A 144,179-nucleotide genomic window follows, 5' to 3' on the forward strand; every position below is an offset into this window, starting at 1 on the left:
CTTTAACAAAGGCTGTTTCACTACTATAAGAAGATCTGTATCTGGATTGGAATTTTTCCAGAATACTGTTTTCATCTAGAAATGTTTGAGTTAGGACAAGTTTTTCTAAGACTTTAGATAACAAAGGCAGTTTAGAAATTGGCCTGAAATTTGACACATTAGAGGACCCTTGCTTTGTTTTTTTAATAACTTTCTGCACCACAGTGTGTTTCAAGGCAGCAGGAACACAACCAGAAATCAAGGTAGCATTTATTCAGATAACAATACTTGGTCTGACAGAATCAAAAACCCCCTTAACTAATCGAGAGGGGACATTGTCCAGGGGGCAATTTGTAGGATTCAGGTGGTGCACCAAATCAGACAACAGAGACGATGATACAGGCTCAAAGTGGTCAAAGACAGCTGAACATGCTATTGGAAGAAGTAAATCCTTAGCAGGCAGTGAGACCAATGACCTAATAACTGTAATCTTATTTACAAAAAAAGTATACCTCTTTTTGGAGAGCAAGTTTGGGTATGCGAGAAATGACAAATTCCTAATACAAGAAATTGTATGTGGTGATTAAAGGATTTGAAATTACTGAAAAATTGATTTGTAATTATTGCATTTACCCAAACAAAACATTTTAAAGTTTAAAATCTGAATCATTGTGTTAGTTCAGTTTCAAAATAAATGAAAGATGGCTTATGGAAGTGAGGCACGGAGGGTGCAACTTTCAATAATGCAAATTTTTCATTTCTTTAGAAAAACAATAATATCTATTCAGCAATTTAAGAGATATGCCTCACTTTTTTGATAAGTGCATACTTATAAGTTAGGGTCCCAGGGAGAACAATTATGCATTAAAATTAAAAACCAAGAAAACGTTTGAAAGTTTAATAACTTCACTTGAAATTTATCAACATACCAGCAGCGTAGAATAAAATTAAGAAAACACAACTCAAGACAGACAATGGAATGAAGGTCCCCATGTACTTGTAGTAAGCTGAATAATTTAAAAAATTATTCAATACAAACAATTTTAAAAGTTTCTTTTACTGAGAACTCAAAAGTTTAGACCTTCATTTTCATGCCTGTTGATCATCATTTTGTAAAATAATAAATTAATGTAATTAATGGAATTTTCTCTTTAATTGAACAAGGTTGCAGAAATAATGTAAAAATAATTTCAAATATTTTGAATGATAGAATTCACTATAATGGCAGTTAGAGCAACCACATTCATGTTTAGTATGGTGTTTCCTTAAAATAAAAATATGTTATGCCCTCTTTCTTTAAACTGTCGAACAAAGGATGGGCGTGAATGCTGGAGGCGTGGCATGAAAGGCTAAGTCTGTGACCTGCAGCCGGATATAATTGATTTGACCTGGTATACATGACATTATAATGAGAGAGGAAAACCTGAGTACCTGGAAAATGCAAAGAAACTTATTCAGACAGAGGGAAAACATGGAAGTTACTCTGGGAAAGTGACCAGGCTTTAATTATCTACAGTATGTTGGAGCAAATCACATAATTTTAGGCTCTCAGTTCTGCAATCCAAATTTTAATAGTTATGTACCAGGTTGAGGAGTAGAACTGTCAAGGTAGTCCTCTGTCATCCCATAGGAAAATGTTACTGCTCAAAGGTTGATGTTTGATGGTTCATAAGACTTGAAAAAGATTTTCATTTATGTTTGATTTAAGAATCAGCTTTGTCACAGATATTTCTCCTAAAGTTTCTTTGGTGAATTAGCTTTAGACAAAAAGGAGAAATGAGATACAGCTGAGTTAAAAAGAGTCAGAACTGAGAATTTGGAAAGCATGTTATATTCTGTGAAATCTCTTTCTAGTCTTAATCTATTTTAGAACGTCATCCATTTTATTTATTATTGGACACATGCCTTTATCCAAGGTGACTTACAACATTTGAGAGTAAATGAAACATTGGTTACATTTCCTTAGTTTTTATATTTGGAGCACAGACAGATGAGGTGACTGTTGGGGTCACACAGTGTAAGTAGCAAGATTTGAACCAACAATCTCAGAGCTTAAAGTCCACAGTCTTAACCACTACACCACCCTGGCTGCCTTTTCCGCCAGAATGAGCACAGAAACATAAATTACAACCACTAGTAGGGATGGGCATCGAAAACCGGTTCTTGTTGAGAACCGGTTCCCACTGTTTCAATTCCTTGGAATTGCTTGCCATTTTTGCAAACGATTCCCCTATCGATTCCAGTCGCCTCGAATGACGTCACCGCGTTGCGTAGCGTCATTTACCCAGCAGGAAACATGGCGCCTAAGCGGCACAAATGCTCAAAAGTTTGGTTATACTTTACGAGAAAGGATGACAACAGGGCAACTTGCAATACTTGCAAAGTAGATATTTAATCAAAGGGAGGAAACACTACGAATATGTAAAAGCATTTGCACACAAAACACGCGATAACCTTAAATGAATGTTGTGTTTTTGATCCGCTCCGGACTAGTGAATCTCAACCCAGCAGCAGCGGTAACGTTTGCAGGTCCTCTCCCGTTAATACGGCAGGTAACTAATCAACTAACATTGCATATTATGTTAGCGCGATTTGCCTTATTGCAAAACCTGCTATTATTGTGCATTGCATTTAGATGACCATGACGAGAGAGACAGACAGAGTCTGGCTGTCTCAGATGCTGGCAGTTCTCGCTGCAGTCTACCGGTAGCTTCTCCTTTCACAGAGGCGGGGAAAAGTAAAATAACACAGGCCAGGATAGACGAATGTCACCGAGCAGTGACTAAGTTTGTGGTAAAAGGCTTGCACCCATTTGCCACAGTAGATGCCCCCGATTTTCGATAAGTGAATGTGTTTAATTGTAGGCTAAGTCATGGAATGTCAAATTTGCGTGTTCTCCTCTTACCAGATGTTTCATCCGTTTCCATTTCTGAGCTGAAACATGTGTTGAAGGCAGCCGTCACTGCAGATGGATGGGCAAGTTTTAGTCAAGATCATTACCTCACAGTAACGCTGCATTATGTCAGGAATGGCCAGGCTCAAGAAAAAGTCCTCAAAACCAAACCAGTGTACCAGGCACAGACAGGGACAGCTGTAGCAGAGGAGACTGATGAGATCTTGGAGGAGTATGGTATCAAAGACAAGGTTGTGGCAGCCACTGCTGATAATGCGGCCAACATGGATGTAGCTGTCAAAATAGTTGATGGTTGCAGAATTGCACTGTGCACAGTTCCATTGGACTTGAGTTGATTGTATTTGTTGCTGGCTGATGTTTTATTTTTGAGTGCTCAGCTCATATATACTTTTAAAAAGGAGAGTGTAAATGTTACTGGACATTCTTGTGTAATTGCCACAGAATAATTTATGTTATACTTTGTTATTGCTACAGAAGAATATTTGTTTTATTATTATTTTACATTTACACATTTTTTTCTGGGGACCCCATGGCACCCCATCGAGGAGCCGTAGGCTGTGGATCTCTTAAGATCTCACTGTTGGGTTTGTAAGGTCATGCTACTCCTAAATTTCTATCTTGTTCAAAGATAAGATATAAAATAAAGTTCTAAGTTAATCGACCTGTGTGTTCTCCTTTTTTAAAAATAAGAATCAATAGGAGAATCGATAAAGAATCGAATTGTTAAACAGAATCGAAAATGGAATCGGAATCATGAAAATCTTATCAATTCCCATCCCTAACCACTAGTAATATTATTCAGAAATAAGGACTACAGTTTTGTTATCATCGTAAAGTGTTTATTACCACAAACAACTGCCATACATTTCACTATATTATTACTGAGCACACAATGCAAATGCTTTCAAATTGCAAAAAAATAAATTAATTTTAAAAAAATCAAGACACTATTTAGAAAATCTGATCCATTTGTGTGACTTTGCTGAGATCTCTGCTGAAACTCAAGAAAAGACATTTGTGAGAATAAAAATCTGCAAAGCATGACACAAAATAAAATGTCTCCATTTTATTTCCTTCTGATCTCCTTGCTATTAAGAGATTTTAAGGAGTGTAAAAGAGACACAAGAGTACAAGATTAAGGGTTGGGGAATCTGTCCCCGTATACTGTAGATGAATAAAGCACATAGGCCTGATGAACCAATTTGTAAAGACTTTGAATAAAGACAGTTCGTGCATTGAATACATAGCACATAAGTTACCTGGACTTACCATGGAAAAACTGAAGGCAGGAATTTTTGAAGGTCCACAGATCAGACAACTTCTAAATGACCCACATTTCATAACATCAATGAATGAAATTGAATCATATGCCTGGTCTTCATTTGTTCTTGTTGTGAAAAACTTTCTTGGTAACAAGAAGGCAGACAACTACACACAATTATTAGAGGATATGCTCTTTCATTTCAACAGGCTTGGTTGTAACATGGGTGTTATAAAGTCCAATATCTGCACGGTCACTTAAATCGCTTTCCAGAGAACCTTGGTGACTTAAGCGAAGAGCAGGTGAAAGATTTCACCAAGACATAAAAACAATGGAAGATAGATACCAAGGAAGATGGTATGCACACATGATGGCAGACTATTGATGGAATCTTATGCAGGACTGTCCTAGCATATTCCACTCTCAGAAGTCTTACAAAAGGAGCTTCTTGTGTGTCGAATCACTGGAAAGTTTGTATCATAAATCCGTGTTTTTGGTATGAAATAAGTAGATTTTCATGTAGTGCACTTTTCATTTAATATTTAATATGTTTCCTTCATGCTTAAAAGATATTCATTTAAACACTACATTAAAATATCCTGATTTTTTTATGGGTGAGCCGAGTGAAGAGTGGCATATGGCATATGTTCTGTATCTCAAAAACTTTAGCTAATTGGGCCATTTTTGGAATCAGCAGGTCAAAAATACCTAGTGTAACGGTCAGCTGGGACCCTTGCCTAGCCGGCACGCCCAGAGACTAGTAGTACCGGGAGAGGAGCAGTATCTCCCCCGGAACAAGAGAGGGCAGCCACCCTGGTGGGTGTCAGGGCCACAGGAACAGAGCTTGGAAGCTCAACCCTGTGGGGGCCCGTGGCTACCTGGACATTTGTTAAGCCCTGGACTACAGCACTTCCACCATGCCAGAAAGTGCTGCCGGAAGAGAATCCAGGCACACCCAGACTGCTTCCGGGTGCCCATGCAGCACTTCCGCCACACCATTAACAAGCACCCAGAGCAATATAAAAGAGGCCGCTTCACTCCATTCGGAGAGCCAGAGTCAGAAGGCAGAGGACAGAGCTTGCGGGAGAGGAGTGGAGGCAGCAAGAGAAGAGAAAGAAAAGGTAGAGAAAAAGAGAGAAAGAAAGAAAGTAAACGACTGAGTTATATTGTGGCTGTTGGTGCACTGTGTCAGGTGCTGTGTAAAGTAAAGAAGAAAATTAAACGTGTGTGTTTTGGACATTGTGAGTCTGTGTGTCTGTCTGGGGTGAAAAGGCTAACTCCACTCTAGAAACAGGTCTAACATTTGAGGCACAAAAATGTGTGTTGGCCAGTGTAATAGAATATCAATAGGTTGGCACAGTGAAGGCATTCAAATCTTGGCATAAGAATTGTTTGGAAGTGCTTACCCACTGTTCATAAACAAACAAACAAAAAGGATACATTTATGCTTTCATTTTCATTTTTTGACTGCATAATTTTTGTTTTTGTATGTGTTTTAATTACCTTTGCTTCATTTTTTATCTGTGTTGTGCTCACTTCTTGGGAAATATGCATAGTTGGTGTGGTAGAACAGTTTTTAGTACTGTTGCTTCATGCTTCCAGCATCCTGGGTTAGTACTCTGCCCCTGGTCAGTTATCTCCATTTCTTTGTGAATTTCATTATGGTTGGTTTGGGTTTTCTCCCACATTCCCAAACACATGTTTGTTAGGTTAATTGACAACTATAAACTTGACCCAGTTTAAATGTGTATGTGAGTTGACTCACAGATGGACTGGAGCCTCATCCAGGTAGAATTTCAGGTAAAAAATGAAACATAAATATATTCCTCTTCAATCTGCACAAAGCATTCCACAAGTCAGTGGAAAATCACACACTATCCACATATAGTATTTCATACAGTAATGTTTTCATAATAAGATCTGAATTAACTTACTAGATCATATATTTTGGGAATATTCTACTATAAGACTATTTTGGAGTAAAAATATCGGGAACCTCTCGGATAGCTTTGGGTCTAAAATCACTCTAACTGAAGGAATTGGAATAACACAAAAAGGGATAGCATTAAATACTGAAAAATCTATCGTGTCACTCCATGTACTGCTTGCATCAAGACTCATCTTGCTCAACTGGAAAAAACCTATTCTATCTGCCATAACTCAGTGGTGAATTCTCTCTCTAATTAATGGTTCAAGATTTTTTTTTAATCTGGTAGAAATCTACTCTATATACAGTAATACCTCGCTATATCGCGCTTCGCCTTTCGCGGCTTCACTCCATCGCGGATTTTATATGTAAGCATATTTAAATATATATCGCGGATTTTTCGCTGCTTCGTGGGTTTCTGAGGACAATGGGTCTTTTAATTTCTGGTACATGCTTCCTCAGTTGGTTTGCCCAGTTGATTTCATACAAGGGACGCTATTGGCAGATGGCTGAGAAGCTACCCAACTTACTTTTCTTTCTCTCTCTCTTGCGCTGACTATCTGTGATCCTGACGTAGGGGGTGTGAGCAGGGGGGCTGTTCGCACACCTAGACGATACGGACGCTCGTCTGAAAATGCTGAAAGATTACCTTCACGTTGCTACCTTCTGTGTGCAGCTATTAAGTATGCTGCACGGTGCTTCGCATACTTAAAAGCTCAAAGGGCACGTATTGATTTTTTTATCTGTCTCTCTCTCTCTCTGCTCCTGACGGAGGGGGTGTGAGCTGCCGCCTTCAACAGCTTTGTGCCGCGGTGCTTCGCATACTTACAAGCCAAACAGCCCTATTGATTTGTTTGCTCCTTTGAAGAGGAAGATATGTTTGCATTCTTTTGTTTGTGAGACTGAACTGTCATCTCTGTCTTGTCATTGAGCACGGTTTAAACTTTTGAAAAAGAGACAAATGTTTGTTTGCAGTGTTTGAATAACGTTCCTGTCTCTCTACAACCTCCTGTGTTTCTGCCCAAATCTGTGACCTAAGCATGACAATATAAAAATAACCATATAAACATATGGTTTCTACTTGGCGGATTTTCTTATTTCGTGGGTGGCTCTGGAACGCAACCCCCGCGATGGAGGAGGGATTACTGTATATGAAATTCTAAGCCTAAAAGTACAACGGTTTTGTGCAACAATTTTATGTGATGTTTTTATATCACATTTTTTTGTCATGCTTACTTTAGAACCTACATATATACAGTATGTTTGGTATCATTGTTTTCAGAATTTATCGAACTTTAATGTGATGTTGTTAGATTTTCAGATTCTTTTTCAGTTTTTAAATTATAAACTAAAAAAATATCAAGAACTCACGTCCCACGAGATGAGACTTTGTGCTAAGAGATTTAACCACGCCTGGGGCCAGAAATAAAAGTCAAAGAGTAGATGACAAAGACAGCTGCTGTACAGGCTTTTAAATGTTTGAAGTACCACACTAGATGCAGATTATTTGGCACGGCAACACCAGCAAGCCAGCAACTAATCGAGCAAAGAGGAGATAAATAAAAACTGTATTTGTTTCCCATTGTATCACTGTTAAAGAGGGGTATTCAGAGGAGTGACCATGTATCCTTGGGGTGTGTTCAGCCCCCCTCTTCACAACATGAGCAGCAGAGACGCAAAGTGGCTGGTGCATAGCGCATGCTAGCGAGCGAAGCAAGCAGGAGTAACCCCCTAGTTAATTAATAATATTCTACAATAAGCATACCAGTATTGTGACAAAACATTTTTAGCATTGACCATTGCGAGGTTCACAATGTTGGACAATCTGGGAAATAGCAGTACCTTAACTTTTCTGAATGTCAACTCACCATGTGCATTGGGGTGAAAAATAGTGCCTTTTACAATTTGTCAAGTAAGACTCATAATAATAGGATTTAAAAAGCACTGCCAGAGACATCACAACTAGCAAAGAGTGAGAGTCATCACAAGAGGAAATTAAAGAATAACAATCACATCTGGTTTAAGAAAACTGCAGCAACCATAAGTCAATTAGCCATGTGACATGACACTTACTGTTTCATTTGATTGTTTTTGATAGTACCCTTCTAAACCCAGGAAGTTTCAGACAGGTCCATTTCATGATGGCATCAACTTTGGCTCATTGTGGTCATACCATTACCCCTTCCCACTAAGTAGCCTAAATAATTGGCCTCAGTCAGCTCAGGTTGATCCATAGACCGGCTTTGCTCCTAGGTACCTGAATAGATAACAACGTCATCCAGGCAGCCAACACCATAAGTATTGTGGAGATGCAGCACTCTATCCACCAGGGGCTGGAAGGTTGCTGGTGCTCCATGCAATCCAAATGGGAGGACACGATACTGCCAATGGCCGCAAGCGGTGCTAAACACAGTATTCTTCTTTGCGGATTCTGTTAAATGAGTTTGCCAGTATTCTTTCATCATGTCAAGACTGGTCAGATATTGAGCTTTACAGAGTCACATGAGGAGTTCATTCACTCGTGACAATAAGGTATGGATCGATTTAGGATACTTGATTAATTCAGTGGAAGTCATTGCAGAAGCATCAACTGCTGTCCAGCTTTGGGGCCATGATGAAGGGGCTAGACCAGGGACTAAAACTTTCCTAAATTTCACCAAGATCCAGCATTGTCCTGATCTTGAGTTCCACTTCAGAAAATTTTGGCTCTGGGAAGCGGTATGGGCATTCTCGGATGATAACCCATGGCTCGGTAATGATGTCATGCGCAATCAGGTCATTTATTCACCACTTCTGGGATAGGAAAGATTGCTGCTTGGGCATCAGATCTGTGCCGAAATTAAGGGTTATTTTCTGGGAAAAGTAGGAATGAGGCTGTCTGGAGGAGAACTAGGGATCCCTGTCCTTCTACGGTTTTAGCAAATTCACATTATAGACTCATTCCACTGGTCAATGATTCGGTTGTTTCGCTAAGTAATCAACTAGTCTTTTCTTAATTTCTTAAGGGTCTTGCCAATGTGCCAATAATTTAGAATGCAAAGTGGGAATGAGAACCATGACTTGAACCCCAGGATGAAAATCACAAAGTTTTGAACCACGACTGTAACAGCAAACCAGTGCTGTTTGTGCATGCTCCATATTCTCTTTTAAAATAGGTGTAATTTTTTCAAATTTATCACATAACTGTGTGATATATTGTAGAACATGGGAGGGTAATGTTGTTCCTGGAGGGCTGCAGTGCCTGCAGGTTTTTGTTCCAACCCAGCTTCTTAATGAGAAGTCAATTATTGCTGAAGTGACATTTTTATGCTTCATTTTAGTGGTCTCACTTGTTAAGGTTCCCCACCCTTAATTGCTTATTTCAGTCTTAAACTACTGCATATGTTGTTTGAATGGCAAATGTCAAAGGAGCCAGCAGTTCTCCATTTAACTTGTTTCCATGTACACCCACATGGATTCATTATGCACTATTTGGTTTAATAAAAAACTTAAGAGAAAAATGTGACAGACTGAAAATTATCAATTTTAGACTTCAAATCATTTGGTTGATATCCTTGGAATGGAAAAAAATCTGCGATACAAGAACCTAGCATTGCAGACTAACAAGCCATAAAATTAAATAAAGTCTGAGACTGGAAATCATTGGTTTCTAATTAAGCAATTGGGTTGGAACGAAAGCCTGCAGCCACTGTGGCCCTCCAGGACATACATTGCCCATCACTGTTCTAGAATATTGGTGGAAGGGAGTGAGTGCACTGCTACTATTACTATCCAGTATTGCTTTCCATCCATGAATTTTCTGTACCTGCTTTCTCTATTAAGTGTTTGAAGGATGCTGGAGCTCACCCCAGCAGCATCTGGTACAAGGAAAAAATGGACAGACTTAGAGGGATCATGAATTAATATTTTGCAGACAAAGCTAATACTCAGAATACATGAGCAGAGCATATCCATATTACTAACCGAGAATGCTAAACCGGATGGACGCAGGGACATCCGGCCATGGGCCGTAGCCGCAAAAAGACGTACTGCGCAGGCGCCCCAAGAAATGAGGCTCCGCGAGAGGCGGCCGCGACCACAGAAAAAAGGAGTGAGCACAGAAAAAAGGAGTCAAACGCAGGCGACGCACAGCGCCGCACGAAAGCCATTGCACATGAAACTAGCACACAAAAAAAAAGAAGCTGCTCGCGCCCACCTGCAAGCATCCCGCCCCCCCCCCCTACAGGCACCGGACGGGACACACACAAAGAGGACGATTGAACAAGCCCCTGGCACACAAAAAAAAGAACCCAAAACCACCCACCCCACCCACCCTACAAGCAACGGACGGGACACACACAAAGAGGAGGATTCAACAAGCCCTGGCACACAAAAAGAAAGAAGACTCGTGCCCCACCAATCCTCCCCCCCCCCCCCCCCCCCCCCCCCCCCCCCCCCCCCCCCCCCCCCCCCCCCCCCCCCCCCCCCCCCCCCCCCCCCCCCCCCCCCCCACGCTCAGATGCCGAAAAAGCACACAGCGCCGCACGAATCCCATTGCACACGAAACGGGACCCACACAAACAGGAGGATTTAACAAGCTCCTAACGCACCAAAAAAAAGAAGCCGTGACCACCACGCCAGGCCCATTAGAGACGAGACATGGCAAACGAAACGTTCACAACAACGACGAATCAGACCCACAAACACACTAACATCAATAAGAAGTGACACCCAAAGCCCCATTTCTAAAGGAACCGTCCATATTAAACATACGTCATCTCAACACCTTCACACTAGGCAGCATAGGTGGATCTCCTTATAATAAAGCACTATTAACCGTTCAACTGCAGAAAAGGCTCCATATTAACAGTGAGTGCGATCCTCCTTATTACTTATCCATATTTCGCATGCTGAGGAACAAACAAGTCATGAATACACGCTCACGGGTACAAAACGATTCGGCAAGGATAACGGGACCAAACACACCAACCCGCATGAAACAACAAAATACACGGCGGCACATCTGCATTACATCCTACAATAGTTCATTTGATTTTGCATCTACCGGAGTAAATATCAGGTCACCAAAAGGCAATGACCCATACTGCTTTCGCGTATGTGGACAAATATTACATCGCATTGGAACAGTGCACCCTGAAACAAATCAAGAACGCAAATATGTACAAATCACGTCAACACCTACAAAGCGCTTCTGAAACCGCGGAAGAAAAAATGTCTCGGCTCCAAAAACACATGTCACTCCTTATTCCAAATACCGGTCCCAATCACAGAAACATCGGTATCCACTATGACAATGCACAGTAACAATGCACGTGACATCCGTCTTGCCACACTATTAATTATAGATGAATGTACAATGGCATCCAGTCACTTACTCAACACCATTCATAAACTTCTACAAACGTGGATGAATAATAATATTCCCTTTGCGGGAAAGGTACTTTTATTAGGAGGAGATTTTAGACAGTGCTTAACTATTACTCCACTTACAATGCGCTCAGCTATTGTTCAGTCCACCTTAAAATACGCGGACAATTGGCATTGCGTTGATGAATAATAATATTCCCTTTGGAATAAAGGTACTTTTATTAGGAATAGATTTTAGACAGTGCTTACCTATTGCTCCACATGCCATGCGCTCAGCTATTATTCAGTCCACCTTAAAATACGCGATGACGTCATATGAACAACACGAGACCGAACTACAATACATATACAGGCGCGAGACCTGATTGGTGATAATACGAAGAAACGAACAGTCCGCATATTAACAGTGAGTTCGATCCTACTTATTACTTATCCATATTTCTAATGATAAAGATCAAACAAGTCATCAATTCACGATCATGGATACAAAACTAGACGGCTCGAGTAACGGGACCACAAACACGAACCCGCATCAAACAAAAAAATTCACCTCGGCGCGCTTCTAAAACCGCGGAACAAAAAATGTTACGCGAACAATTGGCTTTGCTTTCTAAAGATACACTTGGTACAAAACATGCGATTTCCAGATCCCAAATATAACAATTGGTTATTACAACTAGAACATTGTACACTTACCAATACAGATGGACTTCACCCAGATATTATTACAATTCCTCAACCCTTCATCTGCGACGACTTACTTACGGAGATATTTGGAACAGCAGTCTCATTAGACCAAATGCCCCTTTTAACACAACGCACTATATTATGTCCAAAAAATATTAACGTTGATCACATTAATAACCAGGTCATTTCATTACTTCCTGGAGAGACACGGCTCTTTCTAAGCTCTGACAAACTTGACTCTGATGACGACAATGAACATCTGAATTTCCTCTTAGAATATTTGAACACTATTAACCCAGCCGGATTACCACAACACAATCTTAGCCTTAAAAACGGAACAATAATCATGCTATTAAGAAACCTTAACACTAAACAGGGTTTATGCAATGGCACACGTTTAGTCGTCAACACCATGACACACATTGTTATTCAAGCAACAGTTCTTACAGGATCACATGCTAACAATACTGTTCTCATTCCTAGAATTGACCTTACGAGTTCTGACCTAGAATTACCTTTTACATTGAAACGCCGACAGTTCCCCATTAAACCTGCATTTGCCATGACCATCAACAAATCACAAGGACAAACCATGGACAAAGTTGGCATCTACCTCTCTGAGCCCGTTTTTGGACATGGACAACTTTATGTTGCCTTCTCACGTGTTCGACGTTCATCTGACATTAAAGTTAAAGTTATAAATGCTCCATGCCAAGGAAGACTCATTCAAGGACAGGACACCATCTTTACTACTAATGTTGTGTACAAAGAAATATTCCAATAAACCATTACTCTGTGCCAAACACTGTATTTTTTGCTTTCTATATGCATCATCCACACCTGCACACTATTCTATATCTAATTCATACATCTCACTCTTTGTCATGCCCCAACGCCAGGGGTTGGCGAGCGAAGCGAGCAGGGGGCGGAGCCCCCTAGTAGTGTATTAGAATACTGGCTTCTTCACAGACCTTACCCTAGAATGGGCCTGTTAGCTAGCTCCAGCAGTGTAGCTAATAGTCACTTGCCACTAGGTATTAACCTGGAGGTCTTGCCACACCAGTCCTCCGTAGCCTTACTTATTCCTTATGAAGAGGATGAGGCATTCTTGGTATCTGCAGTGTTGTTCACTATCTAGCATACTGACTCCACCCAGGTTGCAACTCTTGATTTTCTGGGCTGATGTCCTGATGAAAACACCGTTTTCAGCTTCCACAATATCACCACAAACTGTTTCAGCATAGTCTATTGATATGCATTTAACCAATTTGCCATGTAACTGATTGACAATTTTCACATTAATTCATTTGACTTAATCGTTTCTCGGTGCTAGGATTGCCTGTGTACTCATTTCTTCTGTTGATAACCCTTCAGAATTAAATTCTTCAATAAGATTTGGACATAATAAGTCTTCTTTTATTGGGAACATAAAGTGAGGAAAACATAAAAATATATAAGAGCTGAGAGCGCAGGAACTGTATGACAAAAGCATTCACACGAATGAGAGGTGAGGGGACCGTGGATGTGGGCCATTAACCTGAAATGGTTGAGAGGAGGGTGGGACTTGAAAAAATCTCTTGCCAATAGTCTCGTCTCACGGAACTTGAAAAAATCTCTTGGCAATAGTTTTGTCTTGGCTCAAGATTTTCTTTTATAATAGAGAGATAAGTAAAATTACTGAGGGATGTTGATTATCATTGTACACATCATCGAGCTGGGCTGTACACAACTAGTACTTCATGCAGAAATGCCAATAGTAAATAACATTCCTACTGTATAAATTACATACAGTAACTCACTAGCTGGTTGATGTGTCTATAATTTGACATGCTAAGGGGCTCTGCCCTCTGCTCGCTTCACAAACAAACCCCTGTGCAGGCCCTATGCACTAGTCATTTCCCAAATCTGCCACTTATGACGAATTGTGCTTTGCTTTTGAATAAACATGAATATCAACTCTGTCTTTGACATCTCCGTCTTGCGAAACTATTATTGCTGACAACTCATCACACGTTGGTTTATTATATATGCGAGCTTGATCTTTCGGATTCATACAGAAATCCAAGAAAACTTCTTTGTCCGTGTTTTTCAGATACATTTTGTGTAAAGTGCAATACTTTTGGACGTATGGATTTGTATCCATTATTGGCAGTAGAATTTCTAATACATCCGATCATTTAAGTCATTTAACCAAACGAATTTGCGTCTCTCACAGAGGCGACTCCAATTGGTTTCACTTTCCACTCAGAGCCTCGCAGCTCAGGACAAGGCGGCGGGCTTGCAGTAATTATCAGAGAAGACTTAAACGTTAAAAGAATCCCAATTGACTGCCCATTGTCTTTTGAGTGCCTGGCTCTTAAACTAATAACGGAATCAGGTCCTGTCTCACTCATTGTTCTTTATCGTCCCCCAAAATACAATGCATCCTTCTTATCCGATCTGATTGAACTTTTGACCCACCTAAGCTCTTACTCTCAGAGAATTATCCTTCTTGGTGATTTCAACATCCATATTGACACCCCCACATCTAAACTGAGAAATGAATTCCTGTCCTTACTGGACTGTTTTGACTTGACACAACATGTTGATTTTCCCACCCATTCTGGCGGTCATATATTGGACCTGATCTGCACTTCTGGACTATCTGTTGCCAACATTTACAGCACTGATTTGGGACTCTCTGACCATAAAGCAGTAATTTTCACTGTCTCATTACCTCTCCCACCTCTTACCTGTAAACGACAAATTTCTTACAGAAACCTTAAAAATATCTGTCCCTCTATCCTTTCTGGATCCATTTCTGATCTTTTACTGTCTGCACCTATTCCATCAACACTAGATAGTTTTGTTCACCACTATAACACAGCCCTTCACTCAGCATTAGATAAAACAGCTCCTTTAAAACATAAGGAGATTTCCTTTAAACGCTCAGCTCCTTGGTATAACTCAGAATTGCGATCTATGAAAGCAGCTGGCCGACGCCTTGAGAGAATGTCACGTAAGACTGGCCTCACCGTACACATCCAGGCTTTCTCTGACCACCAAAGAGCTTACAGAGAAGCACTAACTTCTGCCAAGAACACCCATTATGGCAGAATAATAGAAAGTGGCCATGATAACCCAAGGGTTTTGTTCTCTGTAGTTAATAAACTACTCGAACCCGCATCTGGTCCAACTACCTCTTCTACTGAAGTCTGTGAGGAATTCCTCCACTTTTTCCGTAACAAAATTAAAGATCTAAATAATTCAACTAACATAAATACATCATCTGTTTATATCTCTCCCTGTTTTCCCACTCCATCCAGCTCCTTCTCTAAGTTCTCACCAGTCACTTCTGCGTTTGTTAATAACCTGCTTTGTAAGATGAGGCCGACTACTTGTGTACTGGACCCCATCCCCACCACACTACTTAAATCCTGCCTTCATGCCATAATCCCGACTGTTACAACAATAATAAACTCATCCCTTGACACTGGCTCTGTGCCGCTCACTTTTAAAATTGCTTCTGTAACCCCAATGTTAAAAAAGTCTGGCCTTGATGCTGACAATCTTAACAATTTCCGGCCTATTTCCCACTTACCTTTCCTGTCAAAAGTTCTTGAGCGTGTTGTAGCTTCCCAACTCACCAATTATCTAACCTCTAATAATTTGATGGAACCCTTTCAGTCTGGTTTCAGGGCGCGGCACAGCTGTGAAACTGCTCTGCTACGGGTAACCAATGATTTGCTTATGGCAGCAGACTCTGGACAAACTAGCATATTAATTCTGTTAGACCTCAGTGCAGCATTTGACACTGTCAGACATGACATCCTACTGTCCAGAATGGAGAACACGCTGGGTATCTCTGGCACTGCCCTCCAGTGGTTCAAGTCCTATCTGACTGATAGGCAAGAGTTTGTTAGTCTTGGCAACAGCAGATCCAGCTCAGCGCCAGTCACACAAGGAGTCCCTCAGGGCTCTGTCCTCGGTCCTCTGCTTTTCTGTATTTACTAGGGGGCTCCGCCCCCTGCTCGCTTCGCTCGCCAACCCCTGGTGTTGGGAATGACAAAGAGCGTGATGTATGAATGAGATATAGAATAGTGTGACGGTGTAGATGATGCAAATAGAAATCAAACAATAAAGTGTGTGGCACAGTGTAAAGGTTTATTTGAAAATGTCTTTGTACACGCCGTTTAAGTGTAAAAGGTAATTCCAGCTCAGAACTTGTAAGGTCATTTAAGATGGTTATTGTTGTGATCAGAGTCAAGTTTGTCAGAGCTTAGAAAGAGTTGTGTCTCTCCAGGAAGTAATGGAATGACTTGGGTATTTATGTTTTCCACATTAATATTTTTTGGACATAATATAGTGCGTTGTGTTAAAAGGGGCATTTGGTCTAATGAGATTGCTGTTCCAAATGTCTCTGTAACTAAGTCGTCGCAGATAAAGGCTTGAGGAATTGTAATAATATGTGGCTGAAGTCCATCTGTATTGGTGAGTGTACCATCTCTCAGTTGTAATAAGCAATTGTTATGATGTGGTTCTGGACATCGTATCTTTTTTACTAACTGTATCTTTTGAAAGTAATGCCAATTGTCTGCATATTTTAAGGTGCACTGAACAATAGCTGAGTGCATGGCATCTGGAAGAATAGCTAATCACGGTCTAAAATCTCCTCCTCATAAAAGTGCCTTTCCTCCAAATCGAATATTATTATTCATAAACGTTTGTAGAAGTTTATGAATGGTGTTGAGTAAGTGACTTCATGTCATTGAACATTCATCAATAAACAACATTTTTTCAAGACGGATGTCACGTGCAGTGCCACCGTTAATGTTCATAGTGGATACCGATTTGTAGGATCTAATGCAGTTGATAAAGATTTAACTTTCAGGTACATCGTCAGTTATAAGCTTCTGTAGATATTCAGTATATGAATGTAAAGAAGGCAGTCTAATGTGACCCTTTTGACAACAACGTGTAAATGTATAACTTGTATTGCTAGTTGTTTCTTCAGGGAAGTGAACTGAATGACAATGATTGCAAATGACATTCATTAATCCGAATGAATTTTCCTGGTGTATGTTTTCCTTGTGCCGTTTGAGAGGCGCGTTGTTGCATGTGTAGTATTTGGGACGTGTTGTTTTTGGAGCTGTAATCGATTTGCCTGTGCTGTGTGAGAAGCCCGTTGTAGCCTTCGCTGCCATTAACGTATGTCTGAGACGGGAGGTGTTTCGTTTTGAATCCGTGCCTGTTGCAATGCAGCACTTTGATTGATAGATTGCGTAATGTGGATCTAGGATGTAGATTTGTGCATATTTGCGTTGTTGATTTGTTTCAGGGTGCACTGTTCCAATGCGATGCAGTATTTGTGCACATATGCGAAAGCAGTATGGTCCATTGCCTTTTGGTGGCCTGATATTTACTCCGGTATATGCAAAAGCAAATGAACTATTGTAGGATCTAATGCAGTTCATAAAGTTTTTACTTTTAGGTACATCGTTAGTTAGAAGCTTTAGTTGAGCTTTGCGTTTTTGGAGTCGAGACATTTTTTCTTTTAGAAATATGGATAAGTAATAAGGAGTATTGCACTCACTGTTAATATGGAGCCTTTTCTGCGGTTGAATGGTTAATAGTGCCTTATTGTAATGAGATCCACCTATGCTGGCATAGCCGTCTATTTTGTTGTTTCTTTCGTGTTCGTGTGTTTGTTCCTGTTATCATTTCCTTTTCGTTTTGTACCCGTGACCGTGTATTCATGACTTGTTTCTTTCTCAGCATGCGAAATATGGATAAGTAATAAGGACGATCGCAGTCACTGTTAATATGTTTCCTTTTCTGCAGTTGAACGGTTAATAGTGCTTTATTGTAAGGAGATCCACCAATGCTGACACCTATGCTGTCTAGTGTGAAGGTGATGACGTTCACTTTAGAATATGTGGCTTTGGGTGTCACTTCTTATGGATGTGTGTGTGTGTGTGTGTGGGGGGGGGGGGGTTTGGGTGAGGATTGTTGTTGCGCGAGCGTCTTCTTTCTTTTTGTGTTCCTGTGTCTTGTTTGAATCCCCCTCTTTGTGTGTGTCCCGTCCGTTGCTTGTAGGGTCTGTGGGGTGGTTTTGTGTTCTTTTTTTTGTGTTCTATGGGCTTGTTGAATCCCCCTCTTGGTGTGTGTCCTGTCCGGTGCCTGTTTTTGGGGGGTGCGTGCCTTGCTGTTGTGCGCGAGCCTCTTTTTTTTTTTTTTTTTTTTTTTTTGGGTCTAGTTTCGTGTGCAATGTGTTTCGTGCTTTGCTTGCGTTTGAATACTTTTTTATGTGCCTTTTCCTTTTTTCGTTGCTCTTTGCGCCTCATTTCTCCATTTTTCCTGTGCTCACTCCTTTTTTCTGTGGTCTTGTCCGCCTCTCGCGGCCCCTCATCCGCCTCTCTCGCCCTCTTTTGTCCGCCTTTCTCGGCTCCTCAGCCGACTCTCGCGGACTCTTTTTGCGCCTGCGCAGTACGTCTTTTTGCAGCTACGGCCCATTGCCGGATGTGCCTGCGTCCATCATCCGGTTTAGCATTCTCGGTTAGTAATATGGATATGCTTCCCCTTGGCCATATTATCCGTAGTTATGGATTGGGTTATCATTTTTATGCAGATGATACTCAGCTCTACTTCAATGTTAAAAGTGGAACTTCATCAGAGCTTTCTCAGCTCACAACCTGCCTTAGTGAAATTAAAACCTGGATGGAGCAGAACTCTTTAAAATTAAATTGCAATAAAACTGAACTCCTGCAAATTGGGACTAAAATGCAACTTAATAAAATGAGCTCCTTCCCAGTCCATCTTGGCAGTGATCTCATCAGACCTGCCTGTACTGTAAAAAATCTTGGTGTCATTTTTGATTCCTCCCTCACTTATTCCGCCCACATAAATCACATTATGAAACTTTCTTACTTTCACCTCCGTAACATATCCCGTGTTCGCTCCTTCCTCTCCTTCTCTAATGCTGAGAAACTTGTCCATGCTTTTATCACATCCCGCATCGATTATTGTAATTCCCTACTGGCAGGTGCCCCTTCTAATCTTATATCACAGCTCCAGCTTATTCAAAACTCAGCTGCAAGAGTCCTTACTCAAACCAGCAGCAGCGAGCACATCACACCCATCCTGCTCTGTCTCCACTGGCTCCCTGTGTCCTACAGAATCGAATATAAAATCCTACTAATAACCTACAAAGCTTTAAATAACCTTGCACCAAACTACATCAGTGACCTTCTCCATCACTATGTGCCTGCCCGCCCACTAAGGTCCTCTGATTCTGGTAATCTTGTTGTGCCCCTCACTAATCTACACTCCATGGGTGACAGGGCCTTCAGCTGTATAGCGCCCAGACTCTGGAATGACCTACCAAAATTAATCAGGTCAGCTGACTCCATGAATTCTTTTAAAAAACAACTAAAAACTCATCTGTTCAGGAAGGCTTTTAGCTCTACTTGACTTTATTACCCTTCTCTGTTTACTTCTCTGTCAAGTTGCTAATGTAACCTGTATGTGTGTGCTAGACCATCAATTATGTTGTCTGTTTTTTTCTCAGAATTTACTGTCTTAATCTTCTTTATTTATTTATCTGGTTTGTACAATGCTATATACTGTATATTCTGCCGTTCTTTATTTATTCTGTAAGTGCCTTGAGCATGGGAAAGGCGCTATATAAATAAAATGTATTATTATTATTATTATTATTATTAAGTCTTTTGATTCTATGTTGCATCGCTTCTTTGTGATCATAACTATAAACCTGACTGAATTGTAGTTTCTTTGAAATTAAACTTGTAGTAGCTTTAATTGCTGTGCGACCACAGATTCTCATAGTGTATGGTCCTGAATCGTGTAAATCTACGTTTTGAGCATTGAATGAAGTGAACGCAAACAGATTATTGTAGATTTGGATATTTTGCCTATAGTGTTTGTGGATTTCACTTTCACCAAATAACAAATCTTTTATTTCTCACGGATATGCCTTTCCATTGGGAAGAAACACTACTTTTCCCCGATGGCAACACGAATTAGACGATCTACAAGTCTCTGACTTAAACTTTAAAGCCGAACAATATCTACATACTTCTGTCATATCACCTATATCCATATATTCAATCTCTTTTCGCTGTTCCATTATTTCACCAAATAAAAATTTCCATTTGTTTTGCGCTAATGGAATCTTTACTATCATTTTTTTAGACTTTCGAATTTTAGTACTTTCATAATCTCTAACCTGCTTTTCATGTGTATCGTGGCAATGTTTTTGAACCTCTTACGATGTTCTACTTTGTCTTCTACTCTTTGTCTTTTCTTCTTCTACTGTTTGTCTTTTATTTCTGCTCCCGCTGAAATAAAATTCATCCCTTGGCAACAGTCTTGTCTTGTAGGACTTGAAATTATCTCTCTGAAAAAGTCTTGTCTCGTTCCAAGATTTTTTTATATAACAGAGAGATAATATTGTGATACCTGAATTCTATTAATGACTTCAAGACATTTAGGAAAAGTTGTAATTTTACATAAAACTGTCTCTGCTTACAAGCATTTCCTATCCAGAGTGATTCAAAAGTGATGCAAAGCCAGCACTTCTCCATTTCACCTTTCTTCCTTCTCAAAATGCAAATTAAAACAATTGAAATACAATTACTTATAAAGCTGGTAAAGATATTGAAAGTTTGTTCTCTTTTTCTTCTTCTTACAGTATGTAATAAAGAACACAACAAATCAAAAAGAGTTGGGGATCCAACCTGTACATTATGCTGTATGAAGAGTAATCTATAGAGACCGATCTCAAAGTTCCAAAAACAGGGACTGGTAGCAAGTGAACACAGCAGACTTTTATTAGCCGAGGAAGAGGAAGGGTGTGTTTGTAGGAAGAAAGTGGTGTGAGGTCATCGGCGTGGGCCAGAAGTGAGGTCAGGGTCAGGCGGAAGTGATTGGTTTAGGCAGTCTTTTCTTCAGTACTTCTGTACAGAGACAAGAAAAGACATTAATACCCAATGCCAACTCCCAGTCTTGCATCTCAGTGCCCCGATTTGAGCCCTTTGACTGCCTCCCAAGCATACGTATATGACAAGTATTTATTCTTCCTCTTCTCTGATCCTGATTGATACCATGAATGTGCTGTTTTGTTTCTTAATAGGCAGGATGATTAATTCAATGATAAATCCAAACTTTACAGTTATGCTGTGTGTGAAAACCATATTTGCAAGCCATGTCAGACATATTGGGTGTTAGATGAGTAGGAACCCCTAACTGGTTTTAGCTGTGGTAAATATGGTCAGATTAAGAAAGTGGGAGGTTCATTTGCATGTTTTGTTTCTTCTATTATCTGCTGACATCACATTTGTATTGTCTCTTTCATCAAAAAGCAAAAGCATATTGCTGAAATTTTGTTCACTTAGGATTTAATTAGTGTCCTAATGAATAGATACTGGTGGGAGACAACACAGATATTTTTTAGGGGATAAATCAAGAGTAGTTGTTGTCCAGAATAGAAATCTCCAATCTTGGTCCTGGTAGGTTGCAATGGTAGCAGCGTTTGGCGAATCTCCATATTAGGTTGCAGTTCCTGCTCTTAATGAAATAACTTATTTAATTAACCTTATTAGTGCTCACATCCTGCCTTGTCGAGCATTTCTGATATTATTGATTTTGTTGCAAAAAAGCAGTTGCAGAATGAAAAGCATGATCAGCAGCTCCTGTTTATCCTAGATTTTAGTGTTAAGAAACCAGTAAAGACCATGTTTTATAAAATTGCATTAAGGTGGATAGGCAACAGCTCCCCATGATCCTTTGCAAAGTATAAAATTTGCTATTGAAATACTATATCCTGTGTTGCACATTGGTTGGCCCAGTTAAATTGCTATGCTTTAACTTTAAGTAGATATTGATGACTGGGCGATATTTTCCTAACTTCTTTTAAATCATCACATTGGAGAGTTTTGGAGGACTTAATACATAATTGAATTGTGAGTAGCCTAAACTGCAGTTTTAAGGTGAATTAGTTTTGAAATATATGCACAGCAGTCTAATAAAACATTGTTTTCTTATTCAGACAAGATTACCCCTTCAGAATTATGAGCTGTCCCAAAAACTTTGAGACAGAAACATAGCAACATTAAGATAATACTACACTTCATGTGAGATACTGTGGCAGCAACTATAGGTTTGTTTTTTAGAAATATTTTTAAGAAATAATTATAAAAGCATTTCTATTATTGATTTAAAAGCAAGAACAAATATTATGGTGTATAATATTCTAGATATATAAATCTTGAACAATACTTAATGTTCTGTTCATTGCCAAATTCTTTCTTAAGTACTGCTTTCCTACCAAGTCAAATCAAATAAGTTATTATTTAAAATGTTTCGTGTAAACCGACTGGTGGAGGGGTTGGTGATTTCCAGCTATGCTGAATCTTTTCCTTTTCGGTTAAGCAAATCCTGCTGAGGAAATGTTGGGGTAGCAAATGAAGCTATGGAGTTAGTCATTTGTATGTAGTGTATTTTTAAGAGATTGTTTGAGAAAAATTCCATGTCTGTTTTGAGTTCCATTTGTTTTCAGGTAAGCTTCATGCAAAAGTAACACATTTCTGAATTTTTTCTTTAATGTATTATAATGATATAATGTAATATAAGTAGTGCAAATATACAGGGAAATATATTATCAAAACTGTAGCATTGATGCCTTTCAAAGCTTCATTCCTAGGTAAAATATTGGCTTTCAGAACCTTTAAGTAAATATTTGCTTGTCCTATTTATATTTAAAAGTTTTTCTTGCATGTCTGCAGTTTTCCTATTAACCTTAACAGATGTATCCTAGCATTAACCAATATTAGTGCGCAGTCAGGAATATATTGCCACCCTACTGACCAACACTCATCTGTTGCTGTTGTTGGATATATTATGTTCTCTGTATCTTAAATAGCCAGATTCAAATACTGCTTACTGTAAACAGGTTCCTATTACATACTGAGTCATCATCCCTAAACTATTACAGTAGACTCAGAATAAGGACACTGGGTTGTTCCTGCCATGAACTGGAGCCTCTATGAAAGCAAAAAGGTGTGAAGCCTCACAAAGGCTTCCCTGGAAATGCCAGGCCTTTATTGCCTGCCTAGAAAAGGCCACATAGGAATGAGTTTAGTTCCAACTCAAACGGCCTGCCTCACGCTTTGCAGGCCTAAAAGGGATGAAGCCCCAAAATAACTTTGAAATGTCTTTCAATATCACAAAAACCAGAGGAGAACTATAAACCTTGGCTGATGCAAAGATAGGCCTAGAAAAGAATCTTTATAGAAAGATTTATTATTAAAAATACCAAACAAATGTAACAAAATCTCAGAGCAAACAGAAGCATTAAATGAGTTTCCTAAAAGGTAATCCACAGTGAACAAGTCCCAAAAAACATGATCAAATAATCAGAATCCTGAGACAGAGCAAAATCATAAAAAATCCAGAAAATCCAGCAATAAACTATAATATTCACACTCCAAGAGACTTCACAATGATTCCCACTTAAATGACTATCAACAAAGTCTTTATACTGTAGGGCTGGGGGAAGTTTTTAATTGGAGATGGATAGGTGGTCCCTCTTCCTGGGCTTCATCCTGCAAAGAATATGGAACATACTGACATTCAGTATAAAGAAATAGTACACTGATACATAGTGACATATGAAACCAATAGAAATGACAGACATGAAAAATGGTAACTCAAAATAAAAAAAAAACAATAATAAAATTTGAAATACACATTTCCTGCCTGCGCCCATCGCTTAGTAGGATGGGCTCCAGCTTCCCTGCAACACAGTCCTGGTTCATTGACTTTAGCAACAGGATATATGGATGGATGATGTTTACTTTTGACTTTGTTTCAGCTTGTGATTTTAGTTTTGGTGCTTGGTTTTGAAGTTTCTTTTTTTAGATCCATGTGTGCTTGCCTATCATTTATGTTACTCTATTGGTGTTTACCCATCTGCTAGTTATTGTCCCCCCCCCCCCAAATAATTACTTTAAAAATCCTCTTCAATACTAACTTCTATTGGGGTGTTCATAATATCTAAGGTCACAGACACTGAGCAGTTAATAGAAAAACAGAGAACAGTTAAAATGAGCTTTTACCTGAACTAATTTTTTCTTTTCACATGAAATGTTCTATTCAGTTATCATGAATTATTTTTTTTAACTAAATCTCATTTTGTCCAAGCATATCTAAAACATACCATTGCATTTATTCTGTAATAATGTATTTTTTCTCTTGTTTTGTTTTCATTCTTATTGTGTTATTTTGCCAAGTTCAAGTTCATTTTCACAATACTGCATTTCCTGTGAATTTATTGTTTTTCTTGACAGCTTTGCAGTTCATTTTTGTTGTATTCAGCACTTCAGGGAGACCAATTGAATTACCAATACAAGCATACATACATACATTCCACCTACAAAGTGCTCTATTCTGTACATTGCCAGTGTGGACCCTGCCAGTCCATTGCAATTACTACCCTTTGAAACAATTGTGAATAATCAAAACACTTGATGAGTTATAGTGCAACCTTTTTGTCTTACACTTTCTTTTAACCTTTTTTGTGATCTTTGAGTTTGTTTTTACTTGATTTGCTTTATATCTATTGTAGGTTAACCTGCTTAAGAGCAGAGGCAACAACATCAGAGATGTATAGAAATTCATTTCAAAGTGGGTTTCTTTCTATCCTGTATAGTGTTGGAAGCAAACCACTTCAGATTTGGGATAAGAAGGTATTATATTTCATTTGTGTCCTTTCTGATGCTATTACTCAAGTCTTTTTCCATTACAGCCAACTTTTATAGGCACGCACGCACGCACGCACACACGCACGCACGCACACACACACACACACACACACACACACACACACACACGCACACATACACACACACGCACACATACACACACACTGCTTATGGGCAACAGATCAAAAGATTGATTCACAATTGAAAGGCCAATTACTGAAAATGCTGACCACTTTTCCTAATTTAGTATGTTACATTTTATTATTATTTTGCCACCTTTAAACTGAAACCCTGGAAAAATTCAAGAACTCTGAAATTAAGATAGCACTTGGCTCTTTCTTCTCAGTAAGACCATGAGGTCTTCTTATAAACAAATGACTCGAAGATTGGAGATTATGAGAATGATTCAAAAGCATGTTGGGGACCCTTTTAACAAATTCCACCATCTTTTCTTGGACAAGATGGAGCTCTTCTCTTTTCTCAGCTATTGGACCATATGTGCTTATAGCTGACTAGAAGAAGTAGTACACACTTATGGCAGTGATTTGATAGGATTGGGCAACCTTCCGGAGGTTATTGTTGAATCTACTGGGGGGGGATTTGGTGGATAGCCGGACACTTACTGTCCTTTCCTGTAAGGCTTCTTACAGTATAACCTGCTCTGCATGTGTTTGGCCCCCTTGTTTTTTAACCTTTTTATGACATTTTACTTTGTTTTCTACTCTTTCTCTTTTATTTCTGACCTTACTTTGTCCTGCTTTTTTTTTTCAATGACACCTGGTCCGTGGTGATTATTTTCCCTTTTTTCGAGTAATAATTTCCGTTTGTTTGCGCTACTGCGATCTTTACTTTCTTTTTTTTGATACTTTCTAATTTTCCTGCTTTCATATTCTTTAACTTTCTCTGCATTTGTATCGTGCCAACGTTTTTTTTGAGCCTTTCGAATTCCACTCCTTTCATAATCTCAAACCTGCTCTGCATTTGTATAGCGCCAACGTTTTTGAATGTCTTTATGAAGTTCTACTTTGTCTTTTACTCTTTGTCTTTTAATTTTGAGCCCGATTGGACATGCTTTTTTTCAATTCCACTTGTTCCGGGCTGATTATTACTTTCCTTATTTTCTGAATTTGCACCTAGATTATTCTTTTTTGCATTTTTTTCTCTCCAACGCTTTTGAGTCTCTTTTCTCCACGCTGCTCTTTCTTCTTCTCTTAGTTGTCAACGTTTCATCTATAACGTATTGTCCTTATATGCTTTATATGCGCTGAGAGCCCTGGATCTGTGTGTGCTCAAAGCCTTTACATGACTGAGTGTTTTGCTGCCCGTGGTCTGATTTGATATTGGTTGTAAGTAGGGCGTGTCTTGCAATAATCTCATGTTCTACATCCCCATGAGACAGTCCTGAGTCAATTTCTTGGCACAAAGTCTCATGTTTAAGGTCCCTGCGAAACGCTCCGTGGCCAATCTCTTTCGTCTCGCTGGTCTTTTAAGCGTCTTCCGTGATCTTCACATGAAGATCATGTCTCATCTTCCTAGTCTTTCTCTCCCAGGATTTTTTTATAATAGAGAGATATATACAATGATCAGCCACAACATTAAAAGCACCCACCTAATATTGCGTTGCCCCCCTCATGCTGACAAAATAACTATGACCTGCCAAGGCATGGATTCCACAAGAAGGTCTTCAGATTTGGGATATGGTACCCTTTGATAGGTGTTACTGTAATCCATGCAGGTGGTGTAGTGGTAACACTGCTGCTTTGCAGTAAGGGGATTGTGGGTTCATTTCCTGGGTCCTCCCTTTGAGTAGTGAGAGAAGCACTAAATAAATGTAAAGAATTATTATTATTATTAAAGCGATAACATTATTTACTTCACCTGTCAGTGGTTATAATTCTGTGGCTGATCAGTGTATACATATGTAATATATAAAGATATAGGTACAGTAATGTGCATAAGTTTTAGGACCTATTTTTTCTTAATGCAATGTCTTCTAAAATAACTACAAAGTGCAAGTGATTAACTTTGTAATTTTAGCAGTCAGTGTGAGGCAATCACTCCTATAATTTTATTAATCTAAGTCCTTAACTAGAGCACCTCATCGTCAGATGGCACTTATTGCTTACCAGAGCCCAATCATTTTTTTTTGTATAGTATAACAGAAAAGTTGAGTTGCTTCTTGATGTGATGCGTGCCTTGCTTCATTTGGATTACAATAAAGTGATATGTTTTTTGTCTTTTGTGAGGTCCGAAATGGCCACATAAAAAGAATTACAGACAATGACATTCAGTCCCTGGTGCTAGAAGTTGAAGGAACCAATGTCAGGTAGGTATCAGATGTCCTGTATTACATCCTGTATATTTGTCTTTCGTTTTACATGTTGAAATTAAGTATTTTTGTTAGCCATTAAAGAATTAAAAATAAATGTTTTCTTTAACTATTAAAAAAAGTGTGATCAGTTTTAAAGTGTAAATGCAATAAACACTATACATCAATGAGAATGGCTTGACTCAAAACAGAATAAGTTTTGAATGCTCTGTCTCGTTCGTAGCTTCATTCTCCCAATTAAAAAGAAGCAGTAAGGGGTGAGCGTTTAGTAAGAAGTATTCAATTTTAAATGCCAAAATGGCTAGAAGGCTTGCAGCAAATAAGCATTTTCCCCTATTACAGGCTGCCCATTGTGGATTGCATTTGTGAAGTGCTGCCATATGCTGAAACATTTTTAAACTATTCCATGCAGAGTAAATTAAATTTTCTCGGTCAGGTAATACAGTAAATGTGTAATTTTCCAATTGTGCTATAGTATTTTTTCCAGTATTAACACATGTAGGCCTAATAATAGGTGAGGATTTTATGTTGGTCTAGACGTTGTCCAAAAAGTAGTTGAAAATTATAGGGCAATTAGGGGACATAGCCAGAACATATCACTGAAAAAGGTGACTATTTAAATACATCTCTAGGGCATAATGTAATCTGGGTATATTTGTGATTGTCATAACTTGAGAGAGGTGTATGCAGTATAAAATAAATTGCACCATGTCTCCTACCAGCTGAGGAAGAGCATATTCCTGGGAAAGGTGCTATTTAAATAAAACGTATTATTACACTGCACAACAAAGTTTTTGCTTTTTGAACACTGTTGGGTGTTTCTTATAGATTTTTGCGTGCTGATCACGAATATCACATCAAAATTTACCCATCACGTACCATTTCAGTTTTGTCATGATTTTTTCTTATATTTGTATCCAAACATTTTTGCTCCCATAAGTGACTTATCAACAACGGTTTGTGCAGCCTGGGCATGTCCAGGCATGGAATCAGGCCAGGTTGGGAGCTGTTCTGTGGAGGTTGACATCCTGGGCATGCCTGGGCATGTCTGAACGAGCTTGACGCTGTCTCAGCATACTATAAAGGTGGCTTGCATACACCGATCCTGCTCATTTTAGATAGTCAGTGTGTATCTATAATATCAGTATAGTAAAAGTATAGCATCTGTAGCAATGTAACAGTAAGTAAGCTTGATGCTATAGACATTTTGATGGTGATATGTCTCATCAATGTCGTAACAGCCGCAATACATTCTGCTATATCTGTGGTGAATATACACTTGAGCCTCAGAGACGTTGGATGACTGCTCTTGTGAAGAAAGCTTATCATCTGTATTTCTGCTGCAAAATTGGTGATCAAGACAAGGAATGGGTGCTTCACATTTGCTGTCCTACATTTGCTGTCAGTCTGAGAGCCTGGCTCAGAGGCACTCGAAAGATGATACCATTTACTGTTCCAATGATATGATGAGAACAGAAAGACCATGTGATGAACTGTTACTTCTGTTTGACTAATGTGTCTGGTTTCTCTGCCAAAAACAAGAAGTCAATTGAATATTCTAATCTGCCTTCAGCAATGAGACCCATACCACATGACGACAGTCTTCCAATTCCGAAACCATCAGAAGATTGGACCTTAGACGAACCAGATGAAGAAACTGCAATGCAGGGTACTGACAGTGACATTGACCTGGATTTTGAACCGTGCTCATCAGGTGATCCACATCTGATAACACAGTCCAAATTGAATGATTTGGTCAGAGATTTGGGTCTGTCAAAAGCAAAACTCGAGCTGCTGGGTTCGAGACTGCAGGAATGGTGTTTGCTGTCACCAGGTACGAAAATGTCTGTGTTTCGAGGCCAACATCATGATATAAACACATTTTTTGCATAAGTCAACAGTCTCTGTTTCTGTTGTCACATTGAAGGATTGTTCTTGGCCTTGGGTTGTAATCACAACTGGGAAGAGTGGCGTCTCTTCATTGATTCGTCAGTGTTAAGCCTGAAAGCTGTTCTGCTACATAAAGGCAACGTTTATCCTGCAGTACCTGTTGGCTATGCAGCACACATGAAAGAAACATATGCAAATATGGAACTGTTGCTGAAGCACATCCAGTATAGCAGGTACAACTGGAATATCTGTGGAGATCTTAAAGTCGTTGCTCTGTTACTAGGACTGCAGCTCGGCTATACAAAGTACTGTTGTTTCATCTGTGAATGGGACAGCCATGCCAAAGAGTTGCACTATTCTCGACAGAACTGGCCACTCCGTAAAAAGTTAGTTTCAGGACAGAAAAATGTGGCACATGCATCGCTTGTCGACTTGGCAAAGATTTTTTTGCCTCCTCTTCACATAAAACTGGAACTCATAAAGAATTCATGAAAGGAAGATGAAGGTTTTCATTATTTAAAACAGATGTTCCCAAGAATAACTGACACCAAGATCAAAGAGGGCATTTTTGTTGGCCCCCAAATCAGACATGTTATAAGCGACAAGCGATTTGAAAATCTGTTAGTTGGGCCGGAAAAAATTGTCAGGAAAGCCTTCAAAGACATTGTTGACAATTTTCTGGGCAATTACAGAGCCCCAAACTACTTCAGCTGGTAGACAAACTTCTCAAAGCATACAAGACAATGAAGTGCAACATGTCACTCAAGATTAATTTCCTCCACTCACACTTGGACTTCTTCCCCACAAATCTCGGTGCTGTCAGTGACGAACACGGTGAAAGGTTTCACCAGGAAATTGCTACGATGGAGAAACGATACCAGGGCAACTGGAATCCGTCAATGCTTGCTGACTACTGTTGGACACTGCAATGTGATGCACCAGACATTGAATACAAAAGAAAATCAGGAGCAAAACACTTTTAATTCTGTTGAATTTAATAGCTTATGCAAAACATAAACGTGATTATATTTGTGCATACCCAGTAGGTACCTGTCACAATCAGCTAAAACTTTTCAGGAAGATAGACTTTTCAAAAAAATTGTTGTGCAGTGTTATTATTGTTATTATTCCTTCTGGATCAGACTTTCATTCTTTGGTTGATACTCTAATTATAAAATCCTTTACCCAGTGTTTTCTCATATTACATTATTTAAAGGTGCATTTTTATGAAAGCCTACTGTCTTTAGATAAATTCCTTTATCAGCAGTATTACTTCTTAATAAAGCTACTGTAGTAAAAAAAGAGTAAATATTGGAGGAAGATTTGGAAGCAAGTCAAGCTGATTTTGGTGAACTCTCTGACTTCTGAAACAAATGTTTTTGTGAGAGATTATATTTGTGGGAAAGATGTTCAAATCATGCAGATATAATCAAAATTCATCTCTTTAATGACCTCATTAGCAAATCAAATCAACTTTTAAATACCACAGGTGGTCAGACTTGTTTAGTTGCATAACAGGTTTATATTTATAGGATTGCCGATAGATTAAAAAAATATAATTGCAATTAATCGAATGATCCATATTACTAACCGAGAATGCTAAACCGGATGATGGACGCAGGCACATCCGGCAATGGGCCGTAGCTGCAAAAAGACGTACTGCGCAGGCGCAAAAAGAGTCCGTGAGGGTCGGCTGAGGAGCCGAGAAAGGCGGATAGAAGAGGGCGAGAGAGGCGGATGAGGGGCCGCGAGAGGCGGACAAGACCACAGAAAAAAGGAGTGAGCACAGGAAAAATTGAGAAATGAGGCGCAAAGAGCACCGAAAAAAGGAAACGGCACATAAAAAAGTATTCAAACGCAAGCAAAGCACGAAACACATTGCACACGAAACTAGACCCAAAAAAAAAAAAAAAAAGAGGCTCGCGCACAACAGCAAGGCACCCCCCCCCGCCTACAGGCACCGGACGGGACACACACCAAGAGGGGGATTCAACAAGCCCATGGAACACAAAAAAAAGAACACAAAACCACCCCACAGACCCTACAAGCAAGGGACGGGACACACACAAAGAGGGGGATTCAACAAGACACAGGAACACAAAAAGAAAGAAGACGCTCGCGCGACAACAATCCTCAACCCCCCCAACACACACACACACATCCATAAGAAGTGACACCCAAAGCCACATATTCTAAAGTGAACATCAACACCTTCACACTAGACAGCATAGGTGTCAGCATTGGTGGATCTCCTTACAATAAAGCACTATTAACCGTTCAACTGCAGAAAAAGAAACATATTAACAGTGACTGCGATCCTCTTTATTACTTATCCATATTTCGCATGCTGAGAAAGAAACAAGTCATGAATACACGGTCACGGGTACAAAACGAAAAGGAAAGGATAACAGGAACAAACACACGAAAACGAAAGAAACAACAAAATAGACGGCTATGCAGCATAGGTGGATCTCATTACAATAAGGCACTATTAACCGTTCAACCGCAGAAAAGGCTCCATATTAACAGAGAGTGCAATACTCCTTATTACTTATCCATATTTCTAAAAGAAAAAATGTCTCGACTCCAAAAACGCAAAGCTCAACTAAAGCTTCTAATTAACGATGTACCTAAAAGTAAAAACTTTATGAAGTGCATTAGATCCTACAATGGTTCATTTGCTTTTGCATATACCGGAGTAAATATCAGGCCGCCAAAAGGCAATGGCACATACTACTTTCGCATATGTCCACAAATACTGCATCGCATTGGAACAGTGCACCCTGAAACAAATCAACAACGCAAATATGCACAAATCTACATCCTAGATCCACATGACGCAAACTATCAATCAAAGTGCTGCATCGCAACAGGCACGGATTCAAAACGAAACACCTCCCGTCTCAGACATACGTTAATGGCAGCGAAGGCTACAACGGGCTTCTCACACAGCACAGGCAAATCGATTACAGCTCCAAAACAACACGTCCCAAATACTACACATGCAACAACGCGCCTCTCAAACGGCACAAGAAAAACATACACCAGTAAAATTCATTCGGATTAATGAATGTCATTTGCAATCATTGTCATTCAGTTCACTTCCCTGAAGAAACAACTGGCAATACAAGTTATACATTTACACGTTGTTGTCAAAAGGGTCAAATTAGACTGCCTTCTTTACATTCATATACTGAATATCTACAGAGGCTTATAACTGACGATGTACCTGAAAGTGAAATCTTTATCAACTACATTAGATCCTACAAATCGGTACCCACTATGAACATTAACGGTGGCACTGCACGTGACATCCGTCTTGAAAAAATGTTGTTTATTGATGAATGTTCAATGGCATGAAGTCACTTACTCAACACCATTCATAAACTTCTACAAACGTTTATGAATAATAATATTCGATTTGAAGGAAAGGTACTTTTATGAGGAGGAGATTTTAGACAGTGATTAGCTATTCTTCCAGATGCCATGCACTCAGCTATTCAGTGCACCTTAAAATACGCAGTACAAAACGAAAAGGAAAGGATAACAGGAACAAACACACGAACACGAAAGAAACAACAAAATAGACGGCTATGCAGCATAGGTGGATCTCATTACAATAAGGCACTATTAACCGTTCAACCGCAGAAAAGGCTCCATATTAACAGTGAGTGCAATACTCCTTATTACTTATCCATATTTCTAAAAGAAAAAATGACTCGACTCCAAATACGCAAAGCTCAACTAAAGCTTCTAACTAACGATGTACCTAAAAGTAAAAACTTTATGAACTGCATTAGATCCTACAATAGTTCATTTAATATGCACAAATCTACATCCTAGATCCACATGACGCAAACTATCAATCAAAGTGCTGCATCGCAACAGGCACGGATTCAAAACGAAACACCTCCCGTCTCAGACATACGTTAATGGCAGCGAAGGCTACAACGGGCTTCTCACACAGCACAGGCAAATCGATTACAGCTCCAAAACAACACGTCCCAAATACTACACATGCAACAACGCGCCTCTCAAACGGCACAAGAAAAACATACACCAGTAAAATTCATTCGGATTAATGAATGTCATTTGCAATCATTGTCATTCAGTTCACTTCCCTGAAGAAACAACTGGCAATACAAGTTATACATTTACACGTTGTTGTCAAAAGGGTCAAATTAGACTGCCTTCTTTACATTCATATACTGAATATCTACAGAGGCTTATAACTGACGATGTACCTGAAAGTGAAATCTTTATCAACTACATTAGATCCTACAAATCGGTACCCACTATGAACATTAACGGTGGCACTGCATGTGACATCCGTCTTGAAAAAATGTTGTTTATTGATGAATGTTCAATGGCATGAAGTCACTTACTCAACACCATTCATAAACTTCTACAAACGTTTATGAATAATAATATTCGATTTGAAGGAAAGGTACTTTTATGAGGAGGAGATTTTAGACAGTGATTAGCTATTCTTCCAGATGCCATGCACTCAGCTATTCAGTGCACCTTAAAATACGCAGTACAAAACGAAAAGGAAAGGATAACAGGAACAAACACACGAACACGAAAGAAACAACAAAATAGACGGCTATGCAGCATAGGTGGATCTCATTACAATAAGGCACTATTAACCGTTCAACCGCAGAAAAGGCTCCATATTAACAGTGAGTGCAATACTCCTTATTACTTATCCATATTTCTAAAAGAAAAAAATGACTCGACTCCAAATACGCAAAGCTCAACTAAAGCTTCTAACTAACGATGTACCTAAAAGTAAAAACTTTATGAACTGCATTAGATCCTACAATAGTTCATTTAATATGCACAAATCTACATCCTAGATCCACATGACGCAAACTATCAATCAAAGTGCTGCATCGCAACAGGCACGGATTCAAAACGAAACACCTCCCGTCTCAGACATACGTTAATGGCAGCGAAGGCTACAACGGGCTTCTCACACAGCACAGGCAAATCGATTACAGCTCCAAAACAACACGTCCCAAATACTACACATGCAACAACGCGCCTCTCAAACGGCACAAGGAAAACATACACCAGGAAAATTCATTCGGATTAATGAATGTCATTTGCAATCATTGTCATTTAGTTCACTTCCCTGAAGAAACAACTGGCAATACAAGTTATACATTTACACGTTGTTGTCAAAAGGGTCAAATTAGACTGCCTTCTTTACATTCATATACTGAATATCTACAGAAGCTTATAACTGACGATGTACCTGAAAGTGGAATCTTTATCAACTACATTAGATCCTACAAATCGGAATCCACTATGAACATTAACGGTGGCACTGCACGTGACATCCGTCTTGAAAAAATGTTGTTTATTGATGAATGTTCAATGGCATGAACAAACGTTTATGAATAATAATATTCGATTTGGAGGAAAGGTACTTTTATGAGGAGGAGATTTTAGACAGTGATTAGCTATTCTTCCAGATGCCATTCACTCAGCTATTGTTCAGTGCACCTTAAAATACGCAGACAATTGGCATTGCTTTCAAAAGATACAGTTAGTAAAAAAGATACGATGTCCAGAACCAGATCATAACAATTGCTTATTACAACTGAGAGATGGTACACTCACCAATACAGATGGACTTCACCCACATATTATTACAATTCCTCAAGCCTTTATCTGCGACGACTTAGTTACAGAGAGATTTGGAACAGCAATCTCATTAGACCAAATGCCCCTTTTAACACAACGCACTATATTATGTCCAAAAAATATTAATGTGGAAAACATAAATACCCAAGTCATTCCATTACTTCCTGGAAAGACACAACTCTTTCTAGGCTCTGACAAACTTGACTCTGATCACAACAATAACCATCTTAAATGACCTTACAAGTTCTGAGCTGGAATTACCTTTTACACTTAAACGGCGTGTACAAAGAAATTTTCAAATAAACCTTTACACTGTGCCACACACTTTATTGGGTGCTTTCTATTTGCATCATCTACACCGTCACACTATTCTATATCTCATTCATACATCACGCTCTTTGTCATTCCCAACACCAGGGGTTGGCGAGCGAAGCGAGCAGGGGGCGGAGCCCCCTAGTTAAAATGTATAATTAAAATTAATTGCATATTAATCACAGTTTGTCATACTTCCTTCAAGCATATTTTGCTGTAATGCAGAAATAACTGTGATTAATTTTTAATTAAAAAACAGTTTTAATAATCACTTGCTATATGCATATCGAATTATTTCAGTTTATTTTTTGTAACAGAAACAACACCCGCCTAACTCACAACCGTGGGCCGGGGTGGGGAGGGAGGCTGAGGGTGCTGTAATATTCGGGTAAACTAATATTAGACTGCTATGCTGCAAGACAACATACCAAAACAGTAACAAATACAGAAACATCAAATTATGGTTTGGCTTTTGTGCATTGCTATAGATCAAGTTGTGCTTAACTGCGTAATACTCACAGGTCCACCTGTCAGGTATTACCTGTAGAGGAGGAGTCATTCAATAGATTGAAATTGTGTGTAGATTAGGCATTTAAATAACAAAGGATTATACTGAAAAAACTTCTAAATATTTATCTGGAAGTGTTGCTTATTTTAGATGTTTTAAATTGTACTTTGTCATAGAATGTACAGTTTATGAATTTAAAAATAAGTATCTTAACCTTTAGCCGAAATGGATGTAAATATTAGCATGATCAATTTGCAAGGTTTATTGCTAGCTTCCAGCATAATATAAGCTATGTAGGCTACAGTAGGTAACTTACAAGTAACTAAACAACAACAACACATACCATGCATGTCTGTGTTGGGGTAAGTGTGAGGGAGGTATAAGGAATCAAATAATTCCACTCTGTGTCATCTGCTCTTTAATTGTTCATATGCTGTTTCAGGTCAGATAGCCCATCCCCTCCATGAGCCACCGGAAAAGCTCCACCAAGGCCAGGGAGGGCTGGCCCACTGACATTCTGTCTCGGTCAGCCTCTTAACGCTTCATGGGAGAACTTGAATTAGCAGACATTACTGTGTGTACTGTCTTGTTCTGGACGTTCTGCTAAGTAACTTTTTTATCATCAAAAATATGAATACAGCACAACGCCAATAATGTCGCTGATCTCAGAAATCTCACTCCATCTACACTGTTACCATGTCACAAAAATGAAACTCCTCCTTTTGGGGATGCTATATTTTATGTTCCAATACGGGACGAGAAACTCTAGCAGTGTATGTGGATGAAGGCTAATTGGCAAAAAACAACAATCAAGCAATATTAATAAACTTGGATCCACTTGGCGCTGTTTCATTAAATGTAAAACGTGGTCAAATTGACCGGATTAAATTAACACATTTAGGGTTTCAATTAAAATATTTAATTGCAGAAATCTTTACCGCGTTAATTGCACACGTTAATGCCGATTAATCAGCAGTTCTAGTTTTAAATACATTGTAAGCTGGGTAGAGCAGGCTCAGCTTGTTGTGTCCACAAACATAACAAGCTAATAGAAGTTTGTTCGTTCAGACGTTACCCTGATTGACTCGTCAGCATTCTGTGGTCAGAATGATTCATTCATTAGATTGTTGGTAAAATAAAAATAATACATTATATTTGTATAGCACCTTTCCCATGCTCATTGCTCCTTAACAAATAGCGAAGCGTTTCTCTTTCTCGGTTAACAAACATTAATCATGATGATGTACCTTATCTCCCTAGGCAGTAATGTGGACACATTTAGTCAGTATTTCAATGTTTGAAAAATGCATTTCAGTTTTAATTGAAGTGTACTTGCGTTTTTTACATCCAGCATTAAAACAGCATCTGATTTAAGAGGTTTAAGCTGTAGTACACAAAATGCCAGAGCAACTGAACTCATTGTGACTCGCCATGAGATGTAAAAGTTCATCCATCTTATTCAAAATGTGCTGTTTATTCTGGAAATGTTATATATTTCAATTACGAGGGGAAATAATATAATATAATACTAGGGGGCTCCGCCCCCTGCTCGCATCGCTCGCCAACCCCCGGGTTTGGTTAACCGGATATACAATTTAAAGAGATTGTTATTTTCATTTTATTTGCATTGTTACATATGTATGGCAAGCCAAATTAACATTTAGAGATATCTCAAAATGAATTTCAGATATCTTAAAATGTAATTTACTTTTTAAGATATCTGAAACTCACTTTGAGATATCTTAAAATAATTTCCTTCACATTTTAAGATATCTGCAATACATTTTGAGATATCTCAAATGCATTTCAAGATATCTCAAACACATTTTCAAATATCTCAAAATAATTGTGTCTGCATTTCAAGATATCTCAAATGAATTTTCAGATATCTTAAATTGACCTTTCGTGCATTTTAAGATATCTTAAATGCATTTCAAAATATCTCAAAATCATTTCCTGTAAAACCACCTATTATTTCAATGGAACTTCTTGTTGATTATAAGATATCTTAAAATGTATTTGAGATATCTTGAAATGAGCAGGAAGTGATGTTGAGATATCTGTAAATGTATTTGAGATATCTGAAAATGGACAGGAAGCTGTTTTGAGATATCTGGAAATGTATTTCAGATATCTTAAATTGTATTGTTGATATCTGAAAATGCTATTGAGATATCTTGAAATAATTGTGTGTCCTTTTAAAGATATCTTAAAATGCATTTTAGATATCTTGAAATACAATTTGAGATATCTTGAAATACATTATTAGAAATGGAACAGAGACCCATTTTAAGATATCAAGAAATTAAGTTTAGATATCTAAAAATGTATTTTAGATTTATTTTATTTACAGTAAATGCTTTTTGAGATATCTTAATTATATTTCGAGATATCCTAAAATAACTTTCCACTCATTTCTCAAATTCATTTTGAGATATCTGAAATGCATTTTCAGATATCTCAGCATAACTTCCTGCACATTTTAAGATATCTCAAATAGATTTTCAGATATCTTAAAATAACATTTTGTGCATTTCAAGATATCCCATTGAAAGAATAGGAAATTTTACAGGAAGTGATTTTGAGATATCTCAAAATGTATTTGAGATATCTCAAAATGCACAGGAACCTATATCGAGATATCTCGAATTGCATTTAAGTTATCTTAAAATGCATTTCAGATATTTCAAACTGTACAGCACATCATTTCAAGATATCTTGAAATCTATTTGAGATATCATAAAATGCTTTTTAGATATCTTAAAATGGATGCATTTTTAGATATCTGTAATTCAATCTGAGATATCTAAAATGCATTTCAGTAAAAACAATATTTGGAATTAACTTTTCTTGAAGATCACATTGAATTTTGATTCTGTGTTTGGACTTGCATTGTGACAATGTAACATTTAACTGCCCGTGAGTGAATATCATTTCTTTCTCTCTAATACATAAACCGACTTTTTCGAATGTTTGTCCCTGTGATTTGTTAATTGTCATAGCAAAAGCTATTCTCACAGGAAACTGTAAACGTTTTAATACGAATGGCATATCAGGATCTCCTTTTGAATCGTGCTTTGCTTTTGGATATACTGTACACGAATATCAACTCTGTCTTTGATATCTCCATCTTTCAAAACTATTATTGCTAACAATTTGTTACATGTTGCTTAATTATAAATTCGACTGTGATCTTTCGGATTCATATAGAAATCCAATAAAATTTCTTTATTCATGTTTTGGAGATAAATTTGTGTAAAGTGCAATACTTTTTGACATATGGATTTGAATCCATTATTGGCTGTAGAATTTCTAATACGTCCGATTGTTTAACTCTTTCGATTCTATGTTGCATCACTTCTCCGTGATCATAAATATACACCTGACCGAATTGTGGTTTCTTCTAAATTAACCTTGTCATAGCTTTAATTGTTGTGGGACCACAGATTCTTATAGCGTATTGTGTAAACTTACATTTTGAGCATTTAATGATGCGAACACAAACAGATTATTGTAGATTCAGATATTTTGCCTATAGTGTTTGTTGATTTCACTTTCACCAAACAACAAATCTTTTAATTCTCGCAGATACGCCTCTTCATTGTGAAGAAACACTACTTTTCTCTGATGGCAACACGAATTAGACGATCTACAAGTCACCCACTTAAACTTTAAAGCCTTACAATATCTGCATTCTTCTTCTAACATATCACCTATGTCCATATATTCAATCTCTTTTTGCTGTTCTGTTATTTCACCTAGTAATAATTTCTGTTTGTTAGTGCTAATGCGATCTTTACTATCAGTTTCTTGATACTTTCAAATTTTACTACTTGCATAATCTGTAACTTACTCTGCATGTGTATCGACCCAACATTTTTTTTTAGCCTTTCGAATTCCACTGCTTTTCCTATCTCTAGCCTGCTCTGCATGTATTTTGCGCCAACGTTTTTGAACGTCTTTATGAAGTTCTACTTTGTCTTTACTCTTTTGTCTTTTATTTCTGACCCCAGTTGGACCTGCAAGGTTTTCAATTCCATGTGGTCCAGGCTTATTATTACTTTCCTTATTTTCAGAATTTGCACATGGATTATTATTATTCTTTTTTTGCATTCCTTTCTCTCCATCACTTTTGGGTCTTTTTTCGACATGCTGCTCTTTCTTCTTCACTTAGTCATTGACATGTCATCTAGAACGTATAAAATTATTGTCCTGATAAAATTTATATGAGCTGAGAGCACAGGAAGTGTGTCTGCCAAAAGCATTCACACGACTGAGATGTTAGATGACCGTGGTCTTGTTTGAAAATGGTTGTAATTACAAATGTTAAGTATGTTTCATTTTGCGCCGTGCCCCGTAACGAACTTTCAAAAATAACATCTTCTTTTTGGTGGTTCTCACCATTATGCCGTAAGGAACTTTCGGAACTGACCTCTCCTTTTGGTTGTTTCATTCCTTATTTCCGTTAACAGAGGATTTATTTCACGGCAGAGACGCACAACGGCCGCCTCTGGTCCCCCTTCCTTTTTCCACACAGCCGCTGTCCGCGCACCTACCACGTGGTTGGCTCCCTGCCTATATACATTAACGACATCCTGTGCTCATGTGCCTCTTCACTCACTTCCTTACTTTCTTCAGCTGTTCTTCGTGCTCACTGCTCCCTTCTTCTTTACTCCACCACTTCAAGCCTGTTATTGTTTGCCTTGCTTCATGTCTTCCTGCTGGTGACTCCTGCCTTTTCATTTACTCCACCACTTCAAGCCTGTTATTGTTGGCCTTGCTTCACGTCTTCCTGCTGGTGACTCCTGCCTTTTCGTTTACTCCACAGCTTCAAGGCTGACAGTTGGGTTTCCTTACTTCCTCACGTACGTCTTCCTGGTGCTGACTTCTGCTTTTCATTCTCTGCTCCACTGCTTCTCTACTTCCTTCGTACATTCTTTCTCAATGGGTGCAAGTTTACCCCGAATAACATGTCTATTCCGGTGATCACCATCAATCACAATTTCACCGACCCTTACCTAGTGCTTTCCATGCCCCGAGATTGCGCCTGCCAGCACGTCTGAAATCTTCATACCTACGGCCTAGGACCAACATTCTTACCTTAAGAATAAATATGAGGGTTTACTTGAACTGCAACAAAAAGCCGGAGAGTTCGCTGCTCTCCTCATCAAAATAGGTGATGGCAATTTAATTGAACAGAACTGTAAAATCAATGTTCCTAACAATCTCTGTCTCCTGGTGAATACCTTACAAACCATTATTGAAAATGTTTACCCCAACCTACGAAATCTGCATGAAAAGGACATCTCATGGTTGAGGGAGAAGTCTGTTCTAACACCAAAAAATTACATGACTTCACATATAAACACCATTTTACTTCACCAACTTCTGAAACAAAAACATATAAGCCTGTCGACTCTGTTGTAGAACTAGAGGATAAGGTGCACTATCCGGTAGAGTTTCTTCACGCTCTTAATCCTCCGCATAGTCTACTTTTGAAGGTCAGTGCACCAATTATGTTACTACGAAACTTACAACCACCAAAACTTTGTAACGGCACCAGGCTTCAGATCAAATCTCTGCACAACAACCTCATTGAGGCAACTGTCTTCACTGGAACTGGCTCGGGGAGACTGTATTTAGTCCTTGCATCCCTCTCATACCCTCTGACCTCCCATTCCAATTCAAACGCCTCCAATTTCCAGTGAGGGTCTGCTTCACTATGACAATAAATAAGTCACAGGGCCAGACTCTAAAAAAGTTTGGCATTGGCTTGACACAAGATTGCTTCTCACATGGCCAACTGTACGTTGCATGCTCAAGAGTAAGCTCATCTGATAGCTTGGTCATTTTACAGCCTGAGGGCAGAACTGCAAACGTCGTTTACAAAAAGATCCATACATCCTAAAAATGTGCATTTCTCATACACAACATTTAAAATCATAAATTAAACTCTTTACAATCATCAAATTCATTCTCAATATTAGTATAAGACTATGACAATTACATTGACAATCATGTTACGTTATTTTTAAAATGTTTCCTTTTTTATAACTTCTTTCACAAACTACTTCTCTGCTGCGAAGCACAGGTATTTTGCTAGTTATCAATAAGCCAGTAATAAATTAATGAATAGCTGTGATAGGTGAACCTGCATCGATCCAACATGTTATCATTTTTTTTATATCTAAAATTATTATAAAATATTATTGTGGCAGAGAAGGAGAATGTATAATAGTTTCAAGTTTACTGCTATGTGTGAAGTACTTTCAAATTCTTACTTCATGTCCTCCACATAATAATGACAGTAGTACAATATAGACAACAAATAATTAATACAGCATAATGCATTACATGCAACATTAGACATTTTTAAAAGAACTATGTAGAGGCAAAAACAGAAAACTGACTTGACTTAAATTACTGAGGCCTTTAATAATACAATTTTCCTTTCTGTAAGTCCTAAACAGAAGGGAGCTGTGTTCCAGTAATATCCTATGCCATCTTTAGCTCTCTCTGTAGTTTTTTGTGATCCTTTCTACAGCATCCATTCTAATATAGATGGGAGTTTGATCTCCCTACTGTTCCCAGTTTCTTTATCTATGACTATATCCTTGATTTCTCTGACATTGTCCTGGCACTACTGTATTAGAAGGCAAAATTCTTCCCTTTAATCTTTCTAATCATTATTTGTGATCAACAGGTCTGCAATGGATGGTGGCATATTTAATAGTGGATTGAACTTGTGAACAAAAAGTAAAATAGGAGGCCCAGCAGAACTGGATTTTGGACTTTCTAATTGCCATACTAAGACATGTACAGACTGAAATCATTATCTTCTCCTAATGGATCCTCAACACAAGACCACCACAGAATAATGTGTTAAGTCCTCTACTGTGCTTCTTATTCACCTGAGACAATATAGTAATGCCCAATTCTAACTCAATCGTTGAATTTGTTGATGATGCTGCCATAATAGGCCTATCTTCAGCAATGAAGATAAAGCTTCCAGGCAAGAGGTTTGCCTTCTGATTGTTATTATCTATTATTTTTCATTTTCAAATATGTCACATGGGTTTTGCACCTTACTTTTGTTGTAGGACAAAGTGGGCTTTGCCCATTCTTCTGGGCTTTCAGGGACACACAAGGCCTGTTCAAAGAGCAGATCTGTAATTTATAAAAAATAACATTCCGTACAAGCAAGTCAAGTTTAACAAAACTAGGTTCGAAACAAATCAACCCCCACCCATGACAAAGAGAGCTACACCAACAGAGTAAAAGTTTAATAGTAGGAAAAATAAATAAGTAAATAGAATTAAAAAAGGAAAGATAACCCACTTCCTCTATTTAAATGCTTATTCTAAAATGTTATTGATTAGATCCAATGCCAGGTTTTGAAAAAGTTTTTTATAGATCCTCTAAGTGAGAATTAGATTTTTTCCAATTTCAAATAGTATATAACATCAGTTACCCACTGACTTTAAAAAGGTGGTTTAGAATTCTTCCAGTTGAGCAAGATAAGTCTACGTGCCAGTATTGTAGTAAAGGCAATTACAGTTTGTTTGTCCTTCTCCACTTTAAGCCCATCTGGTAGTACACCAAACACAGCTGTTAGTGGATTAGGAGGGATTGTGACTCCAAGGCTGTCTGAGAGGCATTTAAAGATTTTGGTCCAGAATGATGTTAATTTGGTGCACATCCAAAACATATAGCCCAATGAGGCTGGGACTTGATTGCAACATTTGCAGGTTGGCTCTTGCCCTGGAAACATTTTAGGCAATTTTAAATGACACAGATGCGCTCAATATATAATTTAAAGTTGAATAATCGTATGTGTGGTATAGCGGGACTGCGGCTTCAAAAAAAAAAAAGGGCCAGTTTTAAATCCATAAAGCCATGTCACTCTCCGTGGGCGCAATTGCATGACCACAGGGAGTTAATGAGGTAGTTGGGCAAGTCACACCATTGTTCTCAATTGCTTCATTGGCTTCCTGCGGCATGTGATTAAGGCGCTGCGCCCACGGAGATGTGAGTGTATATATACGGGTCAGTACAAGGAAATCAAAGATGGAGAAATCAAAGACGAGAGAAAAAAGGATCGAAAGTGAAGGAGGTTAAAGGACATGAAAGGCAGGCTTGGGAAGTACATTCTGGCCACCAGAAAGGAGGAAGCAGTGCATCTGGGGCCCCGTGAAGGAGCGTTAGCTGTGGCGCTCTAGGAGCTAGTTCGCCCCACTGAACATTTGGGTGGAGTGTGGCGAGCAAGGCAGGTGCCCTCCCTAGGCTTCCAAGGTGCGACCACGTGAGCGTGAAGGAAGAAGGGAGGAGAGCCGACCTCTGACGGCCTGGTCGTCATGCCTGGAGGCAGCCAAGACAGAGGTCAGCCGAAAGGAGCTCATGGCTACTGAGTCTCCGCCAGCTACGTGAGCAGTGGGTGAGCCAGGGAGAAAGAAGGAGGTGGGCTGAGATCAGGTGGGGTTAGTCTGGATTTTAACCTCGGATTTTAATGGGTTTATTTATTGATTATTTTTTTTATCCTCACTTTCACAATGATTTTTGTGGATTTATTTATGTACTTTTGGAAAAAATGCACAATTGACACTTTTGTTGGTTTTACTTGTGTTTTGACTTTTCTTTTAATAAAAGCACTTGAGCACTTTTTCCACCATCCTCTGGCATCATCAGTGAATTGTCCTCATTTGTCAGCTCATCTCGGTCATAACTATCAACAGTGTTAGTTCTGCAGACTCCGATGTGGGAAGAGGGAGTCTGTAGGGGACCAGCATCGTCACATATGCTTCTATGCATTGCTGCCTTCTACTCCTTTTCTGAAATGTTGAGCAAGAGATCCTTTTCCATCTAAAGTCTGGGATCTTTGAAAGGGAGAGACTGTAAAAAGTTTTTATGTATTACAGAAATGCTGCCTGAGTCCTCAAGACTGATGAATATTTTTTCTGGAATAGAGGTTGGTGGGAGGTGAGGAAGACTGGGCAGGTTTTGTTTAACAAAGTTTCTGATTTGGAGGTAGTGAAAGAAATGTGTTGCTGTAAAGTTAAATTTGGAGTGTAATTGTTCGTAGGATGGGAAGACATTGTCTATGTACAGGTCACTAAGTGATGTAATCCCAAATGTTTTCCAGACATTAAAAACTGTGTACATTTGAGAAGGTGGAAAAATGTGGTTATCATGCAGAGATGCCACAGATAAAAGCTTCTCTATCTTGAAGTTCGTCCTACATTGGTTACATATTCTGAGTGAGTGAAGCACAATTGGGTTGTTAGTATATTGGTGATAAATTGTACTTATTGGGGTACAAAGCAAGGAATATAAAGAAGTACTGTGTATGTTCATCTGTTTGTGTTAGTGTCCAGGTTTATAGAGCTTGTATATTTGCTGCCCAGTAATAAAATTAAAAATTATGTAGAGCCATGCCACCTTCTGCCTTAGGCCTGTGTGGTCGCCTTTTTGATACATGAATGTTTTGAATTTCAAATAAATTAGGTTATGATTGAATCTAACTTCTTAAAAAAATATTTTTTGGTGTATATGGAAATGTTTTGAAATAGAAAAGATTAGGATGGATATTCATCTTGACAATGTTAATTCTTACAGCTAAAGTAAGATGAAGGGTAGACCATCTATACAAGTCTTGCTTAATTTTTTCCTTGCAGATCTCATTTTTGAGATTGTTAAAAAATCAGTCTCTATGTCTCTCTCTCTCTCTCTGAAACCAAAAGATAATGAGCTACTCTCTGTTTAGGAAACTGAAGTTGATAATCCTCTTCTCTGTGGATAGCAAAAAGCTGACAATGCACACTTTCTTGGAGGTGGATGCACTGAACTAACTCTAAGATCCACTTTTCCAAGCCTATCTCTGAGCCAGTAACTGAGCCTGGTCTGAGAAGACTGAAAAGCAGCCATTACTTCAAGAAGGGAGCTTCAGAGCATACACTCTTGTTCCAGGAAGAGTAATGTTTATCCCTACAAAGTTACAGAGGACAGAGCAAACAGTCTAATAGTGAGGTGAGAAAAACACAGCACACCATGAACAAAGGGCCATGCAGCAAAACTAAGTGTCCTCCAACACAAGAACAGTCTAGTCCTTAACTTGAGTCTGTAGTAACAGCAGCAACAACCCCAGACAACATCGGACACCTTCCTTTAAAAACTTGTTATTGTAAAATTATTTATCGGTACCTGGATAAATTATAACTCCAAATAGCACATAAACACCCATTCTCTTCTGTGCCATATGTTTGTCTGTCTCATCTATCTTGAGTCATGTCTTCAATGCCAATATACTGTATATGCAGTTACCATATTTCTATAGTCCTTGTGTTTAATTGTATATTATTCTGTTTATTAAAATGAGTATGATTCAGTTACCTTGATATAAAACCTTTCCTACAAAGAAAAGTAATGAAAATAAGGTGAGAGCGTTACCAAATTGTTTAATTAATTATTGGCGTTGCAGAAATAAAACTGGATAATTAACCAAGTTAAAATTATTTTCTTTTCCTATATACTACACTATATAAGATTGTGGTGCACATCTACAGGCCTCTTAGCTTTGAATCTTATTCCACATTTCAGTAAGACATCAGTCATATTCCGATGTTCTTAAACTAATTATATCACAGGTAATTGACATGCTCTCTCAATATAGCCGTCTTTAGTATTGGTAAAAATGCCTAATGCATATGCTTAATGTCAATTGCTTTTAGTATATAGCCTGTTTTGTCTATAATATGGGTTTGCTGTGTGTTGTACAGCATAACTGGCAAGTGCAGAGATACCTCTTTTGAAGGATATCACCAATGACAGGCTGCTACAGCAACTTTTCAGGATCTTAATGATTTTTTTGCTCATGATAATCACTTGCTTATGAGCCAATTTAAACTTCTTGGAGCCATCCTTTTAGAGTTGTGTGCTGAATTGGACCCTACATTACAGAGACCATCATGCAGAAATCATGTGATTCCTGTTACAGATTTTAATAACTGATATTTGTGATGGTCATTTTCCAGTGTGAACTGGCTGACTGTTCAGCAATTTTGTAGTCAATCTGATCTGTCTCATGCCATCTGTATGGAATAGTATATTTAAGATGCCACCCAGATGCATACAATATTCTTACTGTCAGGGTGAGCAAGCCGAGATCAAAAGGCAGTTTGACGTGATTGATTTTCCTAATGTAAACGGCATAATTAACTGCACACGTGTAGCAATAAGGCACTGTCACTGAATGAATGAGCTTATGCAAGCAAAAAGTATGTTCATTCAATTGATATATAACTAATAATTTATGCTCAAATGTATCTTACCAACATTGCGGGTCTCAACCCACCATTCCTTTACTATATTAACTAGTAGTGTGGGAACTTTAGGATCACGCTCTGTGTGACACATGGCTTCTTGGGAAGTAGGATTGCAATTAAGTTTAGTACATTACAGATTGCTTGTATAATCTTTCTTTCAAGTGATAGTGGGTACACCACAAGAGAGGAGGTATACTGAAAGAGACTCTATGATGAAAGTCACTCCGCAAATAACAAGAATGATTGCTTGTATAATCTTTCTTTCAAGTGATAGTGGGTACACCACAAGAGAGGAGGTATACTGAAAGAGACTCTGTGATGAAAGTCGCTCCGCAAATAACAAGAATTATAATGGACTATTGGTTCATTTAAAGGTAGATGGCAGTGTTTGAACTCATCAGTCAACACACTGCTGTACAGCCCCAAAAAGACTTGGTGTTTTGTAATGGCTTAGTGCTGTATTGCACAACCTAAGGCAAAAACCTGTACTGCATGGATATCAACACAATGGCAATTCAAAGAAGTCTGTATGTTGAATGTAAAGAAACTATTGACATTTTTTGGCCAAATGATTTTTTTTAAGTTTAATAAGAATGTCCTTCATATCTTGCAGTTCTGGACTTAGAGCTTGCATCAATTCACACTGTGTACTGGTGGTGGCCTTGCCATTACATGATGATGCAATGCTGTTGCTCTCTCCACTCAGCTGCTCCCATTCATGTTTTTTGTCTTTTTTATGTGACTCCCACAGACAGACCAGCAAAAAGAATGTTTTTGTGATTCCCCACCTCAGTCAGTAATACCTGAAGTTTACATTCACTTGAGTTTTGTTTTCTTCCTTTTTTTTTCCTCTGTTCTTCCATGAGTAAAAGTATAAGTTCAGGAAGATGTACAAAAAAAATAACAATGAATACTGATGACAACACTTAGTAATACAGTGTGTGAGGTAATTAAGCAAAGACAGCAGTACAATGTCTGGTTTTGTATCTTTTTGGTGGTTTTAATGATCATTCTTGATTGATTATCTAGGTTTTTTGGACTCTTGGGTATTTGCAGAATTTTGCCTCTTCTCATTCTTAACTATATAATTTTCTGGTCTTGGTATAATTTTACTTTTGTTCTCTCATGAATCTGTCTGTGCTTATAACAATGATACAGACAGACTATAATGCTATCTGCATTGTAGATAATGTTGTTGAGAATATCATCAGCATTACATTTCTTAGAATCACCATCATAGATGACCTAAATTGGACACAATATTCATATTATCAAGAATGATTATCAATGCTTGTATGGTAATTCTTCTGGTTTATGAGGAAAGCCTGAATCGCTTCATCTCTGTCCATCAGCTTCTATAGGTGGACAATAAAATTGATCTTCTGCATAGTACTGTGGTACAGCACCTGCTCAGTTACTGTTCTCCCTCCTCCATGCTGGCAAAATGTACAGGATGATTACCACTTCCAACTCCAGAAATAACAAAACCAAGTTTAAAAAATGGTCAAAAAGACATAAAAGTAATATAATATTTTCTAGCCAAAATAAATTTGAGAATTGTGAATGATGTATTTAGAGTGTCCGGTGGTCTGAAGGGCAAAAAAAAAACCAAAAGCAATCCTGAAGTGAACAATTACCTGTAAAAATTCCAAGTCCAGCAAACAAAATCCAAAAAACACTGCAGAAAATAATCAAAAACAGAAACCTCCAAGCCAATAAAACATAATACAAACTCCACAATACTTCATTCATAACACTGCTATGGCCTGTTCTCTGGCAAAATATATAGCTGGGGGACAAGGAATATTAGGACACTTTAAGTTAAAGTACATCATTATATGTCAAATACAATAAACTTAACATAAAATGTGAAAAATAATTAAAAATGAGAAAAATAACAATAAATCCTAAACTTGTACCATATGCACATTTTAAAACTTGACCCCTGGTTATCTGTACTATTCCAAACTTTTATAGTGCTGAGATTTCTTTTGCCGAAAATGTGAAACTGATTTAGTTATGGATAAAATAATTCAAGCTATTTTTACCAGAGAAGTAAATTTTGGTTCTACTTGCATCATTCATGAGTATAACATTCTTTATATTGCAATGTTTGAACATACTGAAAATGAAACATTAAAATCCTTACTATACTTAAATGATCTGAAGGAAACCTTGTTTTTGCTTAGATTACTGCTAACAGTTCAGAAATTGTAAATGAACTAGTGAATAGTGAAATACTTCCTCACTTGAGTCCTACAACAAGCATTGCAATTCTATACTATTCTAGAAGTCGGCAAACAATTCTTAGTAGACTGCTTGTATGTTCATGTAATTTTGCTAGACTGCTTGTATGTTCATGTAATTTTGCTATAGTGTACATCCAGTATACAGTGTGAAAAGTGAATTGCAATAGTGGTACAAAGCCCATGTTCTGTTTTTTTTATAAACCACATAGTCGGTTTGAAAAGCTTAACTTGAAATGCAAACTGTAAATACATTCGATGGCTTTCAGAAAGACAACCCTGATAATCTGACATCTAAAGGACTTCAGAATATCATCATTGATTGTAATGATAAGTTGTCATTGAAATATTTCATAACTCAGATGACACAACACAACTAATATGTCTGAATGTTAAAGATTTTAAAGTAGGCAGAGAAGTTATTACTAAATAAGAGGTGGAAAGAAAAAACTAGATACAGTTTCAAAAATTTGCACCTACAATACATGGTAATTTATTTATAATGTGTATATGTGGTGTAGTCTAGTGGTTAAGACATTGGACTTTAAATAATAAAGTTACTGTTTTTGGTTTTTTTTGCCTTTGACTCACTGTGCAACTACTCCAGGTGTGCTATTGTTCTGTGCTTCTAGAGCACCTTGAGACAGTATTTTGCATAGTGATTATATAAAGTAAGAAGTATTTCTACCATTACCATTAAATAGAATTAAGATTTTGTTAACTCAAAAATTTGAAGCCAGTGGTCAGAACCAGAAAGAAGAAAAGGTAAGCAAGAAGTGTGTTGTGTGATTGGTGTACTTTATAAATTTGTATGCTTTCTCAGGGGGCTTTTGAAGAATTCTATGAGGCTAAACATAAGAGTTTTAACCCAAGTAATCTGATTTAGAGGTTTATTTTTAACTAGCTTGACCCTGAGAAATGTATTTATTTTTAAAATTCTCCAAAGACACCATGTTTTTTGTTCATGGGTGCAGCAATTTTTGTCTTGGTAACATTAGTCATGGTAATCAATTCATTGACTACCTGGGAATACATCAGCTGCCTTAGATCCTTTTGCTTTTGATATCTTTAGTATTATGTAGTTTTACTTTCATTTTTCTGTTTTTTTCTTTATTTAATTTCTCAGATCATTGAAAATACATTTTTAATTTTTCCATTTTTGAGATGCTGCTTTTTTTTTATTATATTTTATTCATTTTTTATTGTAATCATTCCATACAAATAGATCAATTTATAACCAAACAAATTAAAGACAAATCAAACCCCACCCCTGAGAAGGAGAGCTTAGCTAAAGGAGAATTGCTTATGGCTTTTTAATAAGACAACAATAAGCAAAGGAAAGGGAGAAATAAATATATATGTAAATAAGAGATGGAGAAGGGAATTAAATGCGGTAATTGTTCTCTTATTCTAAAATAATATTGATCAGATCCTGCCAGGTTTTGAAAAAATTTTGTACAGATCCTCTAACTGAGAATTTGATTTTTTCCAATTTCAAATAATATAAAACATCGGTTTCCCACTGACCTATCAGAGAAGAGTTAGGATTCTTCCAATTTAACAGAATAAGTCTGCGTGCCAAAAGTGTAGTGAATGCAATCACAGTTTGCTTGTCCTTTTCCACTTCAAGTCCGTCTGGAAGAACACCAAACACAGCTGTTAGTGGGTTAGGAGGGATTGTGACCCCAAGGCTGTCTGAAAGGCACTTAAAAATTTTTGTCCAAAATGATGTTAATTTGGTGCAGACCCAGAACATGTGACCCAGTGAGACAGGAGCTTGGTTGCAGCGTTCACAGGTTGGATCTTGCCCTGGAAACATTTTGGACAGTTTTAAGTGAGACAGATGAGCTCGATACATAATTTTTAGTTGAATAATTCTATGCTTTGCGCATATGGAGCTCGAGTGAATTCTCTGCTTTGCTACCTTCCACTCCTTTTCTGATATATTGATTAAGAGATCTTCTTCCCAATGTCCTTTCGGTTCTTTGAAAGTTAGGGACTCTAATAAGATTTTATATAATGCGGAAATGGTGTTTAATTCCTCGGCATTGAGCAGTATTTTTTTCATCATTGTGGAGGGTGCGAGGTGGGGAAAATTGGGCAATTTCTGTTTAACAAAAATTCTAATTTGAAGATAGTGAAAGAAATGTGTAGCTGGGAGGTTGAATTTTGAACGTAATTGTTCAAAAGATGCAAATATGTTGTCTATATAAAGATCTCTGAGCATTTTAATCCCAAAACTTTTCCAGGTATTAAAAACTGGATATGTTTGCGAGGGTTGAAAGAGGTGGTTTTCTTGCAGAGGTGCCACTGATAAAAGATTTTCCATCTTAAAATGCTTTCTAATTTGGTTCCATATTCTAAGTGAGTAAAGCACAATTGGGTTATTAGTATATTTGCGATAACTTGCATTTATTGGAGAGCAGAGCAGGGAGTATAAAGAAGTACTACAGGATTTTATTTCTATTGCGGACCAGGCCTGTGTATGTTCATTTATTTGTGTCCAGGTTTTTATGGCTTGTATGTTTGCTGCCCAGTAATAAAACTGAAAATTAGGTAAAGCCATGCCACCTTCTGCCTGAGGTCTTTGTAGGGTTGCTCTTCGGATACGTGGGTGTTTTGAGTTCCAAATGAATGAGGTTATTGTTGAATCTAATTGCTTAAAAAAAGAAGATGCTGCTTTGAAACCCTGCCTTGCATAAACAGGTTAGGAAAATGGATGGATGAATTTTACATTTTTTTCTCTAAATATTGAACATACTAGAACAGAGACTGGAGTTGGTACTTTGCAGGTTTAGCACCATGCATTTGAATCCTATGCTTGGAAGTTATTCATGTGGAATTTGCATCTTCTCCCTACATCTGAAGGAATTTTCATGTAGATACTATGTTTTTATCCCATGGTTTTTCCTCCTATATTACCCAAAATGAGCAGATTATGTTAATTCACAATTCCAAACTTGCCCAGTGTAATTGGGGGTGTGTGCATAAGTGAGCCCACTAGAAAGGAGCCATTTCAGGGCTGATTCTTGCCTTGTGTCCAGTTCTATTGCAATTGGCTCTGGCTCACTGACTCTCAATTCGATTAAGAAGGTTTGAAAATGCTGTGTTATTAATAATTCCACAGTGTTTGATCTTTGCAGTTTTGTATTATTGGCTGTTCCTTTGAGGCACTGGAAATTACACCATAAGTTGCTAGGTCATTTCCCACCTCTAACTCTGTGCGTGGGTGCTGAGATGTTCCTTCATTCTGACTAAACTCTAATTTTAAAACATATTGGTGTACAAATCTGTAATATAATAAGTATCTTCTAAGTCACCTTGGATTAAGACTAAATACAGTATATAATAATAATATTCTTATGTTGTTTCTATTCATTAATCAGATTTTTTACTAAATTTTCTCTTCACAGTACCACCTACATCACTTGTCCTACTGATCCGAAGAAAGGTTTGGGAATTAAGCTTCCATTTTTAGTAATGATTATAAAAAATTTAAAAAAATACTTCACTTTTGAGGTGCAGGTGAGATACTTTTAATTGTTTATAAAATACCTAATTGAGGCTCTGTCACAACTGTGTTAGCTACTAGATTGTTATTTTTATAGACATATTCCAACACTGTTATGCTAATACTTGTGTGATTGCTAAATTCTCATAATCTCAAGGGCACAAGAAGCTACAAAAACTTGTCTAGATCATTTTGTGCATTCATTCCTAGTTAAGTTACATTTTTAAGAACTCTTACGTCTGCTATAAATTGTAATCATTAAGTCACAGAATGCAGCATGGCTGATAGCATAGCATCAAACGTTCCTTTTTCTAAATGTTCCCACACACTGTAGCCTATTAGAAAGTTAAGATGGTTCACATGTAAAGTTTTCTTTTCCAGTCTTATTAGTAACATAAACATTTTGTTTGTTTTCAAAGCACCCATTTATTACATGTATTAACACTAATAGGATAAACTAAACTTTAAATAAATAAACTGCCGTCCTTCAACATCTGCAATAAGATGCTGCAGACGTTCTATCAGACGGTTGTGGCGAGCGCCCTCTTCTACGCGGTGGTGTGCTGGGGAGGCAGTATAAAGAAGAAGGACGCCTCATGCCTGGACAAACTGGTGAGGAAGGCAGGCTCTATTGTAGGCATGGAGCTGGACAGTTTGACATCTGTGGCGGAGTGACGGGCGCTCAGCAGGCTCCTATCAATTATGGAAAATCCACTGCATCCACTAAACAGTATCATCTCCAGACAGAGGAGCAGCTTCAGTGACAGACTGCTGTCACTGTCCTGCTACACTGACAGACTGAGGAGATCGTTCCTCCCCCAAACTATGCATCTCTTCAATTCCACCCGGGGGGTAAACTTTAACATTATTCAAAGTTATTGTCTGTTTTTACCTGCATTTTTATTACTCTTTAATTTAATATTGTTTTTTGTATCATTATGCTGCTGCTGGAGTATGTGAATTTCCCCTTGGGATTAATAAAGTATCTATCTCTCTACAGTGCATCCGGAAAGTACTCAGCGCATCACTTTTTCCACATTTTTCTATGTTACAGCCTTATTCCAAAATGGATTAAATTCATTTTTTTCCTCAGAATTCTACACACAACACCCCATAATGACAACGTGAAAAAAGTTTACTTGAGATTATTTGCAAATTTATTAAAAATAAAAAAATTGAGAAAGCACGTGTACATAAGTATTCACAGCCTTTGCCATGAAGCTCGAAATTGAGCTCAGGTGCATCCTGTTTCCCATGATCATCCTTGAGATGTTTCTGCAGCTTAATTGGAGTCCACCTGTGGTAAATTCAGTTGATTGGACATGATTTGGAAAGGCACACACCTGTGTATATAAGGTCCCACAGTTGACAGTTCATGTCAGAGCACAAACCAAGCATGAAGTCAAAGGAATTGTCTGTAGACCTCCAAGACAGGATTGTCTCGAGGCACAAATCTGGGGAAGGTTACAGAAAAATTTCTGCTGCTCTGAAGGTCCCAATGAGCACAGTGGCCTCCATCATCCGTAAGTGGAAGAAGTTCGAAACCACCAGGACTCTTCCTAGAGCTGGCCGGCCATCTAAATTAAGCGATCGGGGGAGAAGGGCCTTAGTCAGGGAGGTGACCAAGAACCCGATGGTCACTCTGTCAGAGCTCCAGAGGTCCTCTGTGGAGAGGTGAGAACCTTCCAGAAGGACAACCATCTTTGCAGCAATCCACCAATCAGGCCTGTATGGTAGAGTGGCCAGACGGAAACCACTCCTTAGTAAAAGGCACACGGCAGCCCACCTGGAGTTTGCCAAAAGGCACCTGAAGGACTCTCAGACCATGAGAAAGAAAATTCTCTGGTCTGATGAGACAAAGATTGAACTCTTTGGTGTGAATGCCAGGCGTCATGTTTGGAGGAAAACAGGCACTGCTCATCACCAGGCCAATACCATCCCTACAGTGAAGCATGGTGGTGGCAGCATCATGCTGTGGGAATGTTTTTTCAGCGGCAGGAACTGGGAGACTAGTCAGGATAAAGGGAAAGATGACTGCATCAATGTACAGAGACATCCTGGATGAAAACCTGCTCCAGAGCGCTCTTGACCTCAGACTGGGGGCGACGGTTCATCTTTCAGCAGGACAACGACCCTAAGCACACAGCCAAGATATCAAAGGAGTGGCTTCAGGACAACTCTGTCAATGTCCTTGAGTGGCCCAGCCAGAGCCCAGACTTGAATCCAATTGAACATCTCTGGAGAGATCTTAAAATGGCTGTGCACCAACACTTCCCATCCAACCTGATGGAGCTTGAGAGGTGCTGCAAAGAGGAATGGGCGAAACTGGCCAAGGATAGGTGTGCCAAGCTTGTGGCATCATATTCAAAAAGACTTGAGGCTGTAATTGCTGACAAAGGTGCATCAACAAAGTATTGAGCAAAGGCTGTGAATACTTAGGTACATGGGATTTCTCAGTTTTTTTATTTTTAATAAATTTGCAAAAACCTCAAGTAAACTTTTTTCACGTTGTCATTATGGGGTGTTGTGTGTACAATTCTGAGGAAAAAAATGAATTTAATCCATTTTGGAATAAGACTGTAACATAACAAAAGGTGGAAAAAGTGATGCGCAGTGAATACTTTCTGGGTGCACTCTATCTATCTATCTATCTATCTATCTATCTATCTATCTATCTATCTATCTATCTATCTATCTATCTATCTATCTATCTATCTATCTATCTTCAGTAAACTTCATGAAAATGAACAGAATTAACCATGCAGAACAAAGTAAAATTCCTAATACCAAATCATATAATTAACTTTCCAGATGTGTTTTAATTTAGCCTTAGATCAATATTACTATAAATTCATCTAATTTGGTACACTTACACACATGAAAAGAACAATTAGGCCATTGACACAATCTGTTCAGAAAATTCAGACCAGTTAAATAATTGAATGTCTGCAGCATATCTTTTAACCATCATGTTCTCTATTAATACATTTGACTCCTTAAATGTTTCTTTAAAATTCATTTGAAATTCACTTGAACTTCCTTTCAGTGCTGGTTGCAACAATTTCACTCAGCTACTTCAGATATGTAACACCTTGTTGCCTACCACTCCATTGACACCGTCCAGCTATGCCCTGGTTGGAGGCAGTCCTTACATATCCTTATACATCCTTTCTTTCCATGAGTTTTTCTGGAAGATCCCTCTTGTTTTCTGTCCTTTCAAAAGCATAAGTGACTCTGTTTGCATGAAATCCATTCTCCATATACATTGTCCATTTATTGCCTGGTCAAAGCTTTTGCACACTGAGCCTTAGGCAGGGATTTCAGAATAAATGTGGAATTGCTCAAAAATAATATAAATCACCAGAGCTTTGTGACATGTTGCAAATATCTATTAGCACAAGCAAGAGCGAATTTCACTGTACTCTCAGCTAGTTTAACTACCTGTTGTAAAAAATGACAGACATATTACCTTATTGTAGTAGTTGCACATCCAAACTGCTTAATTTCACAGATACTAAGATAAAAGTCAGTAACAAAAAGTGGAAAGTCAAATGAATTGTGCATATTTAACAACACAAAAACATTTAAATTAACAGTAGTATTGTAGATTAAAACTATTTTTTGGGTGCTTTCCCATTAAGGAATTTAGAAATCAATAATATACTAAATAAAAATTTTTTAGGAATATAAGAAAACTCAAGCTAACAGAAAACAAAGCCATTTGGCATTAGAGGAGCAGAAAAACTATGGCCAATGGGCTGAATGCAGCACTAGACTGTCACTTTAACAGCCCTTTCATCAATAACTGCAATGTTTGTGGTCCAGTCAGCTGAACATTAAATTCCCAAACATAAGCCTATGTAAATCAAAGTAAATGCAATTTTGTCACCTGGAGCCACCATAGAAACATTAAAAAAATACCCATATAACCTCCTGTGAGCATTTTACCCCAACTTATTAAGTGAATCCCAAACTAGCTGCATTAAACCATGTCAAAGAAAAGAAAAATCGATTTTGAGTGCAGGATATTCAATCAAGAGTGGACCAATGACTATTTTTTTTTTGTTCGGTACAAGGACATAACCATTTGCCTCATATGTCAAGAACCTATGGCTGTCTTTAAAGAAAATAACTTGCGTTGGCACTATGAATCTCAACATAAATAAAAACACTATTGTCTGACAGGGCACGTGAGGTTAGAAAAAGTCTCAAAATTAAGAAATGTTTTGACAATTCAGCAGAAAACATTTTTAAAACAAAAACAGATAAATATTTTGTCAGTTCGTGCCAGTTTTAATGTAGCCAAGCTAATAGCTACCAGTGGTAAACTGTTCACTGAGAGTTTGTGAAAGATTGTCTGGTTTCTCTTGCTAATAAGATTTGTCCAGAGAAGGTAGACTTACTCAGTGCGGTAAGTCTTTCCGCACCAACAATTACACATAGGGTGAAAGAAATGGGTGACAATTTGCTTATGCATTTGCAAAGAAAATCCAAAGACGTGTTATTTTTTGCTGACACTTGATGAAAGCAATGATATTTGTGATATGGAACAGATTTTGATTTTCATTCGAGGAATTAATGAACAACTCAAAACTACAGAACAGCTCACTGCACTGCAGAGCATCTACCACATGGCAATTGGAGAGGACATCTACGAAAAAGTCAACCAAACTGTTGATAATTTGGGACTCAACTGATCTAATTTCACCACTCTGACAACTGACGGTGTCCCAGACTTGGTGCTTTTTTATCACCTATGACAGAGCAACTATATTGTCTCACTTTGCAGCTTCAAGGGAAGGGGAACCTCCTCCATGACATGCATTTACATGTAAAAGCATTTAAAGTAAAGCTGAGCCTCCTTCTTAAACACGGTAGAGAAGAAAACTTCTGCCATCTTCCCAATATTCTACATGATCAGCTGAAAAACCATCAGTTGCATTCCCGACAATTGTGTAGAAGCCTTGGAAATGTTGCGAATTGAATTCCACAAACAAGTTTGAGAGCTTGATGTACATGCAAAAGTGATTTGATTGTTTCAAACCCTTTTGCCACAGGCATTGAGATTGTTGATCCCATTTACCAGCTGGATCTGGCAGAATTGCAAAACTGTGACAGTCTGAACCACACATTCAATTCAAGCAGCCTAATTCATTTTCATTCTTCTCTCCTATCTGAGACTTACCCTTATCTAAAAAAAACATGTACTGAAAATGACAACCACTTTAGAATCACCTACATCTGTGAGTAGACCTTTTCCAGATTAAAACCCATCAAATCTCTGACCAGATCCAGACTCACTGATGCATACCTACGTAACCTATTACGACTGGCCAGGACAAACATGGAAACTGACATAGACTTTCTTGTCAGCCAAAAACAGACTCATAGTTCACATTGATTTAGTTAAGTACTATGATTAAGTATTGTTGGGGTTACAGGCTATATTGTAATTTTATTACATTTCAAAGAACTTGTTTAATTTCATGAAAAACAATTTGCCTCTCAAATATACCTAGATTTATGGCATTATGTCCATATATTTTGTATTTCACTCCCACACTGGCCCCCTCATAGTATGAAGGACTGTAAAGTGGCCCCTTGATTAAAAAGTTTGAGGACCCTTAGTAGTATTTACAATATAGTATAATATAGCATAGTTCTTCCTCATTCTAAAGACAGATGACTATAACGTTCATAATGTTCTAGCTTTAAACGAGAATGTACTGTGTTCTACACAGATTTCTCCAGCACAATTAAGCCATTGTACACTGTTTTTATGGTAGATTTGGTATTCCTCTAGACATGGTAAGATATCACTTGAAATGTCTGAAAACTCTTGCATAACTGGTGTTTTTTCCATGACTGGGGTGGAGACCAAATTAACTACTTTAACGTGGTTCTTATTTGAACATGCTTTTCAAATCTAGTAGTGGATATGCAAAAGATATGCAATGTAGAATATTTTTTGTCTTATATTTATATATCAAGTTATACAAGTATTTGAGGCAGCTTATGAGACTTGCACCATTTTTGCATAATTTCCCAGTGATTATTTTTAGATATTTCACCATCCAAGAATGGCTAAACTTTGTATGGTGGTTAAAAGGATTCTAGTGTCATCCATCCATCCATTCTCTTCCGCTTATCCGAGGTCGGGTCGTGGGGGCAGCAGCTTGAGCAGAGATGCCCAGACTTCCCTCTCCCCGGCCACTTCTTCTAGCTCTTCCGGGAGAATCCCGAGGCGTTCCCAGGCCAGCCGGGAGACATAGTCCCTCCAGCGTGTCCTGGGTCTTCCCCGGGGTCTCCTCCCGGTTGGACGTGCCCGGAACACCTCCCCAGGGAGGCGTCCAGGAGGCATCCTGATCAGATGCCCGAGCCACCTCATCTGACTCCTCTCGATGCGGAGGAGCAGCGGCTCTACTCTGAGCCCCTCCCGGATGACTGAGCTTCTCACCCTATCTTTAAGGGAGAGCCCAGACACCCTGCGGAGGAAACTCATTTCAGCCGCTTGTATTCGCGATCTCGTTCTTTCGGTCACTACCCATAGCTCATGACCATAGGTGAGGGTAGGAACATAGATCGACCGGTAAATTGAGAGCTTTGCCTTTTGGCTCAGCTCCTTTTTCACCACGACAGACCGATGCAGAGCCCGCATCACTGCGGACGCCGCACCGATCCGCCTGTCGATCTCACGCTCCATTCTTCCCTCACTCGTGAACAAGACCCCAAGATACTTGAACTCCTCCACTTGAGGCAGGATCTCGCTCCCAACCCTGAGAGGGCACTCCACCCTTCCCCGGCTGAGGACCATGGTCTCGGATTTGGAGGTGCTGATTCCCATCCCAGCCACTTCACACTCAGCTGCGAACCGATCCAGAGAGAGCTGAAGATCACGGCCTGATGAAGCAAACAGGACAACATCATCTGCAAAAAGCAGTGACCCAATCCTGAGTCCACCAAACCGGACCCCCTCAACACCCTGGCTGCGCCTAGAAATTCTGTCCATAAAAGTTATGAACAGAATCGGTGACAAAGGGCAGCCCTGGTGGAGTCCAACTCTCACTGGAAACGGGTTCGACTTACTGCCGGCAATGCGGACCAAGCTCTGACACCGGTTGTACAGGGACCGAACCGCCCTTATCAGGGGGTCCGGTACTCCATACTCCCGGAGCACCCCCACAGGATCCCCCGAGGAACACGGTCGAACGCCTTTTCCAAGTCCACAAAACACATGTAGACTGGTTGGGCGAACTCCCATGCAACCTCCAGGACTCTGCTAGGGGTGTAGAGCTGGTCCACTGTTCCGCGACCAGGACGAAAACCACACTGTTCCTCCTGAATCCGAGGTTCGACTATCCGACGGACCCTCCTCTCCAGAACCCCCGAATAGACTTTTACAGGGAGGCTGAGGAGTGTGATCCCTCTGTAGTTGGAACACACCCTCCGGTCCCCCTTCTTAAAGAGGGGGACCACCACCCCAGTCTGCCAATCCAGAGGCACTGTCCCTGATGTCCATGTGATGTTGTAGAGACGTGTCAACCAAGACAGTCCTGCAACATCCAGAGCCTTGAGGAACTCCGGGCGTATCTCATCCACCCCCGGGGCCCTGCCACCAAGGAGTTTTTTGACCACCTCGGTGACCTCAGTCCCAGAGATGGGGAAGCCCACCTCCGAGTCCCCAGGCTCTGATTCCTCATTGGAAGGCATGTTATTGCGATTGAGGAGGTCTTCGAAGTACTCCCCCCACCGACTCACAACGTCCCAAGTCGAGGTCAGCAGTGCACCATCACCACCATATACAGTGTTGACACTGCACTGCTTACCCCTCCTGAGACGCCGGACGGTGGACCAGAATCTCCTCGAAGCCGTCCGAAAGTCGTTCTCCATGGCCTCCCCAAACTCCTCCCATGCCCGAGTTTTTGCCTCAGCAACCACCGAAGCTGCATTCCGCTTGGCCTGCCGGTACCTATTAGCTGCCTCCAGAGTTCCACAGGACAAAAGGGACTGGTAGGACTCCTTCTTCAGCTTGACGGCATCCCTCACCGCCGGTGTCCACCAACGGGTTCGGGGATTGCCGCCACGACAGGCACCGACCACCTTACGGCCACAGCTCCGGGCAGCCGCCTCAACAATAGAGGCACGGAACATGGCCCATTCGGACTCAATGTCCCCCACCTCCCTCGGGACATGGTCGAAGTTCTGCCGGAGGTGGGAGTTGAAGCTACTTCTGACAGGGGGCTCTGCCAGACGTTCCCAGCAGACCCTCACAACACGTTTGGGCCTACCAGGCCTGACCAGCATCCTCCCCCACCATCGAAGCCAACTCACCACCAGGTGGTGACCAGTTGATAGCTCTGCCCCTCTCTTCACCCGAGTGTCCAAGACATGTGGCCGCAAGTCCGACGACACGACCACAAAGTCGATCATCGAACTCAGGCCTAGGGTGTCCTGGTGCCAAGTGCACATATGAACACCCCTATGCTTGAACATGGTGTTTGTTATGGACAATCCGTGACGAGCACAGAAGTCCAATAACAAAACACCACTCGGGTTCTGATCGGGGGGGCCATTCCTCCCAATCACGCCCTTCCAGGTCTCACTGTCATTGCCCACGTGAGCATTGAAGTCCCCCAGCAGTACGAGGGAGTCCCCAGAAGGTATGCCCTCTAGCACACCCTCTAAGTACTCCAAAAAGGGTGGGTACTCTGAACTGCTGTTCGGTGCATACGCACAAACAACAGTTAGGACCCGTCCCCCCACCCGAAGGCGGAGGGAGGCTACCCTCTCGTCTACCGGGGTAAACCCCAATGTACAGGCTCCAAGTCGGGGGGCAATAAGTATACCCACACCCGCTCGGCACCTCTCACCGGGGGCAACTCCAGAGTGGTAGAGAGTCCAGCCCCTCTCAAGGAGATTGGTTCCAGAGTCCAAGCTGTGTGTTGAGGTGAGCCCGACTATATCTAGCCGGAACCTCTCAACCTCACGCACAAGCTCAGGCTCCTTCCCCTTCAGAGAGGTGACATTCCACGTCCCAAGAGCCAGCTTCTGTAGCCAAGGATCGGACTGCCAAGGTCCCCGCCTTCGGCCACCACCCAACTCACACTGCACCCGACCTCCTTGGCCCCTCCCATAGGTGGTGAGCCCATGGGAAGGGGGACCCACGTTGCCTCTTCGGGCTGTGCCCGGCCGAGCCCCATGGGTGCAAGCCCGGCCGCCAGGCGCTCGCCAACGAGCCCCAACTCCAGGCCTGGCTCCAGAGGGGGGCCCCGGTGACCCGTGTCTGGGCGAAGGAAAACGGCGTCCAAATTTTTTATTCGTCATAGGAGGTCTGTTGAACCGCACTTTGTCTCATCCCTCACCTAGGACCAGTTTTCCTTGGGTGGCCCCACCAGGGGCATAAAGCCCCGGACAACAGAGCTCCTAGGATCATTGGGACATGCAAACCCCTCTACCACGATAAGGTGGCGGTTCGAGGAGGGGGGATTCTAGTGTTTGATGTCTAATTTAACAAATCTGATTCTGGCATTAGCAACTCTTTGGTTAGTGTTTTGGGGCTGAACAAAAGATCAGTTAGGATCTTCAGTCAGTAGTTTTTTTGGATTTATACTTGGCTTGACTTGCCTACTGTATATGTCAATGCTCTGTTTTGGCTTTCTGTTTATTTTAATTTACAGGAAAACAGTGAAATCACGACTGTTGCCAGTTTGTGTAATTGTTATACAGTATGTTTCTGCTCAGTACATTCTGTGACAGGTAATGTCATGGTTTACAACATTTTGGACATTTCTGGCATCAACTCTAGCTCTGTTTTTTATTAAAAATTTAACAGAATCTTTTGAACTAATTGATATAAATAATTATCTTATGTTGACATTGGTTATGTCTATGTTGCCTTCTGTTATGGCCTTTAATCTTGTAACTCTTTTTAATAAAATTGGCTGGGCTGGATGTTGTTATGAATCTAGTTTATAGAAATTAAATGAATACCTTGAGCCCCAAAAAATAATGAAATAGTTGATTTAAAAACTATTTACTTGAAGAAATCAATTAAAGACCATTTAAAACAGTCAAAAGAAAAAATACAATTTAGTTTCAATTCACCTGTCTTAATTTTTGTATAGCGCTCTTCACTGAATGCAGGCATACTGCGCTGTGACAATTTCTCAGGTAAAATGCAAATATGGATTTTACATTTTACTAAATACAGAATTAGCACACATAAAGAAACATATTTACTTAAACACACAGAAAAAAAAGTAGAAACTGAATAATATAAATGGAAACCAACAATATATATCCATTAATTAATTGTTGAACTATAGCCAGTTGACAAAGAAGGGTAAAACAAAATCTTCAGTTCACACAATCCTTGGGGAAAATAAAAATTTGGCGTTAAGTCCACAATCAATTATAAGAGAGAAAATCAAAGACAAAGTCAGACATAATCAAATTCAAAGAGACCTCTGTCAACCAGCTGCCTACTCCCTCCTGGGCATTCTATATTAGAATCTATGCTGGGCTTTCGAATCTTAGGATGGAATCTTTCCAAATGATGATTTGAAGGCTCCCAAATATAATATAATTTTTCCATGAGCAGGAGAACTGCTTAGCAGTTGAGCATTGGCACCTAGTACCACATCCAGCTACTGAGAAGAGAAGCAGAATAGGGGAAGGTTAGTAATCTATACATATTAATAAAAGGCAAAGCCCTCACTGACTCACTGACTGACTGACTGACTGACTGACTCACTCACTCATCACTAATTCTCGAACTTCCCGTGTAGGTGGAAGGCTGAAATTTGGCAGGCTCATTCCTTACAGCTTACTTACAAAAGTTAGGCAGGTTTCATTTTCGAAATTCTACGCGTAATGGTCATAACTGGAACCTGTTTTTTGTCCATATACTCTAATGGAGGAGGCGGAGTCACGTATCGCGTCATCACGCCTCCTACGTAATCACGTGAACTAAAAACAAGGAAGAGATTTACAGCACGAGTCAAACGCGGAAACGAAGGTAAATGACGTTAATTTTTGAGTGTCTTTTAATACTGTGTAAGCATACATATTAACACATGTGCAATTAAACGTGTGCATTTACGGGGTGATTTCTCAGGCTTAAAAGCTCGCCTTTTATTAAAAAGGTAAATGCAAACTGTTTTCATTCTGAAGGGCACAAACCACGTTAGATTTCAGACGTTAAACGCGCAAAAATGTTGGTACACCAGATAAATAAGCGCAACATATTATCAGTTGTATTGTATGCTTACAATACATATAGAAATGTGTTAATCGTTAACTAATATTATGGGATGGTGTTTTTCGACTCGCGCCTTGATTTAAACGATTGCATTTCTTGGTGGGTTTGCGTAGCTTATTGTCAATATCTTTACACCTCTTTTTAAGACTTATTTAAAAAGGTTTTCTTTTCTTCTTAATTAAAATTTAAAAGCAATACTTCACCGCTGCAAAGCCCCTCTAGCACTGACGTCCGAGGTTCGATTACCGTAAGTGAGTGCAGTGAGTGTGTACGCCTGATGAGCCAAGAATAAGGGGGAAAGACGTGTCGCGTACTCTTTGCATTATTTGACAGTAAACTATTTTCAACCATTCTATGATCTGCTTCTCACAACTGAAGGCACCGTGGCTGATTTACCTCACTTGCTGGCCAACCATAAGCGTTACCTGGTAGGTAACCAGCCACTCACTTCACTCCCTTACGGGAATCGAACCTCGGACGTCAGCGCTAGAGGCGAAGCCCCTAAAATTGCGCCACGGCGTGTGGTTCATTTATTTGACAACATGTAGATCGGGGTAATTACATTCACGGCATTCGTAGTCTGATTCACAATCTGATTGTATGGGTGGTTACCTACCAGGTAACGCTTATAGTTGGCCAGCAAGTCAGCTCGAAGTGATCACTCGAGTGAAGGCAGCTTCACAAAAAAACAGATCCTTAACAAACTGTTATTAGTATATTTTACCTCAATTTAAAAAGGTTTTCTTTTCTTCTTAATAAAAATTTAAAAGCGGTACTTCGCCGGTGCGAAGCGCGTGGATTTGACCGACTGACACATACAGACATATTCATGAGTGCAGGTACTTCAGAAAGAAAGCACCGTGTAAACCTAAAGTTTATATTAAGTTCATAGACCTACAAAAGATTGCCATTCATTTGAGGCAAGATTGCTTTTCTTCTGTACAACTATACGTTGCATTCTCAAGAGTGTGCTTGCACGGCTTCGGATATAGATATATATATATATGTATGTATGTCTATATATAAATATGTAAGCTTGTAAGTACTGCCTTACTTCTCTTTAAGAAAGGAAGATGTAATGATACTTGATTTAAACGATTCCATGTCTTCCTGGGTTTGCTTAGCTTATTGTCAATATCTTTACACCTTTTTTTAAGACTTATTGACTGAAACGGGCTTTCACGAAAAAAGTTAGGGCTTTGCTACAGGATACACCCTCCACAAGTTAAGCAAGTAAAAATAAAATATATATTTCTGTTTTATTTAAACCTTTTAAGTTCGTATGCATAGCCCCATTTGGCTGTTTTATTTTTATTTTTTCTTTCTTCAGTAATATTTAATCTCCTTAAAGAAAAACAACATATCCATTTTACTTTTTTTGTATCTCTTTAGTAATATTTTAGTGTAAAAGGATAACCAGTATTTAAACCTTTTATGTTACTTTATAAATTTATTTTACACAATGTTGAAAAATTAATAAGAAAGCTACATGTTTTGGCAGCTGCTGCTTTAATTTTCAATGAAATGAAAAAACCTCTCCAAGAGAAAACGTCAATGAAGAAGAAACAGTTTGCACTATCTAAAAATGAGAAACCCTCATTTATAAAAGTTTGCTGCAGATGACTTAACTGAAAATAAATGAATAGTTCCTATGTGTATAATACATATGTATCTATTTTACTTATGCCTTTATTCCAGCAACTTGCAACATCTGAGGTACAATTTGTTACATTACTTTTGTTTTTTGCAGCACAGGCAGGTGAAGTGACTTCCTCAGGGTCACACAGTGGTGTCAGTACCAGGATTTGAACTGACAAGCTCCGGGTTTACTGAAATATTACTGAAGAAAGAAAAAAAACGAAAACGGGCAAATAGGGCTATGCATACAGATGTCCATCCATCCATTATCCAACCCGCTATATCCTAAATACAGGAGCCAATAAGTAGATATGTATATATGCAGTATATATATATATATATATATATATATATATATATATATATATATATATATATATATATATATATGTGAATGTATGTATGTATATATGTATGTCTATATTTATATCTATATATATATATATATATATATATATATGTAGATATGTAAATTTGTATATGTATATATATATATGTATATGTGGATGTGTATATGTATATATATGTATATGTAGATATGTGTATATGTAGATATGTATATATATGTATATATGTTTATGTATATATATGGTTACATAACCTCTTTAACACACTACTTCTCCGCTGCGAAGCGCGGGTATTTTGCTATATGTAGATATCTGTATATGTAGATATGTATATATATGTATATATGTATATGTATATATATATATATCCATATTACTAACCGAGAATGCTAAACCGGATGATGGACGCAGGCACATCCGGCAATGGGCCGTAGCTGCAAAAAGACGTACTGCGCAGGCGCAAAAAGAGTCCGCGAGAGTCGGCTGAGGAGCCGAGAAAGGCGGACAAAAGAGGGCGAGAGAGGCGGATGAGGGGCCGCGAGAGGCGGACAAGACCACAGAAAAAAGGAGTGAGCACAGGAAAAATGGAGAAATGAGGCGCAAAGAGCAACGAAAAAAGGAAAAGGCACATAAAAAAGTATTCAAACGCAAGCAAAGCACGAAACACATTGCACACGAAACTAGACCCAAAAAAAAAAAAAAAAAAAAAAAAAAAGAGGCTCGCGCACAACAGCAAGGCACGCACCCCCGCACCCCCCCCCACCCTACAGGCACCGGACAGGACACACACCAAGAGGGGGATTCAACAAGCCCATAGAACACAAAAAAAAGAACACAAAACCACCCCACAGACCCTACAAGCAACGGACGGAACACACACAAAGAGGGGGATTCAAACAAGACACAGGAACACAAAAAGAAAGAAGACGCTCGCGCAACAACAATCCTCACCCAAACCCCCCCCCCCACACACACACACACACACATCCATAAGAAGTGACACCCAAAGCCACATATTCTAAAGTGAACGTCATCACCTTCACACTAGACAGCATAGGTGTCAGCATTGGTGGATCTCCTTACAATAAAGCACTATTAACCGTTCAACTGCAGAAAAGGAAACATATTAACAGTGACTGCGATCGTCCTTATTACTTATCCATATTTCGCATGCTGAGAAAGAAACAAGTCATGAATACACGGTCACGGGTACAAAACGAAAAGGAAATGATAACAGGAACAAACACACGAACACGAAAGAAACAACAAAATAGACGGCTATGCAGCATAGGTGGATCTCATTACAATAAGGCACTATTAACCATTCAACCGCAGAAAAGGCTCCATATTAACAGTGAGTGCAATACTCCTTATTACTTATCCATATTTCTAAAAGAAAAAATGTCTCGACTCCAAAAACGCAAAGCTCAACTAAAGCTTCTAACTAACGATGTACCTAAAAGTAAAAACTTTATGAACTGCATTAGATCCTACAATAGTTCATTTGCTTTTGCATATACCGGAGTAAATATCAGGCCACCAAAAGGCAATGGACCATACTGCTTTCGCATATGTGCACAAATACTGCATCGCATTGGAACAGTGCACCCTGAAACAAATCAACAACGCAAATATGCACAAATCTACATCCTAGATCCACATTACGCAATCTATCAATCAAAGTGCTGCATCGCAACAGGCACGGATTCAAAACGAAACACCTCCCGTCTCAGACATACGTTAATGGCAGCGAAGGCTACAACGGGCTTCTCACACAGCACAGGCAAATCGATTACAGCTCCAAAACAACACGTCCCAAATACTACACATGCAACAACGCGCCTCTCAAACGGCACAAGGAAAACATACACCAGGAAAATTCATTCGGATTAATGAATGTCATTTGCAATCATTGTCATTCAGTTCACTTCCCTGAAGAAACAACTAGCAATACAAGTTATACATTTACACGTTGTTGTCAAAAGGGTCACATTAGACTGCCTTCTTTACATTCATATACTGAATATCTACAGAAGCTTATAACTGACGATGTACCTGAAAGTTAAATCTTTATCAACTGCATTAGATCCTACAAATCGGTATCCACTATGAACATTAACGGTGGCACTGCACGTGACATCCGTCTTGAAAAAATGTTGTTTATTGATGAATGTTCAATGACATGAAGTCACTTACTCAACACCATTCATAAACTTCTACAAACGTTTATGAATAATAATATTCGATTTGGAGGAAAGGCACTTTTATGAGGAGGAGATTTTAGACCGTGATTAGCTATTCTTCCAGATGCCATGCACTCAGCTATTGTTCAGTGCACCTTAAAATACGCAGACAATTGGCATTACTTTCAAAAGATACAGTTAGTAAAAAAGATACGATGTCCAGAACCACATCATAACAATTGCTTATTACAACTGAGAGATGGTACACTCACCAATACAGATGGACTTCAGCCACATATTATTACAATTCCTCAAGCCTTTATCTGCGACGACTTAGTTACAGAGACATTTGGAACAGCAATCTCATTAGACCAAATGCCCCTTTTAACACAACGCACTATATTATGTCCAAAAAATATTAATGTGGAAAACATAAATACCCAAGTCATTCCATTACTTCCTGGAGAGACACAACTCTTTCTAAGCTCTGACAAACTTGACTCTGATCACAACAATAACCATCTTAAATGACCTTACAAGTTCTGAGCTGGAATTACCTTTTACACTTAAACGGCGTGTACAAAGACATTTTCAAATAAACCTTTACACTGTGCCACACACTTTATTGTTTGATTTCTATTTGCATCATCTACACCGTCACACTATTCTATATCTCATTCATACATCACGCTCTTTGTCATTCCCAACACCAGGGGTTGGCGAGCGAAGCGAGCAGGGGGCGGAGCCCCCTAGTGTTTACATAACCTCTTTAACACACTATATATATATAACAGCAACACTCATAACAATGACAACACAATTACATATATATATATATATATATATGTAGATATGTATATATATATGTGTCAATCTATGTATGTATGTATGTCTAGATATATATATATATGTAGATATGTATATATATGTGTATATATATGTAGATGTGTATATATGTAGATATGTAAATATTTATGTATATATATGTGTTTGTTTATATATATATATATATATATATATATATATATGTGTGTGTGTATGTATGTACGTATGTGTATATGTATATGTGTGTGTTTATGTATGTGTGTATATATATGTTGATATGTGTATATATATATATATGTGGATGTGTATATGTATATATATATGTAGATATGTGTATATGTAGATATGTATATATATGTATATATGTATATGTATATATATGTTTATGTGTGTGTGTGTGTGTATATTATATATATAAAAGACAGCAACACTCATAACAATGACAACACAATTACATTGACAATCATGTTACGTTATTTTTAAAATGTTTCCTTTTCTTTTTCATAACCTCTTTAACATACTACTTCTCCGCTGCGAAGCGCGGGTATTTTGCTAGTAGTTTATAAATATACTTTTATTTTTGTACACATTAATAACAAACATAAATGCAGTATGCACAGCTAATCAGCAGTTCTATTTAGGGTATGCTTGACTAAAGTAATGAGTCTTCAGCCTGGATTTAAAAGCTGAGACTAAAGCGGGATCTCTTGTTATCTTAACTTTTGAAGCAGACAGATCATTCCACAGCTTCTGTGCCCTGCAACTAAAAGCTTGTCCTTCCACTACTATTTTATTATTTCTTGGTATTTTAAGTAGGCCAGCATCTTAAAATAATGTAAACTCTGGTGTGTAAGTAATGATATGTTCAGATAGATCTTAGTCATTCAAGGCCTTGTATGTTAAAAGGGGAGTTTGAATTCAGACCAATGGATTTTGGATTTTGGCCTTTACTTATTGGCCTTTTCAAATCATTTGTCCATTGAGTATGGAATTGCCTTTTGTACAGTTTGGTCTTGTCCATACTATTGTAATTTTGGCATAGTATTTGACCTTTATGTTGTATGACCTTTTCCGGAGCATTTATGTTATTGCCACAAAAAGTGATGCAAGACTTCAGAATCTCATATTTATCACTATTTGCTCTCTAACTACAATCACTCAACCTCTTTGGGGCCTTTTATATAATTTTTGTGGTGTTTCTCATTTGACTGATGTAGTACAATACAATACAATACAATTTATTTTTATATAGCCCAAAATCACACAAGAAGTGCCGCAATGGGCTTTAACAGGCCCTGCCTCTTGACAACCCCTCTGCCATGACTCTCTAAGAAGACAAGGAAAAACTCCCAAAAAAAAAAACTTTGTAGGGAAGAAACCTTGGGAAAGGCAGTTCAAAGAAAGACCCCTTTCCAGGTAGGTTGGGCGTGCAGTGGGTGTCAAAAAGAAGGGGGTCAATACGATACAATACAATACAATACACAGAACAGAACAAATCCCCAATACAGTATAAAAATAAAAATTTTAGAAGTACGGAGCAGAATATAACAGTAGATGATATCACATAATATGATTTGGATTTGTTTAGAGTCCTGGAGACCTCATCCATGAAGCTGCCTCCCCCATTTGGCCATTCCATGGCTGAAACAGCGTTGGGCCAGCCAATCCGATGAAAGGACCCCTCTTTCCCATGATTCCTGTGATCCTCCATCAGGGATGACTTTACCTTAGGCATTTTAAACAACTTGGCAGGTGGGCAGTGGCACACATTTGAGTACCAAGAAGAGAAACAGAATAGGTGAGGGTTAGTATCCAATTACAGTAATCCCTCGCTATATCGCGCTTAGACTTTCGCGGCTTCACTCTATTGTGGATTTTATATGTAAGCATATTTAAATATATATTGCAGATTTTTTGCTGGTTTGCGGATTTCTGCGGACAATGGGTCTTTTAATTTCTGGTACATGCTTCCTCAGTTGGTTTGCCCAGTTGATTTCATACAAGGGACGCTATTGGCAGATGGCTGAGAAGCTACCCAACCAGAGCGCGTATTATGTATTAAATAAAACTCCTCAAATATATTGTGAGCATGGGGGCTGTTCGCACCCCTAGAGGATACGGCCACTCCTCAATATATGCTGAAAGATTACCTTTACATTGCTCTCTTTCTTGCTGGGCTTACATATGGCTGATTTGTCAAGCGATATGCTTCCAGCACGGTGCTTCGCATACTTAAAAGATCAAACAGCACGTATTGATTTTTGATTGTTTGCTTTCTCGCTCTGACATTTTTTGCTCCTGACGGAGGGAATGTGAGCAGGGGGGCTGTTCGCACCCCTAGACGATACGGACGCTCGTCTAAAAATGCTGAAAGATTACCTTCACGTTGCTCCATTCTGTGCAGCTGCTTTATCAAGCGACATGCTTCCTGCACGGTGCTTCGCATACTTAAAAGCTCAAAGGGCACGTATTGATTTTTGATTGTTTGTTTTTCTCTGTCTCTCTCTCTCTCTCTCTCTGACATTCTCTGCTCCTAACGGAGGGGGTGTGAGCAGAGGGGCTGTTCGCACACTGACCTAGAGGATACGGACACTCCTGTAAAAAATGCTGAAAGACTACCTTTACATTGTACCGGCGGTGCTTCGCATACTTAAAAGCCAAACATCCCTATTGATTTTTGTTTGCTTTTCTCTGTCTCTCTCTCTCTGACATTCTCTGCTCCTGACGCACACTCCTTTGAAGAGGAAGATATGTTTGCATTCTTTTAATTGTGAGACGGAACTGTCATCTCTGTCTTGTCATGGAGCACAGTTTAAACTTTTGAAAAAGAGACAAATGTTTGTTTGCAGTGTTTGAATAAAGTTCCTGTCTCTCTACAACCTCCTGTGTTTCTGTGCAAATCTGTGACCCAAGCATGACAATATAAAAATAACCATATAAACATATGGTTTCTACTTCGTGGATTTTCACCTTTCGCGGGGGGTTCTGGAATGCAACCCCCGTGATCGAGGAGGGATTACTGTATAACTGTCATGTTACTTATGTTTTAGTGCTAATGACTAACAACAGAGATCCAGTATGTACAGTTAATCAGCAGCTCTAGTCAGGATATGCTAAACTGAAGTAGTGAGTCTTCAGCCGGGATTTAAAAGCTGAGACTGAAGGGGCATATCATATAGTAGCAGGCAGACCATTCCACAGTTTAGGGGCCATGTGACTAAAAGCTTGACCACCCTCTGTTATTTTATTAATCCTTGGAATCATAAGCAGACCAGCATCTTGAGATCTTAATGTGCGCTCTGATTTGTAAGTCATGATAAGTTCAGACAAGTAAGCTGGACCTTGGCCATTTAATGCTTTATACTGTATGTTAAAAAGAGGATTTTGAAATCTGCCCTAAACTTAACCAGGAGACAGTGTAAGGATTTAAGAACTGGAGTTATGTGTTTATATTTTCTTGTTCTTGTAATAATTCTTGCAGCCGCATTTTGGATTAACTGGAGGCTGTATAAAGAACAGTTTGAGCATCCAGTGAACACTGCATTGCAGTAGCCAATCCTACTAGAAATAAATTCATGAATTAATTTATCAGAATCCTGTTTATTTAGAAAGCGCCTTAATTTCCTAACATTTTTAAGATGGAAGAAACATGATTTGGACAACTTTGTAATATGCGCTTTAAATGACATGGTAGAGTCAAAGGTAACTCTTAGATTGCGGGCTGATTCAGTGAAATTAATGGGGATTCCAATTGAGTTAAATGATGACAAAATATTGTTGTGATCAGCGTCATTCCCTCCAAAAATTAACATCTCTGTTTTATCTGTATTTAAAGACAAGTAGTTCTCATTCATCCACTCCTTTAATTTACTAACACAACTAATAAAAGACAACATTGGAGAAACTTCATTTGATCTAAATGAAAGGTATAACTGGGTGTCATCTGCATATGAGTGAAAATTAACCTTGTTTCCTAATGAGAGATCCCAGTGGAAGCATGTAAAGTGAAAACAGTAAAGGTCCCAGTATTGAGCCCTGCGGGACACCATATTGAATATCTGTGTATAATGATGGAGTACTGTCAGCACATTTCTGTACATAATGGAATCGATTTGATAAATAAGAACTAAACCAAGGGAGCACGGTGCCTGTAAGCCCAACATCATTTTCTAGCCTGTGCAGTAAAATAGAATGGTCAATGGTGCTTAACGCTGTGCTTAAGTCCAACAACATAATTACAGTGGAGTTTCCTTCATCAGAGGATATCAGAATGTCGTTTACAACCCGTGTTAGTGCTGTTTCTGTACTATGACCAGTGCGGAAAACAGACTGGAATTTCTCAAATAAATTGTAATGCGTAAGGTGTGACTGAAGCTGACTGGCAACTACTTTTTCTAGTATTTTAGATAGAAAGGGTAAATTTGAAATAGGTCTATGTGTGTGTCTATATGTCTGACTTTTTAAGTAATGGTTTAATGACTGACACTTTTAGTGCTTCAGGTACTGTGCCATGCAATAATGAACTATTGATAATGTTTAGAATAGGTGCTGCAAGAACATTCATTACACTTTTTACTAGTTTTGTTGGCACTGGATCTAGGGAACAAGTAGTGGGCTTCATTTTAGAAATTAAAGACTTCCTGCTCAGTTACAGGATTAAAATTACTAAAATGCTGAATGCAATGTGAGACAGGGTCTGCTAAGCTAGTACAGTATTTGGTTTGTACTGTGATGCTGAGATCTGGGATCTTATATTTTTAATTTTCTCATTGAAGAAGTTCATACAGTCTGTACTGCTAATATCTGTTGGTATTTTGCACTGTTGATCTGAATTTCCATTTGTTAATTTAGCCACTGTACTAAACAGTACCCGAGGATTTTTATTATTGCTATCTATTACTGTAGAATAGTATTCTGAGCAAGCTTTAAAGAGGGCTTTTTTATATTGTGGGGAACAGCCCGGACACAGACAGGCAGACACATTCATGTCACCCAACACACGTTTATTTACAACTATTACTATTTACAATTGTGCCACACATCCCACAGACTTCCCCAAAGTCCAGGCCAAACCACGATGCCTCACTCTTCAGGCCGCCTCCTGTCTCTCCTTCCAAGACCTCGTCCTCTTCCTCCCGACTCCAGCCTCAAATGAAGGGAGGTGGCCCTTTTTATTCATACCCGGATGTGCTCCAGGTGTGCACCGGCAATCTTCCACCCAACACGCCCCAGTGTGGTGGAAGTGCCGGCTGTCTCCCCGGATGCACTCCGGGTGTTTCCTCTCTTCTTCCCCCCAGCACTTCCTGGTGTGGCAGAAGTGCTGGGGTCCAGGGTCCATCAGGCACGGGGACGCCCCCTGGTGGTGGCCACGGGCCCCTACAGGGTTGGGCTTCCAAGCCCTGTACCCGTGGCCCCCAACACAACCAGGGTGGATGCCCCCTCGTGGTCTGGAGGAGGAATGAACCATCCTCCTGTCTTCCTGGGCGTCCCGGCCGGGCATGAGCCCCATCTGGGTGCCACAATATTTATTAACACTCTCTGTCCATGCAGTTTGAAAGACATGTAGCTTTGTTCTTCTCCATCTGCGCTCTAGTTTTCGACACTCTGATTTAAGAGCTCGAGTGTTTTCATTAAACCAGGGAGAGTTTCTATGTGCTTTGATCACTTTTGTTTTAAGGGGAGCCACTGTGTCCAGAGCATCGCTCAAGGTCACATTATAATGTGATGTTAACTGATCTAAATGGTTTTCCACAATTACACTCGACTTACTTAAAGTATCTACAAATTTCGAAGCAGAATTACAATCTAGATGTCACACTGTCTTTGTTTTAATCTATGAGTGTGTTGGCAAGGGCAGGACTAAATCAAATGTAATTAAGTAATGATCGGAAATAACTTCATTTAATGGAGTAATATTTAAATTTTGAATTTCAACTTTGTAAATTATAATTAAATCTAATGTGTGGTTATGATTATGAGTTGGACCTTTGCCAATCTGACAAAATCCTACTGAATTTAACAAATAAGTAAAACATTTGCTAAAAGTGTCAGTTTCCACATCAATGTGTACATTAAAATCCCCCATCAGTACTACGTGATCATAATTTATAGCCAAATCAGATAGAAGGTTGCTGAATTCAGTCACGAACAATGAATATGACCCTGGTGGTCTGTAGACTAGCACTATAATTGTGTTGGAATCTGTTTTAATATTTAAAATGAATGCCTCAAACGATGTAAAGTTGCCTAAATTTTTAGATGTGATTTGCATTTTGTTACAGTGAATTATTCCAAGTTCCTCCTCCTCGAGCAGAATCTCTAGACTTATTAAGGAATGAGTATCCATCTGGTGACGCCTCAGCTAGGGGAACAGTGTCACATTTACTTAGCCAGGTTTCAGTGAGAAGACACAGATCAGATTTTGTACTTAATATAATATCATTTACCAAAACAGCTTTACTACCAAGAGAGCAAATGTTCAATAAGCAGCATTTAAAACTGCATGCTTCTTTCTGAACTGGTGATATATTTTTTATTTTAATTTGAGGTAAATTTCTATTACAGATGCCCCTGGTGGAGGGTCTGGTTTTATCCCTTGGTCTAATTATACACCTTATTTTTTTGCTTATCAATTAATTTAAGGTTTGCATCAAGACTAAATTTTCTGGATGCCCCAGTCTTTGCATTCAGACAGCTAACTAAGAAACATCAAGAAAACTAGAAAGGCTTGCATATGGTATTAATTGATTTAGAGAAGGCTTATGATAGGATGCCACATCAAGAGGTCTGGAGGAGCATGAGAGATCAAGGAGTACCAGAGAAGTATGTAAACATTGTCCAGGATATGTACAGTGAAGTGAGCACTTGGCTTAAGTTAGAAGCAGTGTTGGGGCAACAGACAAGATCCAAGTTAAGTCTATTACAAGGTACCTTATTTAAGCCTATTGGAACTGGTTTTGGATGTGTTGACTCATGGGATAAAAGATTAATCAGCTTTTGGCTGATGACATTCTGCTGTAGAGCTTCAGAAAGGAGAACATGGAAAATGTTGTGTCTGCAGGACAGATGAGATCTGCAGAACCAAGATAAGGACATGAAAGCAGAAACTGGTCAAAACTGGGGGATCAAAGAAGACAGTGTCAATACCAAAAATAAAGAGTAAAAAAAGGTCAAGGACAAAAATTAAAGGTCAAAATACAAATTATTAAGTTTTTAGCAAGTGTTTAATTGGGGTGTTTTTTATCTGCAGCTCAGATTGCCCATAGAACCTTTTATTCTTAATACCTAAGTCATTACCTCCAAGAACACTCCCATAACAACCATTGCATGTCCTAACAACTGGCAACATACACACGATAAAATTGCAGCCAAGATGATCCAAAATTTAATTTCCAATACAAATTGACTGGTTTAAATTAATTGAGGGCCTCTTAAAACCTCCAGTGCTCGATATTGAAATTTGATGCACAATTGCCTGTAAAAAAGTCAAAAAGAATAATTCCTAACAAAGAGGAAGTTGGAAGAATGGAAAAGGGCTTTGCAAGATAGAGGATTAAAAATAAATAGGAAGAAAACAGAATATTTGAAGTTTAAATAGGATCAGAATTCAGAAGTTAGCCTGCATGGAGAGTTACTGAAAAGACAAGATATTTAAATATCTATGATGATTGGTAGCCCAAGATGAAGAACTGGATGCCAAGATAATCCACAGTGTGCAGTGTGGATGCAACAATTGGAAAAAGGTATCAGGAGTACTGTGAGATCAAAGAATTAAGGAAAGGTTAAAGGTAAGGTTTTTAGGACAGTTGTAAAACCAGCAATAATGTATGGAGCTGAGACATGGGCAGTAAAGGCAGCACAGGAGAAAGATGTATAAGAAATTAAAATATTGAGAAGGATTTGTGGAGTTACAAAGAATGACAGAATAAGAACTGAGACAATCAGACAAAGTAGGAGAGATAACTTTAAAAAATACAGAAGAGTAGGTTGAAGTGATATGGACATGTGATGAAGAGAGATAATTAATATGGGGGTAAAAGAGAAATGGAAGTGGAAGTATAGAAAAAGTGAAAGAGGGGAAGGCTGCACTTTCATATTTACAACAATAAGTGCTAGTAATGGTTTTGTCAGAATATAAAATCTGTGGTGGAAGTGAACCTACCTAATGATTCAACTTGAAGGTCCATTTCTGACACTGACCATGAACAAGTCACTTCACCTGTCTGGGCGGCACGGTGCGGGATCACTGAGCATAAGAAATGTTCCAGTACTAACTAAATGTTATGTTGGATAAAGGCATCAGTCGTAAATATAGAATATTTTGCCTTTAAAAGAAGTAACTAGTTTGCAAAAACTGTGTGACAAAGTACAGATACGGGTTGCAAGCAAGCATGTAGCTGGGAGTGAATAAAAAGACAGCCAAATACGTACCTAACTTCAGCCTTGTTTTCATTAAATAGATTCTATAAAATTAAATAGATTCTATTAAATAATAATAATTACCACCAAGTCCTTTCACACACATATTGTGCAGAAAAAAAATACTGCGCTGTTTAAACCCAGATCCCTCTCCTACCCACTTTCTGCATACTGGCCCTTAAGTTCCTGCTTTCTTGCACCTTCCATTTCCGTTGAAGATCACGTGAAAAACCAATATAGTTCATAAACAAAGCTGCGATAGGGTTCGCATACATAGTTAGTATGTTTTGTACAAGAAACCAACATAGTACACACATACTGTACAACCAATAGAGTTCAAGTGCAAAACCGACATGTTACCCACATGAAACCAGTGTAAGACGTGCATGAAACCAAAATAGTGCATACACAAATCCATTGTTAGACTGCTACAGAACGCAAGCCAATATTGTTCATATGCAAACTGATAATATGTGAGCCTAAACTGATGCAGTTCACTCACAAACCAATAACAAACATACTGGAACCAGTGATATACACACCATATACAAGTTCATATTGTTCATATACAAACCAGTGCTATGCATATACAAACAGTTATATAGTTTGTACTGATACAGATATACAGTAGTTCACGCACAAATCGATACTATACAGACACAAACCAATATAGTTCATATGAATGAAAACAGTATTGTTCACATGCAAAACCAATTGTAATTGTTCATAAACCAATCGTATTCACACGTAAACCAATAGTTTTCATACAAAAATATATGATGTATGGCCTGTTTAGCCCATCATATTATCCAACAGGCAACCACTCCTCCCAATCATCTGTTGCACTGTCCCACCACTCAAAACGTATAGAAGACTAAACGATACTCTTTCGCCCACACCCCAGCCACCCATTCCCCCCATTTCCTTGATTAAATATTTTGGTGTCGCAAGGCTCGAAGACACTCTCCCAAACACACACTTTGCCAGACGTAAGACACATAGCTACTTTATTCATTACATGTACACACCAAAAGCTTTCATGGCCTGACAATACAGACGCCTCTCTTTTGCTTTGAAAACTATGATTTAATGTATGCTACCATCACTTACAGCCAAGCCTGTACAAATATACGGCAAGTTTAACAAAACAAAAACACAGACAAATGTCATTCACCTTACACAACTGGGCCCAATTAAGACTTTTAGAGGCACTAAGCACTTAAAAATTTTTGGTGCTCTCGTATACATCTAATTCAAAACATAAACAATAATGAATCATAAAATAAAATTGCATTTTTCGAAATAAAACAAAACTTTCAGTAAGATGGAAAATAATGTTTATTTTGCAGTTTTGCACCATGTGGTGTACAGTAAAGCTGGCAATGGAAAATTTCTGTAGTGCCCCCATTCCCTTGATGCCCTAAGCACATGCTTATTTTGCTTAATGGTTAATCCATTCCTGTGCACAATATATTATGTTATATTTGACAAAACCTACTATGCGTTGATTTTCAGTACATATTGTGAGCTTGGTCAAGCGTGCACTTCATTTTACTGTGAGTTCTGTGTGTTCCAATAGATCTTATTTAAGGTTCATAAAATCAGTAAATTCTAAATTTGCAAACTGAATGCAAAAATTAAGACAAACCAACTCTGGACCTCAGAAGCCACAGTGGCTGCAGCTTTTCATTCTAACTCTTTTCTTAATTAGTGAACGGTTTTTGCTGCTAATTATCTTGTTCTAACTTTGTTTTGTTTTTAGGATTCAGTCCTCTGAATTGCTTAATTTTTTTCCTTAAATGGCAAAAAAATGAGATGTGAAGCTAGTGAGCCAACAGACCACCAGCTAAGTCAGGTCATCAAAGTCCAACCAATTTCACTCCAACCAGTTTCTTAATTAGAAGCTGATTCTTGTTGTTCATTAAATTCATTGTTAATTCATTCCATGGCTTCTTGGTGCTCTCATTCTGCCACAGCAGACATTTTCAAAATGTGGACTTTCTTTTTTCCCAATTCCACTAGTAGAGTGATTTCTGAACCTGAGCAGTTCAACATCACAGAGACCACCATCTGTCTTTATTTTTTAAGATATTGTGTGATGGATGCAGGTTAGCAGTTTGTGTGTTGGCTCATTTTGTATCTCATTATTATCTGGCTGCTAATTAAGGAAAAAAGAAATAATTAGGGGAGTCTGAGTCTTAAAGTGTAAGTCAGTTGAAATGAAGGCAAAAGAAGTTTGTTAGGGTTAGGATTAGTGATCAGCATAAACTAATCATCAATAAGGAAAAGCATCAAAATGAAAACCTGTAGCCACAGCAGCCTTCCAGGACTTAAGTTGGAGACCCCTGCTGTAGGTGTATGAGACATTGGGACTCCTTTTGAACAAATGGGACCTGTTCTTCCACAATGAACCAGAGGGGCACCACAACGGTTTATATTTGAACCAAAGGGGCACCAGTCTGTTGGCAAGGTGCATGAGTAGCTTAGTTGAGGACTGTTTAAAGTACAGAATTGGTAACACATTAAGAATAGCTTGCCTAAAGTATCAAAAATAAAACAAAGTTTTAGGTAGTAAGACATAATTATGGAATTATAGCAATAATAGAAACCTGGCAAAATAACGAAGATGGGGATGAGTAGAGGGATAGAGGGATACACATTTTTTAGGAAGGATAGACAGAACAGAAAAGGAGCGTAGTTACTGTTTATGTAAAGAAGAATTTAAATACAAATTTTCTTCATTTGGATGATGAGCCACATCTTATTGAGGACATCTGGATTCATCTGGAAATCATTAGGGAAAGAGATCTTATTTAGGAATGAGGTATAGAACCCCAGTGCAGACAGTATCTTCAATGCACATCTTTTTAGTAATATTAAAAAGGCAAGGAGATATTATAGTCATGGAGGACTTTAACTATCCAAATATTAATTGGGATAACTTTTGCAAAGAATGGAGTACCTGCAAATTGGGACTAAAATGCAATTTAATAAAATGAGCTCCTTCCCAGTCTATCTTGGCAGTGATCTCATCAGACCTGCCTCTACTGTAAAAAATCTTGGTGTCATTTTTGATTCCTCTCACTCTTATTCCGCCCACATAAATCACATTAAGAAACTTTCTTACTTTCACCTCCGTAACATATCCTGTGTTCGCTCCTTCCTCTCCTTTTCTAACGCTGAGAAACTTGTCCATGCTTTTATCATATCCCGCATCAATTATTGTAATTCCCTACTGGCAGGTGCCCCTTCTAATCTTATATCACAGCTCCAGCTTATTCAAGATTCAGATGCAAGAGTCCTTACTCGAACCAGCAGCAGCGAGCACATCACACCCATCCTGCTCCGTCTTCACTGGCTCCCTGTGTCTTACAGAATCGAATGTAAAATCCTACTAATAACCTACAAAGCCTTAAATAACCTCGCGCCAAACTACATCAGTGACCTTCTTCATCACTATGTGCCTGCCCGCCCACTAAGGTCCTCTGATTCTGTCAATCTTGTTGTGCCCCTCACTAATCTACACTCCATGGGTGACAGGGCCTTCAGCTGTATAGCGCCCAGACTCTGGAATGACCTACCAAAATTAATCAGGTCAGCTGACTCCATGAATTCTTTTAAAAAACAACTCAAAACTCATCTGTTCAGGAAGGCTTTTAGCTCTATTTGACTTTATTACCCTTCTCTCAGTTTACTTCTCTGTCAAGATGCTAATGTAACCTGTGTGTGTGTGCTAGACCATCAATTATGTTGTCTGTTTCTTTTTTTTTCAGAATTTACTGTCTTAATCTTCTTTATTTATTTATCTGGTTTGTACAATGCTATATACTGTATACGCTGCCGTTCTTTATTATATTCTGTAAGTGCCTTGAGCATGGGAAAGGCGCTATATAAATAAAATGTATTATTTTTATTATTACCAGAGCAGGAGTTTTTGTCTTTTTTACCACAGTATGTTAAAGCACCAATACAGGGGAAAGTCTGTCTAGATTTCATTTTTTGTAATAACCCGGAGAGAATTGAGGGTGTAGAGGTGACCATAATATAATACAGTTATCAGTGTTTTGGTGGAGCATGGATGCAAAGACAAACTGTTAAGCTTAACTTTGGTCAGGCAAATTTTGAATATATGCACAAAGTCTAAAGTGTGGAGATAGCTGAGGAACACTGGAGCAGGTTTAAAAACATTTTACATATAATTAAGGACAGGTACAATTCAAGAATCAGAATTAGTGGTAAATTTAAAAAAAAATCCAGTGGGTAGGTAAGGATATAAAAGAGATGAAAAGAAGCTACAAAGAAAAAAATAGCTGTATAAGGAATATAAAACTAATAACTCCAATGTGAATCCTAGGGTGTGTGGCAACCATCAAGAAGGATATTAGTGAAGTTAAAAGTCAGAGATAATATTGCAGATAAGGCAAACAATGACCAAAGAGATTATTTTAGTATTTGAGTAGAAGAACAGTCAAGTAGGAGCTGAAGTGTATCATGAGTGGTAAAGGGGAATTAAAAAATACAGATAATGAAACATCAGATTTTCTGCATGTACAGTATAAGGAAATAGATAACCTCCCAGCGTTAATAGAGACTATTAAGGAGGTGTTGAGTGATTTGGAAATAGAGGGAGAATTAAAGATTGCAGATTAAATGGGGCTGAAATCAAACAAATTACCAGGACCAGATAATATTTATCCTCAAGTGCTTAAGGAAGTTACTGAGTAAATATATAAATCTTTGATTCATAGTTTTAGAAAGTCATTGTGCACTGGGAAAAATCTGAAGGACCGGGAAAAGGCAAATATTTTCCCATTATATAAAAAGAGTGATTGGGCAGATATAAGTAACTATAGGCCAGTTAGCTTGACATGCATCACAGGTAAATTAGTAGAAGGAATTATTAAGGACAAGATTGGGCAGCACATGGCAAGAACAGGAGTTTTACTGAACGGTCAGCATGGGTTCAGATGAGGGAGGTCATATTTTACCAACATGCTGGAATTCTCTGAGGAAGTCACAAAAGGATAAGATCAAAGTTGAGCATATGCTGTTATTTGTCTTGAAAGCATTTGATAAGGTACCACATGAGAGGTTGGACATCAAACTAAAACAAGTGGGAGTGCAGGGTGTAGTATGTAGATAGATGCAGAATTGGCTAAAAGACAGGAGGCAGAGGGTGATGGTGGTCCACAGGCTTTAGTACAAGGGCAGTTGAGATTTATATTAGATATTATATTAGATATATTTATATGAGATTTATTATAAATATGGATCTCCAAGGAGGAACCCACCGACCACCACCCCCAACATTGACACATATATTAATGTCAATAATAATAAAAAGGCCTTTTGCATCTGTTTCAATGAAAATTTAAACTAATTATAATGGTTTCATTTGCCACTGGCGATCTAAGTAGAAATGATAATCACTAATCTATTTTTGGTCACATTTGCCATCATTTTAGTCTCAGTCTGGAGCCCTGTGATGAGTCTGTCAGTGATTCTGTGGCACAACTATCTAAAATAAAGAAGAATAATGAGGAATTAACTATATCAAGTAGGTCTAAAAGAAAAATGAAACCATTGTCACACACGTGCGACTAGGAGGACGTTGTATGGACCAAGCAAAGGTAATTACACGCCGGGCAGGGGGTGGCGGGGTGCACTAAACCTTCTCCTGTTAACTCTACTGACCAGCTGCGGGAAAACCTGTCTGACTCACAGCAGATGACATCACTTCTAGTTCTGGTGCCCAGAAGAATATCACTTCTGGTTGCGGCACCCAGAAGAATACCACTTCCGGCACCCAATCTGACATCTGAAGAACATCACTTCCGGTCCCCTTATGTCAGTTCCTGCCTGATCCCTTAAAGCTGCCATTTTTACAAGCCCTCGACGGTTCTTTTTTGGACTCCATACTGAGAACATCTCTGTACTATTTAAAGAACCTTTTGCAGCCAGGAATAATATACGGGTGGCTGCCCCAAATATTTTTTAAGTGTGTCGAGTCTATTCCTTTTTCAATGGCGTAGTCAGCAGGATGATGACCTCCTGGAGAGAATGGAAGTCAGACCAAAACAAAGACTTGACATACTATACACAACCAAAGAAAAGTCAGAAGGGTAAGTACCGCTCCCGAATCGCCGAGTGGGGGTCGGTTGGGGCGTGTCAGGGAAAGCTTGAGTATGCTTTAACCCAGGGGTAGGCAACGTCGGTCCTGGAGTGCCACAGTACGTGCAGGTTTTTGTTCCAACCCAGTTCCTTAACGAGAACTCAATTATTGCTGATGAAGCACATATTGCTTAAGTGACATTTTAATGCTTCATTTTAGTGGTCTCGCTTGTTAAGGTTCTCCAACCTTAATTGCTTATTTCAATCTGCTGCATTCAGTGTTTTAATTGCTCCTTATTAGCAATAAGATGTAAAACAGGGGTAGGCAATGTCGGTCCTGGTGAGCCGCAGTGGCTACAGGTTTTCATTCCAACCCAATTGCTTAATTAGAAACCAATCATTGCCAATCTCAGACCTTATTTAATTTTATGGCTTGTTAGTCTGTGCAATGTAAGGCTCTTATATCGTAGATTTTTTTTCCTTTCCAAGGATATCATCCAAATGATTTGAAGCCTAAAACAGATCATTTTCAGTCTGCCACATTTTTATATTAAGTGTTTTATTAAATCAAACAGTGCATGATGAACACACACAGATGTAATTGGAAAAAAGCTAGCTGGAGAACTGCTGGCTGCTTTGTCTTTTACATCTTATTGCTAATAAGGAGCAATTAAAACACTGAATGCAGCAGTTTAAGATTGAAATAAGCAATTAAGGTTGGAGAACCTTAACAAGCGAGATCACTAAAATGAAGCATTAAAATGTCACTTAAGCAATATGTGCTTCATCAGCAATAATTGAGTTCTCGTTAAGGAACTGGGTTGGAACAAAAACCTGCACATACTGTGGCACTCCAGGACCGACGTTGCCTACCCCAGCTTTAACCCATCATCCTGTTAAAGGTCCGAGGAAAAGTAGAAACAGGACCCACAGGATAGAGCCTGGTGCGTCTGGGAACACATTGGGGACTTGTTATGGTCTCCTGAGTATGGGGACTGCCCCTAAATATCCCAAATATCCCACATTGTTATAAAGGTGGGAGAAGCCCAGGCTGGCAGGTGAAAAACCTAATGGCCTGGACATATAAACCTGCTAAAGCAGCGAAAAACCAGGCAATGGCTTCATGGGCTAAGGTGGTTAGTTGGCTACAACCACATAAAAAATCGAGCCATCAAATAGCAGAGCAGGTGGCCTGCGCTTTGTTGTTCCGTGCCCTTCCTGGAAAAATCACCCAGCCAGCCTTGGGCTATACTGATATTGTCTCTCTCTAGCCAAGACAATAGAACACCTCAGAGCAGAAACTGGCTTGGGAGTATGAGAACCCGTGTGAACCTGGGCATATTTGTGTCCCTAACATAGAGTCTCAATGCTTCAATGCGAAGCGTACTCAAGTGGAACCTGGGACGCGTTGGCTGGCTCTGCAAAGTGACGAAGGGGTCTACAGAGTGATATGGGGGGAGGCACGGTGTGCGCTCGCTAACCCTCTGGCCTTTTCACATACGGGGGAAGTGCTAGTTAATGGAATTAAGGCTATAACTTTATTTGTAGTAATATTTGGCTTCGACAAGTAATATTTGGCTGTTGTTGCTCGACATCTGGTGTTACCGCGACAGTGGTTAAAAACTAAAACCTGCATTCATGGGGATGTCCAGTACTATAGATCCGCTAACTGTTATATATGCCAGGACGGCATATTAAAAAAGTTGACAGTGGCGGGGATGAATAATCCTCCCTTCCCCGTGATATTAGGCAGAGATTGGGTAGACAATAAAAGCGGTAACACAAACGCTTCTTCCCCAAGATCGCTAGATCTAGCCATGGACGCGGAACCAGCGCCCTCAAATTCTTCCACAACGTGTACACAGCCAGCTGGGAAGCAGAGTTCTGCCTCTGGTGATGACGTGGAAACACCCAGGACGTCCTGTCTCAGCCAGATACGTCATCAACAAACGCTGAGTCGACTCGGGATGAAACCCCGCCCCTTGAGGTCAAATCCGATCCCATCACATGCCTGCAGTTTCAATTCAGGCAGACCCCAGCTTCATTTAAAAGGGAGCAATGGAATGACGACTCCCTTAAGTTTGCAAAGAATGCAGTCATTCTGATAGATGGCCAACGCACATTACATCTGATGCCACAAGGTCCTCACTTTGTGTTAAATAATGACCTATTGTACCAGGTTGGCAGAACATGAGGGAGAGATAAGGTCGCTGTTGTTAATATCACGGACTTACCGGTGACAAGTCTGTGAACTAGCACATACCCATTTCCTGGGAGCCCATTTGGGACCCGAAAGAACACTTGAACAGATTAAGCTCCAATTCTTTTGGCCCAGGATTAATGAGGAGGTCCGCCGCTTTTGTACTTCCTGTCCGGAGTGTCAGTTGAGGCAGATTCCTAGGAGGGACCATGCTCCTCTAGTTCCATTACCCTTAATAGATGTCCCTTTTGAGCTTATTGGGGGCGACATGGTAGGATCCCTAGAACCCTCAGCCAGAGGTCATAAATATATAATGGTCCTGATAGATTATGCTACCCGGTTTCCGGAAGCTGTTCCGCTGCGCTCAGCTACTTTAAAACCTATCGCACGGGAATTAGTAGGGGTCTTTGCGTGAGTGGCATCCCTAAAGAAATCCTGACGGATCAAGGGACGTCTTTTACCTTGCAGACGTTCAGGGAGACTGCCAAGCTACTTCAAATAAAACATTTAAAAACCTTGGTATATCATCCTCAAACCGATGGTCTTGTCGAGATGTTCAATCAAACTCTTAAACAAATGTTACGTAAGGTAGTCAACGAAGACAAAAGGAACTGGGATCAGCTCCTCCCCCTCATCCTTTTTGCATATCGGGAAGTCCCACAAGCCACTGGGTTTTCACCCTTTAAATTACTATATGGAAGACAACCCCGGGGCATATGAGACATTTTAAAAGAAGGCTGGGAGGAAGAGGCCCTCCCGTCAACAAATATATTGGAATATATCGTGCAATTATTACACAATAGATTTGAGAAGATTAGACCAATACTGAAAACGCACATGGAAAAGGTGCAAGCAGCCCAGGTCTGATGCTATAACCGTGGTACGTCTCTTTGGGAGTTCCGCCCAGGAGATCGAGTCATGGTCTTAGTTCCTACCTCACATTCCAAATTACTGGCTCATTGGCAAGGCCCCTATGAAATTAAGGAGAGGAAGGGACTGGTCGATTATTTGGTGAAACAACCAAATCGTCGTCCCAGTGAGCGGATTTATCATGTCAATTTGCTGAAACCATGGAAGGACAGGGATTTCGAGCCCTCCTCTGGACAGCCCCACTCTCTCTTTGCTCATAAATTACACCTTAATTTTGGAGATAATCTGACTCGCCAACAACAACAGGAGCTCGAAGTAGTTATCCTGTCTATCCCTGAGGTAGTAAGTGAAAATCCAGGGTGGACCTCCCTGGTTGCGGATAACATTGTGACAAAACCTGGGGTTATAGTCCGAGAATGCCCGTACAGAATTCCCGAGGCAAAAAATGCTGAAGTGGAGCTGGAGATCAGACGAATGCTGGACCTTTGTGTGATTGAGGAAAGTTATAGTCCCTGGTCCAGTCCTATTGTCATGGTCAGTAAGCCTGATGGAAGTTGAAGGTTCTGCAATGACTTTCGTCGGCTTAACCAAGTCTCCCAATTCGATGCCTATCTGATGCCGTGAGTGGACAACCTCCTTGAACGGCTAATTAACGGCAAATTCTTGACTACATTACATATGACTAACAGGTACTGGCAGGTTCCCTTAACGGACACTGCGAAGGAAAAGACAGCGATTAGGACCCCTAGCGGGCACTGGCAGTATCGTGTTCTCCCATTTGGACTGCATGGGGCACCTGCGACATTTCAACGTCTGGTGGACAAAGTTTTCTGTTCTCGTAATTCATATAGTCCTGCCTACTTGAATGACGACGTCATCTATTCCAGCACCTGGGAGGAACACTTACAGCAGTTTCGAGCTGTATTGCGGTCATTAGCAAAAGCTGGTCTTCGTATTAATCCAAATAAATGCTACTTTGGGTTAGTCGAAGCCAAATATTTAGGCTATCTAGTGGGCCGGGGTATGGTGAGACCACAGTGTTCTAAAATAGATGCCATTTTGAATTGGCCCCATCCGATAAACAAGAAGCAGGTTCAGGACTTTCTAGGCTTAGCGGGTTACTATCGCCTGTTTATACCCCGGTTTTCTGAGAGAGCAATGCCCTTGACAAACCTCACAAAGAAGGGGAGACCTAATCACGTGGTATGGGATGAGACATCAGAGGCTGCATTCAGTGACCTGAAAATGGCCCTTACGTCAGCTCCTATATTGAAAGCGCCTGATTTTTCTATACCTTTCATCCTCCAGATGGACTCTTCGGACACAGGTTTTGGAGCCGTGCTGAGTCAAAGTGTTGATGGAATTGAACACCCCATTAAGTACCTGAGCTGGAAACTTCTGGATCGTGAAACCAGGTATACGGCAGTGGAGCAGGAAGCTTTGGCTATTGAATGGGTGATTACTCAGCTGAGATATTACATCTTGGGGCGTGAATTCACTCTTGTGACAGACCATGCGCCATTACAGTGGCTGGCCTTGCATAGGGAGTCCAATCCACGGTCACGAGGTGGTTTTTAGATCTACAACCTTATAAGTATTCTGTCGTTTATCACCGTGATGCACTGCAAGCCAATGCCAATGCCCTTTCTCAATGCAACGACTTTTCGAACAGGTACCTCAGACCCGATGGGTCTGGGCTGACGGGGGAGGGGGCCATGTCACAGATTCAGAGCAGATGATTTCACTTCCAGTTCCGGCATCCAAAGAACATCACTTCCGGTTCCCTTACGTCACTTCCTGTCTGATCCCTTAAAGCTGCCGTCTTTACAAACTCTCAACAGTTCTGTTTTGGACTCCATACTGAGAACATCTCTCTACAATTTAAAGAACCTTTTGCAGCCAGGAATAATATATGGGTGGCTGCCCCAAACCTTTTTAAGTGTGTCGAGTCTATTCCTTTTACACCATCTTTAAACACTTACTGAGCAGATGTAAGTAACTACGTTCATAATGTAAGCTTGTTTAAATGAGGTATAAATAAAACTGTATAAAATGAGTAAGAATTCATGATTGTAAAAATGTATAATGTGATGATGTACTGGATATTTGTATATAGTTTTGCTGTAATAAATCTGTCTCAACAGGAGAAATGTGTCATGAGAATATGATTTACATGTCATATACTATATTCTTTTACATATAAGGTATGATTAAGAATCCACAAGGTAGTTGTTTCCATTTATTCTTAATGGGATGCACATTGTTGCAATGTTTTGTCAAATAAATATTGCTGTTCTAGTTATGTGTATATCTCATGTTGCTTGAGAGATTAGAACATGATAGAGACTGCTTTTAAACACAGCTTAACAAGTTATTATCTGTGTAATACTGCTATATATTTGATTATGTGTCTAATTAAATACCTTTACTGTTGTGCTCTGCAGGTTGTAGATGACAAAGACATGCGTAGGCGTTTCCGTGCCAGTAACTTTCAGAGTACCACGAGAATCAAAACCTTCAGCTGCACATTGCCTTTAAGATTAGATGAAGGATGGAACTACATACAGTTCAATCTGCCTGACTTCACATGGCAGACATTCAGGACAAAGTATATTGAGACCCATCGTGTTCAGGTGTAGTTGGCTCTCAGTTTACAAAGGCAGCTAAGTTACTTTGTGGTTTAAAATGTTGTTCTTCTAACTGCCATTATACATTACTTTTAAGACATCAGTTGCTGTCATTTTATCAATAATTATTATGGGATTAATGTTCATTGCTATTCTGCCAGGATGCATTTTTTACTGATTTATATTACTGTATATATCTTGTAGCAGTTAAGGCTTTTGTCCACCTCTCGGACCCTCAGGTACCACTCCAAACACCAGGTAAAAGTACAATTCTTCTTTATTGTACAATCACATGCACAAAGCACCCTCCACTCCACACTACTCATATAAATCACTAATCACAATACAATACTCTTTCCTCCTCGCCCAGACACTTCGCCAACCTACCTCCCAGCTCAGCTCAATGTCTGGGCTTTCCCAGAGTCCTTTTATATCCCCTGACCCGGAAGTGGTTCCTGTCCAAAACCCACAAGTCCTTATTGCTTCTGGGCCAGGGTAAACAGTCCTTTTCTTCAACCCGGGAGCACGTCCTTTCTTCCTGTCATGTGACCATGACGTACTCCCGGGTTATAGGGCACATAAGAGTCCACGAGCCCCCCTACAGCGACTCCCGGTGGCCCCCAAGGTATCCAGCAGGGCTGTGCATAAAAACTACATAGTCCATGAGGCCCTGCTGGAACTCGGGGCACGTCCATGCTGTTGGGAGAGCTCCTCCTGGCGGCCTGGGGGTGAGGGCCGGAATAAGAAGCCGGCAATCCATCACAATCTCTAACTTCAATTCTACTTGAAATATTCTTTTAGTCTTTAAAAACTGAATTTCCTGTATTTGCTGATGTCCATCTGTCTATTCATTTATTGAACCTTGTTTTTATTCATCCAATTCTGCAGATACATGCAAATTGCCGAATAAGAAGGGTTTATTTCTCAGACAGACTTTATTCAGAGGATGAACTGCCTGCTGAGTTCAAGCTGTACCTGTCTAAATCCAGACACAGGTAATAAAGATGCACAAACACAAAATAAAATTATGAGACTCTTTAAAATGGTAAAGATAATCTACTAAAGGTTTCATTTGAAAATTAGAGAACAGAGAACTGATTATCATAAGGGTAATATAGTGGTTACTGCTCCTGGAATGTACACATTTTGCCATCCATCTGTTTTTTTTCCTTTATACATTGACTGAGATTAAAAATAGGTTGAATACAATCAGGTATGGGTGTTCTCGCCTTGTGTCCAATCCTATCTGAATAGGCGTAAGATCCTCATGACCCTGAACTGGTTGATGGGTTAGAAAGTGGATAACTGGGTAACTTCTGTTAAACCCTGCTAGAAAAATGGGACAGAATAGATTAAATAACATGCAATTTAATTACATTAAAAATACATTTTATTAAATTATTAAATTATTGTATGAATCACTGCTTTCAGACTAATATAATGCTAAAGTATTTATTTATCAGAAATGCTATAGATATTAATTATCTAACTGTAACCTGCCTAATATGTTCTGTTACACAATAGCATATAACTAAATAAATGTACAGGTATATTCTATGTAAAGAATACACAGATTTGAAGCATAGGTACAGTAATTATGCTTTATCTCTCTTGGCTTTGTTACTGCAAGACCTCCAGCTACAGCAACTAGAATTACTCTTACATTGGATCACACTTAATTCCCTGAGTGTTAAAAAAGTAGACCTTTTTATTTATCCTACTTTGTAGAATCACCTTTTAATTAATTCCAAGCAAGCATTCATTTATTGATTTTAGAAATTAATAATCTTCTCATCCTGAATCAGAAGTGATATTAGAAGTAATCAGTGACTATTTTTTTAACACAGTATGTTAAAGCACCAACGTGGGGTGAAGCCTCTGTGGATTTAGTATTTTGTAATAATCAAGATAGAATTAAGGGTGTAGAGGTGATTGAACCACTAGGGACAATTGACCTTAATATATTACAGTTCTCAGTGTTTTGTAAGAGTGTGTATGCAAAGACTAAAATTATTGACTGAAAAGTTTAACTTTGGTAGGGCAAATTTTGAGCAGATGTGGCAAAGTCTAAGGAGGATAGACTGGGATAACGTTTTAACTGTGGAGACAATCAAATAGCAGTAGAACAGGTTTAAAAATCTTTTACATGTAATGCAGGACAGTTATATACCTAAATTTGGAATTAAAAGGAAATTAATAAAATACCTCAACAGTGGGGTTAATAAAGAGTTAAAAAAGCTGCAAAGGAAAAAAAAAACTTTATAAGGCATATAAGACTAATAAGTCCAAAGTGAATCATAGGGCATATGAGAACATGAGGGCAACCATTAGGAAGGATATTAGGGAGGCTAAAACACAGCTGGAGAGGAATATAGCTCATAAAGTGAAAGATGACCCTAAGAGATTCTTTCAGTATTTTAGCAGTAAACTTGCATTTGTTCTAAACTTGCATTTTTCTGAGGTCTTCACAAGTGAGGAAGTGGATAACCTCCCAGTGGTTAACAGGATTAATAAGGATGTACTGAAGGATTTGGAAATTGTAGAGGAAGAGGTACTGCTTAATTAAATAGGCTGAAATCAAACAAATCAAATCACCAGGATCAGATAATACTTACTCTTGAGGTCAACAAGTACATATATAAACCCTTGACATATATTTTTAGGAAGTCACTGCACACTGGGAAGATTCAAAAAGACTGGAAAATGGCAAATATTATCCCGTTATATAAAAAGGGTGACTGGACAGATCCAAGCAACTATAGGCCAGTAAGCTTAACATGAATCACAGGAAAATTAATGGAAGGAATTATTAAGGATAACGATTGAGCCACACATAGTAAGTACAGGAGTTTTTCTGAACAGTCAGCATAGGTTCAAAAAAGGGAGGTTGTGTTTTACTAACAGGCTGGAATTCTAGCAATAAAAGGTTATGATAAAAGTGGAGCATATGATATTATTTATCTTGACTTTCAGGAAGCATTTGATAAGGTGCAACATGAGAGTTTGGGCATTAAACTAAATGAAGTTGGAGTTTAGGGTGATGTTTTTAGAAGGGTGCAGAATTGGCTCAGACACAGGAAGCAGAGGGTGATGGTGCGAGGTACCTTATCAGAATTGGCTGTTAAGGATGTTAAAAATGGTGTTCCACAGGGGTCATTGCTAGGGCTGCTGCTGTTTTTAATGTATATAAATAATTTAGATGGAGATATAAGTAACAAGCTAGAAGTAACAAGCTGGTTTAGTTTTCAAATGATACCAAGATAGGTGGATTGGCTGATAATTTGGAGTCCATTAAATCATTACAGAAGCACTTGGACAGCATACAAGCTTGGGCAGATTTGTGGCAGATGAAATTTAATGTAATTAAATGTATAGTATTACACTTACGAAGTAAAAATGTTAGGTTTGAATACACAATGGGAGGTTTGAAAGTCAAGAGCACAAATTATGAAAAGGATTTAGGAGTTGCAGTGGACTCTACACTATCATCTTCCCAATAGTGTTCAAAAGCCATTAAGAAGCCAAACAGAATGTTAGATTATATAGCACAATGTGAAGAGTACACATCCAAGGAGTTTATGCTCAAGCTTTATAACACACTGGTAAGGCCTCATCTGGAGTACGGTGTGCAGTTTTGTTCTCCAGGCTACAAAAAGGACATAGCAGTGCTAGAAAAGATGAGCGACTAGGTTGACTCTAGGGCTACAGGGGAGGAGTTATGAAGAAAGATTAAAAGAGCTGAGCCTTTTCAGTTTAAGCAAAAGAAGATTAAGACGTGACATAATTGAAGTGTTATTTTAAAATGAGTTCATCAACGTCATGAGTACACAGTTGTAAACTTGTTAAGGGTAAATTTCGCACAAACATTAGGAAGTTTTTCTTTACACAGAGGACCATAGACACTTGGAATAAGCTACCAAGCAGCGTGGTAGACAGTAAGATTTTCAAAACTAAACTTGATGCTTTTTTAGAAGAACAAGGGGGCTCTGCCCCAGGCCGGCGCTACTCGCTAGTGTGGACGAAAAAGGCACACTGAAAAGCAGACAGATAATATTTCTAAATTCTCCTGTTTATTAATTTGGAGTCACAGTAAGTAGAGATTCAAAAGAGTATAACTTATTGCCGCAAAGCTCAATTGAACCCTGATCAAAAGCCAGGAGGGGTTTTTTATACTTCAGCATCTCATGATTAATAAGACAGAAAGAACATCCTTATCAAAACAGTAAAGTTAAACAATATGTCTGTTGAGCTAAGCATTATCTGTGTTTTGGAAGCTAAGCACAGGAGAGACGCCTTTGCATAAACCACATGTACTTTCTGCAGCCTTGTGACCTTGTCCCTGAAACATTCACTCTGAGAAAGGGAAAAACAAGAAACAGCTTACATTTTATTCATCTGGACACTATTTCTCCTGAACCCTGGAATAACATATTTTTGTTAGTTCATAAGCCAAAGCGTCTCTCACTGGCAAGTTACAAAATAGTTATTATAAAGATTCTAATTTACTAAACACACAAAATACATGGTGCTGAGGAGAACATTCTTCTTCTACACTAGCCATTTCACTGCTCCGCTGCTCGCATATGTTATTTTCATGAGAATTGTTACATATACATAATAGACCTAAATATTTTACATTACAGTGAGTAATTATTCATAGTAAAATGTAATAAATTGAAAGAAAATTTTGTTTCATGTTGCGTTAGAAGTATTCGTTGTGTTATACGTTTTTGTTCTGTTTGGCTTTAAAATGAACACGCAAATACTTTTTAACTTACACTTTTATTATAAAACTTCAGTAAAACAGTATTTGGAATTAACTTTTTGTCACTATCGTATTGAATTTTGATTCTGTGTTTGGAGTTACATCGTGACAATGCAACGTATAACTGCCTGTGAGTGAATATCGTTTCTTTCTCTCTAATAAATAAACCGACTTTTTTGAATGTTTGTCCCTGTGATTTATTAATTGTCATAGCAAAAGCTATTCTAACGGGAAACTGTAAACGTTTTAATACGAATGGCATATCAAGATCTCCTTGGGTGTCTAATGTTATCCACGGAAGATGTATTACATTACCTTTCTTGTCGCCTGTTAAAATTTTACATGTCAGAAATTGTTCAACCAATTTTGAATACAACTAATCTTTTCCTATTGCATAGCCCATCACTCATACATAAATTACACAATAACATTACCTTACGTCCTTCTTTCAACAGTAATTTGGCCGGTGGAAGACCAGATGGTGTTAAACGTTTATAGAGATTCTACGGAATATTGTAATTTAATGTTTTCATCTTTTGCAATATCACCACCAACTGTTTCAGCATAGTCTATTGATACACATTTAACCAATTTGCCGTGTAACCGATCGACAATTTTCGCATTAATTCATCTGAGTTGATCATTTCTCGCGGCTAGGATTGCCTGTGTACTCATTTCTTCTGTTGATAACCCTTCAATAAGATTTGGACATAATAAGTATTCTTTTATTGGGAACTTAAAGTGATGAAAATGTGAAAATTTATAAGAGCTGAGAGCACAGGAACTGTGTCTGACAAAAGCATTCACACAAATGAAAGGTGAGAGGATCGTGGGCGCGGACTGTTAACCTGAAATGGTTGAGAGGAGTGCGGGACTTGAAAAAAATCTCTTGGCAAAAGTCTTGTCTCGTCTCAAGATTTTCTTTTATAACTAGTCATTTAGCCCGTTACAATAACGGGCGCTAGAACAGTAGTGCATAAACATTAGTAGGAACAGTCTATATTAAATGGCAAGGGACTTTGACCTCATTCTTTTTGTTGGTCGTATTTTTCTTTCTTTCAGCCTTTCTTTTGTTGATGTTTACTTGCTGAGCTGACCATTCTTCGTGGGCTGTCGCCGTGTATTGTGTGTCTTTAATTTTCTGTGACAGTAAAACTGTCTTGTACGGCTCTATTCAATAAGGGCGCGCACAAAAAGGCGAGCTTCAAAAGGGTGACCTTAATTGAGCGCGGCGAATAATGGCGTTCGTAGATAATTTAGTTCAAATGGCTCTGAAATATGTGAAGAGCAACAATGGTGCAGATCTTTATTTACGCGCGCCTTTATTCGCTGCGCCCAATTGAGGTCGCCCTTTTGAGGCTCGCCTTTTTGTGCGCGCCCTTATTGAAGAATACCGTCTTGTACGTCCGCTGGCTTGTACGTCCGCTGGCTTGTACGTCCGTAATATACCTTTAATTTTCTCTGGCGGTAATACAGGCGTGCGTGTCGGTAATATGCCTTTAATCTCCTCTGACAGTAATACTGGCTTGTATGTGGCTGTAATATGCGTCACTGTATTGTGTACCTTTAATTTTGTATATTTAGTTAGTACAGCTTATGTCACCCAGTTATTTTTCTTAGTTTCTTGTAATTCTCTTCCACTTAATGTGTCTTTAGAGCCCTCTGTTGCTAAACTACTACATGTTCTTGCAATTAATTTATATGTCCATAATACTAAATTTACCTGTAAAGCATTCCTTAACACTTTCACATTCAGTTTATAAAATCAGAAGGTATTATGCTTTACCATTGGCATAAACCAGCCCTGAACAGAGCATTTGTCAATTGCACTCACACTTGGTAGTATCTAACATTGTTTTTATTTCTTTTTCATGTTTTTCCTTTTTTTTAACCATGTTTAATAAAACTTTTCCTTGATTTCTACAGTGCCATCCATAATGTATGAGGCAATGACATATTTTTTTATTTACCCCACTAATCCACAGTTTAAAATCACAAAGCAAACCATTTAGACGTGATTAAAGTGCACATTGCAAATTTTATTTAATTTGCATACATTTCGATAACACCATGTAGAAAATACAACACTTTTTATACCTAGTCCCCCATTTCAGGACACCATAATGTTAAGAACAATTGGCATCATGGGTGTTTGTGATTACTCAGGTGCATTTCATTGCTTCATTAGTGCAGGCATAAGATACTTAGGCTTGCTTCTACCTATAGATTACCTCTGGAGTCTGTAGTTGCCATTGATCAACATGATTACAAAAGCTGTGCCAATGAAAGTCAAATAAGTCATTATAAGGCTGAAAAAGAAGAATAAAACCATTACAGACATCAGTAAAACCTTGGGATTAACTAAGTCAACTGTCTGGAATATTATTAAGAAGAAAAAACACACTGGTGGGCTCAGTAATCACCAAAGGACTGGTAGGCCAGGGAAGACCTCCACTGCTGATAAGAACAACAACATTTATTTATATAGCACATTTTCATACAAATGATGTAGCTCAAAGTGCTTTACAAGATGAAGAAAAAAAGAAAGAAAACTATATAAAAATAAAATTAGGCAATACTAAATAACAAAGAATAAAGTAAGGTCTGATGGCAAGGGAGGACTGGAAAAAACAAACAAAAAAAAACTCCAGAGTGCTGGAGAAAAAACTAAATCTGCAAGGGTTCCAAGGCCATGCAGGAGTTCCAAGGCCAAACCTAAGAATCTACTATGGTAAGAAAAAAGTCCCAAAAGCTTGTCCGACAGATCAGAAACAGTCTTTCAGTGCCAGCTGTATATATGTCAGAGACTACTATTTGCAGAAGTCTTCATGAACAGAAATACAGAGGCCTCACTGCAAGATACAAACCACTAGTTAGCCACAAATCCAGGATGGCCAGATTACAGTTTGTATAAAAGGTACTTAAAAGAGCCTGAAGAATTCTGGAAAAAAGATTATGTGTACTGATGAGCCAAAATTGAACCTGTATCAGAGTGATGGCAACAGGAAAGTGTGGAGACAAAAATGAACTGCCCAAGATCCTAGCATACTACCTCATCTGTTAAACATGGTGATGGGTGTATTATGGCTTGTACAAGTATGACTGCCACAGGTATTGGCACATATTAATGATGTAAGTGCTCATGCCAGTTTCACAATTAATTCTAAGGTGTATAGAAACATATGCTCAATTCTCTAGTAAATGCATCCAAATTTACTGGACAGGGCTTCAAAGCTAAAAAATTGGAAAATTCTTGAATGGCCAAACCAGTTACCCGATTTAAATCCAATTGACTATGCCTTCCATATGCTGAAGAGGAAATTTAAGGGGTCAAGCCCCGAAACAAGTAGGAACTGAAGATGGCTACATTAAAAGCTTGGCAGATCATCACCAGAGTAGTTATTCAGAACCTGGTGATGTCTAGGAATCGCAAACTTAAAGCAGTCATTGCATACAATAAATATGTAACAAAGTATTGAATATTACTGCTTTAATATATCTGCCATTGCTATGCACCAAACATTATGGTACCCTGAAATTTGAGGACCATGTATAAAAAGTGTTGTCATTTCTACATGGTGTGGCCAAAATGTATGCAAATACCTTTAAATTAAAGTCTGCAATGTGCACTTTAATTATCTCTGAATTGTTTGATCTGTAATTTTATACTGTGAAGCAGAAGTGTAAATCAAGGAAAAATGTGTCTTTGTCCCAAACGTTAGGGAGAGCACCAAATCTATTTTTTTCACTTATTTGAGGTCAACTGGTTAAGCTTAAACACTATATTATTTACATTCTCTTTAATTTCATTAATTTGTTAAAAATCTAGATAAAATATATACTGTCACAAGAACGACCATGAGACATCAAGGTTTGGGGCAGCCACCCATTTAATCGATTACGGCTGCAAAATTGGTCAAAAATGGTAGACATGTTCATTCAACCGAGTCCAAAACAGAACTGACTTCTTCAGACAGTATGGCGGCTTTTAAAGGCCAGCTAAGGAAGTGACGTCATCAGCCCCGGAACCGGAAGGAACGTCATTGGCTACCCCAGAGCCGGGCGGGATTTCCCTAGAATGGTCTGCAACAGATTGAGAGGGAAAATTAGTACACTCCGCCACCCCCAGGCCTGGCATGGAATTACCTGTATTTAAGCCCTTTGGCTGTCTCCTAAACACACGTGTGTGACAGGGCCCCCCCCTTAGCCCAGACCCATCGGGTCGGGCGTCCTTTACTGAGAGGTCGTGAACGCGGGAGAGAGCATCGGCATTGGCGTGTAGAGAACCCTTCCGATGAATGAGCGAAAACTTATAATGTTGCAGGTCAAGGAACCACCTTGTGACTTGTGGGTTAGACTCCTTGTGCAGGGCCATCCACTGTAAAGGGGCATGGTCCGTGACTAGTGTAAACTCCTGACCCAAGAGGTAGTACCTCAACTGTGTGATTGCCCACTTAATCGCAAGAGCCTCCCTCTCCACTGCCGCATATCTGGTCTCCCGATCCAACAGTTTCCGGCTTAGGAACATGATGGGGTGCTCAGCACCATCGACACTTGGCTCAACACTGCCCCGAGGCCTGTGTCCGAAGCGTCCGTCTGGAGGATAAAAGGCCGTGAAAAGTCAGGTGCCTTTAAAACGGGTGCCGACGTCAGGGCCCTTTTCAAGTTACTGAAGGCTGCCTCCGTCATCTCAGTCCATACCACAATGTTAGGAGCCCTCTTCTTTGTTAAATTAGTCAAGGGCACGGCTCTCTCCGAAAAACGTGGTACAAACCGGCGGTAGTACCCCGCCAATCCGAGAAATGCCTGGACTTGCCGCTTGGTTTGCGGACGGGGCCATGTCAAAATGGCTTCTATTTTGGAGCACTGTGGCTTCACTGTACCACGACCCACTAGGTAGCCCAAATACTTGGCTTCCTCCAATCCAAAGAAACACTTCTTTGGGTTGATGCGAAGACCGGCTTCCCCCAGCGTCCGCAATACGGCTCCGACGTGCTGTAGGTGTTCCTTCCAGGTGCTAGAATAGATGACGACGTCATCCAGGTAGGCAGCACTACACGTGTTATGGGGACGGAGCACTTTGTCCACCAGACGCTGGAAAGTTGCAGGAGCCCCATGTAACCCGAATGGAAGGACACGATACTGCCAGTGCCCACTAGGGGTGCTAAACTCGGTTTTACCCTTCGCGGAGTCCGTTAAAGGAACCTGCCAGTACCCTTTGGTCATGTCAGGTGTGGTCAGGTATTCTGCCTGTCCGGATAAGCATCAAATTATGAGACCTGATTAAGCCGACGGAAGTCATTGCAAAACCTGCAACTTCCGTCAGGCTTAAGAACCAAGACAATTGGGCTGGACCAGGGACTATGACTCTCCTCTATGACTCCTAGATCTAGCATGCGCTTGATTTCCAGTTCCACTTCCGCTTTCTTTGCCTCGGGAAGACGATACGGGCGTTCTCGGACTATGACCCCGGGTTCAGTCACAATATCATGGGCAACCAGAGAGGTCCTTCCTGGGATTTCATCAACCACCTCCAGGACGGACGAGATAACTGTCTCTAGCTCTCGCCTCTTTCGGTTATTCAAATTAGACCCGAAGTTAGGGGTGTTACTTTGAGCAAAGAAGGAGCGGGGCTAGCCGGAGGTGGGATCAGGGTCCCTTTCCTTCCACGGTTTCAGCAGGTTCACGTGATATATCCGCTCGCTCGGTCGACGATTGGGTTGTTTCACCAAATAGTCGACGAGTCCCTTTCGCTCCTTAACTTCATACGGCCCTTGCCAGTGGGCAAGTAGTTTAGAGTGGGAGGTGGGAACCAATACCATGACTCAGTCCCCCGGCTGGAACTCCCGGAGGGTCGTGCCCCGGTCATAATAGTGGGCCTGTGCTGCTTGCGCCTCTTGCATGTGACTTTTTAATATGGGTCGAATTTTCTCAAATCTATCGCGTAACTGCGCGATATATTCCAAAATATTAGTTGAGGGAAGGGCCTCTCCTTCCCAACCTTCCTTTAAAATGTCCAATATGCCCCGGGGTTGTCGTCCATATAATAATTCAAAGGGGGAGAACCCCGTTGAGGCTTGAGGGACTTCCCGATAGGCAAAGAGTATGAGGGGGAGGAGCTGATCCCAATTCCTCCCATCCCCGCTGACCACCTTGCGAAGCATCTGCTTGAAAGTTTGATTAAATCTCTCTACTAAACCGTCGGTTTGAGGATGATACACCGCGGTTCTCAAGTGCTTTATTTTGAGTAATTTGGCCGTTTCCTTGAACGTTTCCGAGGTAAACGGCGTCCCTTGGTCCGTAAGGACTTCTTTAGGGACCCCAACTTGTGCAAAGACCTCCATCAGTACCCGTGCGATTGCTTTAGAATTAGCTGAGCACAACGGAACAGCTTCTGGATATCGGGTCGCATAATCTACGAGGACAAGTATATATTTATGTCCTCGAGCCGAGGGTTCCAGGGGTCCTACTATATCGACCCCTATTCTTTCGAAGGGAACATCAATTAAGGGAAGGGGAACAAGAGGAGCACGGTCCCTCCTAGGAATTTGCCGCAGCTGACATTCCGGGCACGAAACACAGAAGCAGCAAACCTCCTCGTTAATTCCCGGCCAATAGAAGCGGAGCTTAATGCGCTCTAGAGTTTTTTCGGTGCCCAAGTGGCCTCCTAGGAGATGGGCGTGCGCTAACTCACAAACTTGTCGCCGGAAAGTTCGTGGAATCAGCAACAACTTCCGCACCCCCCCCTCGTGTTCACTGACCCGATATAAAAAGTCATTTTCTAACACAAAGTGGGGTCCTTGTGGCATGGGCTGACTAGTGCGTTGGCCGTTGACGAGGACTACTACATTCTTAGCAAATTTAAGGGAATCGTCATTCCACTGTTCCCTTTTAAATGATGCCGGTGTTTGTCTGAATTGAAAGCTCAGATCTGAGAGAGGGTCTGGGCTGACCTCAAGGGGCGGAGAAACCTCCCGCTCTGGTGAGGAGCGGACTGATGATGTATTAGTCTGCAACGTACCAGGAAGCTCTCCATCCTCCTCGTGATCACCCATATCTCTCTCCACCGGCTGTGTACACGGTGTGGAGACAACCTGAGAGGGTGGATTCCCATCTGTTACTAGGCCCAATTTCGAATAAGGCGAGATCAGTACTGCACCACTTTTATTGTCAGACCAGTCCCACCCGAGAATCACCGCACACGGAGGATTTGGAAGTACCGCAACAACAAGTTCTTTGAGTATTCCTCCGTGGCAGATGAAACACCAGGCGGATTCATAGGCGCGGACATCTCTGTGTACACAGGTAATGCTGATCTTTGTTTTTAACCATTGTCACGGTAGTACATAACGGCAATCGACCATAGAAAGGTTGCTGCCGGAGTCAAATAGGGCCTCTACCTTGTAGCCGTTTACAATGACCTCTCCCTTATGAGCCAAAGCCAGGGGGTTTGAAAGTGCACACAATCCCACCCCCTCTCTCCATTCACATTCCGCCTTGCCCCCGAGCGAGGATCGCGCCTGCGGGATCGGGGACTCCGGTGCAAACTCTGGTTTATGTCGGGAGGGCAGTTTAAGAGGGACGTAATCTCTACGGCGTTCACTTAAGGACCGTTCAGCCCTCTCAGATTGCGAGACTGCCCTGGTTGTTTCAATGAGCTCTATGAGCTCGTTTACATTTGAAAATTCTCCCCAGGCCCGGCTGGGTGAAATGCTCTGGCAGGCCATTTATAAACAGCAAACATGCCACTTTCTTTACTATTTGATAGGTGGAGCAATCAGCGGGCCTTAACCAGCCTGCCACCTCTTCCCAGAGAACGTCCAGTTGGTCTCTGGTAGCCCGTTCAGGGTCTAACCTCCAGGTTTGTATTCTCTTCACCTGCTGGCCCGGGGAAAGTCCACTTTCCTGTGGGACCTTAGCCCCAGTGGGAAGGACAGTGCTCTCCTTTGAGAGAGCATAATAAATCCCCATCGTTTCCCCCATAGTGACCAGCCCACGACTGTGTGTCCCCTCGACACGCTCCCTATTCAATTTGGGTGCCCCAGAGATAGCCAAAGGGAGCGGAGTCTGCACCGGTTCTTTCCGAAACCCGAGACGCACTCCCCACCCGAAAGCTCGGCCCAGGTACTCTCCCACCTGGACATGATTCAGGTCTGGTCCCGTTCTCTTCAGGGCTTTCTCCATCCTGCCGACTACGCCACTGTCACAAGAACGACCATGAGACATCAAGAAGGTTTGGGGCAGCCACCCATTTAATCGATTACGGCTGCCAAATTGGTCAAAAATGGTAGACATGTTCATTCAACCGAGTCCAAAACAGAACTGACTTCTTCAGACAGTATGGCGGCTTTTAAAGGCCAGCTAAGGAAGTGACGTCATCAGCCCCGGAACCGGAAGGAACGTCATTGGCTACCCCAGAGCCGGGCGGGATTTCCCTAGAATGGTCTGCAACAGATTGAGAGGGAAAATTAGTACACTCCGCCACTCCCAGGCCTGGCATGGAATTATCTGTATTTAAGCCCTTTGGCTGTCTCCTAAACACACGTGTGTGACAATACTTAGTGATATACATCCATCCATCCAATATCCAACCCACTATATCTTAACTACAGGGCGCAAGGCAGGGAAAACAAACCCAGGGCAGGGCACCAGCCCACCACAGCAGTGATATACAGTAATAAGGAAAAACAACTCCTCAGAGTAAATCACAAATTAGAACTGTATAATGAAGTTTATTACTTAGCTTATTCATACACAGTATGCAAAAATAAGCAGTGTATTTTTAACAACTGTTTAGTTTGAATGATGACTATGATGATTACTGCTGTAGTTTTAGGTTCATTTAAATGGAAAGAAAATAGTTAAAGACATGGTATATGTACTGTTGCCAATGGAAGTGCGGCTTTGTTGAACAATGTTGATTAGTTTGGCTGTGAGTGCTGCCTGCCATGTTAGCAAAGAAATGTCTGCTTAAAATGACTGCCATTTCAGTGGTATAGGGCAGAAATAATTTATACAATGTTATGCTGATGTTTGCACACACCCCAAAAGGTGTCAGGCAGTATGATAAGCAAATTGTTTCCTTCCTTTTATTTGTTGTGTGTTCATCAGAGCCATGTGTGTTTCTATTGGAATACATTTATGTAAAATTTATTACTACACATGAACTGAAAAAAATATGAAGTCATATCAAACACATAATTAAACATTTATTGAGAGAAATCAAAATGTAAATCTAAATATTTTTCCATTGACTTTGTCTATATTGTGACAGTCCTGTGCATTTGAGTGTTAATTATTTAAAATTAACAGTAAGAACTTTATTTTGATAAGGTGTGTCATGTAAGCAGTTATAGTTCACCTCACCACATTATAGTATTATTTATGTCAATGTCCTGGTAAAATTTACTGGTAATATTTGCATTAATGCCTTTGACTCAGGGGTTGCAGAAACCATATCTTGAATTTGCATTCTGAAAACTCATTCCAGGATTCCAGGAAAAAAACTCTAATGAGGCCTAGAAACATAAAGTAATTCTGGCCCTGAAACATACAGTTAGGTCCATAAATATTTGGACAGGGACAACTTTTTTCTAATTTTGGTTCTGTACATTACCACAATGAATTTTAAATGAAACAACTCAGATGCAGTTGAAGTGCAGACTTCAGCTTTAATTCAGTGGGGTGAACAAAGCGATTGCATAAAAATGTAAGGCAACTAAAGCATTTTTTTAACATACAGTAATCCCTTCATTTCAGAGGCTCAAAAGTAATTGGACAATTGACTCAAAGGCTATTTCATGGGCAGGTGTGGGCAAGTCCGTCATTATGTCATTATCAATTAAGCAGATAAAAGGCCTGGAGTTGATTTGAGGTGTTGTGCTTGCATGTGGAAGATTTTGCTGTGAACAGACAACATGCGGTCAAAGGAGTTCTCCATGCAGGTGAAAGAAGCCATCTTTAAGCTGCAAAAACAGAAAAAACCCATCCAAGAAATTGCTACAATATTACGAGTGGCAAAAGCTACAGTTTGGTACATCCTGTGAAAGAAAGCAAGCACTGGTGAACTCAGCAACGCAAAAAGACCTGGACGTCCACGGAAGACAACAGTGGTGGATGATCACAGAATCATTTTCATGGTGAAGAGAAACTCCTTCACAACAGCCAAACAAGTGAACAACACTCTCCAGGGGGTAGGCGTATTGATATCCAAGTCTACCATAAAGAGAAGGCTGCATTTAAGTAAATATAGAGGGTGTACTGCAAGGTGCAAGCCACTCATAAGACTCAAGAATAGAAAGGCTAGATTGGACTTTGCTAAAAAACATCTAAAAAAGCCAGCACAGTTCTGGAAAAACATTCTTTGGACAGATGAAACCAAGATCAACCTCTACCAGAATGATGACAAGAAAAAGTATGGAGAAGGCGTGGAACAGCTCATTATCCAAAGCATACTACATCATCTGTAAAACACGGTGGAGGCAGTGTGATGGCTTGGACATGCATGGCTGCCAGTGGCACTGGAACACTAGTGTTTATTGATGATGCGACATTGGACAGAAGCAGCCGAATGAATTCTGAGGTGTTCAGAGACATGCTGTCAGCTCCAATCCAGCTAAATGCAGTCAAATTGATTGGGCGGTGTTTCATGATACAGATGGACAATGACCCAAAACATACAGCCAAAGCAACCCAGGAGTTTATTAAAGCAAAGAAGTGGAAAATTATTGAATGGCCAAGTCAGTCACCTGGGACCTCATGTATAACGCCATGCGTAGAACTCACACTATAACATGGCGTAAGCACAAAAGTGAGAATGTGCGTACGCACAGAATAATCCAGGTGCAGGAATCTGTACGTACGTAAACTTTCACGTTCTTCCACTACATAAATCCCGATCAGCGTGAAAAGTAACGTACGTGCACGTGCCTTCTGTCCCGCCCCAACTCCTCCCAGAATTATGCCTCTTTGAATATGCAAATCGACATAAATAGTCTTCTGAGAAAAGACAATGGGAAAAGCACGGGGGAAAATATAAGAATTTCAGCAAATACCAAGTGGAGGCAAAGGAAAAACGTACTATTTGTTGGTTTAAACAGTGGTATAATCAACAAAAGGAAGATGATCGAGTGACAGAGTGTTGGAGAAACTCGAAAGCTCAAGTTCACAAAGTCGCACAGTGCCCGAAATAAAAAAGAAATCACATATCAAAGTCGCAGTGAAAAAGCAAGTCATAGCCCACTGTCTGAGTGTCATATGAAAGCTTATTAGGGTACAGACAAAAAAATAGGCACACAGTGGGAAAAAAGCACGAAATGTCAACTTTAATCTGGAAATTTCCACTTTAATCACGTAGTTTATTTTGCCATTAAAGTAGAATATTATAAACTTCATCTTAAAATCGTTTAATTTACTAGTTTCTCAAATCCAATTGTAACTAAAGTAGGACCTTAAATGCTTTGTTCTGTATTTGATCTTCTTTGTGCTCTGTGTGTGAATCACTACCTGCTTCTTAAACGGGCTTTCTTTTTCTCCGACAGGACACATAATCCATTACATTCATGATATTACAGCTCTCTGAATAATTAAAATACTGAGATGTATACGTGATATCTTTTTCATGATGATAGGAATGAAAGCATGTTATTAAAAATGGGAACACGGTGGAGCAATGCTTGTTCATATCTCACGCAAGAGGCTTGCTGCGCCATGCGCGACCTTCAATGACATAATTTATCACAGCAGTACTGTCTCTTTCAAACTTACTAACCTCCAATTCCTGTCCTTACTTTTCTTTCTCCAAATACCCAATCGCCACACAATTAGCTATGTAATAGACGTGAAGCCATTTGTAAGCTTAGAACGCCGATTCTTCAAAACTTTTAAGGAACATTGAAATATCTTCGTAGTACATGTTTAATTATTCTATCCGTCTATCTTTCCAGTGTCGCGTCAGCGCAAGAATACAACGCAATGCAGGAACAATCCATGAACTAGCTAGCGCTGCGGCACCGTGTCCTCACATGTTTAATTATTAAAAATACAGATTATTTAAATGAAGTTAAAGTTTTATCTGTATAATATAATCAACATATTTTGCTGCATTTCATCTTAAAAATTAATACTGTCATCATATGTAAATATGCGCTTTATAAAGTGGTGCAGGTTGTGCAATATTATAATTGTAGTGCAAGTTTACAGTGAGGTAATTGTACTTATAAGTAAACAGTTCTACAAGGAGCACTTGATGGACTGATTGAGTGCGTTTAGAGTTCTTGGGATGAAACTTTTTCTAAACCGCAAAGTCAGTACTGGGAAGTCTCTAAAGTGTTTTGCCGTGGCTGAGTCAGCGTCTGCTTCATGCTGTATACCGATAATTCTCTTTCCGATCAGCTGCTGCTGTGATTCCCCACTCAGATACAGTGATATAAATACTCCGAGTGGTGCTGTGAGAGTAATATGGAAAAGATGATCTGCTGTGGCAACCCTTAACGGGAGCAGCTGAAAGAAGAAGAAGATGCAGTGAGAGTTACAATGCTAAAGCAGTTATGGTATTTGGAATACTATGGCTATTCCCTGGACCATTATATTGCTGCTGGTTAATTACAATCAGATGCATTACACTAATAAACAATATGCAGTTAGTTTCAGTGTATTTATAAAGCCGCGTCAGGAATGTGGAGCTAAGAAAGAAAGGGTGACCACACAGGAACAGTAGCACTACTTTGACGCTGGGTCCCGCCAGTCTGCAAAACCCAGCGGAGAAATTGCGTACGCCAAGGTATGAGGTACCATGGAAATGTGCGTGGCTTTACGCCAAGTTTAGGTTTTATACATCGCGATTTGAGCGTGGAAACGTTCGTACGCAACATTTCTGTGCGTACGCACCGTTTATACATGATGCCCCTGATCTTAACCCAATTGAGCATGCATTTCACTTGTTGAAGACTAAACTTCAGACAGGAAGGCCCACAAACAAACAGCAACTGAAAGCCGCTGCAGTAAAGGCCTGGCAGAGCATTAAAAAGGAGGAAACCCAGCATCTGGTGATGTCCATGAGTTCAAGACTTCAGGCTGTCATTGCCAGCAAAGGGTTTTCAATCAAGTATTAGAAATGAACATTTATTTCCAGTTATTTAATTTGTCCATTTACTTTTGAGCCCCTGAAATGAAGGGATTGTGTTAAAAAATAGTTGCCTCACATTTTTATGCAATCGTTTTGTTCACCCCACTGAATTAAAGCTGAAAGTCTGCACTTCAACTGCATCTGAGTTGTTTCATTTAAAATTCATTATGGTAATGTACAGAACCAAAATTAGAAAAATATTGTCCCTGTCCAAATATTTATGGACCTAACTGTATGTATTCTGGCTTCCATTCTACATACACATAAAAACAAATCTAAGTTTATGTATTCTTTGCTTAATCTTTTAAATTAACTTTTCATCCCTCAGTCCCCTTGATATATAATTAATAGTCCTTCTGCACTAGCTCTTGTCATCTTTCAGGAAAAAACTACTACAGCAGGAATTGATTTATTACCTGGTGCACCATTAACACAAGAGAATGGTCAGTGTTTTGCTTGTTCCAGAATGCAAAGGAATGGATTCCTATTATATTAAATAGAATTTAGCTACTGTTTTTAATTGCCAGTCCTCCAGTTTTTGTGGGTGCAGGGTTTTTATTTTTTACCATACTAGAATTCAGAATATCCTACTATTATGGTCAATGTACTGCTAGAGTGGCAGTGGCAGTTAAAAAAACAAAAAACAAAAACAGAGTCATGAATTGGAGAACTTGATGAAAAGAAAAGTTGCAGAGGTCAATGCCAGAAATATCAAATGAACCAGAAAGACACACGAAGTGTGAAAAAATTGTATTGTTATTTTTCAGGACTGGTAGCCATACTGATGCTAGTAATGTAGCTCTGTTGCCACCATGTGACAGCTGCATCATGTAATGCAATGCTGCCTCAAATCCACCACCCTGGCATCAACACTTGAACCTGGTCACTGCCTGTATGGAGTCTACACATTCTCCATGTCCTCATATTTTTTTTTTCCCAGGCACCCAAGTTTCCTCCCACATCCAACAGATGATTGTCAATAAACTGGTTTGGGTGAATGAGAGACGCGTGCGATGGACTGGTACCTTGTCAATGGCTGCTTCCTACATTGTGCCCAATGCAGCTGCAATAGACTCCAGTTCTCCGTCACCTAATATTCTGTATTAAATTTTTTGAAAGAAGCTAAATATTAGGTGGAAAAACTACAGTCAGATGAGATGGTAATACTCTTCTGGTTCCCAGTTCTATGTGTGGGATCACATTAGATGACTGATCTACAAACTGTCTCGGTTATTCATTCAAGTGGACACCAATCACAGTGCAATCATATCTTAAATTACACTTTTGAGAGTCTGCCTTTTATTACACATTTTTCAGAAACAGCTGCTTTTCCTGACACTTACAAAAGAGTTAGCTTAGTTGCTGCCAGGTAAAAAGAGGACATGTTATGGCTATCTCTCAGCTGATGGACACATGGTCACAAGTCTGTGTGTGTCTCTCTGCTGCCACTTTTAAAACTGAAATGAACACCTTCCAATGGATATCCAAGATAGTTAGACATTAGTACCAGCATCCAAGATTTTTGATTAGTGAAAAAAATTCAATGCTAGTTAGAATAAAATATATTCAAGTATTCTGGACTTGCATGACTTCTGGCTTAAAGTTTTGGTTAATATTTTGGCCCTTGGGTGTTTTTGGCTTTGACTAAAGTTTTGGTTAATATTTTGGCCTTTGGGTGTTTTTGGCTTTGACCTTCACTAGTATTAACTTTCACTTCTCCTTGTCTCATAATCTGTTTCCCATGTTTTCCTTACTGCCGGTCCATCCTGGAAGTACATCTGGATTCTTGAAGACTGGGTTCTTATGTTCAGCACCTTGTACTATGGAAGGACTGTACATCAGTATATTGGCCCTTAGTGCCATGGGGATATCCATGTTCTTTGACTATTATATAATTTCCATCAGCGCTATTAATGGAATCTGGATAAATGCATTCAGGGCCTTGGGGACTTTAGGATAGTACTGTATTAGATCTCTATTTGAGTCATGTTTCTTCCTTTTGGAATGTTTTTTTGTATAAAATTAATGACTATTTTGATATTTTATTTATTTTAATGTTGTTCTGGTGATGTCATAGAGTTGCTATTTTTTTGATGTACTTTTTGTATTTTGATTTGTGTGGAACCATCATATTGTTCACAGCAAAGACCCCAGGTCCTAGTTATGTAGTACTGAATGTTTATCAACTGTGATTTTGTTGCACCTCTGCAATAAAGATGGCAGGTCATATAACCTAGAATTCAAACTTTATTAAAATAAGGGAAACATTAAAAAAAAAACTAACAAAGAATTGCAAAGAAAATAATTTAGCGTTTTGAAGTTGTTTTTGGCAGCACGGTGGCTCAGTAGGTAGCGCTGCTGCCTCACAGTTGGGAGACCTGGGGACCTGGGTTCGCTTCCCGGGTCCTCCCTGCGTGGAGTTTGCATGTTCTCCCCGTGTCTGCGTGGGTTTCCTCCGGGCGCTCCGGTTTCCTCCCACAGTCCAAAGACATGCAGGTTAGGTGGATTGGCGATTCTAAATTGGCCCTAATGTATGCTTGGTGTGTGGGTGTGTTTGTGTGTGTCCTGCGGTGGGTTGGCACCCTGCCCTGGATTGGTTCCTGCCTTGTGCCCTGTGTTGGCTGGGATTGGCTCCAGCAGACCCCCGTGACCCTGTGTTTGGATTCAGCGGGTTGGAAGATGGATGGAAGCTGGTTTTAGTATAGTTTTTATTTTGGATTAATATTGGCTGACAAGTTTCATTTTCTGTCATTATGTGTATCAGTCATTGCCTTATCTAATTTTTTTTTTGTGATTAAATGAATGAATTAATTACCTTACTAATAAACTAGATTCAGCTTTGTCACTCAAAATTTACTCAACTCAGTAACCAACATAACATATTTTGGCTGCTGTATAGTAGGCCTTTTGAGGTAAAGCAGTCTGTCAGGTGTGATGCCAAGATATACAGACTAAGAAAACTCCAGACATTATACTTTTACTTCCCTCAGTGTCTTTCACTTGGAAAGTGAGAATGCATTTAGTAATGTGATTCATATGTAGTAAGATGCCAGTCCTTGAAGAATTCTGCTACAGAATGTCTGAAATTAAACTTTCCTCCATCTCAGTGGAGGGGAAAACTTGCTGGCTACAACATAAATCTTTGGCATAAATCAATGCTTAATCTGTTTGTTGCTGGGAGGTCATTTCTGTACAGATTGAAACATATTAATGATAATACTGTGCTTTGTGGAACAGTGGGAATGATTATTGGTAGTGCCTCAATCTGTAATTTAACAGAGCATTTTTAGATTTATTAAGCGGTGCTTTAATCACCTTCAGGAGATGGCTGAACACCAGGTTAGGTGGGACAACCAAATTCAGCTGGATATGTAGACTTCATACTTAACCCAAATAGTGACAGAAGCTCTAGCATTTGTGTCTCAATCTTATGATTTTTTTTGTTTTTGTTGTCTAGTTTGCCTAATAGCATCAAGGGGCACTGCAACATCTGGGTCTCCAAATCCTGTATAAATTCTAGGTATTGAGGTTCTTACAGATATAGAATTTCAATGTCTACTGAATGTACTGGAATAACTACTTCATGAATTCTGTGGAATACAGTTATTAATTACCATACCATATCATTTTCTGAGCCTGCTAAATCCTGAGCAGGACCATATGAAGCCAAAGCAATCTCAGCAAGCACAGGACATAAGACAGGTACAATCCCTTGATAGGGCTGACAGTCCATTGTAGGGCAAACAGACTCACACACAGGCACACACCACAGACACATGCTCACTAGGGCCAATTTAGTAATGTCACTTCACCTAATCTGCATGTCCTTGGACTGTGAGAGGAAGCTGGAGCACCTGGAAGAAACCCACACACACAAGAAGAACATACAAACCCCAGTCAGGGAGGACCGAGGATTCAAACCCTTGTCTCCTTACCGTGAGGCAGAAGCACTAGCACTGCACCATTGTGCCATCTCAATTAATAATTACTCACCACTGTGCCATCTCAATTAATAATTACTTAACTAGTAATTGTAAATGTGTATAGTACTAAAACTATATAGGATAAAATAAACTCAAATGTCTTTATAGGCTGCGGTGGGTTGGCACCCTGCCCGGGATTGGTTCCTGCCTTGTGCCCTGTGTTGGCTGGGATTGGCTCCAGCAGACCCCCGTGACCCTGTGTTTGGATTCAGTGGGTTGGAAAATGGATGGATGGATGTCTTTATAGGCAATAAGAAACTCATGAATTAATTTCATCTTTAAAATACTTTGAGGTATATTGCAAAATGATTATTATGTTTATTACACAATAACACAAAATCTGACTAAATTTTTTCTACACCAACTTCATTTAGAAAACAGTACATGGTTATTTATTTTTGATAATAATTTTATGTGTGCTGTAAAACATTCATCTATTCAGCAATTACCTAACCCATTTTTTTTTAATTCATTGTCATGGGATGTTTATGCTTATCTTGGCAGCAGTAGGCACAAGGACTATAAAAACTGACAAATTAATTACTTTTCTTTCGAGTGTAAAGAAAAGAACTGAGGCCTATACTAAATGTTTAACTTTGCTTTGAATAGAGACTTAATTAAATGTTCCTGTCATTTCATACCATATGTTAATTCTGAAAGGAGAAATGAGAAAGAGCACAGCATATATTTTTACAACTAGGGGGCTTTGCCCCCTGCTTGCTTCACTTGCCCACCCTCTTACCCCCAAAGGGGCATGCTACGCACAAGCCAATTTGCGTCTCTGCCACTTGTGTTGTGTTGGGGGCTGAATGCACACTAAGGAGATGCGGTTGGATCAGCTGCTGTCGAGCTGCGTGTTCTGCTTGTTGCGTTGCGCATCATTCATTTAAAAGCCTGTACAGCATCTGTCCTTTTGTCTCAGTGCCTTGTCTCACAGGATGTTAAAGTGTCTCTCATGTATCGTTTCCTTCCAAGCCTTCCAAGATTTTTTTTTTTATAATTGAGAGATTATTCTTGTTATGCAGCTCTGCCCTGTCACTGCTAATGTAATTTTCTCATCTGTTGACTGAGGAATAAATGAATGATTAATCACAGTATAGCATAGCAACATTTTATTTGTAGTCAATTCTTTAAAAATAATTCCCCTCATAGACAGTTTTCATTCTTACAGTGTACATAGTCTTTGTATGCTTTGGGTCAGTTTCTTGAATGCCTTTCACTGGTGTGAAGAGTGTGTGAGATTCTCATTGTTCTTCTCAAAATGAGCGATGCTTAGGAATGTGCATGAGAATCAGTGTAAATTCTTACTAGCTAGGGAGCTGATGAGAATGAGAAGCTTTTGAGTGGATGAAAGGCACAGAACTGTTTAAAATATATTTACAAAGTAAGTAATACTAAATGATATGTTTAAAACATTATGACATTTACTTTCTAACATTCTGCAAAATGGAAAGGACTGCAGTGCACCCTGTCCCATTCTTTTTACTATTTTATGGGTGATATATAACATTCTTCCATTTCCATTTTTTAAACACAATTATACAATTTCTGAGTTGTGGCGGGTTAGAGTTTATCTCAGTGGCATTCTTTTCCTCATTATAATAGAGTTTACTCTACTTAATGACATTTTCAATCAACAATCTTCTATTGTTTACTTAAATTATTAATTTTATAAATTCATATTCGTAATAATAACATTTAAGCACTTGTATTGCTGAAAATATGTTTTCTGAAATATTTTGAAACAGTTTAGTAGAATTCATACACATTTTTTCAATGAATGAAATTATTTATTAAGTGCTGATTATAATTTAAGCATATTTTCTTTTTTGATGTTACTGTATTTATTGTGATTTAGAAGGATTATTAAATTATTATTTTAATTGTATTGGAGTCTCTCTTTAGGTGATAGAAATTTAAATCTAATAATATGCATTTCAAATTCTCTCCTGCAGAGAATTACCTCCTGGATCTTAAAACCAACTTGAACACATCTAATATTAAGAAGGGGAAAATGAAGTATTTTCTTTATTGGTTCAAACTGTTTTTTATGTTGCAATAATATTTGCAAGTAAAGCTTCATCTTATAAGTCCCTGAAAAAATCCTGAAATAGGACATAAGTTTCATAAGATTTGTATTCACTTTTAATGTGAACATATTTATAATAATAATAAATATCTGTAATTCCATAATTTTTATTGAAGAAGAGTTTTACAGTGTGATATTTCCAATCTAATGTAATCCAATTCTTTTGTACATTTCCACACTCAGAAAGAAAAAAAAATTAATACAGTGCTTTCTTATATGTGTTATTTTCTCACTAAATTCGTCCATGAGACTGAAGCACTAGAATACCCAGGAACTAGTGTAATATCTCCTCCAAATAATGAAAAGAAAAACTAGAAAAGAAGACGCTCCTCTTCCTCTCATTCATTGGTCAAGAGTTCAGTATTCAAAAGCTTGTTACTGTATGAAAGTATTTCTTCTGTGTGAACTACTCTGACTTTCCAGACGTATCTATTTAACAATATTTTAGCAAAAATGTATGTCACTTGTTACATGTTGTGAGCATACACATTTCACAGACATTTTTATATTGTTTGTTGTGTTCCAGTGGTGGTCTTCATAGAGGCCTATTCTATCAGATGTTAGAATTAAGATTTAGAATTAATACTTAAGAATTAAGTATGTAGCATATTAAAAAAATAATTTTTGGGTGAGGCATTCCTTTAAATATTTTTTGACATGTTATGCAGCATCTAACTGCTGGATTTCATTCTAAGCAAGCTCTTTCCACTTTAAAGTGTAATTATTTTTTACTGTAGCTCTGTACTGTGATACAAAACATGTAAGAGATGTCAGCAAGCAATAAATGACAAAGGAATTAAGTATGGGTTCTTTTATTATGAAGATGAATGAAGTAAGAAAGAGTTTCTTAGAAAGAAACGTGTTTCACTATAACTCAAAATTGGAATATTGAAGATATATGCATACCATGTAAGTTGGTTTTAAAAACTGCCAAAATATATTAAAAAATCCACAGCAAGAAATTGCTGAAGCCATGGTTATCTAGTAGAAGAAGAAACTGAAGCAATGCATAAAAAATAAGTGTAAAGGTGGAAAATGAAGAGAAAGAAAGCTATATATCTATGTACACTGTATTTTTGAGAAACTGAAAAGTGTTAAAGAAATAGAATATAAGGATGACACTAAGTTGTAGCCCAGAGGGTTCAGTATTGCAATAACAATGAAATGTGCCTATCCAAAATTCAAAGCGGAAATAAAATTATAAACTATTAAATTGAGTATAATAAATAGTAATATTTTAAGTCTACCTTTAAATATATCTAGTGATTTAATTAATCTTTCAAAGGCTTTATAGAAAAGCATTTCACAAAAGTGGAAACCAGAACAGTTCTGTTATCTGTAGTACAATTGCAATACAAATCATCAAAGTACAACCTTCAAGTGAAGAAAGTTGACTGGAGGAAACACACATGTGTAATAACAGAATAATGATGTGCAGCAGTGTCATGTAATTCCTCTGTCAAAAATAAAATATATAGTTGAAGCATAATTGAATTGAATTAAACCCCTATATAATAACTGTTAAAGTCACAACTCTTTCAGCAGATACCTATATCCCCTTCCCTTCACCCAATGTTGACTCAGAAGCTCATACAATACAGAATATTCTTATAACTTTGGAAAATGATCTTCCAAATAATCTTCAAGAAGACAAAGCACTAAGAGTTTTGTTTTTAAAAACAAACTTAAAACATACCTGTTTGCTTAAATTTGTGAATAATCTGTTTTTTTATGATTTTACTGCAATGCTCAATGTATTTCTTTAAATATTTTGTTGTGATTTACACCTTTTACTTGGGCTACAAGGGTACATTATAAATTACATGTATTATTGTTATTATTATTATTATTATTATTATGTGAGGTAAGTCAAGTCTGAATATTTCATCAGCTGTTCTTTGCTGAAGGCAAAGTAATATTTTAATTAGATTACAGTCACAACAGCTAATCAATTTAGTCACTAATGGTTGGTAATTAAAATAATAACTGATTAATTTTGTTATTGATTAGTTGTCTTGTTAAGCATATCCAATTAATTGATCAAGAGTAACATTAGTCACATTTTAAGATATTGTAGAGACAGGGAGCCTCATGTATAACGCAATATGTAGAATTTACACCAAAATATGGTGTATGGACTAAACTAGAAATGTGCATATGCACAAAAAACTCAGATGCATGTAACTGTTCATAAGCAAAGATCTACACAATTTCCCTTTATAAATCTCAATTAACATGACTTTTAACGTACATACATGAGCCTATTTGAATATGCAAATAAATAAAAATAGCCCTTTCCATTCAGTATTTTGTTAAAAGACAATGACAAAAGCATGTGTAAAAAAAGAAGAGCTTCAGCAAATGTGTAATGGAGGTCCTGTTCAGTGAAGTGGAGGCATGGAAAAACATACTATTTGGTGGCTTAAGCAGTGGTATAAGCAACAAAAGGAAATTGATGGAATGTCACAGCATGGCAGAGGCACTCAAAATTTCAAGTTCAGAAAGTCGTACAGTGGCCGAAATAAAAAAGAAGTGGTCAGATATCAAAATCAACATGAAAAGGAAAAAAAAAGTCACAGCCCACCATCTTGAGTGTCATAAGGACACATAGGAGAAAAAAAGGCACACAGTGAAGAAAAAAAGATCTTTGTTGATGTTAAAGTTGGTATGTTGACTGTACACTCAAAATTTCCACTTTAATCTTATAGTTTATTTTCGCATTAAAGCAGAATGTCATAAACTTTGTCATAGAACTGATATGAGTTTCTCAAACCCTATCATAACTAAAGTAGCATGTTAAATGCTTTGTATTATACTGTAAGATTTCCTCGACAGGCGGACACAGGCAGTGATCACCACGCACAATACATTACATTTATTATATTACAGCTTTCTGAACATTTTACAATAGTAAGGTGTATACTTGATATCATTTTAATGATGAAATGCATTAAAGCATATATTAAACATGTGTGGGGCGTGATAAGGTGGTGTACGGACCCAAGATTGTTCCTGCCAGATTCTCTGGGCTTGGTAAAATATCAAAGGTACCTCTGATATGGAAACTGTGCCGAGTCTGTGGTAGCTTTCATATGTCTGCTTAATTTACTGTTTGACTTGCAATGCCCTTCCGTATTGTTCACCACCCTGTTGCCCTTCAACCATTGCCTTCACTCTGTACTACTCCTACTCCATCCTAATCACCTCCATGATGGTAAGGTCCTCTTTCTTTTCTTACTGGCCTTCACCCATAAGGTCTGCCTGCACTGTATTGACCTTGTCCATTAACTCCTGGAGTTGAACCACCCTGTCCTCTTAATCCTCAGCTCTTTACTTTCTACCAGTCAGAATTCGGGCACACATGTTCTTCACTGCCATATAAAGGGAGTTCCTCAACTCTATCACCAGCCCTACCTTCTCTTACCTATACCAGAGGATAATAGATTTTTGGGGTAGTTGAAGTGTATTCCATCCATACAGGCTTGCTGCAGAGATGTCCTGTGGAAGCCCTAGCCACCTGCAAATGAAGGAGGCAGCTTTTGCATCTGTCCTGCTCACAATTGATGTGATGACTTCACACAGCTTCAGTGGCCAAATTATCCTTGGGTACAGGGTGAAGTGATAACACCACACTTTGTGAAAATTGTGAAAAAGCTAACTTAGTCGCTAGATTAAAGTTATTTTTGTAGGTAGGCTTTCAGTAGACTGTGCATGGGAATTCATCATTTCATTAATAAATAATAAGAATGAAAAAAGAATTTAGTACCTGTTCACAACATAAAGATTCTACCACAAAATTGAATGAATGGGTGAAATAAGTTAATCAATGAAAATGTGCAGTATATGCCTCTTCAAATTGCACCACAAAAACGTTAGCAATCCTAGTACTAAAGGAAATATTCATTGTGGTTGCCTTATGTTGTCAATTTTTTTTTTAACAAAGTAATTGGAATTCTCCTGCATGAAGGATGTTAGTACATAAGGTAACCAAAATAGAAAAATGATAAAGATTGTATTTTATTAATAAAGTCAGTCGCGTCCAGAATGTAGGATTGGCTAACAGGTAGGAAATGGTACCTGTGGAAATATAAGAAACGAGAGAGTGACTGCAATAAAGAATTACGAACGAAATGTGTGTTTACAGCTTTCCACACAAGCATTTATAAAAAAAAAATGTGATGGGAAAGCTTGCATATATTTACAGCAGCTCTGACTCTTCTGTACACATTTTGGAGAAACAGGTAAATGATGACACTCTTGATACAGTAGGCAAACTGCAGCCAAACCAGCTAAATGATGACTCACATCACCAAATTGTTATTAGAATGTGCATTGACATGACAAACACATTAAACCTCTATTTTAGCTGCCTTATAAGAGGAATTGTCCTTGTGCCAGATTTTGTTCCTTTTAAGAATTATATATATCGGCTACCTGTGGTCTCTTCTAAGGATTACAGACCAAAGTACAGTAAAAACACAGGTGTGATTCACTCTGTGTGTACAGAAAGCTATAAATATCTTGACATAGTCCATTTATAAACTAATAGTTCTGTCAGAGTGGTTCTTCAGAGTGGTGCCATAGGGGAACCATTTTTGGTTCCCAGAAGACCCATTTCAAATGCAGGTTCGAGAAAGAACTTTTGTTTATTTGGATTCGTAACATGCTCCATACAGTATACAGTAAATAACCATGAATAGATGGTAACAGATTTGTGAAATACCAGTGGGTCATGATTTTAAAAGGACTCTTGCTGCATAAAAAACCACAGACTCTGGCCAAATTTTTGTAATCTGTTAGTGTCCTGCTTGTAATCTGTTAGTGTCCTGCTAGGTTACTTACTATACATTAACATTTCAGTTTTTTCCAACATAATGGGGTTTTTCAAAGCACAAAGAGCCAACATCATATGCAGAGAACTCTTCCCAGAATTGAAAGCAATGATTCTACAAGGAACCACACAACTCAGTAAAGAAAACATAAAATGCTATTAAAGAACCATTAGTTTTGAGCATACAAAGGGAATGAGCTTTTAGGGACAGGTTGGATTTTTCTTTTGCCCATGATGATGACTGACTTATCAGCTGATTTAGACTTTAAAAAGACATTCTGTTAGAACTAACTACAGTATGTGTTGGCTTAGCCCTAGCATTATAAAGACATAATTGGGTTCTACCTGTTCATATGAAGGTTTTAACAATGGTTGGTTTCCCAGCACCTTCAAGCACCTACCAGACAGGTTAGGAATATCTCAGTCAAATATCATCAAAATTTTGTCCACTGTGCTGGAACCATATATCAACTGACAAGGAGCTACATTCGGTTTCCATATTGTTTGTTTTTTTACACACCAACACAGAAACCAAATTTGCAGCAATGTTTGGTTTTCCTAATGTAATTGGGTCTTCTGAAAGCACTCAAATTGCAATTTGGACACCTCATGAGAATGAAGGACAAGGAGCTACATTCGGTTTCCATATTGTTTGTTTTTTTACACACCAACACAGAAACCAAATTTGCAGCAATGTTTGGTTTTCCTAATGTAATTGGGTCTTCTGAAAGCACTCAAATTGCAATTTGGACACCTCATGAGAATGAAGCTAGTTATGTTAAATGTTTGCAGCTTCATTTCATTAACATACAAGTCATATGTGAGGTCAAGATGAGACTGACAAACATCCCAGTGGCAAAATGCTGCATAGAAGACATTTCCCATCACGGATGCTATTTGCGGATCAATATCAGAGAACGTAGATGTGTTTTTTACTCCTCTTATCACATATGCACTGTGTCAGTGACAAGTGATGTACTTCATCACCAGAGATCAGATGTTCATATTTATTGCAGGCATAGTGCCGTTAAATATATTTGAGTTTTTTTTTTATGACACCTGCACTTAGGTCACCAAATACTGTATATGTTCTCTGTGTGCCCTAATTTAGAGACTAGATCTTTTATTTTGCAGTACTGGATGTGTCTACCAATAAGTGAAGGTCTGTAGTGTCATGACTGCATATGTACAAGGTTTATCAGCATGATCCATATATGATTGTTTCAGGGTGGCAGCCAGGTGGAGTTTGACCCATGTTCACGTATGCATATCTCTCTATTATAAAAAAAAATCCTGGAGAGAAATAGTTGGGCATTGAGACGTGATCTTCACATTAAGATCACGGAAGACAGTTAAAAGACCCGCGAGGACCTTAAACATGAGACATTGTGCCAAGAGATTTACCCCGGACCATCTCACGATGATGTAGAACATGAGATTTTTGCAAGACACGCCCTACTTACAATCAATATGAAATAAGACAATGGGGCAGCAAAACATTCAGTCGTGTGAAGGATTTGAGCACACACAGATCCAGGGTCTCAGCGCATATAAAGCGTATAAGGACAATACGTAATAAATGAAACATCGATGACTAAGCGAAGAAGAAAGCAGTGTGGAATAAAATTATGAATACAGGCACACACACACACCCCCCCCCCCCCCCCCCCCCCCCCACTGGAATGCCCCGATCTAAGCAATAAAACACAGGCAGGAGAAAGCGTCAATCGTTATTCTTTATCTAAATCTCCGAAGAGGTAACAAGTGTATTACATATTAGCCACATGTTTAGTCACATTGCTACAAAGGAAAAAATGTCCTCAGGCTATATTTATACAATTCATAGATTAGGTCACTACTCTTTAAAAGGAATTCATTACAAATTCAGAAAACTTTTAACAAGATTTACACCTAGTTGCTAACAGGACGTGGCAGATGACACAGTAGATAACCACATTTTGATTGATAGTCCTGTTTGTTTAGGATGTACGTGACTTTTTGAATGTATATTTTGCATTTTTTATTTTGAGGAGCTGTGTGAATTTCAAGAAGAGAAAAGAACAATGGCCTATATATATATAAATATTATGATCCAGCTGGGTACAAAACAGGAAACAGTATTATAAAAGAAAGGTTATGCCATAAATACTGTATAGGACTTCTATTAAAGGGTTATATAAAAGACAAGAAATACATTTTATCATAGTGAATAATAAAATAACAGCATCAGCTTTTAAGCTTAAGCTCAGAAGGATATGAGACTCGGACACATGCCGGGTGCACATTGGATCAGGGTTCAAATTTAACTCTTACAGCAGCGCAGAGAAAAGAGACTCAAAAGCGTTGGAGAGAAAAAAGAGCAAAAAAGAAAAAATAATCTAGGTTCAAATTCAGAAAATAAAGAAAGTAATTATCAGCCCATAACAAGTGGAACTGAAACAAAGCACTTCCAATCGGGCTCAGAATTAAAAGACAGAGTAAAAGACAAAGTAGAACTTCATAAACACGTTCACAAATGTTGGCACTATACACATGCAGAGCAGATTATGAAAGCAGTAGAACCCGAAAGGCTCAAAAAAAAAAAAAAAAAGTATGTGCGATACAAATGTGGAGAAAGTTAAAGAATATGAAAGTAGGAAATTAGAAAGTATAAAAAAAAGAAAGTAAAGATAGCGGTAGTGCAAACAAATGGAAATTATTAGTTGAAAAAGGGAAAATAATCACCACGGACCAGGTGTCATTGAAAAAAAAGCAGGACAAAGCAAGGTCAGAAGTAAAAGACAGAGTAGAAAACAAAGTAAAATGTCATAAAGAGGTTAAAAAACAAGGGGGCCAAACACATGCAGAGCAGGTTAGAGGTAATGAAAACTGGAATTCAAAAGACTCAAAAAAAACGTAGGCGTGAAACACATGCGGAGCAAGATACAGAATATGAAAGCAGAAAAAAACGACAGTGTCAAAAAAAGAAAGTAAACATCACATTAGCACAAAAAAAGACAAATTATTACTCGGAGAAATAACTAAAAGGCGAATAGAGATCGAATATATGGACACATTTGATATGTCAGAAGTATATAAATATTGTAAGGCTTTGAAGTTTAAGTCAGAGAATTTGAAAAACGTGTTTTACCTCACATGCATTTATTGGTTACTTTGCAAAAAAATTATTAACTACTGATGATGTAGATCGTTTTGTCTGTGCTGAAATTCCAAACAGAGAAACTTATCCTGAATTATGGTAAAAAGTCATTAAACACATGTCTCACTGACCTCATTTAAAAGATTCAGCATATTGGGACTCGAAAGATTCCAAATATTGTTTTTACCTAACTTCTGAAATAAAAGTGAAACTAATGAAATAGCAACAATTTAAAGAAAAAAAAATCTTACAATTGTGTATCCGGAAAACCAAACACAGGGGTTGGTGAGCAAAGCGAGCAGGGGGTGAAGCCCCCTAGTTTACAAAATGATTGTAAATTGCATACAAATGTATGTATGCCAGCTCCTAAAATATGTTTTTTTTTTTTTTTTGCATATGTGTTTTTCTGTTTTTTGGTGTACACATTTTCATGTTCAAATCCATGCAAAATTTTATGAATGAGACCACCGGTGGGTTTTTCATAGTCTTGTGAATTTTCTGTAACTAGTTAAAATCCGAACGTGACAGTGTAGCGTCCTAGTCATAAATAATTTACAAATGACTTTGGCTGAGCTTTTTTTTATGATAGCGATGACAAGTATCTGTTGCCATTCTGAACGTAGAAAGAATGCATCATCCATGCTTGTACTCAGTTAAACTCAGTTAGTCTTTGGACGACTTGGTAGATAAAATCAAGCATTGCTGGGGAACTTCTGTCATCACTTAACAATTGTTCTCTGTGTGCGCATCGGTTTCCTCTGGGTGCTTCAGTTTCCTCCTATACTCGAAAGAAACGAAGGTTAGGTGAAATGGTGTTGCTAAATTGGTCCTATTTTGTGTATATGTTCATCCTGAAATGGACTGGTGTCCTGTTCGGGTGTTGTTCCTGCCTTGTATTTGATGAATGATGGAATAGGCTCCAGCTTCCTCATGACTTTGCCTTGGATAAGCAGATTAAGAAAATGGATGGATGGCTAGATGGATTCATAATAGTTTCAGCCTATATAATTTTTGGGCGGAGTATTCCTTTAAGTGGAAAGACAGTTCAACACAAAAAATGTAAAATAATACTAGTATTTTTCTCTGTTCCTAGTATGTTAATAGTAAAGCTGGAAAGGGAAAAATGGGAATATCTTTGAAATAATTTTTTAGAATAAAAAGCTTGTTTACTAGAAGATAAGAGTACTATAGAAAGACACTAACAGAAAAAAGATGATGTGGCTTGAAAGACAAAACATTTTTCAAGACACATACAAAGAACAAATAATACTAATAATAAAATCATCAGCAAAACTGCAAAAAGTAATTTCAATGGATGATGAGTGAATTGGGGAAATTAAGTTCTAATTAATACAAGTATAAATTAAATATAGGATCCAATCAGTAGGGGGTGCCAATGAGCACCAAATCCTAGACCCATTTGCCCCAGGCACAATTCTTGGTTCAAATAAAAGTTAATATATTAATAATAGTATCTTTTAGAATAGACAAAATCCAAATACTACCACCAGGTACAATAAACCTCCCTTTCCTCTCTCTCTCCTTCTATTCCTCCAGGTGAGTTTTGTCCTCTGCCTCCTGACTCTGACTTGCCTGGGTATGATAGAGTGGCTACTTTTATAGAAGACCCAGGAGTACTTCCGGTGACAGAGCATAGCCCATAGCAAGCATTTCCAGAAATTCCCCAAAGTAGGGAGAAGTTCTTTTGGCAGCGCCCTCTGGTGGACCCCAGGAACCCCAACAGGTTTGCACTTTCAAACTGCATGTCCTGTGATACCCTGTCTGTCTCAAAACTGGGCCTGAACTGGTGAAGTTCTGCCACCTCCCATGTTGGGGGATAAACTTTCCCATTCTATCCATTTTACCCAGACTGGGATAAGAAGTGCTAGCCGTATCAGCCGGGTTGCTTATCCTATTGTGTTTCCCATCCATTAAGGCCTCTCAGCCAAGTAAGATATCACTCTCCATCCCAGTCAGAACCTAAGTCCTTACAAGGGTTAAAGTATCAAAATGTTTAACAGTAGAGTAGGATTATTAGAAAAACAAGGAAAGATTTTAAGGTTTTTTCTTTAAAAGACAAAACAAAAGGAACAGATTACTGCAGATTAAAAGAAGGCAGAAAACTAACTTGAAAATGTGCTATAGACATTACAGAAGCATTTCAATATTTTCATGGACTGCCAAGTGAAAGAAAAAGTGGGAGGAAAGTGTGGTGCAATCTTAGGGAAAATGCAGAAAAAACAAGTTTCACACATGTGATTGTTTCCCTACTTAGTACTAGACAGAAAATTACAATAAACCAAAATATGGATTAGAATTTTAAGCAATACTAAGCAAAGAAGAAATGCCAAGATTGCATGTTATAGAATAGATACCAAAAAAGAAACTGGTAAAAAATAAAAAATATGTTTAATAACATTATTGTACCAAGGATATGAAATGTCAGGATCAATTATACTCTACTGTATAATCACCACAAAATACAGAAGTAACATGCATAATTCCATTATTTGATGCCATGATGCTTTGTCAATTGCATTGCTAACCACAGGGATTTTATTCAAACAAAAGATCACAGTATATAGCGATATTTGTAACCAAATAAAGTATTTATTTGCTTTTTTGTAATTATTCAATATGTGACACCTATTCTTTATCCTAATTTTTATGCAAATTAGACCATGTCTACTGGCCTTAACAGAATATATATAACACTACATCCATCTATCCAGCCATCCTCTTCCGCTTATCCGAGGTCGGGTCGCGGGGGCAGCAGCTTGAGCAGAGATGCCCAGACTTCCCTCTCCCTGGCCACTTCTTCTAGCTATTCCAGGAGAATCTCAAGGCGTTCCCAGGCCAGCCAAGAGACATAGTTCCTCCAGCGTGTCCTGGGTCTTCCCCGGGGCCTCCTCCCGGTTAGACGTGCCCGGAACACCTCACCAGGGAGGCGTCCAGGAGGCATCCTGATCAGATGCCCAAGCCACCTCATCTGACTCTTCTCGATACGGAGGAGCAGCGGCTCTACTCTGAGCCCCTCCCGGATGACTGAGCTTCTCACCCTATCTTTAAGGGAAAGCCCAGACACCCTGCGGAGGAAACTCATTTCAGCCGCTTGTATTCGCGATCTCGTTCTTTCGGTCACTACCCATAGCTCATGACCATAGGTGAGGGTAGGAACATAGATCGACCGGTAAATTGAGAGCTTCGCCTTGCGGCTCAGCTCCTTTTTCACCACGACAGACTGATGCAGCGCCCGCATTACTGCGGATGCCGCACCGATCCGCCTGTCGATCTCACGCTCCATTCTTCCCTCACTCGTGAACAAGACCCCGAGATACTTGAACTCCTCCACTTGGGGCAGGATCTCGCTACCAACCCTGAGAGGGCACTCCACCCTTTTCCAGCTGAGGACCATGGTCTCGGATTTGGAGGTGCTGATTCCCATCCCAGCTGCTTCACACTCGGCTGCAAACCGATCCAGAGAGAGCTGAACATCACAGCCTGATGAAGCATACAGGACAACATCATCTGCAAAAAGCAGTGACCCAATCCTGAGTCCACCAAACCGGACCCCCTCAACACCCTGGCTGCGCCTAGAAATTCTGTCCATAAAAGTTATGAACAGAATCGGTGACAAAGGGCAGCCCTGGCGGAGTCCAACTCTCACTGGAAACGGGTTCGACTTACTGCCGGCAGTGCGGACCAAGCTCTGGGACCGATCGTACAGGGACTGAACAGCCCTTATCAGGGGGTCCGGTACCCCATACTCTCGGAGTACCCCCCACAGGATTCCCCGAGGGACACGGTCGAATGCCTTTTGCAAGTCCACAAAACACATGTTGACTGGTTGGGCAAACTCCCATGCACCCTCCAGGACCCTGCTAAGGGTGTAGAGCTGGTCCACTGTTCCACGACCAGGACGAAAACCACACTGTTCCTCCTGAATCCGAGGCTCGACTATCCGACGGACCCTCCTCTCCAGGACCCCCGAATAGACTTTTCCGGGGAGGCTGAGGAGTGTGATTCCTCTGTAGTTGGAACACACCCTCCGGTCCACTTTCTTAAAGAGGGGGACCACCACCCCAGTCTGCCAATCCAGAGGCACTGTCCCTGATGTCCATGCGATGTTGCAGAGGCGTGTCAACCAAGACAGTCCTACAACATCCAGAGCCTTGAGGAACTCCGGGCGTATCTCATCCACCTCCGGGGCCCTGCCACCAAGGAGTTTTTTGACTACCTCGGTGACCTCAGTCCCAGAGATGGGGGAGCCCACCTCTGAGTCCCCAGGCTCTGCTTCCACATTGGAAGGCATGTTAGTGGGATTGAGGAGGTCTTCGAAGTACTCCCCCCACCGACCCACAACGTCCCGAGTCGAGGTCAGCAGCGCACCATCAACACCATATACAGTGTTGACACTGCACTGTTTCCCCCTCCTGAGACACCGGACGGTGGACTAGAATCTCCTCGAAGCCGTCCGAAAGTCGTTCTCCATGGCCTCCCCAAACTCCTCCCACACCCAAGTTTTTGCCTCAGCAACCACCAAAGCCGCATTCCGCTTGGCCTGCCGGTACCTATCAACTGCCTCCAGAGTCCCACAGGACAAAAGGGTCCTGTAGGACTCCTTCTTCAGCTTGACGGCATCCCTCACCGCCGGTGTCCACCAACGGGTTCGGGGATTGCCGCCATGACAGGCACCGACCACCTTACGGCCACAGCTCCGGTCAGCTGCCTCAACAACAGAGGCACGGAACATGGCCCATTCGGACTCAATGTCCCCCACCTCCCTTGGGATGTGGTCGAAGTTCTGCCGGAGGTGGGAGTTGAAGCTACTTCTGACAGGGGGCTCTGCCAGACGTTCCCAGCAAACAATAACCACCTTCCATTTTATTCTCCTCCTCCTCCCTTCCTGCAGCCCAAAGATGTCAAATTAAATGATGAGTACATTATGAAATTGTTGTTTCTGGTAGGCTAGGCACTTTTTATAACTTTTTGGTTAGTACATTAGAAAAATTATTGGTGTTTTGGTAAATTATGCACACTATACAACTCTTTTTTATTATGAAAAGGTTAAGAGAGTGTTGCTGTGGGAGGTTCTGAATGCATTATGGGTATTTCCATTATCTCTTATGGGAAAAATAGTCTTGACTTACAACCAACTTGAGTTACAACCAGCCCTCGTGAACGAATTGAGTTCGTAAGTCAAGGGTCCACTGTACTCATCTCGCAGATGGCATCTTAACCCACTTCTATTAGCAGATGAGAACTGTACAGAATTTATATAAAAACAAATCAGTTTCTTCCTAAAGACAAATACATCCTCAGAGGTCTCTGCAGGAATACTCTGGGAAACTCTAAAGGCCTTCTTAAAAGGACAGATTATTTCATATCTTTCCCACAGAAATAAATTAGAAACCAAGAAGGTATTAGAGCTAACCAGTGAAATTACTAGAATAGATCAAGAACATGCCAGGTGTCCAAGTGAGGCTCTTCATAGGAAAAGGCAGGCTCTTCATTCAGAGCTCAACCTCTTAACAACCAAAGAAACTGAACAACTCATTTTTAAATCAAGACATCATTACTATGAACATGGAGAGAAAGCTAATAAGCTCTTAGCTCAACAAATCCACAAGCAAGAAGATCGCAATGCAATCCCAGCAATCACCAACACAAACGGAGATAAAATCATTGACCATAAAAATATAATGCACACATATAGAGACTACTATAAATCCTCATATTCTACTGAGATTAAAGAAGACAACACACAATCTAATGCATTTCTGGATACATTACAGATACCACAAATAGATACTTTTAGTGCAGAGGAACTGGATATTCCTCTGGTGCTATCAGAATTACTAGATGCTATAAAGGCTCTTCAAAACGGGAAAGCAGCAGGCCCTGATGGCTACCCTGTAGAATTTTATAAGAAACTCTCCACTCAGTTAGCTCCCCTCTTATTAGCAACATTTACAGATGCTACAGACAGTCAAATTCTACCTCAAACTTTTCGCCAAGCATTAATCACCATCTTTCCTGCACAAAATAAGGACTTATTACAATGTGCATCATACAGACCAATTTCACTTCTGAATAATGATGTTAAGATACTCTCCAAAGTCCTAGCTAGAAGGATGGAGAAAGTACTGCCTTCGGTAATATCACAAGATCAAACTGGATTTATTAAAGGCCGACACTTAGCCTCCAATCTTCGACGCCTGTTTAATGTAATATTTCACCTGCAAAGTCAAACACCCCAGACATATTATTATCGTTGGAGGCAGAAAAAGCATTTGATATGATTGAATGGAACTACCTGTTCACTACATTAGCGAAATTTGGGTTTGGCCCAAACATTTGTGCATGGATCAAACTACTGTATACCTATCCAGAAGCTTCAGTAGTTTGTATTCACAACATTTGTTCAGACTACTTTAAGCTAGAACGTGGTACCAGACAAGGATGCCCCTTGTCACCACTGATATTTGCAATCGCCATTGAACCACTGGCAGTTCACTGTCAAAATGCTTATCAGATAAAGGGGATTATCAGAGAAGGACTTGAACAGAAAATTTCTCTATATGCAGATGATATGGTACTGTATATATCAGGCCCAAAAAATACTGTGCCTGCAGTCTTAACAGCACTTACAGAATTTCAAAAGAGCTCTGGTCTCAGAATTAATTTGAATAAAAGTGTGCTCTTTCCAGTGAATTCTCAAGCATACAATATTAGATTGGACACCTTCCCTTTTATTATTGCAGATCAGTTTAAATACCTAGGGGTAAATATCACAAGTAAACATAAAGCTCTTTATCAACAAAATTTTGCTATCTGTATGGGAAAAACTAAGCAAGACTTGCATAGATAGTCAACCCTTCATCTCACTCTAGCTGGAAGAATTAACGCTGTTAAGATGAATATCCTCCCTAAGCTACTCTTTTTATTTCAAAACATTCCAATATATATCAACAAATAATTTTTTAAGCAATTAGATTCAACCATAACCTCATTTATTTGGAACTCAAAACATCCACATATCCAAAGAGCGACCCTAGAAAGACCTAAGGCAGAAGGTGGCATTGCTCTACCTAACTTTTAGTTTTATTACTGGGCAGCAAACATACAAGCTATAAAAACCTGGACTCAAATAGATGAACATACACAGGCTTGGTCCGCAATAGAAATAAAATCCTGCAGTACTTCTTTATATTCCCTTCTTTGTGCCCCAATAAATGCAAGTTATCGCCAATATACTAATAACCCAATTGTGCTTCACTCAGAATATGGAACCAATGTAGAAAGCGTTTTAAGGTGGAGAATCTTTTATCTGTGGCACCACTGCATGAGAACCACCTTTTTCAAACCTCTCAAACATATGCAGTTTTTAATATCTGGAAAACATTTGGGATTAAATTGCTTAGAGATCTTTATATAGACAACATATTTGCATCCTATGAACAATTACATTCCAAATTTAACTTTCCAGCAACACATTTCTTTCACTATCTTCAAATTAGAAACTTTGCTAAACAAAACCTGCCTGATTTTCCTCATCTCGCACCTTCCTCTGTGCGGGAAAAAATATTGCTCAGTTTCAAGGACTCAGACAGCATTTCTGCAATATATAAAATTATTTTACAGTCCCTTCCTTTCAAAGTTCCAAGAGGACAATGGGAAAAGGATCTCTCACTCAACATATCAGAAAAGGAGAGGAAGGTAGCAATGCAGAGAATTCACTCGAGCTCCATATGAGCAAAGCATACAATTATTCAACTCAAAATTATATATCGAGCACATCTGTCTCGCTTAAAACTGTCCAAAATGTTTCCAGGGCAAGATCCAACCTGCGAACGCTGCAATCAAGTTCCAGCCTCACTGGGTTACATGTTTTGGGCCTGCACCAAATTAACATCATTCTGGACAAAATTTTTTAAGTTCCTTTCAGACAGCCTTGGTGTCACAATCAATGTTCCCTCTAAGCAGCACGGCCGCGCACTAGTTGTAAACCTGCCGCGCAGTCATTTTTGTAATCCCGCGCACAGATCGTCAGTGTAAATACAGCAACCAATGAGCCACATTAGCTAGCACATTTTATTTCGTTGAGTGACCAGTCGCTGCACTGTCTACTGTACTTCACTCAGTTCGCTTTCTCTAGACATACAGTAGTGCGTTAAATTAACAGTTTTTGTGTCGATTTCGTTAAATTAACAGCCTTCGTGTCGATATTTTAAAATGTTGAAGAGAAAAACATGTACAACAAGTGGTAAAGAAATGCAAAGTAAGAAAGCACGAGATTCATTTAAGCCTGAATGGTTAAAAGTAAAAGTAACCACAAATACGCCAGATTCAAGGAATGTTGTAGTTGAATTAGGTTGCATATACGAATACTCAGACGGGAATGGACTTAAGTGTAAGTTCTGTGCTGCTAGTTCAAGTAATAAGGCTACCATATGTCACCGGAAAGCGTTGGGATACGTGGAAGCTTGACTACTGTAAACGACATTTATTGTCGCATATTCACTTAGAAAATGTTGAAATTTTGTACAATCGCTCGCATGGAATTGACCTGAAACGTCTGCTGGTTGAAACAAGTACTGAGCGAGAAGAACAAATTGAGCACAACGAGCGCCAGCGATCAAACGAGGAGCAAGTTCGAATCTTAATGGATAATGTCCTTCTTGCCATCAGGATGAACGTTTCGATGCTGTCAGTGCAAATGATTCACGACCATATGGGAAAATATGTTTCTATACCAGACAGTTGGAGAAGTAAGAACTACGCCTTTGAGTTTGTTGAAGCAATCAACGAAGTGGTTGCAAACAACATATTTATAGAACTTCAAGCTGCATCGTTCCACACACTCATCGTTGATGAAAGTACTGACATAACAATACATAAAATGCTAATCATCTACTTTAAATATCTTCCAACAAATTCGTGTGATTACAAAACAGTTTTTGGTGGGATCATTCAGCTAACAGCATTTGATGCTTCAGCCCTTGAGGCAGCAATAAGACAATACTACACTGATCATCGACTCCATATGAACCGCATAGTTATGATAACCTCAGATGGGGCATCAATTATGTTATGCCATCGGAAGGGATTGGCCGCTTTACTCAAGGCAACGGTTCCTCATCTTGCTAAACAGCACTCACTGTGTTGCTCACCGAGAAGACTTGGCACTTACTGATTCTTGGAAGGATGTTAGTTTGTTTAAAAATATTGAGATTCAGTTGTGTACTGTTTATACTTTATTTAGTCGATCTTCAGTTAAAAAATGTGCACTTGAAGAATTGGCAAATGTAAATGATATGGATGTAATTTCTTTTCGACCAATTCATGAAGTTCGTTGGTTGTCACGTCACTTTGCTGTCAGTGCTTTTGTTAAAAATCTTGATGTTTTAGCTGCATACTGTGAAGAACAAGTGCAAGATTGCAATGATCCTGTTTGTAATTATGTTTTGAAATCATTACGAGATCCGCTATATCAGATTGCTCTGTATACAGCAAATGATGTTTTAACTGAATTAGCTCATTTATCCATGTTATTACAACGAAGTAATTTATCACCAATTGAAGCACATCAATTTTGCTTTTCTAAAATCTGTAAATTGGAAGCACAATATCTGGGTGAGAATGTTTACTGGAATGATAAAGCCAAGCAAATTTTGAGTGAAAATGAAGGTATTGACACAAGACAAATCACACAGTTCATACGATCAGTCTGTGATCACTTAAAGGTAAGATTTCCAGCGGATGAACTACAATTTTGGTCAGCTTTTGATCCCATAGGTTTGAAAAACTGTGCATTTGGTTTTGGTGTCAAAGAGATAAAAGAACTGTGCGTAAAGTATAAAGATTTGTTACATACAACAAATGATGAGTTGATTATTACTCAATACAATGACTTCAAATTTCAGATCAGAGAGAAACTGAAATCTGGTACCATAAATTCACTATCTGAAATCGCAGGAGTAACTTTAAATGATGAACAATTTAGCTCACTCGCAATGTTAATCGATATTTGCTGTACTTTTCAAGCATCCAGTGCTTATTGTGAACGAGGTTTTAGCCTCATGAATAGTGTTAAAGTGAAAACACGAAACAGGCTTGACGTTACTCATTTGGATCATCTTATGCGAATAAAATTATATTTAAATGCTGGAAAGTCTGTGGATTTGCACAAAACATATAACGTGTGGAAGGAATGTAAAATTAGACATGAAAAGTTGTAATAACCACCTTGTTAATTTTATCAAGCCAGATTTTTAACTGTATCATATATAAAACTGTTGTGTTTTATTGTGTTTCAATACTTTAAGAACATGGTTGATATTGTATTATCGTTATGTTAATAACAGTGTGATTATTGGTAGTGCCACTGCCACTTAGTTGACTTACATTGTGTTAGTTATTATACTACATGACTTGTCGTAGTATAATACTCAAGTCAGTTATACTGATAGCTTATTGGCTTCATGTATTTTGTTTGTATTTATGTTTCTCTATAACTGGCCGGTAAATGAATAAAGTTTCATACATATTATATTAATTTATCACAATACAGGCCTTCATCACATATTTAAATTGCAAGCCTAAAAATACATATTACCTTGCACAAGTCGTTTCAGAGCACCGCCCACACAAACTATATTTTGCACACATGCCCTTGCTCCTTAGAGGGAACATTGGTCACAATCCCTCCTAACCCATTAAAAGGTGTGTTTGGTGTTCTTCCAGATGGGCTTAAAGTGGAGAAGGACAAGCAAACTGTGATTGCCTTCACTACACTTTTGGCCCACAGACTTATTTTGCTAAACTGGAAGAATCCTAACTCTCCTCTTTTACGTCAGTGGGTAACTGATGTTTTATACTACTTGAAATTGGAAAAAATCAAATTTTCAGTTAGAGGATCTGTGCAGAACTTTTTCAAAACCTGGCAGGATCTAATCAATAATATTTTAGAATAAGCTCTTAAAGCATTGAGGAAGTAGATTCTTTTCCCATTTCTTTTTCTTCTCCATTTATCTATATCTGCCTATTAAATGCATCAATTTATTTATTTTTACAAGGTTTAAGTTTTACTGCGTTGGCCATGCTCTCTTTCTCAGGGGTGGGAGTTGATTTGTTTTCAATCCTATTTTTTGTAAAAATTGAACTATTTGTATGGAATGATGACAATAAAATCAATAAAATTAAAAAAAAGTATTTTGGAGGTGAAAAGAGTGTCAGACAGAGTGATGATTATGAAGCTGGAAATTAAAGGTGTGATGATGAATTTTGTTAGTGCATATTCCCTGCAAGTTGGGTGTACAGTGGATGAGAAAGAAGATTTCTGGAGGGAGTTGGATGAAGTGATGGACAGTGTACCCAAGGGACAGAGAATGGTAATTGGAGCGGATTTCAATGGACATGTTGGTGATAAGAACAGAGGGAATGAGGAAGTGATGGGTAGGTATGGTGTCAAGAAGAGGAATGAAGAAGGTCAGATGATAGTGGATTTTGTGAAAAGGATGGACATGGCTGTGGTGAATACGTATTTTAAGAAGAGGGAGGAACATAGGGTGAGGTACAAGAGTGGAGGAAGATACACTCAGGTAGATTATATCCTATGTAGAAGGGTCAATCTGAAGGAGATTGGAGACTGCAAAGTGGTGGCAGGGGAAATTGTAGTTACTGTATGAAGCATTGGATGGTGATCTGTAGGATGATGTTGGAAATCAAGGAAAGGAGGAGAGTGAGGGCAGAGCCCATGATCAAATGGTGGAAGTTGAAAAAGGAAGACTGCAAGGTTGAGTTCAGGGTGTAGGTAAGACAGGCACTGGGTGCCAATAAAGAGCTGCCAGATAGCTGAAGTAGTAAGGGTGACAGAGAGAAGGGTGCTTGGCATGACATCTGGACAGAGGAAGGAGGAAAAGGAAACCTGGTGGTGGAATGAGGAAGTACAGGATAGTATACCGAGGAACAGGTTGGCAAAGAAGAAGTGGGATAGTCAGAGAGATGTAGAAAGTAGACAAGAGTACAATGAGATAAGGCGTAAGGTGAGGAGAGTTGAGGCAAAGGCTAAAGAAAAGGCATATGATGAGATGTATGAGAGATTGGACACTAAGGAGGAAGAAAAGGACATGTACCAATTGGCTAGACAGAGTGACCAAGATGAGAAAGATGAGCAGAAGTTTAGGGTGATAAAGGATAAAGACTGAAACATACTCACAAGCAAGGACAGTGTGTTGAGCAGATGGGAAGAGTACTTTGAGAGGCTGATGAATGAAGAGAATGGGAGAGAGAGAGAGAGAGGATTGGATGATGTAGAGATAGTGAATCAGTAAGTGCAACGGATTAGCAAGGAGGAAGTAAGGACAGCTATGATGAAGGATGAAGAATGTAAAGGCTGGTGGTCCAGATGACATACTTGTGGAAGCGTGGAGGTATTTAGGAGAGATGGTAGTGGAGTTTTTAACCAGATTGTTTAATGGAATCTTGGAAAGTGAGAGGATACCTGAGGAATGGAGAAGAAGTGTACTGGTACCGATTTGTTGAGTGGTATTAGTAAATTCTTATTAATAACATTATACTATAAGGGAAATGTTACCTGGAAAGGCTGCCCCATGGGACTACAACTTCCAGCAAGCATTGCGGGTGTGTTTATGGGTACATCAAACCAGTAATGCTGCCACCCAGCACACCAGGGGTGAGTGAAGTCTTGGAAGGCCGTTTTCCCAAGTCCATCTACTACTATGGCTTCAAGGCTGGGCAAGGATCTTCTGTTGAACCCCACTGGAATGCCAGCCCATCCATGTCAGAATGGTGTGCCCACCTTCCGGTTGAGAAAGGGAAAGCCTTGCTTATGATCACTTTCTACGCTTGACTCCCGGCCAAGAAAGGAAGCAAGGCCCATCCCAGCTGGGACACAGTCCATCCCGGCAGTCCATCCCAAATTTTTTTTTTATGTTTGATCAGGTTGGTCTGTAATCACGAAGATCGAGGGAGGGCAGAGGTGTGTGCTGTATAGCAGACTTCTATTCGTGCCTGTACTGTTGAGGAAAATTTGGACTCTCCTTATTATTAGGCATTTTTTTCTCTGGTAATTGATCTATCCATGCATATAATAGTATTCTCTATTCAACCTCACAATCTTTGACTTTACCTGTTTTTTGGAATATAATATCACCAACTAAAAAGCTTTAAAAAATGCCCCTTAAAGTCAAGGAATTTAATGTCATTTGGGGTGATTTTTTAATATTACTGTTTAATATCAAACAAATATACTGTTTACCTCTCTGTATTATTAATTTGCTAAGTCTGTGTTCCTTAATTTTATGAGTCATAGAAAAATTTGCCCCCTCCTTCAAAATTTTCTGCAGACTATCATGATAATGGCATAAAAACTACACAAACATAAGATATAACAACCTACCTATGACATTATTAAAAGTTAATTTAACATCAACTCCAAAAACAATACTTAATACCAAAAGCAGAAACGCAAACGGATATTCATAAATTTCAAAGTTTTGTTCACTGGGAAAAGTGCTAATTTGCGTTGTCCATACAGTAAGTAAACAATATGATTCATTATAATGATAATGTGCAAGTTCATACACCCTTCAAATTGTATCACAAAAATCAATCAATTGGTAGCTTTGAAGGGCTATATTTCTCAAGCCAGCCCCAAGACAGAAGTAAAAACTTTAAGCTGCACATGCACATATATGAGTAAAGGTAAGCCTAGTATGCTGTAAAATGTCAAAGGGCTTCCGAAAGTAAACCAGAAACAGGCTAGTTGCACCAGGCACAAAAAAAAACACATACTCCAAAAATAAATATTTTTTTTAGTTGTGAAATTACATTGCATTGTGCATATCCTCCAAAAACTTAGAAATTTTTTATCATGATGACTATGTTGAGTTAGTTGAAAATATTTTAACAATTTATTAAATTATTGAAGAGAGTTTACTAATTTCATTTGTGAATAGGAGTAATTTTTGCATGAAATTGTGATCTGCTGGACGATGGGAGCAATGGCCTTCTTGCCCTTAATGCAGAGACACCACTGGTCTCTGACTGCAAGAATGTCTCTTCTTTGCAGAGGACTTGTTTAGCTACTGTACACATACCCATAAATAGAGTGCCTCCAAGTTGTCATTCTAATCCAAAAACTGAAATTGCAAAGGAGTTGAAAAGTGTACCAAAACAGTGGATTTCACTGAATAGAAAATCTGGTTTGGTGAAAACAGGAAGACAGGAAAGCAGGCAATAAATAGATGAAATCAAAATGTTGCTTTTTTGTGTATTCCATTTTCTTCTGTCTAGTTGAATTGTTCACCTATTTGTTTGTCTCAAAACAACTCAATATCTTTTTCTAAATTAACCTACCATTCTTTCTCAAAATAAGTTGAATTTTTGCTACTGTTAACCTGTCAACTCCTTACTGCATATTGGCAGTGGAGAGTTAGTTTAAACTATTCACTAGAATAGTTCTTTCCTTAGGAATACCTGAGAATATCCAATAGCTGTGAACATTTTATGTCTTTGATTGGATTCTGGAATAATGTGATTTCCACATTATAAAAATCATTAGGACCCCTATATTATTCTTCTGCTGCCACACACTAATTTGGGGAAACCGCAACTGACTTTTTTCCAAGCCCCACTGTCTTCTGCTCTCAGGTTGTTTCCTTTCAGTTCCCCACTTACAATATATACATGCATACAATAAAAGAGGCCCTACATTTGAACCCAGGAGTCTAGAGCTGTAGGGCAGCAATAAGGTGGTAAACTAACACATCACCACGAGTGCAGAGATTTGATATAAAATAATATAATATCCAACTCTTACTTTTGATTGAACATAACTATCAACATTGTAATATTGTCAAAATTGAAGACTGATATCAGATTATGAGTGTAGAACTTAATTATGTGCATGGTTAATTAAAGAACATTCAAGCTGTCTACTACTGTATTTTAGAATCTATTTGATGTTCATTTGTCATTTGATGGTTCCGAATAATCAAATGATTCGCCAGTAACACTGAAAGCCTGCTAAAGTGGAATACTGTATATATTTTTTTTACGAAGCTGGGTGCTCTCTATGTGGAGTTTGCATTTTCGCTTGGTTTCTTCACACAGTCCAAAGACATAAAGGTTTTGGCGGTGCTAAATTGGCCCCATGTGTGTAAATGTGTGTGTTTACCCTGTAATGCTGTAAAGGAACTGTTCGTGTCTTGCTACCAATGGTTCCTGGGATAGGCTTCATCTTCACTAAGACACTGCTTTGGAAAATGGAAGGATGGACGTTCGTTTGTGCATTCGGAACTGCTGTAATGCGCACTGTAATTAGTCAGTATACAAATGGTCAGGATCCAAATATTATCATATCAAATGCGAAGGAGCAGTTATACTTTTCATTAACTCTGTCAACGGACAGAAATAAATACGCAGTGTTACTTCAGCTTTGTTAGATATTTTCGTAAGAATTTCCTCCACTAGTCCTATATTATAACTTCACATAGGCAGGCTTGCTTCCTGCTGTCTGTCACATTTGTATTTGCATATAGCCAATAGCAACCATTGGTAGGCCGGGCTAGGCGCCTTTAACCCTATAGAATAGATTACAAGAGTAGGAAAGGCCCCAGAAAAGAGGCGTGTCTCCTGGGTGAAGGTGTTTGTTATTGGAAATGAAGGCCTGAACCCTAAAGGAAGTTGTGTACTGTAGTTGATTTTTGAACGGCAGGGTTCGACGTCTTTCCTTACGAAACGGGCTATGAGGAACACATGCACAGAGAGCAACTTCGCAGTTGCCGCCTGCTCAGATCTCGTAAATATAGACCGCTAAACTGAGACCGGTATAAAATAACGGAAGGTGAATTGTGCCCTTCGGAGTGAGGATCTAGGTTAAGGGTGTAGGATTGTGTGAAAGGACACAATTGTCGGAGTGTCGAAGAGTGACAAGCTTTCTCATCAAAGTACAGAGAAGGTGAGTAAATGCTGAGAGTGCGCATAAATGCGCCAAACGTTAGATACCAGGCCGTGATATGTGTCCTAGGCTTAGACTGCTGTGGAACATAAACGGGCAGCAAAGTCTTACTGGCCATGTTACCGGTGTGTGTTCTTTGCCTGTATCGATAAAGATTGGCATTTGAATGCCAGGACATGTGTATATATGTCCATACTGTTGGTGTGTTTTTCTGAAATGTCGTGACCGTGAGAGAGTTCAGAACTGAGTGTGCTCCAAATGTATGGTTTTAAGTTTTTAAATATTCCAAAGGTCTTGGATCTTCCGCGTATGACACTTGCCGAAATGTGATCCTGGAGAAGGAGTTTCACGTATTCCACTTTTGCTTTACTACAACTTTTAGTGAACAGTATTATGTGTTTTTACGTCTATTAAGAATTTTTTATTTCTTTCGTTCATTCGTTACCCACTTATGTATACAATGTGGAATTTTATTCTTTAGTAGTTGTCAGCTGTGTTTAATGTAAACCAAAAACTCCAATAAGCGATAAAGAATGAGATTTTCCATCTCGTGCAGGATTCTCTGTTCCTTTTTTCAGGGCAGATAGTTGTTTTTTTTAATGAATTTGGGTATATATTTGGCATCATTGTCTTGTGAAACATGTCCCTTATAGTATAACGTGATTAATAAGAATTTTTCAGGGCAGATAGTTGTTTTTTTAATGAATTTGGGTATATATTTGGCATCATTGTCTTGTGAAACATGTCCCTTATAGTATAACGTGATTAATAAGAATGTATTAATACCTCCCAACAAAGGGGGCTGGATGGGTTCAGTTTTGATCAAATCACTCATCCATGTCCTTTTCTTCAGCCTTTTAGCAGATGAACTGCTTTTTTTCATAGGGCCAACTATTTTAAATTATGATTCGTCAGTCCCGAGCACCTGCTGCCATTTTTTCACAGCCCCAGTCCTTGTGTTTTCATATGTAGGTGAGTTGTTTCGCTTTATCTCCCACCTGGGAAGAATGACATTTTAGTCGCAAATCTTCCAGGAAGATAACGTGTCGTAAGACGTCTGTGGTTGGATGTACCAGGTCCTCCATGTTATCATTCGGTTTTGAGCTGATGTTGGTGCTGCACATCATCTTATTTTTAAAGGTAAGTTAGTTGGATATAGTTCTTGTACTTCGTTTCACTGCCCTACCGTCGCGTTTCCGGTCCTGAACTTGACAATTAGTGTATGGTTCTAAAGAAGTTCTTGGCAGCATATCTGTTTGTTATGTTGCTTAACCATGCACTGGACTATATGCCTTTAACTGGGAAGTAGTCTATTAATATACTAGTTTCTTTCTTTATGTATCTTATAGTATTTCTTCACTTTCCGCAAATATAATGTTTGGAACTCTATAAAATCCACTCTATCCAATTGACCGACTAATACAGAAGACACAAAATGCCAATCTTAATACAAGCATTTTTGTGAACTAAGGTTTCTAAGAATTTTGCGTGGCGCAGTGACACTTGTCCATAAACTCTACATGTTACTAAATATAGTTACCAGTTTAATATATAGTTGTATATATCTGGTAATCGTTTCTTTGTGTGTTTTTGTATTTTTTTTTAAATATTGAATGTTTTTGCTGTATTATCCCTTTTTTTTTCCCCTCTTTCTTCTGCCATTTACATTTTCTTTGTAATTGCCTAGGCATTTTTTGCAATGTGAACCAAACTCAACTGTCGTTAAGTGTCTTTGCCATGTAAATGTAGAAAGTCATCTTTTACTGAAGGTCTAAGTTAATTCTATTCCAACTCCCAATGCTTTAACTAATTTAAACGAAATACACAAAATATTTAGAAATTAACTGATAGTATTGCAATGAATGCAAGATAAAATGGGACTACACCTACGCTCCAAATCCCAGAAGAGTTTCTGCTCACTGTTCAGCTGTTATAATAGTAAACTGATTGGCTTTCACAAATGTTTCTTTCTTTAGGTTTTATTTCTAAAGTCTGCCATATATGCATCATTGGTGGTTTAATCATCGGTTAGTGGAGGTTTCAAATAAAAAAAAAAAAAACAAAAAAAAAACGCACACACAAAAACAAACAAACCTTGAAATGTATTAATGATCATGGTAACAGCCAACCTGGTTTATGCTGTTTGTCATTGGGAACAAACTATACTGTTACTAGCAGGAATGCAATTATTTATTAGCTACTAAAATAGGGTAAAAGGTCACATTTCGTATTTGTTTGGATGAGTAAAAATGGCAGTTTTTTTTATCTGCACATGATGCTGTTTTCCATTACTCTTTTGCGATAGTTACAGATAACCTTTCAGTCAGTGCCTGCTGTTATATTGAGAATGAGTATTATGTCACACTGCATTGCATTGTTGGGTATAAATTCCATCTTAAAGAACTGTACTGGTTTTATTTTTAATGCAAAAGTAATGACTTACTGTGAGAAACTGCGACACCTTTAATGGAAGCTAAAGCAAAAAGAGAATCGTAATGTAATGGTGAAGGAATCACAATAAAGCTAATTATTTAGGATGCAAAGCAATGTTCTTGTGCTTAATCAGTGTGTATTCATACAACTTTCCAGCCAAAGAATGGACAAAGCACCCCAACAAGCTAACTCTGCTTAAATATTGTTTCTGTTTTATTTATTCATTTATCAGTTTTTCAGTTCAGTGTTTTGAAACATGTTTCTCTTTGAAAAAGATTTTTCATCAACATATAACTTTTTATTTTTTCATTGAAAAGCATACATTTAAAAGTAAACTGATTTTAAGCCTTTGGGAGTGAAGCAAAATCCATAGTGCAAAAGGGGCGGGGGAGTTGAATGGTGTTTGGTTCAGTGTTTTTGCAAAATTTACCTTCTGTATGTCAAATATCTGAGAACACAATAATACATATTTATTTGTAGGTGCCTTTCTAAACACTCAAGGAAACCGAACAATTGATAAAACACAGATTATAAACAAAACTAAAATACAAAAATTTCAAATCAGACAGAGCAATTGTAATTAAAGAGAAAAAACAGTCTTAAAGAAATGAGTTTTAAGTTTAGATTTGAAAAGTGAAAATGGTTCAGTATTTCTAAACTCAGATGGTAGTGAGTTCCAGAGCTGGGGAGCAGAGCAACTGAATGCTTTGCTCCCCATAGTGGTAAGACGGACAAAGGGGACAGTCAAGTGGATGGAGGAAGAAGATCTAAGGGTACCGGAGGGAATGGCAACATGGAGGAGGTCAGACAGATATGGAGGGGGCAAGGTTGTGGATAGCCTTAAGTTAACAGAAGAATTTTGAATTGGATGTGTAACTTAACTGGAAGCCAATGAAGCTGCTGCAAAACGGGAGTGATATGGTGAAGAGAGGGGGTTCAAGTAATGATGCGGACAGCTGAATTATGGACCAGTTGAAGCATATAAAGAGATTTGCGAGAAAGACCAAAGAAAAGGGAATTGCAATAATCCAGACGAGAAGTGACAAGGCAATGAACAAACACATACGCAAGTGTAAATATGTAGACCGGGAGATGTTATTGATGTGGGACTGAAAGGATAAAGTACTGTCAAGGATGACACCCAGACAAGAACCTATGGGGAAGGGGAGACCGAGGAATTATCAATAACAAATGAAAAATTATCAGTTTTGGATAATGTTGATTTTGTACCAATGAGGAGAACCTCAGTTTTGTCACTACAGTATTTAATTTAAGAAAATTTGAAGAAAAACAGGATTTAATTTCTGCTATGCAATCAATAAGTGAGGAGGTTGAAAAGGAAATGGTAGGTTTGCTAGTGAGATCGAGCTGGGTGTCATCAGCATAACAGTGGAAGCTAATGTTATATTTACCAAAGATATTTCCAAGGGGAAGGAGGTAAATAATGAAAAAGAGGGGCCCCAGGACAGAGCCCTGGGGCGGACCTAAAGTAACAGCGGTGGGTTGGGATGTGAAAGTTTTAAGCTGAACAAACTGTGTGTGGCCTGAGAGGTAGGTTCTGAACCAATCAAAGATAATCTATTGAGAAGAGTAGTGTGACAAATAGTGTCAAAGGCTGCACTCAAATCAAGGAGGATGAGAATAGTAATTAAACCAGAATCAGCTGCCATAAGGATGCCATTAGTAAGTTTGATAAGTTCCATGTCTGTACTGTGGAGGGGACCAAAATTAGACTGGAACTGTTCATTCAGATTATTTTGAGATAAATGAGAATGAAGTTGAATAGCCACTATTTTTTTTCAAGAATTTTGGAAAGGAAGGGTTGATTAGAAATAGGATGAAAATTACTGAAATTAGTTGGATCGGCACCAGGTTTTTAAAGTATTGGGGTTATTGCAGCAGTTTTAAAAGATGAAGGGACAGTACCAGTAGTGAGAGAATAGTGGATTTTAGCAGAAATAAGAGGGACCCAAAAGGAGAGGCAGGCTTTGACCAGAACTGTAGGGAGGGGGTCCAGTTGATAGGTGGATGGCTTAGACTTACAGGCAAGATCTGAGATTTCTAAGAAAGTAGGAAGCTGAAAAGAGGAAAATGAGTGAGTTGGTGGGTGAAATTCAAATGAAGTACTGGAGGAATCTGTACCGAGAGACTGATGAATCTTCTGGATTTCTTCATTAAAAAAGGACATAAGGGAATTGCAAAAATCAGTTGAGTAAAGGTGAGAACGTAAAGAATCTGGGGGTTGTGTGATATTATTAAGCAGTGAAAACAATGACTTGGTTTTGCCTTCATTGGAAGAAATAATGTGAGTATAATGGTTAGATTTAGTTTGGGCAATACAGTCCTTGTAATAAAGTATAAGGACTTCTCCTTCACTGATAGCTCTTATACTTTATAAACTTCTGAGTAGTTCAGATAATATTTAAATATGACTTTTTTGTGGAGTTTGTACTTAAAAAATGACCTTAGCTATGGAACTTCTAAGTTAAGATTTATATAATTCTCAATCTGCAGTTTTTTCGTAAAGAGATTGAATGTCTTGGCTTTTTGTACTATCAGGAATAAATTTGGATTGACCATGCTGTGTGCATAGTTTAGTGCCAGTACTTAGTCTATTAAAAAATAGATCGATGGATTGTTCTTATGTGGTTCAGTTTATTTGAACATGCCTTTTTTTTTGCTCTACATCACACAGTTTGTTTTGTACTACGGTGCCTCAATAGTGCAAGTGACAGAAAATTAAAAAAAAAATGCAATATCAAGAGAAGGCATGCACAAAATCTTTGAGTCTTAAAATTAAAATCAGAAATGTTTGCAAAATGTGGTAGATTGCAGCAGAAAAGTACAAGGGTGGTAGCATTAAAAGGAAATTCATTCTACTAATTTACACGCATCTTTAATTTTGGTTCCTTGTGTTTTCTTATGTTTTTCTTATTTTTCTTTTCTGAATTTGACTTTTTTTTTAATCCTGCACCAAATGTACATACTCTAGATCAAAGTAAATGACAGAAGATATTTAAAGTGGCAGTTGTCTGATCAGATGTCCGATCCTTTGGATATTGGTAAGCCATAGAATCTTACAATTAGGCTGTCATGTGATAAACAGTAGCTCAGAAAAAATGTGGAAAACGTTTTATTCAAGTGAGCATTTAGCTTTTTATCTTGCTGTACATTTTTTTTCTTTTTTATTTATAAATTGTAAAGTATATGACCATTTGAATTTCTCATTCAAGTTTACTTTAACCTGAGCAATCAAAATTGGTTTGCAAGTTTTGAACATTAGCAATTGGCATCGTTTTATACAGAATGCATTATGTAGTATTGTATATTTTTGTTTTTTCAGCTTGCCGTCTCATACACTTGCCTGTACATTCTAGGAATATCCTATTTATAATTTTAGGTGGGTAGTTTTTGTTATCAGTTAAACCGTTTTATCCATTGTGCAAAATAGGCACCCACTTCCTTTTTGAAAGGAAAAACACTAACTGCCATGTGACCTAGTGCTGGGTGGTATGACCAAAATTCTATATCACAGTATTTTACAAAATTATACCAGTTTCATAGTATTGGACGGTATTTTTTTCCCATGCATGAGTGGATGTTAAGCACATTTCCCACTGCAATTACTGACTAAGAATAACCTATTCCACTGTCATGAGAATTGTACAAAAAACATTTTAATGTGCACACAAGTATTAATACAGGTTTGCATGGCCCCATAAAATGATAGTTTTCAAGGGAGTGGCACTAATGAAGAGAAGGAATCACATTGCATGACAAATGCAGTCAAAATATAGAACCTTTTAAAGTAAAATTTTAACAATATATTTTCAACCGTCCAAAGAGGCATTTAGGTTCTTGTCAAAAGTTGTATTGCACTGAACATGTCTTAGAAAAGGAATAAATAGTAAATATTTTTTGTAAACCAACTATACATTGTTAATGTTAACAATCTCTGTCCACTGACATGTTAAAGTGACATTTTAAACAACTTTACCATCATTAAACTGCATAATATTTAAACTAATAAATAATAACAATAAAATAAATAATAGTGCAACTTCCAGTAATAATACTATTACTTGCAAGACTTCAAGCCCAGGTGCATTGCACAGTATTCACCAAATTAAAAAAAAAAAAAAAAAAAAGTGCATCTTGGTGAGGACATCTTTACCAACTGAACCATCATTAAGGCAAACTGCATTAATGTGGACCTTGCTTCAAGCTAAGCTATATACATAAATAATAAAACTGCATTTATAATGCTATTTGTGGTATAGCCCTACGGAAGTGTATTAGGGCCACGGTGAAGAAAAAAAATGCGGACACAATGAAGAAGGAAAAAAAAAAAAAACTATGTCGAGAATAAAGTCGACATGTTGACTTTATTCTCGACATTTTCACTTTAATCTCGACATTTCTACTTTATTCTCGCCGTTTATGTTGAGATTAAAGTCAACATTTCCACTTTATTCTCAGTTTATTTTGCCATTAAAGTAGAATGTCGTAAACTAAGTGCAAGAGGACGACTTAGTGCAAGAGGAAGTCAGTTTAAGAAGCAATAATAGCGATTAACAACTGGGTTGGATAACACTTAACACAAAGCATTTAATGTGCTACAATAGTTATGATGGGGTTTGAGAAAATCTAGTAAATTAAATTCATTTTAGGATGAAGTTTAGTTTATGAT

At 38.9% G+C, this 144,179-nt stretch overlaps 2 protein-coding genes across 3 annotated transcripts in view; both read left to right on the forward strand.

Annotated features, from left to right (window-relative positions):
• The first annotated feature begins 27,118 nt into the window (after positions 1 to 27,118).
• On the forward strand, positions 27,119 to 113,023 carry LOC114657213 (cilia- and flagella-associated protein 20-like). The gene is made up of 5 exons (XM_028808951.2): positions 27,119 to 27,219; positions 52,562 to 52,673; positions 88,956 to 89,144; positions 90,027 to 90,133; positions 112,968 to 113,023. The coding sequence occupies exons 1-5, from the start codon at positions 27,119 to 27,121 to the stop codon at positions 112,987 to 112,989; spliced, it is 531 nt and encodes a 176-aa protein (XP_028664784.1). The 3' UTR covers positions 112,990 to 113,023.
• Positions 113,024 to 136,705: 23,682 nt separating this feature from the next.
• Positions 136,706 to 144,179, forward strand: part of pdpr (pyruvate dehydrogenase phosphatase regulatory subunit) — a 305,042-nt gene continuing 297,568 nt past the window's right edge. The window contains exons 1-2 of one of the 2 annotated variants that reach the window (XM_051931537.1): positions 136,706 to 137,056; positions 142,482 to 142,551. In XM_051931537.1, coding sequence (XP_051787497.1) covers positions 142,530 to 142,551 — 22 coding nt within the window. In that variant the 5' untranslated portion in view covers positions 136,706 to 137,056; positions 142,482 to 142,529. The remainder of the gene's footprint in view (positions 137,057 to 142,481; positions 142,552 to 144,179) is intronic. The other variant, XM_051931538.1, reaches the window with a different exon arrangement.

The sequence above is a fragment of the Erpetoichthys calabaricus genome, chromosome 9 (assembly GCF_900747795.2).
Source record: "Erpetoichthys calabaricus chromosome 9, fErpCal1.3, whole genome shotgun sequence".
Taxonomy (NCBI): Eukaryota; Metazoa; Chordata; class Cladistia; order Polypteriformes; family Polypteridae; genus Erpetoichthys; species Erpetoichthys calabaricus.

Bases quoted from the DNA above. Each gene is read 5' to 3' on its own strand.
- LOC114657213 (XM_028808951.2), top strand. From the start codon at position 27,119: ATGTTTTTTGTCTTTTGTGAGGTCCGAAATGGCCACATAAAAAGAATT. The intron at 27,220-52,561 runs GTAGGTATCAGA...TTCTCTTCACAG, and splicing joins GTTGAAGGAACCAATGTCAG to TACCACCTACATCACTTGTC. The intron at 90,134-112,967 runs GTAATAAAGATG...TCTCTCCTGCAG, and splicing joins CTGTCTAAATCCAGACACAG to AGAATTACCTCCTGGATCTT.